General features: G+C 45.3%; 16 protein-coding genes across 45 annotated transcripts; 7 read left to right on the forward strand and 9 right to left on the reverse strand.

Moving 5' to 3' along the window:
- Positions 1-7,026: 7,026 nt before the first annotated feature.
- Positions 7,027-8,770, reverse strand: LOC118512279. Its single transcript, XM_036056491.1, has 2 exons — positions 8,620-8,770; positions 7,027-8,178 (listed from the first exon to the last, which is right to left on the reverse strand). The coding sequence occupies exons 1-2, from the start codon at positions 8,662-8,664 to the stop codon at positions 7,393-7,395; spliced, it is 831 nt and encodes a 276-aa protein (XP_035912384.1). The 5' UTR covers positions 8,665-8,770; the 3' UTR covers positions 7,027-7,392.
- A 476-nt stretch (positions 8,771-9,246) lies between these two features.
- On the reverse strand, positions 9,247-20,109 carry LOC118512262 (protein hu-li tai shao). 6 transcript variants are annotated; one of them, XM_036056433.1, is made up of 12 exons: positions 19,970-20,109; positions 17,984-18,564; positions 17,716-17,883; positions 17,093-17,406; positions 16,798-16,997; positions 16,580-16,703; positions 14,947-15,060; positions 14,591-14,876; positions 14,384-14,503; positions 14,227-14,298; positions 12,793-12,860; positions 9,247-12,703 (listed from the first exon to the last, which is right to left on the reverse strand). In XM_036056433.1, exons 2-12 carry the CDS (start codon positions 18,561-18,563, stop codon positions 12,590-12,592), a joined length of 2,160 nt encoding a protein of 719 aa, XP_035912326.1. In that variant the 5' UTR covers position 18,564; positions 19,970-20,109; the 3' UTR covers positions 9,247-12,589. The 6 variants fall into 6 exon arrangements, with proteins under 6 accessions (XP_035912326.1, XP_035912329.1, XP_035912331.1 ...); XM_036056436.1 differs by having other exon boundaries at positions 9,247-12,697; positions 19,970-20,088; XM_036056438.1 differs by having other exon boundaries at positions 9,247-12,697; positions 19,865-20,007.
- On the reverse strand, positions 12,867-14,153 carry LOC118512286. Its single transcript, XM_036056509.1, has 2 exons — positions 14,025-14,153; positions 12,867-13,562 (listed from the first exon to the last, which is right to left on the reverse strand). Exon 2 carries the CDS (start codon positions 13,453-13,455, stop codon positions 12,976-12,978), a length of 480 nt encoding a protein of 159 aa, XP_035912402.1. The 5' UTR covers positions 13,456-13,562; positions 14,025-14,153; the 3' UTR covers positions 12,867-12,975.
- A 270-nt stretch (positions 20,110-20,379) lies between the features above and the next one.
- Positions 20,380-23,616, reverse strand: LOC118512265 (ras-specific guanine nucleotide-releasing factor RalGPS1). Its single transcript, XM_036056445.1, has 7 exons — positions 23,081-23,616; positions 22,684-23,011; positions 22,386-22,611; positions 22,074-22,299; positions 21,731-21,997; positions 21,274-21,657; positions 20,380-21,200 (listed from the first exon to the last, which is right to left on the reverse strand). Exons 1-7 carry the CDS (start codon positions 23,443-23,445, stop codon positions 20,948-20,950), a joined length of 2,049 nt encoding a protein of 682 aa, XP_035912338.1. The 5' UTR covers positions 23,446-23,616; the 3' UTR covers positions 20,380-20,947.
- Positions 23,617-24,644: 1,028 nt separating this feature from the next.
- Positions 24,645-32,173, forward strand: LOC118512253 (lysine-specific demethylase lid). Its single transcript, XM_036056406.1, has 4 exons — positions 24,645-25,992; positions 26,350-28,167; positions 28,246-29,136; positions 29,245-32,173. The coding sequence occupies exons 1-4, from the start codon at positions 25,414-25,416 to the stop codon at positions 30,706-30,708; spliced, it is 4,752 nt and encodes a 1,583-aa protein (XP_035912299.1). The 5' UTR covers positions 24,645-25,413; the 3' UTR covers positions 30,709-32,173.
- A 2,958-nt stretch (positions 32,174-35,131) lies between these two features.
- LOC118512272 (serine protease easter-like) lies at positions 35,132-36,970 on the forward strand. The gene is made up of 4 exons (XM_036056461.1): positions 35,132-35,385; positions 35,548-36,079; positions 36,166-36,365; positions 36,447-36,970. The coding sequence occupies exons 1-4, from the start codon at positions 35,322-35,324 to the stop codon at positions 36,863-36,865; spliced, it is 1,215 nt and encodes a 404-aa protein (XP_035912354.1). The 5' UTR covers positions 35,132-35,321; the 3' UTR covers positions 36,866-36,970.
- A 1,480-nt stretch (positions 36,971-38,450) lies between these two features.
- Positions 38,451-40,357, forward strand: LOC118512275 (palmitoyltransferase ZDHHC16). Of its 2 annotated transcripts, XR_004906278.1 has the most exons (7): positions 38,451-38,629; positions 38,727-38,874; positions 38,954-39,145; positions 39,235-39,352; positions 39,436-39,644; positions 39,716-40,246; positions 40,318-40,357. XR_004906278.1 is itself a non-coding variant. In XM_036056464.1 (6 exons), the coding sequence occupies exons 1-6, from the start codon at positions 38,583-38,585 to the stop codon at positions 40,142-40,144; spliced, it is 1,143 nt and encodes a 380-aa protein (XP_035912357.1). In that variant the 5' UTR covers positions 38,451-38,582; the 3' UTR covers positions 40,145-40,287. The 2 variants fall into 2 exon arrangements, 1 of the variants encoding a protein (XP_035912357.1); XM_036056464.1 differs by lacking the exon at positions 40,318-40,357 and having other exon boundaries at positions 39,716-40,287.
- Positions 40,310-43,857, reverse strand: LOC118512256. 2 transcript variants are annotated; one of them, XM_036056421.1, is made up of 8 exons: positions 43,576-43,857; positions 43,310-43,514; positions 42,638-43,239; positions 42,168-42,570; positions 41,982-42,112; positions 41,807-41,922; positions 40,824-41,730; positions 40,310-40,759 (listed from the first exon to the last, which is right to left on the reverse strand). In XM_036056421.1, the coding sequence occupies exons 1-8, from the start codon at positions 43,715-43,717 to the stop codon at positions 40,446-40,448; spliced, it is 2,820 nt and encodes a 939-aa protein (XP_035912314.1). In that variant the 5' UTR covers positions 43,718-43,857; the 3' UTR covers positions 40,310-40,445. The 2 variants fall into 2 exon arrangements, with proteins under 2 accessions (XP_035912314.1, XP_035912313.1); XM_036056420.1 differs by having other exon boundaries at positions 40,821-41,730.
- A 563-nt stretch (positions 43,858-44,420) lies between these two features.
- On the reverse strand, positions 44,421-46,098 carry LOC118512280 (serine protease snake-like). Its single transcript, XM_036056492.1, has 4 exons — positions 45,903-46,098; positions 45,351-45,845; positions 45,088-45,268; positions 44,421-45,001 (listed from the first exon to the last, which is right to left on the reverse strand). Exons 1-4 carry the CDS (start codon positions 46,020-46,022, stop codon positions 44,982-44,984), a joined length of 816 nt encoding a protein of 271 aa, XP_035912385.1. The 5' UTR covers positions 46,023-46,098; the 3' UTR covers positions 44,421-44,981.
- A 3,906-nt stretch (positions 46,099-50,004) lies between these two features.
- LOC118512258 (aminopeptidase N-like) lies at positions 50,005-53,354 on the reverse strand. The gene is made up of 5 exons (XM_036056422.1): positions 52,711-53,354; positions 51,988-52,636; positions 51,659-51,897; positions 50,437-51,594; positions 50,005-50,359 (listed from the first exon to the last, which is right to left on the reverse strand). Exons 1-5 carry the CDS (start codon positions 53,217-53,219, stop codon positions 50,146-50,148), a joined length of 2,769 nt encoding a protein of 922 aa, XP_035912315.1. The 5' UTR covers positions 53,220-53,354; the 3' UTR covers positions 50,005-50,145.
- A 2,006-nt stretch (positions 53,355-55,360) lies between these two features.
- Positions 55,361-84,849, reverse strand: LOC118512281 (tetraspanin-9). Of its 8 annotated transcripts, none has more exons than XM_036056494.1 (7): positions 84,697-84,849; positions 83,666-83,816; positions 59,955-60,174; positions 59,765-59,860; positions 57,776-57,904; positions 56,316-56,678; positions 55,361-56,244 (listed from the first exon to the last, which is right to left on the reverse strand). In XM_036056494.1, the coding sequence occupies exons 3-7, from the start codon at positions 60,018-60,020 to the stop codon at positions 56,092-56,094; spliced, it is 807 nt and encodes a 268-aa protein (XP_035912387.1). In that variant the 5' UTR covers positions 60,021-60,174; positions 83,666-83,816; positions 84,697-84,849; the 3' UTR covers positions 55,361-56,091. The 8 variants fall into 8 exon arrangements, with proteins under 8 accessions (XP_035912387.1, XP_035912388.1, XP_035912394.1 ...); XM_036056495.1 differs by having other exon boundaries at positions 84,356-84,736; XM_036056501.1 differs by having other exon boundaries at positions 84,639-84,729.
- On the forward strand, positions 76,720-78,950 carry LOC118509117. The gene is made up of 2 exons (XM_036049288.1): positions 76,720-77,428; positions 78,895-78,950. The coding sequence occupies exons 1-2, from the start codon at positions 76,720-76,722 to the stop codon at positions 78,948-78,950; spliced, it is 765 nt and encodes a 254-aa protein (XP_035905181.1).
- A 1,380-nt stretch (positions 84,850-86,229) lies between the features above and the next one.
- LOC118509118 (otoferlin-like) lies at positions 86,230-88,252 on the forward strand. Its single transcript, XM_036049289.1, has 7 exons — positions 86,230-86,383; positions 86,450-86,597; positions 86,670-86,835; positions 86,900-87,029; positions 87,100-87,289; positions 87,354-88,012; positions 88,088-88,252. The coding sequence occupies exons 1-7, from the start codon at positions 86,312-86,314 to the stop codon at positions 88,250-88,252; spliced, it is 1,530 nt and encodes a 509-aa protein (XP_035905182.1). The 5' UTR covers positions 86,230-86,311.
- Positions 88,185-95,045, forward strand: LOC118509126 (myoferlin-like). The gene is made up of 12 exons (XM_036049320.1): positions 88,185-88,744; positions 88,816-88,962; positions 90,917-91,087; positions 91,160-91,432; positions 91,501-91,911; positions 91,976-92,160; positions 92,227-92,451; positions 92,512-93,120; positions 93,194-93,314; positions 93,489-93,830; positions 93,941-94,041; positions 94,688-95,045. The coding sequence occupies exons 1-12, from the start codon at positions 88,379-88,381 to the stop codon at positions 94,899-94,901; spliced, it is 3,165 nt and encodes a 1,054-aa protein (XP_035905213.1). The 5' UTR covers positions 88,185-88,378; the 3' UTR covers positions 94,902-95,045.
- A 4,193-nt stretch (positions 95,046-99,238) lies between these two features.
- LOC118512255 (transient receptor potential cation channel subfamily A member 1) lies at positions 99,239-116,124 on the forward strand. Of its 12 annotated transcripts, none has more exons than XM_036056408.1 (16): positions 99,250-99,844; positions 99,972-100,240; positions 100,310-100,474; positions 103,961-104,208; positions 106,269-106,464; positions 106,557-107,663; positions 108,555-108,869; positions 109,060-109,170; positions 109,638-109,745; positions 111,625-111,822; positions 111,894-112,328; positions 114,505-114,621; positions 114,697-114,859; positions 114,931-115,209; positions 115,311-115,441; positions 115,516-116,124. In XM_036056408.1, the coding sequence occupies exons 2-16, from the start codon at positions 100,115-100,117 to the stop codon at positions 115,684-115,686; spliced, it is 3,870 nt and encodes a 1,289-aa protein (XP_035912301.1). In that variant the 5' UTR covers positions 99,250-99,844; positions 99,972-100,114; the 3' UTR covers positions 115,687-116,124. The 12 variants fall into 12 exon arrangements, with proteins under 12 accessions (XP_035912307.1, XP_035912301.1, XP_035912305.1 ...); XM_036056411.1 differs by having other exon boundaries at positions 99,258-99,318; XM_036056410.1 differs by having other exon boundaries at positions 99,264-99,318; positions 99,921-100,240.
- A 2,782-nt stretch (positions 116,125-118,906) lies between these two features.
- Positions 118,907-129,362, reverse strand: LOC118512264 (zinc finger protein on ecdysone puffs-like). 5 transcript variants are annotated; one of them, XM_036056442.1, is made up of 7 exons: positions 129,041-129,361; positions 127,533-127,641; positions 127,098-127,464; positions 125,596-125,744; positions 123,323-123,882; positions 122,464-123,252; positions 118,907-121,630 (listed from the first exon to the last, which is right to left on the reverse strand). In XM_036056442.1, exons 3-7 carry the CDS (start codon positions 127,404-127,406, stop codon positions 121,356-121,358), a joined length of 2,082 nt encoding a protein of 693 aa, XP_035912335.1. In that variant the 5' UTR covers positions 127,407-127,464; positions 127,533-127,641; positions 129,041-129,361; the 3' UTR covers positions 118,907-121,355. The 5 variants fall into 5 exon arrangements, with proteins under 5 accessions (XP_035912335.1, XP_035912334.1, XP_035912336.1 ...); XM_036056441.1 differs by having other exon boundaries at positions 127,533-127,717; XM_036056443.1 differs by lacking the exon at positions 127,533-127,641 and having other exon boundaries at positions 128,491-129,362.
- Between the last annotated feature and the right edge of the window lie 2,485 nt (positions 129,363-131,847).

A 131,847-nucleotide genomic window follows, 5' to 3' on the forward strand; every position in this document is an offset into this window, starting at 1 on the left:
AAGGAAATCGATCAGCATGGTAGACGGCTTGTGAAGAAGGACAGATACATGAATATTGTACGTAAACCGCTGTATGATAGCCTTTTGGCGATCCTTTCCGGTGATTGCATAACGCTACATCCGTTAAAATGTAACAGAATACAACACACCCGGTTCCACTAGAGCGCAGTATTCAACCATAATACTGTATAGGAACGTACATCAGTCGCAATATAGTTTACACAACAACGAAGCAGAAATTATTCAATCACAAATGTGAATCCTGTGAAATAATTACCCAACTTTAAATATAAGTAAAACACTCAATAGCGTTATGCACCCATTAAGCCTAAGTCTAAGTACGATAAACGGTTTCGGAGGTCTCTCACTAAAAGATGTTTAAAACACGATCGCGTTAGGTGTACGATCACATCTTTTATTACTGATTAATCACACATAATTTATCACGGGATTTATAAACACATATTTTGTCTGCATGCAAGTGCACAATCATACAATGGTTTGATATGGTGCACATGCCGACAGCACAGTGATTCCTTTTACTAAAGAACAGGGGCTCTTCTCCGGTTTGGCCAAAGGTTAGAAACATCCAGGAGCTAACCTATTCTGTTCCATAATCCGACGACAAACATCCAACGGGATGCTGCTGCTTCCGGCGGTGGAAAGAATTCAGTTGCATGTTGTACCACCAGTACACCAGTTTGAAACGCGCAATGATAGATTTTCCGACTGTTAAGGCGCATCGTCATAGAAGCTAGCGCTGGTTACGGTGCGGCCACTGTTGCTATAAACAGCCACCTCTGCATCCTCCGGTAGCAAACATCCGACCGGGACTTGAACCGGTCCGCAGCAAAGCAGCAAAGTGTCTCTCTTCGATTGACATAAAACGGTAAAAAGGTAAAATAGAGTCCCAAACGAAGATTTGACAGTTCGAAAATGGTCAGGGCTATTGCACACGCGAATCGTATTTTGTCAATCGGAGGGGGGATGTTAGTTTACATTTTGCATTTGGATTGTTATTGTGCAGGGAAGTGATCGTTTATTTTCCTCGACCTTTTTTAAGATTTGTGACTAATTATGCGCCTTTATTGGTTGCTGTTTGGAATTATTTCAGTTATATTCTACGATACGTTAATGATACGTCGCATACATTTAGTGAAAACGTGTTTAGGCTGCGCGTGGACACTTTGCTGGTTTGCTGCGGGCCGGTTTAACTTCCGGTCGGATGTTTGTTACCGGAGGATACAGAGGTGGCTGTTTATAGCAACAGTGGCCGCACCGTAACCAGCGCTAGCTTCTATGACGATGCGCCTTAACAGCCGGCAATTCTATCAGCATGCGTTTCATACTGGTGTACTGGTGGTACAATGTGCAACCGAATTCTTTCCATCGCCGGAAGCAGCAGCATCCCGTTGGATGTTTGTCCCCGGATTATGGAGCAGTATAGGTTAGCTCCTAGATGTTTCTTACCTTTGGCTAAACCGAAGAGCCCCTGTTCTTTATTAAAAGGAATCGGTGTGCAGCCAGCATGTGCACCATATGACACCAATGTATGATTGTGCACTTGCATGCAGACAAAATATGTGTGTATAAAACCGGTGATAAATTATGTGTGATTAATCAGTAATAAAAGATGTGATCGTATCTTTTAATGTGAGACATCCGAAACCGTTTTGGTAATTAGACTCTAGTGGATCCGGGTGTGTTGTATTCTTTAACTTTTTAACGGATGTAACGTTATGCAATCACCGGAAATGATCGGCGGAAGGCTATCATACAGAAAATTACGTACGATATTCATATATCTGTCCTGCTTTACAAGCCGTCTACCATGCTGATCGATTTCCTTGCAAGCTGGGCAGGTCATTCTATTTTAACATTACAGGATCGCAGTCTAACACATGGCGGTAGGTACCGGCTGCGTTAAGGTAAAAGGTTCGTGCCCTCGTCTCTGATTCTACTGGAATTTCGAACCGTTTAGCAGTTCGTACGTTAATTAAACGGACCGGCTAGCTTACTGGCTCAACAACTGGCGCCTAACAGTGGACCTTGTGCTTGCTGATCATTATTTCAAAGTTGAATAAGACGGACAGCCTGTCTTTATTCAACAGACTCCTAATAATTTCTTTCCATCCATCCGAAGAAAAAGTAAAAATTTTATCAAAAATTGAATATACAAGTCGTTTCTGAATTCTGAAAAATATTTTTTTCATGCTCACCTTCCTTATCGAGTTACCAAATTCCGTACCTAGGCACCACCTCTTGGAATAAAGACAAACGATGCCACTTCATACATTTATCAGATTTTTTTCAATATCCACCAATGCAGTGTAGTCATGAAAACTGATGAGACTCTATAATGAAATGAAATGATAAAATAAGGTTTTATTCGAACACAAAAGTGTTACCAAACTGAAATGAAACTTTGGATTGGTCTATTGAATTGAACTTTGTTTTTTCTAGTTCTCGGATTAAATTGAAAGTATATCTATTTACCACGGTTTAATGTAATGGTTGCTTGTTTAAAAAAGAAGCAAACAATTGAACTTCAATTGAATGCAGACGTATAACATTAAATAGAAGCGCATAAATGATCCCTGCTGTATTTCTTTTATTTTTCGAACCTCACTAGCATTTATTCCCAATCTGCTCGTTAAAGGATCTTGCTACACGTGCCGGCTTCTATTAAATTCCGGCACTATGTTAAATCGTTCAATGCTTTTTTTTGGTTTATTGCACAAAAAACTACTCGAGTGCTCAATACATTAACATTATTCCAATGCGTTGATGATCTACATTCATATGCCAACTGTTGTTCATAGAGTCAAAAATATCACCCAGTATGTAAAATAAATTGTAAGATATTTAAGTAACAAAACTTGTTTTTATATTCATGTACAACGGCCCCGCCGTAATGCTACAAAACGATAATCTTATCTAGTAAAAATAAAATTAGCAATACTTCACTGGCAACTCATGGTTTCATAATATAGCAGAGGTTAATTATGTCAAACCCGATGTTGGTTTAATTTTCATTTTACAGATACAATTTCTTTATTACTTAATTAATCCTGATTTAGATACCGAATCACAATACAGGGCTCATGCTGTTCCTAAGTTACATCAACGCTCTCACCATCATCCCATCCCACCAATGGGATGTACAGCCGAAAGTGACGCCAGTTGTGTCCGACCAAATACCAAGTTATAAATTTTTATTAAAGCATGAAACATCGGCCTGAATAACTAAATCATTTACATTTTATGAAACATTACGTTTCATAAATGTTTAAAGCAAAAGAAAAACTATTCCAAGTAATTTTTGTTCCAATTTTTGTGAAACCAAATCAACACATATGTACGCTCCAAAAAGTGGAATGCGAATGGTCTGATGTTTCTAACATATGAAATGTCATGAAAGATTTTTATCCAAAGCCTTCTCAGTCGTGTTTATTCGTCGCGTATCATTCAGCCACGTGTTTACTGAGAATTTTCTGAAAGTATTTTCATACTAAATGTTAATGGCTAATCCAACCTTTTCTTCTTGCGGCAAAAGGCGCTTCCGGGTGATGTGAAAGATATTCATTAACAAATTCTACTTTTTCAAACATTTACTCTTAGTTGTGTTATTATAAATCCGACTCTATGGTTGGCTCCTATAGGTTGGTGGCATTTCGTGATGGGAATCGAGGTTGTTCATTAAAGACTATGTTTTCAGCAAGTATTAAGGAATTCAGTCAGTAATTTAAAATTTATACTGTCGAAGTGTCTATTTCAAAATTGCACGATAATAGTTCTACCGATTTTAATTTAATTTTTAGTACACCTATGGTAAGAATGAGAATAATGTTTGCTGTAGTTATTATGCCGCTAAATGTTCCATATGTTTGCTATGCTTCTCTATGTACCACGTTACCAGACGAGATACTGGGGAACTTTTTTTTGTATTCTATACATGATTCTCAGGGCAAGAACGAGTGTCCTGAATACAGCAGAAACATTGATATTCTTCCTGTCCATGTATTTGAGACTTTTCTGTATTGTCTCTTATTTTTTGAGAAATGCATTCAACCCTCTCCATTAGTATATACAAATGCTAGTTATAATTACTTGGACGCAGAAAGGCAATGGAGTGGTTAATACTACCATGCAAATACCAAAAACCCTCGAGTTCATTATTATTTCGGCATTCGGCCAGGTTGTAGTATCCATCTCTAAATATTTAAATATTATTTACATGAACTGGTAAGCGGTTGAATACATGGTTTCAACATTAAACATATGCCTTGAAAATGCAATATAACGTATATTTCGGAACAAAGAGTCACAGAAAGCCAGAAATGGCAGGCCGAGACCTCTCGAGGTTTTAGTGCCACAGAAGAAGAAGAAGAAGAAGAATGTTTCATAAAATGTAAATGATTTAGTTATTCAGGCCGATGTTTCATGCTTTAATAAAAATTTATAACTTGGTATTTGGTCGGACACAACTGGCGTCACTTTCGGCTGTACATCCCATTGGAGGGATGGGATGATGGTGAGAGCGTTGATGTAACTTAGGAACAGCATGAGCCCTGTATTGTGATTCGGTATCTAAATCAGGATTAATTAAGTAATAAAGAAATTGTATCTGTAAAATGAAAATTAAACCAACATCGGGTTTGACATAATTAACCTCTGCTATATTATGAAACCATGAGTTGCCAGTGAAGTATTGCTAATTTTATTTTTACTAGATAAGATTATCGTTTTGTAGCATTACGGCGGGGCCGTTGTACATGAATATAAAAACAAGTTTTGTTACTTAAATATCTTACAATTTATTTTACATACTGGGTGATATTTTTGACTCTATGAACAACAGTTGGCATATGAATGTAGATCATCAACGCATTGGAATAATGTTAATGTATTGAGCACTCGAGTAGTTTTTTGTGCAATAAACCAAAAAAAAGCATTGAACGATTTAACATAGTGCCGGAATTTAATAGAAGCCGGCACGTGTAGCAAGATCCTTTAACGAGCAGATTGGGAATAAATGCTAGTGAGGTTCGAAAAATAAAAGAAATACAGCAGGGATCATTTATGCGCTTCTATTTAATGTTATACGTCTGCATTCAATTAAAGTTCAATTGTTTGCTTCTTTTTTAAACAAGCAACCATTACATTAAACCGTGGTAAATAGATATACTTTCAATTTAATCCGAGAACTAGAAAAACCAAAGTTCAATCAAATAGACCAATCCAATGTTTCATTTCAGTTTGCTAACACTTATGTGTTCGAATAAAACCTTATTTTATCATTTCATTTCATTATAGTCTCATCAGTTTTCATGACTACACTGCATTGGTGGATATTGAAAAAAATCTGATAAATGTATGAAGTGGCATCGTTTGTCTTTATTTCAAGAGGTGGTGCCTAGGTATGGAATTTGGTTACACGATCAGGCAGGTGAGCATGAAAAAATATTTTTCAGAATTCAGAAACGACTTGTATATTCAATTTTTGATAAAAAAAATTCTTCGGATGGATGGAAAAAAATGATTAGGAGTCTGATGGATAAAGACAGGCTGTCCGTCTTATTCAACTATGAGCTACAAGCACAAGTTCAGCAAGCACAAGGTCCACTGTTAGGCGCTAGTTGTTGAGCCAGTAAGCTATCCAGTCCGTTTAATTAACGTACGAACTGCTCAACGGTTCGAAATTCCAGTAGAATCAGAGACGAAGGCGCGAACCTTTTACCTTAACGCAGGCGGTACCTACCGCCATGTGTTAGACTGCGATCCTGTAATGTTAAAATAGAATGACCTGCCCAGCTTGCAAGGAAATCGATCAGCATGGTAGACGGCTTGTAAAGCAGGACAGATATATGAATATCGTACGTAATTTTCTGTATGATAGCCTTCCGCCGATCCTTTCCGGTGATTGCATAACGTTACATCCGTTAAAAAGTTAAAGAATACAACACACCCGGATCCACTAGAGTCTAATTACCAAAACGGTTTCGGATGTCTCACATTAAAAGATACGATCACATCTTTTATTACTGATTAATCACACATAATTTATCACCGGTTTTATACACACATATTTTGTCTGCATGCAAAAGCACAATCATACAATGGTGCACATGCTGGCTGCACACCGATTCCTTTTAATAAAGAACAGGGGCTCTTCGGTTTAGCCAAAGGTAAGAAACATCCAGGAGCTAACCTATTCTGTTCCATAATCCGGCGACAAACATCCAACGGGATGCTGCTGCTTCCGGCGGTGGAAAGAATTCAGTTGCATGTTGTACCACCAGTACACCAGTTTGAAACGCGCAATGATAGATTTGCCGACTGTTATGGCGCATCGTCATAGAAGCTAGCGCTGGTTACGGTGCGGCCACTGTTGCTATAAACAGCCACCTCTGTATCCTCCGGTAACAAACATCCGACCGGGAGTTGAACCGGTCCGCAGCAAAGCAGCAAAGTGTCCACGCGCAGCCCAAACACGTTTTCACTAAATGTATGTGACGTATCATTAACGTATCGTAGAATAAACCTGAAACAATTTAAAACAGCAACCAATATAGGCGCATAATTAGTGACAAATCTTAAAAAAGGTCGAGGAAAATAAACGATCACTTCCCTGCACAATAACAATCCAAATGCAAAATGTAAACAAACATCCCCCCTCCGATTGACAAAACACGATTCGCGTGTGCAATAGACCTGACCATTTTCGAACTGTCAAATCTTTGTTTGGGACTCTATTTTACCTTTTTACCCATAAAACATCCCCCCTCCGATTGACATAACACGATTCGCGTGTGCAATAGACCTGACCATTTTCGAACTGTCAAATCTTTGTTTGGGACTCTATTTTACCGGAAAAACCTCAGTATCTGTCATTTTTGAATTCAAAAACTCGTTGCGTAGCGGTTGGTGTCACGCAATGCAATTTATGCAATTGGTTTATAAATTAGTTAAATGTAAAAGAGTTGAAAAAAGATAAAGGAAATTAGCTTGCTTTTGATTTTGTGATGAAATCTCGATCAACGAACTAAGAAATTGCTTTATTATGCTATGATTATTGTTGCGCTAAGTTCACTTGCTAATTTTGGATGTAAAGCTTCCATTACTTGACTTTAAAAATGCACATGAAGATGAATAGCAATTCAAAATAACGAAACTTATAAAAGCTGAAGAGAAATGTGTCGAAGGCACGGATTGAAAAGTTTTTTGAGAATACTGCACAACATTTTTAACTGTTCAGCGTCCTAATTTGTATGCTTCATTTTTTTCACTTTTCTTTCATGCTTAGTGCCTTTGTTTCTCAATTGCAAACGGTCTTTATTGCAGCACCATCAGCTACAGCACACTAAATGAGGGAAACCATTCCCACTTCCACTAGCAAGCGCCCAGCACGCAGGAGAACGTGTTGACATTGAAAAAGGTACCATCCGGGCACTGTAAATGCGTCGCAACCAGCTCCGCACTACAGCTGTAATAATAACGACAGTGTGCCGGATCGGGAAACAGTCCCGGCCTCTCACACTCGTACGGAACGATCGTACCGGGCGGCATATTGGCCCAGTCGCGCTGTACGCACTGCCCGTCCTGAAACATTTGGTTCGCCGGACAGCGGAACAACCGGGGGCGCAGAACTCGAATCTCGTTGACCATTTCCGCTGCGCAGATGTAGTAGATGTTGTTATTGCCCGGCCAAGCGCCCATTTGACCGACGACGGAGCAGTTAAACTGTGGCGACAGGCACACGGTATCATTCAGCTGGAGCGAACAATCTCCGGTCGCTGGCGAAAATGCTGCTCCTCCACAATCAATGCTCATGGCTACCTGGTTGTTGCCGTTCTGGATGCAAAAATGATACACCCGACAGTTGAACGGGTCCGGAAACAAGCCCGGCGTGTTACACTCAAAGTTGCCTCCTCCGCCCGGATTGCAGGATCCAACGCTGGTCGAGCAGCCCCCCTCGAACTCGTTACAGTACAGCCCTTCGGCTTTGTTGCACTCTTCGACCCATAACGTTTTCCAAACCGAATCGATCTTCACGCAGACGGCGACAGTGTTGCAATCGGAGCAAAAAATGCCGGGCGCCTGCCGATCCTCACAGTTCGAGGTTTGAAACTGTGTCACCGATATTACGTGGCTGCCAGAGGTCGCACTCACCAAACACTACAAAAATAAGTCGAACAGAGGATAGAAGTGGAAAAGTTGATTTAATGTTTGTTTTCTAGCAGCAGTTGTATACGATTTTTGAATAAATTCACTAATTCTAGCAATATAGCCAGGCCGTTCTTGATGAATAAAAAAAAAAAATCAAAAATTCTAGCTTGCTGCAAGACATTTATAATTTTAAGAAAGAAAGGTGCACATTTTTTTTGCTCCATTTCATTTTCCAACTCGTCTACTCCTTATTTCGCAATGAGTCATCTTTTACAAGCGGCCACTTTATCGGTCGATCGTCCAAAACGCTTTGATCTGGGCTGATAGTGTGGTTGTGGAACATGAGAGAGCACTTTAATTAGATGAAGCTACTGTAGAACTACTGCTGCAACATTCTACCATTTCAGACAAACCTTTTATTTAAATGTCTGTCCACATTAACATACGTACCACTAAAAATAGCACCACAAGAAGTTTTGACGAGGCTGCGAACATTTTCCCCCAACCGTTGCACTACTGTCGATGATCACACAGGAAACTCTGACGCTGACGGCAAACACGCGATCGTCGCCCAATGATTGAACGGCAAGTAAAGGATGACTGTGATATCGGCTTTCTTTTATAGTATGATGGGTCTTTCTGGTCTATCGATCTAACCAGGCTGATAAAACAGTACGATAAGTGGCACGTACCGGCATGCCTTCCTCGGGCGAAGGAAGTTCGTTCTTCAGTTATCATCACCCACGCTATCATGATCGTGCTGAGCATGAATGAACATGGTAAAGTATATCGGGGGAAATTTGATGGAAAGTCAGTTCTACTAGTTGCTTTCGGTTGGGTAAGCTAAAGACCTCCAAAGCTGTGTTTGGGGTAACCGCCCAACCGGGTCATGTTTCCGGGCTTCCCTGTTCAAAAGCTATGTTCCAAGCTTCAAAACGACATGCCAGACCCATTAAGACCGCTCGGCTAACAATGGTGTTATCTAGCGTTTGTGGTTGTACTTTCTTCGCCGATTACCCTGTCGCATTACTTACCGTGCTTTGTTGGTGAAAAATCCACACAAACACACGCGGTCTCTTAAAGGTAGGAATCGTTTTATTTATCCTTTGTTGTTTAGCATTTGTTGTTCATTTGCTTCACTAACGGCTAAATTTGTGCCACCAATAATAATGCGGTTACAAAGAGCGGAAAACCCTAAAAAACATCCTCGTCAGCATTAGTTGATCGTACTTTTTTTCAATAAAAATCCGCAACAAAACGAGTCAATTGATGGTAGCGAAATAAACACATGGTAGTGCGAAGTGAAAATGGGCGTGTGTGTGGTTTGTGGCGAGAGTTTTGTTTAAGCGCTGTGACAAAGTTGCAAAACAACATTGTTGAATTTTGATTTTCAATTGCCTCCTTCCATCCCTCCTCTTACCCTTATTTTATCACCTTTTCACGAAAAAAAATCACACTCACACACACACTCCCTTTTGTCAAGCTGCTTGTTTGCTGCCATATAACCCTCTAAGGACTAATAATAAATATTTATCGCACGCTGGTCGTTTTGTTTCTCCTTTGTGTTTTTTTTTTTGCAATATCGTTGCAGAATTCGTTTTTCCTCGATTCAATCCAGTTGTAAATAATATCCAAGCATCGAAATAGTTTTCTTTTTTTACGAACGTTCTTCTGTCTTCTGGCGTCTTCGGTGTTCCAAGTGGCAAGTCTAAATAGAAAAAAAAAAAGCCCAAGGAACTTGTACTACACACACAGAGGGGATGATGATGACGATATACACATGTATGCTCACTTGCAAAGAAAAAAAAAGCATTCGTCACTTTACGTTGGTTCCTCAACAATGCACACACACACACACACACGCTCCTTTCCTTTTGCAAAGCATTTGTTATCCTCGCGTCCCGCTCGCGATCCGATGGTGTGTCTTCATTGTAATCGTTCTATCGGAGGCACGCCGGAGGTCTTAATGATGCAAAGTGTAATAAACAACAGACACGTTTGATGAAATGCTTTCGTTTCCTGTTTTTTTTTTTTTTGTAAATATCCTATTTAATAATGAAAGTGTTGTTGTAATAATAGCACACAGCAAGGAAAGCGCGCGCGCACACAAACACACACACACACATATCTGCTTTCTCGTTGCATCCTGCAGGTTGTTCCCTTTTCAAGAAAACAGACACAACCCCTGTTGGTTTGCGTGTGTTTCTTGACCGCCAAAAGGGTTAGCGTGGTGTACAGTACAGTGTTTCACGCCATAGAGCACCTTCAAAACAGACAATCCAATCCGGGGGCTTGATGATCGGAGCGGGGTTAAATCCATCTCTTACGTCAAGCGGAAGTGAGAGAGGAAAGCATCATTTTAAATGTACAAGAAGCAGCAGCAGCAGTGTGGTGCCCACAAACCAACTTCAAACACATGCAAACAAAGCCAGGTGTGTCCGCCTGTATACGCCCCGCCAACTTAAGCCCATACAGGTGCCAGCGCCTTACTCGCGCGAACCTCAATCTATCACCCGATAATGTTGTAACGCCGTTAAGGATGTTACCATTGCACAAACATGCGTTTGTGGCTAACGCTTTAAAGCCTGAGGGAAATACAGCACGCAGTACACTAAGATACCTCTCACACACGCACACATTCGTTAACGGTACAGGAACAGCGAGCGGCAAAACAGACAAAAAAGACAGGTTCGGTTGTTGAGTCGGTAGTAAAAAGCTATTTATGCAATCATCGGTCATTCGTATCATGCAATGCAAATGCGCGAGCCACCCTCTTTCTCCCGCCTCTTGTAGTCGGCGGCGGACCGATCGGCTTAGCTATATAAAGTTTAACGTCTTGTTCTTTAGCTGATGTTCGCTTTTAATCGGCAAACGGAAAGAAGCTTTGAGTTTTGCGTTGAGTTGGGTACACATACAGAAACAAAAACCTCACTTTTTGTCGGCAGTTTTTTTCTTCTTCTCATCATGCTCTGTTCTAATCTGTTTCTCCTTCCTTTCGCCGGTCTGTTTTTAACACTATCTTGCATTTTCATCTGTTTCCTTTTTTGTTTTAATTGTCTGTTTATCTACGTTCGATTTGATCCGGGTGTGATAATTGTTTTATCGTTTCACTTACGGCGGCGGAAAAGCTGGCATGCTTTTCCGTTTTTTTTTTATCAGTTTCATTCATTCGTTCATTGTCCATTGACAGAGGAAGGAAGGGAGAAAATATCATTCCATTCCGTGTTGCAGCCTCGGAACAAGCTACGTCACGAACAAGACAAGAATGCCCCGCTACATGCGTCAATCGTTTTTCGTTTGTTTTTTCTTCTGATAGTTTATAATAATGTTGTAATTAAATAAAAATTGAAAAGAACAAAATAAACATTTCACATCCTTTTAGCGATTGCATATTCGCATTCATTACATCTACCGGGGCGCGCAGGCTGGGGGCGATGATAATAGATAAACAACAGTATATCGTCGTCGGGCAGCAGTAGCTAGTAGCAACGTCACCATACAAACGCACACACGCACACACTCAAATGCTAGTCCTTTTTGCGAGCGCGCGCTCTCTCTCTCTCTCTCTCTCTCCTGCACTCGTTTCGTTCCATCTAGTAGTCCAGTCGGTCGGTGGACAGTATTGCCATAGTACATCATCTTCCTTCTTGATTTACATTGCCCGCACATAAACATAAATAAAGTCATAAATTTCTTCAATCGTCGTGCCGATTCATAAATAGCATTCATTCATATTCTCTTAAACGCGTACTAACTCGAAATGTGTGTATATCTTTAACCACCGGCCCTTTGTCCATACCATGTTTGCAATCACTGCATTCGTTCTCTCTGTTTACTACGATCCTTTCCTTCACTTGGCGCCAACGGGCGTTTTCCTGTTTTCGTACATTCTAGCGACTTCATAAGGAGAACGGTTTACCTACACAACAAACAAAACGGAAGTATAAAATTGAAAAACAAGCAAAAACCGTACCGAAAAAGAAAACAAAGTACAACGCTTTTGTTCCCTGTCTCGCTCTCTCTCTCTCTCGCTAGGCAAAACTTACATAACTAAATACGGATATAATAAATGTGGGGCGTTTGTATCAAGCCGCGATCGAGGGACGTCGGCTCTCGTTCAGGAAATCGTGTGTTGTGATGGATTGCGGTCGCGCACAGCTTTCTTCCAGCTTCGGCGCAAGCCAGTATTAGTAGGTAGATGGGTTGGTTTGTCGTTGCTGCTATACTTCCATCGAATAGAAGACAAACCAAACAAACCAGAAACAAAACAAAACAAAACAAAAACACTAAAAAGGTGGCTCCTTCACCTTACGACAGAAAGAAAACGCTGCTGCTGCTGCTGCTGCTGGTGGTTGCGCCAAACAAAACACACTGTGTGATGCCTTGCGTTGTTGCGGATCGTAGTGGCGTGGCGTGTTGTTTAGGACTCGACGCGCTTCTTATCCTTTCGCTTTTTCAGGAACGACGGTGTCCTCAGGCCCTTCTTCTTCTTCTTGTCCTTCTTGGGGGATCCATCGGTCGAAATATCCTGCAACTCAGGAAGAAGGCACATTTTTAGAATATCGACCACCACAGGGTACAACAACCCGTTGTTCTCCTTGGCAGCTTACAACACTGGCTTACCTCTTTGCTGCTGTGCGAGAAGGTGCTCATGTGTGCATCGGATTGTTCGCCATTTTGTACTTGCTCGCCTGGGACGAAAATAGTGGTTTGAAGAAAGGTGTAATAATAATATGTTGAACAACTCTAGAAAGCGATAGAAACAGGACAGAACAACTACGCAAAGAAAAGCAAAACAATGGGGTACTAGTGTTGGATCGGCTCATCATCCGGCACGTTGCTGCCGATCGTTTGAGGCACACTCGTTGCGCCCACTGTGTCGACGATGTTGGTGAACGTGTAGCATAGCTCGTCCAGGCTTTGCTCCATGTTGGCAAACAAACTGCACATCGTTTGAATTAGCGATAAGCTGCTGTTGGCAAACGCAAGCGAGGTGCTCGCTGCCGGCGTTGTTCCAACACGATCGCTTGCCAAACTATTGCAATCCATCGGCCAACCATCAGCAGCAGCAGCAGCAGCCGCCATCATCAGCAGTGAGTTGTAGTTCAGTTCGCCGGCGTTGTTGTTACAGTCGGCCGCTGCTAGCACGTTCGGACGGATTGCTTCGCCGTACGACGATGTGCCTGCCAGCGTACAGGATCTGAACACGCTCCATTCGCGCTCGTACCGCACGTTTGGCAAACGCCAAATAGACACGGTAAGCGCATGGGAAAGCTTCGCAAGCATGTTGCGCTCATTGACACAATGGAAATGGTGCACGTTCGGCGCGTTCGTGGCCACGCGGAACCCATTGTAATTGCACGTCCTGAACGTTGGATATACCGCACCTAGATCTGCGTCGCGCGCGTTACAGCGCAAAATCGTCGTTCATTAGCGATTTAATCATATTTCGCACGAAAGAAAATTTGATAATCAGGGGGGTGAAAAAGAACAGAATGTTATTACGACCCGCAGGAAATGCTAGCTAAACACACACACACACACACACACATCGTACCATACGCGAAGTATAGTCACTGAGAAAAAGGTAAAACATGCACACATTGACGACAACCGGTGTCCGGACAATGGAAAATGGCGTGTTCACAACATGATCCTGCACCACCACCACCCGGGGGACGTCGCCGGGGTGAACATACTTTTGCGTGTGCCACTTAAGAAACCACCACCAGGAAAAAAAACAGCCCAACAAAAAGCACGTGGCAGACAGGCACGCAAGAGCAGTTCAAACTGGGTGGGTAGGGCCAGATCACTTAACATAGACAGATAGATACGGTGTGTCTTCCGGTACTCACTCACTACAACACCGGCCTGCCTCGAGGCCAGCAGTACGACAGACGACGATGCAGCATTCGCAAACCTGAAACTCGGCTATGCTATGGGGGAAGGAAGTTCTAAACTAAAACCCATTCCACACTCATCGGTGGAGCCAAAGCAAGTAGAAACACAACACATAGTTTAACTGGCGCCCTTTTTGTCCCGTGCGTGCGTACTTACCGTCGCTTAGTACCACCTCTGGCTGGCTTGGTTTGGGCGCTTGCTTAGTTTCTATTCTTAGGACGTGATGTTCTAAAAAACAAGCAAATCAAGTCAGTTCGCACGGTCACGTTTTGCGGCAGAAAAAAAAAACCCGTCTCGTTTATCTCGTACATACCTGCTGTTGTGTCTTCCTGTTCCGATTGGCTGGGCGGGCTGACGAGCGAAGCGCCCTTGGCGGGGCCACTGATCTGCAGCGAGCTAAGTGCTTCCGATTCGGAGAAATCTGTGTCTGTGCCTGCAGCAAAACGAGCATTTGCGGGTTAGAAATGCATAGACACTGTCACGCGTACAAGGTCATGGACGCGGGTTGCGCCCAACTTACCATCACCGTGCCGCTTCTTCTCGACCGTCTTTTTGTATTCGTTCAGCTCGTCGTCCGTTACCGAATCGAAAGGATTTTTCGCGTACGGTGCCTTGTACACGGTGGCGTTGTGCTGGTAGCCACGCTGAATAATACCCTTGGAAGCGGCACCCATCAGTACCACATGGTCACCGGCGGCCGACACGTTCGCATCCTTCATCCGGTTTGCCTCGTCCCACGAAACACCCTCCAGGATGTGGGACTGGGGTCCGGCCGATATTTTATCCGCACGGCGGTTATCTTTAATCTACGGGTTTTGGTTTTTGGGAAGAAGCAGTAGTGGGTGGTAGACGTTTTGCGAGCACATGCACACTTACCTGCTGCTGAATTCGTTTGAACTCCCTCGGATTGGTGTTGGTCGGCACGAACTGATGCGCATGCTCGATCTTGACCGGCGTCGACGAATGCGTTGGAGACGGTTCCGCGACCCACTAACGAACCGGAAAATGAGCAGAAGGTAAAGGAGAAGATGCAATTAGATTCGATTGATTGTCGGTAAAATGCAGCCAAATGCACCAAGGTTCTGCAATTCAAACAATGCACAATTTGCGCAACGTCCAACGTGGGCCGAAACTGAGTGTTGCTTTTGTGTTCAAACGTGACTTAACCAAGCGGGACAAAACCGAGAAGCGGCGGGACGTTTTCGAACAACAACAACAGTTTAAACACACAAAAAAACACCAACGTCAGTTTTTCGACAAAGCCCACCGGCATATGGAAGTACACTAGTGGCTAGTGGCTTTTTATTATTAATTGATTGGTTAAACACGCTTGCAGTTAAATTAACAAACGGTTGCGCCTGCTGTAGTGTAGTGCCACCGGGCCGCAGTATAACGCTTCCTTGACAAATTTACTACTGCTGAGTGCTGAGCTACCAACAACAAAGTACGGTGGTGTGGTGTGCTGCTGCTCTAATAGATAATACACTGGGGGCATTTCATTCGATACAGTTTGCGCGTTACTTGCTCAGATCCGAATTAAAGGGACAAAAAATAGCCATTAACAGCCAATCATACTTAAAAAGCTGCACAAAACTTTAGCACGAGCAGCGCGAATTACAATCGATCGTATGTGGAACGTTTTGTTCAGTAAATATGTTATCCTCTGGCTGGTGGTATCATGGAATGTTAGTTTGTTGCTATAACGTTTCCCTCTCTCTCTCTCTCTCTCTCTCTCTTTCCCCGTCTCTTTCTCTATCTGTGTATGCTGCCTCATTTAGCTCCCATTTTTTGATTAAATTTCATTAAGAAATGTTTCAAGCGTTTGCAATTGATATGAAGAATTTAGCTATAAATATTTAATTCAAACACAATAAAACAAATACAGGGAATCGTCTTTGGTATGGCTAGGCAAAAACTACACAAAGAAAGACAGAAATTCATCAAAACGAATTTGTACCAAAATCAGCTTCACTCTTCACTGGGTTAAAGATATATTAAAAAGCCTTTTGCTTAGTTGTTGCAAATGCAAAGCACCGCTACCGGTTAAAAACGGATGATTTACGGTTAGTTTGTGCACTAGAAAAACCAAGTAAAACCGCCCAAGCAAGCAAGAGCCGCCAGCCCTGTTTCCACTTTCACTTTCCGGTGTAGTGTAAATAGCGAATCTACTACTAATTAGAGGAGGAGAGTTTGGTTAGTAATATTTGGGTAAAATGTTTTTGCAAAGGGAATAGACTAAAGAAGGTAGACACGTGCGCGTCACAACAACAGAGGGGTACCCTAATGATGCCCAACCGACGCAATGCAAACGGTATCGAACAGATCTTCCGATCGCGCCTTCGTTTGGCGTTGCATTGAGAGCCCACGCGTGGGCACCGGAGGCGGATAATAGGCGAAGGCATTGGGTAAATAATTGATGAAGTACCGCGCTCATCGTTCATTGTGCAGTGATCATTTGCGATTGTTAGCGGCATTAGTTTAGATTCCCTTCAATTGTTACAATCTCTACCTTGGTAATCTTCTTCGGGTCGGGTGTACCGGTTTCTAGCACCTCCACCTTCTGGTACACGTTGGGCGAGTTCAGCCAGCGGGTACGGTCGCCAACCTTGCGCGGGTCTCCCTTGCGCCAGATGCTAAAATAGAGCGGTAAGAGTACGAAAATAGATTTTCCCCTGGTTGAGAATCGAATTCCCCCGCAGCGGCGCACCCCGGCAACAGCCAACGTACCCTTGCTTGAACAGCTCCTCCTCTTCGATTAGATAGCCTAATGATGATACTGCTGGTGGTACCTCGATGTCGTTGCGTGGCTTCGGAATATCGCCCTTGATCAGCGGATTGCGGAAGATGTACCCGGTACGGAAGCCGGCATTGTCGAGCATTCGCATCAGCGCCTCAAACTCGGATCCGCCGACACGCCACTTCGGGGTCTGTAGAAGCATAGAAAGGGTAGGAATGATTTTTTTGTTTTCGTCACTTCTTTAGGCTAAATTTCTTTAAATTTGCGTGTTAAAAAAACTCGTACTTTAGACAGCTGCCCTTCCTTATTATCCGTAGTTTGAGCTGCGGCGGCCTCGTGTCCCTCTGCCGGCGACGGTTTGCGTGCCGCATCGTAGATAGCTTTGCGGGTCTCTTCCGGGATGAGGATCAAGTTTTCCAACCCGACCGGCAACAGCTTGAGCTGAGCTTCGCACGCCTGGATCATGTGTGTGACATGATAGAACGCTTCCTCGATAGTTTCGCCGCAGCACAGTGCGCCATGGTTGGACAGCAGCAACACCTTTGAGACGGGTCCCAAGCTGCGCAGCAATTTATCCTTCTCTTCCGGTTCGTTTAGTGCTTTTGGTGGGAGCGAGGAAGGAAAAGAGACGAAATTTTAAAACAATCGAACATTTTTCGAAGACGCATGGCACACAACAGAACATGTAAGCTTTGAGCGGTTAGATTAGATAAGAGCATTGAACATTGGTTTAATCGGTTAGCACGCAGCCCTTCATAGAAAATGGTAATGTGAAGATTTGACCTTCTCTGAGCCAGTTCACCCTTTGTATAATTCCCTTAACAGGGCCACCGTCACTATACTTTTTTTTTAATTAAATAAAATCAGAATTGTTGAAACAAACAATACAATCACGCTCCCTTACTTACCTCCAGCGTACGTGTGGAAGGCGATTTCTCCCAGGAGGGCAGTGTGCTTCGTGATCGGCTGTAATCCTTGCTTCAACGCCGACACGGCTGTTACGGCACTGTACGCCACATATATTGCACAACGAATATCCGGTCTGGCAGCATGGATTACGGAGTGGAGGGTGAACTCTGCGCAACGAACGGTAAACAAGAAGTGGGAAGATAGAATTTGCAAATAGCACACAACAACAATCGATACACAACATGCGCGCCGATTCCCGCTACTTACGACTAGTGTTGATGCCAAAGTTGGTTGTGCCGTGCTCGACGATCTGGCCCTGCATGTTCACCTTGTTCAGCGAGGACGCGGTAATCTCATGGTACAGCATACCGTACGGGTTTACCAGGAACAGTTCCTGGTCGGCGTTCAGGCGGGCCGTAATCTGGCATGCGATACCGTGCGTCCAGCCAAACAGATCCATCAACCGGAAGGTGGCGGCCAGCTTGCAGCGCAGAATCTTTTCGCCCTTCTCGTAGCTCATCGACTCTACGCCGCGGATGTCGTTGATCGGCACCACACAGTTCGAGCTTTTGAAGACGCTGCCGATGCGGGCGGCCGGCATGCCCATAATGTCCGATAGCTGCTGCAGAATCGTCGATGATCCTTCGCGCATCTGCCCGTCCACGATTCGTTCCAGTTCCTCGCGGAACAGGCGCGAATTCATGATCGCTTCCACCCGCTTGCGGCGTTCCATTTCTCGCATGTCCGCCTCAATGTCGGCCGGGCGCGGTTTCGTGCCCTCCTCTTCGGACACCGTTTCCAGGCCACCATTTGTATGAATTGCTGCCGTCTCGGTTTCGGTTGCCATCCTGCAATGATTTGTGTGGCCCAATATCTATTAGCGATAACATAGCGATATCTTGCAACCAAACACACGCCCTCTCTCCTTCTCTCTCTCTCTCGTTCTTTTCAATCGCGCTTCTTCTTCATAATTGCCGTTGTACACGTTTGATTAAATATTGACATTTACGATCGCCTACTTGATTTCTGCACTTGATGAACGGTTACAACCAAGGTGTTGGCCTAAACCTTGCCCAGCCCAACTGATGACTCTTTCGGTCGTTTTTCGTGCTTTTTTTTTGGTTTACTCTGATTAGTTTCAACCCGAGATCAGTCCCGATTATCTAGCCGTTTAACGCAATCTGACACGAGTGCGAGAGTTCCGACGAGTCGAACACACAACAAGTGCAAACGGCTAACAAACACTAATGCTGCGCCGCGCATACAGACCGCACCATTGTACTGTAGGAACCGCTCTATACTTGGTAAATATATAGAAATGATGTCATCTCTATCAATCTATGAGCTCTTCGGGTCATTTATGCTCTCGCGTGACGCCCTCTTCTCCCCCCCCTCCCACCCTCCCACTCTCCCTCCTTCCTGTTTATTGCTGCATTTTTTATGTTCCATTCAATCTCGTCACTCTCGGGCCACCAATGAATTGCCCAGAAACACACACACATACAAACGAGTGCACGCTCGCTTCCTCTCAATCTTTATTTCGCTCCCATGCACACCCCGAAACATCCACCTCATGACCGCATTCGCCCTAAATGTATATGCTGCCACCATCGACTTTTCCTTATCGATGGGGACATGTATAGCATGTGACATATATATTGTGCATACATAAATCTATACGCCCGCATGCGTACGTATGGGTGCGCAATAGAGAGAAAATTTGGAATCCTTAAAACAACGCACACACAAGAGCGCACGCACGTCGCGTATACACACGGCGCGACGGCTGCGAGTTGCATAGAGCATCGCGTTTTCCCGCAGCCCATCCCATCGCGCCCTTCCCTCCAGGCCCCACACTTCTTGGCCCGTTGTGTGTGTGTGTGTGTGTATTTCTTTTTTTTACAGCTAGTCAGCCAGGAAAACTGTTACTTCCATCATAATCCCCATCATCATCATCTCATCTTCTTTTCGATTGACCGCAACGATTACACACGCACACACACACACACATGAGGAGATGCGGCTCACACACAAGCCGTTTCCAAATTCGAATGATATCGCACATACAGCGGCACGCCCATCCGCGAGAGCCCCTGTCAATTTCGATTCACTTTTTGACCCGTGCCCGCTTGTTCAGCCCTGGGCTACCTATTTTCCGCAAGTTTTCCACCTATTTCGCACTGCACTCGCTAACTGCTCTTCGTTTGCAACGCGCAATCGAGTCGTTGGTACGCTTTTCGAAATATTATTCACCTGTCTGCACTGTTTCCGTTCCCAAAATTTCGTTCAATTTCGCCTCGGCGTCTTCTTTCTCTGGGCACTTGAAAATTTTCTGCCGATGAAAGTGTGCGCACGGCCAGGCTGTCCCATTGTGTGGTTCGTTGACAGATGGTGGGTAGAAAAATGCTTCGACTGTTTGACAGCGAAGGCACATCCAACGCACGGTGTGAAGATGAGCGATGAGGTTTCTGTCTTGGATGATGCGCTAGATGGCGCTAGCGTGGGAAGGCACGTTGGTTATTGCTGAATTGTTAATTTTTATGTAAAATGATTTAAAATACACTTGATTTGCATATACATCAATGTTCTTTCAGCATTACAAATGGGATTGAACGTTTTCTAACCTCTCTAGCCCCAACTCGATGACAAACACTCACAGGAGATATTTTTAAACCATTTTTGAAAACACCTTTATTGGTACTTTTAAGCTTGATAATGTGTTACACCGACCATGCATACAGCGAAAACAATGTTCCTGGTGCTGGTGATTATCGTTTGTGGTTCAGCGCCCTACTCTGCTATTTGTAAAACGATTGAGAAAACGGTTTTCAAAATACCACAACAAAAAGAGATACCGGTCATAACACCTACCGACTACTGCTTGATTAACGCCACCGATTCACAAATATACCTAGGCACAAAGCATTAATTTCCGACCAGAGGCGCCGTGTCGTAGATCTTTACCCTTTTTACAACCGGCCTAACAAAACGAAAACACAAACTTGCAAAGGCGGAAAAGGAAAGCAATTGGTGTACGCCTCCTCCTTTCTTCTAATCTGAGCGCAATAATAATGCACGCAATGCATGATGAACCAGTCTTGCTAAATGTATCCGTAGCTCCCCGGTGTGGACACAGTCCTTTCCAGGGCATACGTATGCATAATATCAAAAGCAACCGTTTGCCAACAAAAAAGTCAATGCGGAGGAAAGAAGGGAGAGGTACAGCGCTCGCTATTCAAACGATATCAGATTCAAAGAGATAGATAGTGGTTCCGCCGGTTTCGGGGTGGTCACCTGCTTGAGTGCCGCCAGCCACCTGTTGGCGGACGCATTCGAGCCGGACTTGAAACGATACGCGTGGCCATGGTTGTAGTTTACCAGCTGGAAGAACTCGTCCTGCAGCGGAAGATCCGACTCTTCGGCCGTCCATCCTTCGAGGGGGAATATTTTGGATGGTTCTTTCTTAAAGTTGCTTCGTTCGTTGCTGGGGAAAAATGGAAAAGGCACATTATTGCTTACATTACCTTCGTAACGTCTTTCCCCAGTGCCTTACATACCCTTTAAACGTTTTGGGAGGAAAGTAGATCATCGTGTTGGACCATATCAGTACCCAGTATCGCTGCCAGGATGCTACGGTCGGTTTGCGACCATACTTCAGGACCGTTTTCCTCTTCAGGTAGCCTTCGACCAAATTGCCACTCGTTATCGGTTCCAGCTCGACCAACTGCAGAGCCGTGGCGTGGTCCGATTCATGATCGCTGCTGCACTGGCCGCCCCCAGTAGAACCGGTGACAGCGATGCTATTTGCGCGCCTAGCTTCCACATAGGAATCGTCGAGCAAATGGCGCATCTTGCTCAAACCGTCCGCTGCCCTAGACTGGCGGCTGCTCGATGCCGATGAGGAGGCGCTCGATTGTTCGGAAGATCTAGGATAAAAAATGCTACGGTAGAGGAGGAAAAAGCCTCGTTAGTAATCTGCCGGGTGTCAGAAATTCGATTGCCCATTTAGCTTACTTCGTCCCTAAGCTGTAACATTTCCTGTGGCCAGGCACAAACTGCCGCGCCGTTTGAATAGCGTTCTGGCTGCTTGTGTTTGGTGTGCATAGCGCATGTGCATCTGGAGAATCTTCGCTCTCGGGCAAGGCAAGAGAAGTTCTAGTTCTAGCACTGCGGCTACCAATATCACTCTGGTCCGTTTTTGGTTTTGTTAAACGCACAGTACCGACTGACGACGTCGTGGCTGAAGCGGTCGCCGGAGTGGGCTCCAGGTTGAGAGATTTCCTGTTGCCATAGAGAGAATTGAACGTTTCACACTCGCAAAAGTCTTCCTGCGGCTTATGTCATATAGAGGACTTACTTGTATTGATCCTCCTCGAATATGTTCTGAAGCTCGTCGATATACCGGCGCGACTGCAGGTAGCGAAGCGTCGGTGGTACTGGACTGATGAACGTGTAGTTCGAACTTTGGTAGCTAGACAACACCCGCAGCACGTTGTTCATTTTGGATTCACGTGCATAGCTCTCCTCTCCCGATTTGCTAGGATGCATTAGATCGATGTAGATAATATCCGTCAGAAATATCCCTAAAACGAGAACCCAAATCGTTCAACACTCAGTGCAAATGGACTACGCGTTTTCTCGCGTAACAGCTAGCGATCGGCACACTAACCCAGGTACGGTATGCCGGGAAGCTTGAACTGATTTAAACATTTTCGCAATGCCGCCCAATTATCACTCTCATCGAACAGCGCGCTTAAGCGGTCCAGCTGTTGCTGATCTTTGCGGGACACCAGCAGCCAGCTTTCCTTTAATCGATGCACGCTGGCACTTTTGAGCGCAGATATTACGGCAAACAGTGAGTGAAGGTTGTTGATGTCATGTAATTTTTTTGCCACCTAAAGGAAAGTGAAATGCAAAACGCTGTTAGTGTGCTTTCTGTGCCTTCGACAGCGGCTGATCAACCGTACCTTGATAAAATGACTGATGATTTCGGCACGATCCTTCGGACTGACGCCATTGAGTATTTCCTGTACGGTCCAAAATGTCGTATGGTTGAAGCGCTTGGTAAAGGCCACCACATTCGGCGCTAGCGTATGTTTGTTTTTCTTCGTCCAGCCGCACCCGGTCAGCTCCTCGGGTTGAATTGCGTTGAAGATGGGAAAATCCAGCAGCGTTATCTGGGCGGCCAGTTCGGCTGGCGATACCTGCTGGCAGCTGAATACGATCGAGCCCACGTCGCTAATCGTCGTGTTCGGCGGTAGGCTGTACGATTTTTTCGAATAGCTATGCCATGGCCTGTTTTGAGGCGAAATTGACAACACGTTAGCAGAGATTAGCAAAACTTAAGATTTGAGCGGGCGTTACCTAAATGACGACGTTGCCGTACACCCATCGTTGAGACTTTCGATCGAACCTCCAGTCGCTTTATGGCACAAGTGTTTATCGTCCAGCGGTGGCCGATCGCGTTGCCGTTCCGGTTTTCGCTTGCCGTCCTCGATTAATGGCGCATCGATGCTTCCGTCCAACGTTTTCTCCACATGCTGTTGCGAAACGTTCCCCGAGGAGGAGGAGGAGAATCGCTCGTATCCATCATCACCGTCGCCATCGTACGATTCGTTGTGGCCGCCTGTTGACGATAAGCTGCGGCCTGCTTTCGCCTCTCGACCGAGCTTGCTTTTGCACGTTTGTCTCTCGGCAAGGTCGCGCGGTATTTCCGAATAGCGCATCATTCGACAGCGAACACCTCCGGCACGCAGATTTGCATCGTATTTCGGTCGGATTATTGCGAGTTATGATTTTTCCGTGCTAGCCCTCCTAGCTTGGCGAACAATTAATGTGTTGTTGTTTTTCGATACTCGTACTGAACTGTCATTGCCGATGTCATATATTCATCTGCACTCGCTGTGGGAGGGTTTTGGTTCCGTCGTTGCCCGTATTGCATTGCTGGCGAAATTGCGAACAGCTAGACGTTCGAATGAATTAAATGTGATTTTTGTGAATTATGCATGCTAGAATACATTGCGGGAAGCTGATAACGTGCATAGAATTAAGATTATTAAATTTTACTTTTTCTCTTACCTGTTATACACCAATGCCGCTCGACCATAAATATGTATAAACCTTGGGCAGGTGTATCGAAATATTAAGCGGCCAGTACACGGAGGTAACCATATTCATGATTTGAGATGCTCGGACAATAAACAGAAGAGGAAAAATTTAGGGAAACACTTGCTTTTTACATTTCTTTTCCATAGCGACGGAATGAAATATTTTTCCGAATGATTACAACAAAAATTTTGGTCCAAAGCTGGTCTAAACAGTAAATGCGTCTTTAGTGTTTGAGGCACGCCAAGGTTTGTGCCTTTCCATCTGGCGAATTGGTAATTTCTTCTTTTGAGAAATGATACGGTACCGGAAGACGAAGACATTTCCTTCTCTGATTACTTCAACAACGAGGCAAACCGCAACTCGTAAACACTGGAACTTTTAAAGCCACACACTACTCTCAACAAAGGTAAAGCTCAAATTGCTGTGGTCATGGAATTATTCGATGGAGCACCTTCATTTGCATGCAAATCGTGAAATTCGCTTAAATTTCAGACAAAAATTACTGCGTACCTCGGGAACACACGGTACAATTTAGCGGAGAGATAATCCCCGATGTCAGTTTTCCTCCATTCAACATCTGCCTGTGTCGAGAAAAGTTTGTGGGATTTTCCTGACTGCTTTTGAGCTTCACACGTACGCTTGGCGACAATAAAAATCCACTTTTGTTTTCGGGGCATTTTTGTAACCAAGCTAAAGACATACCATTTCGTTGCGTACCGTACCTTCAACCAGACAGATGTAAACGTACCTGTCATACTGTCACCTGGACTGTGCTACACAGTTCATTCCGTGTCGACGAATGGACCTTTCGTCGAAAATGACCCCGATTTTCTTTCATCGAACTAAGCAGTGCGTTCTTCCTGACGAAACTTCTGGCCAGTGATTGCAGCGAAAAAGCCAACCTCCGAGCACGGCAATCGTCGAAGTAATAAGCGCACGTACGCCACATTACCGTCCAGAAGGCAAACGCAGGAAGTGGCGACCAGGCAGTCCTACTCGGGAAAATCGTTCATGCGAGTATTCGCTGCGTGCAGTGTGTTTTTCGACTGTTGGTTAGAGTTTCTGAGTGGTGGGTCATAATGATAAAAAAAACGATAAATCTCACGTTTGTGGTTCGATTCGTTCTGTGAAGTGAAAAAAATACTCGCACCATTATCGCATGTTACATTCGGCTTCGGTTGATATTGAATGCCAGTATCGGTCGGCTGGCTACCAACCAGTGTGAACTAGGAATTACGCCAAGTGCAAACAAAAGTGGACAAGCCGCCAGGCAGGCAGTAGCAGGCAGTAACAGCGGCCCTTTTTAATCTTTCACTTTTGTCTCGACAATTACCGAGGCGAATATGTTACTGCTGTGTAATGGTTCCCTGTGAGCTGGTTTTTTGCATGAACCGCTAAGGAAAACAAGTGCAACGGAAGGAAAAACGCAAGCCAGGCACGAAAAATATGTTCGTAGGGTGTCTGTGGATGGAGAAAAATCCACCCAGCAGTGCAGGCCAGCCCCGTGTGGAAGGAAACTAGCTCGATTACACCATATTTTCGCTTGATTGTTCTGCTGGCATCGTAAGCTATGGTAGCATCTGAGAACGATGAAAAATAAGTCTAAAAACTCTTTAACGAACGGAAGTGGCAGCAGCAGCGGCAGCAACAGTAGTGGCAGTGGAAGTGAAAATTACGCCAACGGCAGCACCTATGGGACCTCTGGGGCAACGACGATGACCGCCGGGACAGGGGTGGGGGCGGGCAGTGCCTCCGCTGGGACCATGAATGGAGGCGGCAGACATCTTCAATCCTCCGTTAGCGGGTTGATTGCTGGAAACACCGCAGGCGGATCTATTTCCACCGCCGACGTTGGTGCATCCGATCTGGGTGTCGAGTGTGCCGACGAGCAGCAACATCAGCAGCAACCGAGCAGCTATCACAACCACAATGCTCATCACAATAATCGCAACCATTTGTATCAGCAGCAAAAGCAGGGTGGTGGTGGTGGTGGCAACAATCGACCACATATATCGCTCGACAAGTGCGATGATTTTCAATTCAATGTTCCGCCGGAAGCTCCGGTGTTCGAGCCGTCGGAGGAAGACTTTAAAAATCCCCTTGTGTACATCAACAAGATACGTCCGACGGCGGAAAAGTATGGAATCTGCAAAATACGTCCGCCGAGTGTAAGTATGCACCAGTGTTGTAGGCGTGTGTGTTTTTTTTTTCTCATCGCTCTCGTTGTTGTGCATCCTTTATTTAATCTATAAAATGTCTGCCACGCAAACAAACTAATGTTTTACGTGTAGGAAAGGAAGTTTATGTACCTTCAGCTCACTAGTAGGCAGCGTGGTTGCTAGGAAACTGAGTGCAAAGACTATTATTGCAATAGTAAAACAAAAAATGGTGTGTGTGTGTATTATACATATTAACAACATTCTTTTCCTATCGATTTATCCCTTTCTCGGTGGATGACGACGCATCACACACACGCACGCACGCACGCACGGACGCACGGACGCATGTACACCACCCTCCTGCAGTCCTGGCAGCCTCCCTTCACCGTGGATGTAGAAAAGCTCACATTCACGCCGCGCATACAGCGCCTGAACGAGCTGGAAGCGGAAACGCGCATTAAGCTGAACTTTCTCGATCAAATTGCCAAATTTTGTGAACTGCAAGGAACGACCTTGAAGATACCGATGGTAGAGCGCAAACCGCTGGATCTGTACACCTTGCACAAGATCGTAAACCAGGAGGGTGGCTTAGAGGTAGTAACGAAGGAACGCAAATGGTCAAAGGTAGCGTGCCGCATGGGCTACCAGCAGGGCAAAAGTGTTGGGTCGAATCTACGGACTCACTATGACCGTTTGCTCTACCCGTTCGATGTGTATCGCTCGGGCAAGGTGGTGGATTTGGCAAACATCGATCCGGAGCCTTCGGAGGATTGCGAGTATGAGCCGCATTGCATCGAGTCCCGCCAACAGGTGCAGCCTCCCATGACGACCACAGCTCGTCGTTCGCAACGTTTTGCCCAGCAGCAGAGCAACAGCAAACCTACCTCCACTACCGGTAGCAGTGCTGGCGGCAGTGTTCGCGGCTCGTCGGATGAGATGTCTCCGGGCAAGAAGGAACTGCGGCACAGGAGCATGCTCGAGTTTGCGAGCAAGCTGGCGGCTGCGGCCCGCGAGCAGGCGGCCAGCAATGGCAGTGCGTGGAAGGAGGAGAAAAGTGCCGGTGGCGGTGGAGCGCATGGTTACGACCCGATGGCCAAGTACATTTGTCACATGTGTAACCGAGGTGACGTCGAGGAATCGATGCTGCTGTGCGACGGATGTGACGCTTCGTACCATACGTTCTGCCTAATGCCACCGTTGCAGGACATTCCGAAGGGCGACTGGAGATGCCCGAAGTGTATTGTGGAGGAAAACTCGAAGCCTGTGGAAGCGTTCGGCTTTGAGCAGGCACAACGCGAGTACACGCTGCAGCAGTTCGGCGAGATGGCCGATCAGTTCAAGTCGGACTATTTCAACATGCCGGTGCACCTTGTACCGACGGAGCTGGTGGAGAAGGAGTTTTGGCGCATCGTTTCATCGATCGACGAAGACGTAACCGTCGAGTATGGGGCCGACTTACACACGATGGATCACGGCAGTGGCTTTCCGACGAAAGCGTCGCCATATCTCACGTCAAGCGATCAGGAGTATGCCGAATCGAGCTGGAACCTTAACAACCTGCCCGTGCTGGACGAATCGATCCTGGGCCACATTAACGCAGATATCAGTGGCATGAAGGTGCCGTGGATGTACGTCGGCATGTGCTTTGCCACGTTCTGTTGGCACAACGAGGACCACTGGAGCTACTCGATCAACTATCTGCACTGGGGCGAACCGAAAACGTGGTACGGCGTGCCGGGCAGCCGGGCGGAAGAGTTCGAGCTGGCCATGAAATCGGCTGCCCCCGAGCTGTTCCACTCGCAGCCGGATTTGCTGCACCAGCTGGTGACGATTATGAATCCTAACATTCTGATGAACGCCAATGTTCCCGTGTACCGGACGGATCAGCACGCGGGCGAATTTGTCGTAACATTCCCGCGCGCGTATCACGCCGGCTTTAACCAGGGATACAACTTTGCCGAGGCTGTAAATTTTGCGCCCGCCGATTGGATGAAGATGGGCCGGGAGTGCGTGAACCATTACTCCAAGCTGCGGCGGTACTGTGTGTTTTCGCACGACGAGCTCGTGTGCAAGATGGCGCTCGAGCCGGACAGGCTGAATCTGGGAATTGCGACCGCGTGCTACATCGATATGGCGGAAATGGTGGATACCGAGAAGAAGCTGCGAAAGAATCTGTTGGAATGGGTAAGTTATGCCGCGGTATGACCGCCGCTGTACAGAGGATGTTAAAATGCGTATTTCGCTTGTTTTTCTCATCGGCAGGGAGTGTCCAATGCTGAACGGGAAGCGTTCGAACTGCTGACAGACGACGCTAGGCAGTGTGAAATCTGCAAAACGACCTGCTTCCTGTCGGCCGTCAACTGCAAATGCACCAAGAACCTGGCCTGCCTGCGCCATTTTGCCGAGCTGTGCGAATGTCCGCCGGAAAACCACACGCTCAAGTATCGCTACACGCTGGACGAATTACCGCTGATGGTGCAGAAGCTGAAGGTGAAGGCGGAATCGTTCGAGAAATGGTTGTTCCGTGTCCGGGACGTGCTCGATCCGTCGGTTGCGAGCAGCATCACGCTCGAGGAGCTGCAAAGCATTGCGCACGAGGCGGAAAGCCAAAAGTTTCCGAACAGTGTCATCTTGGAGCGCCTGAACCTGTCCATCCTGGAGGCCCAGAAGTGCATTACGGTCATCCAGCAGCTGGACATCAATAAAATACGCACGCGCACGCGCAACTCGCTCGAGTGCGCCAAGTACAAGCTGACGATGGACGAGCTGGAGCTGTTTATCAATGAAATCAACAACCTGCGCTGCGTCATTCGCGAAGGAGACAGCGTTCGCGAGCTGCAACGCATCGGGCAGGAATGGTTGCGCCAAGCAGATAAAGCGCTAAAGCTGCGCTTCAAGGACACGAACGTGCAGCAGCTCAATCAGCTGATCGAGGACGGAAATGGGCTGTGCATCGAGCTGCCCCAGATTACGGAGCTGAGGGACCGGTTGACGCAATACAAATGGTATCGGGAGGTGCGAACGTTACGCGAAAACACGGTCGATCGGCTCTCGCTGGAGGAAATCAAGAAGCTGATAAACGAAGGCATGCGCATTCTACCGCACACAGTATTAGAGAAAGAGCTGTCCCAGTTGCACGGCATTATGCTGCAGGTAAATGTGACAAAACAACGCCGTTCCTTAGTAAAACAATTCACGCTTATTTTTTTTTTCTTTTTCCCCTCCCTTTTCTCTCACAATCACCATTTATTACTTCGCCAGATTGTCGATTGGGAGCAGTCCGCTAATCAGTGCTTCAAAACGGAAACGCAACACAAGATCAGTGAGATTGACAGTCTGCTGGAGCGTGCGCAAAACATCGAGGCATTCTTGCCACTGGCCGGTCAGCTGAAGGATGTGCTGCATAAATCGAAGGAATGGTTGCACGCGATCGAAGCGCTAGAAAGCAGCAAAAACTACAACTTTTTCCACACACTCCAGAACTTGGCGAATCGGGCCAAGCTGCTGCCGGTGGAGATGGAAAGCAAGCTGCTGTGTGAAACCATCTTCGGCACAACGACAGCCGGTGGCGGTTGCTACAATCGAAACGGCGGTCAAATGTTGCTGTTCAACTCGAGAGGCTTCATCGGGGCTAGCGGTGAGGAATGGCGCGGCAGTAGATCGTCCTCATCGCCTTCCACCTCCTTGCTGAAGCGGAAGCGGAAGGGTTCAATCTCGAACCTGGATGATCCGATAATTCCAAGCGGCGGATTAGAAACAATTATGAAAAAGATCAAGGAGGACAGCGGCATTGGGGAGCAGGATAAGCGATTGTTGAGGGCAAAGCTGCTGCTGGACTGGAACGAGTCGGAAGGTGGATTAGCAAACAGTGGGGACAAGCACATGCTTGGAAGCTACGCGAGCGTGCAGAAGCAGCAACCGCAGCAGCAACATCGTCCGAATAGCGTTGGTTGCGATGTCGTTTATCATTGCGCCAAGTGCTACGAGATGGTGGCCAAAGCAAACGTGTTACGGAAGTATCGTCATAAGCAACATCATCATCATTGCCGGCACCACGAGCGGCATAGCAGGGCGATGGCCGTAAAGCAGGAGCAGAATCAACAACAGACCGCTAACGCCAGCAATATGTCGGCCATGGAACAGCTGTTGCAGATAAAGATACTAAGCGAGGATGATTTTGCTGTCGTAAAGGGAGCGACGACAACCGACGCGGCGGGAAGTAGTTTTGATGATTTTTCGTTCAAATTTGGTGGCGACCACTACGATGGCGAAGACGAGCCCGACGATGAGGAGGCAGCGGACGAGGTGAAAGCGGAGGACGAGGATGACGATGAGGAGGAGGCTGGCGACGGTGTCGGACAGCTCGGGAGGAATGGGTGCCATGGCTGTAAACCACCGGACGAGCATCGTGAACGAGAATCAGGCGTGCTCAAACCTTTGCTAGCGTGCACGGCCGGTGCCAGCAGGATAAAGGCGGAACCGCTCGACAATGCTGACAGCAGCACCGATGACAGGGAGAGGGAGGAAGCTCGAAAAGCGCGGTGTCTAGAGAGCACTAGTCAAGGATCGGAATCCCAGCCCACGGCAAACGGTGGGAACCGCAATTCCAGCGGAGCCAACGGCGTGAGCACCTCCACGAACGGCTCCCAACAGCAGCAACAGCGGCACGATGATCGTCAGCGACAAGAACAACAACACCAACAGACTAAGGTAGAACACTTATGATGAAGCAAACACCATCGGGGGGGCATCAACAACAGCGGTGATGCGTTCGGCCCATAAGTCAGACAGACGGCGGCGGTATGAGTTTTGTGGCTGACAGAACTGAATTTTAAAATATACTTGCTTCAGTATATTTCTGCGAGGGGCGAACGGTGTATAGACGGAAAGTAGCTAAAGGCCCACCTGCTGATTCTTATCATCCTTTACGATGATGGACGCACGAAGTAAATGAACAAACGCAAGAGCTGGACACGATTATATGCGGTTTGCGGGAGGAGTGTAGCTTCGGTTAAATTATTAGGCACTAGCTCGATTTTCATTTAAATGGATAAGTTTTGGAAGCAGAATTGGACGTTGAACGGAACGGAACGGAGAGAACCGTCGAGTGCTCGTGAGTGTTTTGGTTTGTTTGTACACTTCTGCTTGTATAGAGCCTTTCGCGCAGAAGATGTTAGTGGTAGGGTGCGCTAGATATGTGGTAGTAGTAGCAGCAAAAAGGTACCTAGAGTTTGGACATGTAGTCGTCGATTTGACACACATCCTAACGATCTTTTCAAACACGCAAACACACACACACACACACACAAACACATACGTCTATATACATTTGCTCTTGAGTTGTACTGAAAAGCATAAGCATTACAATAGCTGTGTTGCGAGTGGAATATAGCGATGGCTGTATTTAATCTTATGTGCGCATATTGAGACATCGGGGACAACTGCCAGCTTCAGATTCACTACCACCACAGATACAAAGGCACACAAATGAGTCCTTTCTCCTCCGTTGCGCTAGGAAGAAGTGTCGTATGTGATGAGGCGTGTTTCGAACTGGACACATTTTACAGCGCTAGTTTCGCTTTATTTTTTAATACTTTGTGCATTATTATATGACGACGCCTCTCCGCGTCACGGGCGGAGAGGGATAGTGTTGTAGTATGCTGAACATATTATGGTCGGGCATATTTTTAATAGTAAAAAACGAAGAAGAAAAAAAAAACACAACTCACATATGAAGATAGCTGTGCAGACGGCCATCACGTTCGTACAATTTTGGATCGAAATGGCATGGACGAGTTCAACAACGCTTTTTCGTTAACGATTGTGGTTTTTGCTCCGGTATGGATGGGGTACAAAAAGATATTGTTCCGGTATACAAAGGGTGGGGAAGATCTCTATCGTAAGGCTTCACACGGCTATCAGTCCCACATGAAACAGAAAAAAGTAAACTAAAACCGATGTAAACACACATCATCCTGCGCGCATTCAAAGAATAAAACAAAAACAAAAAAAAAACACATTCACGCACTACCACCACCACCACCCATACCACCTCTCTATGCACTTTTGGACCAGACCCCGCGAGGCGCGCGTTGCTGTGACAGTGTGGTAGCAGAATGAATTCCCCAACATTAAATTATGATGCAGCTATGTTTCGTTCTAGTAATAAAATTTAAAAAAATCAACCCTAGCTGTAACATGGCGCCGCGGTTGGGTTTTTTTGCGTGTTCTCTAAAATTATCACAAGGGTTTTTGTATGGTAAATTAATTGGCACTGCAAAGAAGTTTTGATTACAATTGTTTCATTTCAGATTTTGAGTCTCCACATGTTCACACATGTCTGCAAGATTTTCTCCATGCTGGTAGATCGGACCGTAGAACAGGTCGTTGGAAACTGTGACAATACGGCATCGGACCGTCATTATTAATAAATAATAATAGCTGGAAACTGTTTGGGTCGTGTGCGAGGCGTACACCCGACTAAAACGCGCGGCCGCCAGGATTGGATTGAGGATCAATGCGACGAAGACAAAGAACCTGGTTGCCTGTCGGAGGCTCTGACCGTGATAGCGCACGACTCGGAAGCAGAGTATTGGTTGACGGCGACGAGCTTGAGGAGGTGAAGGAGTTTTGTTACCTTGGCACGATCGTAACTTCGGACAACAACGTAAGCAGCGAAATCGGAATAAAATTTAGGGAATCGTGTCTACTACGAGTTCCATAGACTCCTGAGCTCCTGACGAAATCAACGCCATATATCGCACACTGATACAGCCGGTAGTCCTCTACTGGCACGAGTCCTTGACTATGCTGGCGCAGGACACCAATGCACTCGCCATCTTCGGGCGGCGGGTGCTGCGGACTGTCTTTGGCGGTATGTGCGAGCAGTACGTGCTGGAGAAGTAGAATGATCCACGAGCTAGCTGAGCTGTTTGACGATGCAGACATCCTGATGGTTGCCAAAGCCGGAAGTATACGCTGGTTAGGACACGTGATGGGGGACTCATGGTCTACATCTCTGAGCTGTCTCCTGTTTAAACCAGTGGCAGATCGACCTAGGAGTGAAAGGAGCGGCCGTTCGGGGCCTTGTCGGCGAGGGAAATCCTTTTTTGATTTTACTCACAAACGAGTCACAATTAGAGGGACCTCAGCTGCCATTCCGCTCGGGGCCTCCGGTCGCGCGGCGTGGGACCAGAATACCAGCTTGTGTTGGTCCAGAAATATAGAACACTTCTCCATTGGATTAGTAACTCCCCCATCGGTATAAAGCCCGAGCTACCGCTGATGGGACGGTCTGATTAAGCACCTGGATCTGGGTGTAATACGCATCTATCCTCTTTCGATTTGTATTCCTATTTGTTGCAGGCGGAACATGCATGATCGTATTTTCTCGGCAATACGACTCAATTTTTTCGTTGTGACGTTGAGAAATGAGAATGGTACCGGAAGGCGCGTGTTGGCGGACTCAACCTATGGGCGGTGATGGGCGGCCGCCACGAGCCTCGCCGGTGATGGGGGCCTCGGCGGTGGGGTCTCGAGCAATAGGCCTTGTGAAAAGTGACCCCCCTCAGCTTCCAATCCGGTCCTGTACCTTACATCCTGCAGATCCGCCACTGTATGTTGAACACGTGGACGGGCGCAAGATGTGCCCGTCAGAAAGGTCGAGGCTGTGCCCGCAGAGTTAAAACGCGTAGGGAATCGAGTACCCTCCATGCGAGTTGTAGTGCACGATAGGTAAATTAGTATCATTAACTGGATACGATACTTACGGTGGGATCACCCACCGAGTCATCACTATCAATAAGCGGTCATGCCTGAAGAATTCAAACGGACAGGGAAGTCACAAACGGATACAATCTTGCAGGTAGTCACTCAATGGTTGTTGAGCAAAGGCAGGAACGAAAAAGACTTCCAACACATGGGCAGCGGAATGTATCACTCACATGTTAATTGCCGATTAAAATTGGCACTCACGCCACACTTGTGCGCGTACTGCATTCGATAGCGACGGGTTTCCGCTGTACAGAACCGGTTCGAACTATTCTTAACTTTTCGACGCGAGGCGAACCATTCATACCGAGAAGCGTCAATCGATCGTCCCAAAGTGTCCTGTTTCCATATGTTTCTTTCGACTACTCCCAAAACACACGCAACGGGTGTGATAACAAACCGGAAAACATTTCACCGCAGCGAAGGCTTAGAGCGGGTTTGTTTGCTTTAGAATTTCCATTTCGATCATCACAAAGATTTCCCCAGGCCTTCTCGGGGTGACACAATGTGCGAATTAGAACAAAAGGAACGCCTGTTTCTAATCAACCACCTTGGAAATTCTTTCGGCATCAAATGTTAAGCACCGACCACAATATTTACATCTTCCTGGCGCATACCGATGAAGGTACCGCTTTAGATAACAGCGCGTCGAAAAGCTGACCGAAGGATCTGTCCACCAAAACCGAGTGAGGACGGGGAAGCGGCGTGCTATATTACACACGCGCAAAATATACCCACATTAACGAAAACCGGTCCTAGTGTGGCGTACGGTGCCCCGAATACGCGTTTACGGAAGGGCTGGCTGGGAATCCCCGCAAAGCAAGAAATCCCTGACTCTTGCAGTATAGGCACAAACGGACTCGTTGATGATCGTGCGGTAACGGCTGAACGCGATCGATCCCCAGCACACGGTACGGTGTGTTGCGGTCGACTATCCCCCGACGACGAATGTATGTGTGTATATATATGAGTGTGGCATTGAGGGACGACCCATGGAGCTGTGAGCGACGCTCTGACCGGATCACGACCGGATAGGGGTCATCTCATCTCTTGAAGCTCCTTGATAACCGACAGAAGCGATGGGGATGGGATGGTTCGGCCCGTTAATGCGTTGGTGTGTTGGTGCGTTCTGGACTGGATCTGGTTAGCCTCACTATGGTCTATGTTGCTGTAAATTCATGATGCTTCACATACTCCACTGCTGCACCATCTCCACCGGCTATCGACCAATCTCATCCAGCCATCGTGACAGTGTCATTAGCATACGGCAAGAAACGCACACAAAACATCACTAAAACAATGTGCTTGTCCATGCGTTGTTTTAACCTGCTGCCTTCGCTCACCGTGCACTGCGGCAGCACCGTACCGTGCCAGTGTGTGTGTGTCGGGCAATCGCCTCAGCTTCTCCCGCTCCTTAACGAAAGATGATCTTGAACGGGGATCTTAGCGATTGGAGCATCTACGATCTGATCAGTCATTGCGAGACCTCGGCCCATACAGGCCCGTACCTTTGAGGGTGAACACCAGTGTGGCGTAAGGAAGTGTGAACCGTTTTTTCGCCTCGTACAATGGTGCTGCAACGAGCTGTGGTCGTGTTCCTGTTGATTACAACCTCCTGCGGAGTGTTATCACGTGAGTTTTTTTTTTATATTTAATTACCGTTCAGCAAATGCTCGCAAGGCACGCTTGAGATGAGGGCAGCCAAACCAACCCGTCAGCATCACTGCGTTGGTGATCTTCTGCCTCTGTTTTCAAACGTTCCTCCCTGATGCCGTGTCGTCGTCTCGCTTACAGAAGAGGATCCCGAATGCAAAACACCGACCATGTCCGATGGGTTCTGCGTTTCCGTGGAGCGGTGCCGGAACATTTACTCCATCATTATCTCGCCAACGCCACCTTCGCGCGGCATACAGAACTACATCAACCGGGCGGCCTGTACGCTGCCGGGGGTGACACGCAGCGTATGTTGTCAACCGTTGGAGGTCGTACCAGTTCCCGTCACGACCACAACCACAACGTCGACCACCACCACTGCCGCACCGGTTACGACCAGGCCCGGCAGTGGACCGGTGATGCTTGTTGGCGCGGAGCCGGATTCTACGGCGGCACTTGACTGGAGCCTGCTGCCGACGAGAAACTGCGGCACCATCACGATCAACCGGATAGCGTACGGCAATGCGACGCGCGTGTTTGAGTTCCCGTGGATGGTGTTGCTGCGGTACGAGTCGAACGGTCAGCTGTCGGACCGGTGCGGCGGGTCGCTGATCAACAGCCGCTACGTGCTTACGGCGGCCCATTGCGTTAGGACGTCCAGCACAATACGGCTGTGAGTATTGGGCGTCGTAATTTTACCAAAACTATTGCACCACGCTCTAATGTGTGCTAAATACTATAACTGCCTCAATACAACAGGGTCAAGGTGCGTCTTGGTGAGCATGACAAACGGCAGGATGTGGATTGCCATGTGTTCAGTGACGGTGAGGAAGACTGTGCCGATCCCGCAATCGATGTCGATATCGAATCCATGACCGTCCATAAAGAGTACAATCGGCCCATCAAGTTTAGGCACGATATCGCTCTGCTCAGGATGGCGCGGGAAGTCGAGTTTAGCGGTAGGTAGCATCCCCGTTACGACCAGTCCGCGAAGGTGCAGGAAAACAGTGTTCTCATTTTACCTCCCAATGCCGCCACAGATTCCATCAAGCCCATTTGCTTGCCGGTCAATGAAGATGTGCGCCGTAAAGTGCTGCCCAAATACATCATCACCGGTTGGGGTACGACGGAGCAGCAATCGCTGTCGGACGTGTTGCTGCAAGCCATCGTGAACCACGTTACCGTGCCGGAGTGTCAGCGCAAGATGAACGAAAATTTCCTGTACGTCACGTTGGCTGACGAGTGGCAAATGTGTGCGGCCGGTGAAGGGCTGGTGGACTCATGCCAGGGTGATTCGGGCGGTCCGCTAGGCTTTAGCGTGGACATATCCGGGGCCAGGTTCGTGCAGTTCGGTATCGTGTCGGCCGGTGTGAAGTCCTGCGGCAAGGAGAGTGTGCCCGGCATTTACACGCGCGTCACAAGCTACATGAACTGGATAGTGGCTAACATGAAGCCGTAGGGGGCGATTTCTTGGTTTCGGTGGTTCGTTCAGCGTTCAAGCGGCTGATCATGTACTGACAAACTTGTAAAATAGCAATAAAGATACCATATTACAACATTGAAACTGTGTGTCCAGCGAAGAGGAGAAGGATTGCACAAACCACATGCGGCTTCAAGAGTTCTGGCTGATAATTACAACCGAGGTGTGAACGAAGAGATCATCTGCAAAGTGAAAGCACTGCGTGTTGTGGATGCAAGTAGACGCTAATTGTAAAGCACTTCAACTTGCGCCCCGTGCTCTTGTTCATCTCCGGTGTACTAATTGCTATGCTATGCCGTTATAAGTTATGCAAAGAATGTAGGCGAATGTGTGTTGTGCGAGGGTGCTATAGCGTGTACCATTCATCTGATTAGCAAATGATAATTGGCTGCGCATATACAAACAGAATAATCAGCAGCAATGCAGGTTTTACTTGACCGGGCTATGCAATGGTTGAAGATTAGCATACTTGGTTTTTTGACAATCCAACTATGTTTCTATCATTTCTGTATGTAATTCACCAATGTTCAGATTGGATACCGGTCCGTAACCGTTAATGCATGCACTACTCACTTGTGCTTCCTGGTCCTAGTTGCCGCTGAGGGACTCTAAAACAAGAAGTTGGCTATACAATCGGATGGTAAGAGTACCTTTAAGGGCACTTCAAGAGCTAAGATTTTGTGCTAAGACCGAACATAGGATGCCTTCCTTGTTGGACCCCATCGACGTTGTTGTGTAATAGTCCATTAGTAATACTAGTACAAAAATTTTGATCATAACCAGACTTTCGTCTTAAAATAGTATACTATACTGCGTTATATATATGAAGTTCCGAGTATTGGACTGCTGCAAAATACCTGGCGCACGGTCGAGCGCCATTGCATACCGATCGAATATTCCGGCATTTCTGGTGGATGCGTCAACCACATGGCTATGTCTAGAAAGAAAGAGCTCGGTCGTCCGGTGTCATTCTCCTGGTATAACCACACCGAAGCCTCACGCTCGTCATGGAATAGGTCTTGTATTGATTTTGGACTTACCCATTCACCTCGTTCAACCAGTATAAAGCAGACGATGTCTAGTAGGATGACTTAGTGAAGAAGAACATAAATTTAACAACTTTGTTGGAGGGCGGATCGGTACAGGTTTTATAGAACTTGACTCAATTTCCTCTTTGTTGAACGGAATATGTGTTTTCTTACCGTAGACACTCAAGGTGCTCTTGAAGCCGTTCTTGCGGTACTGTTCAAACACACATTCCCATCGTTAATCATGCTAGCATCTGCCAGAGGAGATCTCTTAAATGTGCAATCTTCTTATGCTACCCTTGCATTCAGAAGGAAATCTGAAATTGTACAGCACAATCTACTCATAAAATAAGAGTATCCGTTTGCACTAATACAAATTGGACACAAAACCGGTGTGATGAGATTCGCGTGTATAAACAAACTGTCATCAAGGCTGTCGAACCCACTGCAAGCAAGCGTCTCACCTTTGCTGTATGTACTTTTACCGGCATATGTATGAACCTTGGTCAACGCAAACAAACTCTGTGCGTCAAATGACTTTACTTTGCACTGGTCCAAAACATCAACAAAACTGATCCCATTTTTCACCACTGCCAGTGTACTTTTGGCTCGTGATATCCTTAAAGTGTAGTGCAATGATAACATTCCAGCGTTGAGTTGAGTGCACAATGAGTCGTATCCAGTGGCGTCTTCGTGAGCTTCCAAAGAATATAAGGTAAATGGAATGAAGCAAAGCCTTTTTTCGTCTTATCAGTGGTGGTGTGGGAATTGCTGAAGGATAATCCACTTGATGCACTTTTGTGTCCTTTTAGCCAAACAATTCGATTTCGCATTCAGTACGGCAAACAATGCATCCGCTCGCTCACTTACAATCATCACATGAACCAGTCGTATGCGTCCGATGTTTGCATGGAACCGATATTTTGGTTCGTGGACAACTTCACCCATCTGCTAGGACCGGTAAGGCGCGCTTAGCTCGGCAGCTGTGTAGTGTAATTGAAATGTACGTTCCCGGGTTTTCTTTTTGAATGCTCCACAGTTTTTTGTCTTTGCCGTCGTATGTTTAACCACTGCCGTCGTAACAATATGCTACTGGATCGGATTACCGTACTGGTGGAATAGAAACCGCTACATGACTGTGTTCCTAATGATAGTGGGCCATTGGTTGTTATTAAACGTAGTGTATAATTTCTATAAGGCTGCTTCCGTGTCACCGGGCTATCCGCCGGAGGTAAAGCATTTGAACAGGAAAATAGTTCCTCTTTTTGCGATTGCGCTAGTAATGGTATGTGTAATGTCCTTTTCTATAAAACCTTACAGAAGGAATTGATAGCTGAAGCGGTCAGCATATGCAAAAAGTGTATAGCACCAAAGCCTCCTCGAACACATCACTGCTCAGTATGTAATCGGTGTGTCCTACGAATGGACCACCACTGTCGTAAGTTTCGTTTCTATGGCCGCACGTCGTATGGCCCGTTGCGATGGTTGAATTATATTGATGGTGAACTTCGCTTGTTTCAGCATGGCTTAATAATTGTGTCGGCTATCACAATCATAGATATTTTTTCCTGTACATGCTGTACACGACGATCGGTACGCTTTTCATAATATCGTTCGGTTTGGAGCTGGGTTATGGCGTACTGTTTCTCGATGAAGGTGGCTGGAAGGAGATGGAACCATTGCAAGGACATCCAGTACGATTCAATCTTTCGGGACACATCATACCGGTGGTAAGTACCGAAACCGGGATCAACAGACACTGGAAACTGCCAGCGCTAACAGCTGCTTCCTTCTATTTTAGACCGAAATGAATGATTACGAGCATGACGGTATGGCTCCCGCGGAGCACGATCTACCCATACCGCACCCGACACATCGAACGGAAACGATTCATGGTGCGATACTGTTTATGGCACTTATCAATGTGGCCACACTGTTTGCCCTCGGTTCACTGACTGCCTGGCACAGCACGCTGATCACACGCGGTGAAACCAGCATCGAAGCGCACATCAACAAATCCGAAACAAAGCGGCTTGCCGCAATGAACAAGTCCTACAGAAATCCGTACGATTTCGGCCCAAGAAAGAACTGGAAACTGTTTCTGGGTATAACGCGCAAACGTACCTGGTGGCGACACGTGCTGTTGCCCTCGTCCCACAAACCGGAAGGCAATGGACTGACATGGTTAACGTACGAGCATGCGTTTGACACTGCTGACGAGTGGCCTTAGTTGGCAGCGTAGCAAAACAGGCCCGTGGCGGTGTTGAAAAAAAGAAATGGCGAAAAAAATGGCAGCAATTCTCAGTACATTAAGTTACCACAAACTCTTCAGGTAAATAAAATTTCATTTAAGCATTCCTACGACAACAGTAACTAAAAAGAGATAAAATATTCATTTCTCAGGCAACTTCTACAGGAAGAAGTAAACGGTACAATATTTAAATTTATTGTGTCGTAAGAGATATGCTAATTTAAAACATGCTTGTCCTCAATTTCTCCACATTCCTTGGTCACCGATGCGCGACTAAGCTTTATCGTTCAACGATCTGTTTGATCCAACTCGTGTGTGCTGCAATCCGCGACAAGATTGATATTGACTGGGCGTTTGGAGACATTAGGCAACCGAGGGTATGGGACGTCATTCCCACGACCAGTGGAATGCGTGTACCGTTGTATTCGACGATGCCTTCAACCGGATTGCCGGGCAAATCCGCACAGACAGTGTCAGTGTGATAGTAGTTTTCCACACATACATGCTCCGTGTCTAGAATCAAATTGCTTCCGCTGGGCAGCGATCGACAATCGGCATTGTACATGGCGCTTCTTGGATACACATGCATTTGGCCTGCAGAGCAAATAGACAATTTATTAGAGATTTGAAATTAATGTTCTATATTGCCACTTACCACCTGTGCCTCTTCCAATGGTGTACAGCTTCAACGGCACCATTTCGCTCTTGGTCCACAAACAGGCGGGCAGCATATTGGAGGAGAATGGCACGCGTCCCTTGACCCGCACCAACGCCAAGTTGCTCATGCCTTGCGCGTATGACGGGTGGTTGATGATCTCGTCTATTTCGAAGGTGGTAGAGCTTCGAGTTCCCATTCCGACCGATTTTAAACCACGACCCGATGCAAGACAGCTAGCCGCACTCAATACGTACAGATCACTCAGCAGTACACCCGTGCACGGCCAGGCCTTCCTTTGTGCATCGCCGATCGTAACAATGTGCGGATACTCTTCATCCGCAACCGGTCTACCCTCGGAAGGGATGTGCTCGAACTCCTCTGCTGGAGGACGCTTGTATTGCTTCCAGTAGGACACACAGCTGTTCAGCTTATAGCCGGACGCAGGATTCGTTTGCGGTGCCGTTCCAGTGACCGTTAAGCGTGTTGGTCGCGTTAGTGAGCTGGAGGGTGTCGTAGTGCTGGGGCAGCAAACGATCGGTGCAAATGCATGCTGACAGATGGAAATGATCGGTCCCATCAATTCCTTTGCACAGGACCCATACGGCACGCAAGATCCTCTTCGTCCGTCCGGAAGCTGACAGGATTGGGCCGTCGAATAGGTGGCAACATTTTCCCCCGAGTTCGGGAACAAAATTTGCCGTTTGGATCGGGTGGATCTGATCTGGCGTCGGTTGTTGCCGGTGCCAAGCACTGTCTGCTCTATCCACTTTATGTGGGAAGCAATTTTGACGTACATTGCTTCCGACCCAAAGCCACAATCGTCACCGGCCACGTTCAACCCAAACACGTACGTGTAGTATCGGTCATGATGCCAGATCTCTCTTTCCAATGGTCCGCCGTGTTCGATCTGGGTAAAAGTTTGGTGCCACACATTGCATTTAGCCGGGTTGTATTAATACTAACAAGCCACCCGGTATTCTTACCCGACAAGTTCCTGGTACTAGCGATTGGTTGTTTCTGGTACACATGACCTTATTGCTCGACTGCCAGCTGCACGAGCTACTGTCCGCTCGCATCCTTGTAAGTACAAGCGTATTGTCTGTGGAGAGATTTTAATTGCAATGCGTGGGCTCGGCATGGCCATGGCTAGATACGTACTGGTTGATAAAGGCTCATCATCCATTAGGAAGTTGTTCATGTTGTAAGGACCCAATCCAGCCATTTCGTAGAACGGAAGCGTAAGCGATTCTGTGTTCAGTATGCACGCCGGCACCACAGTCGGCTCAAATCTGTAGGGAACAGCATCGATGGTCAGGGAATCATTCACCATCCGATTGCACTTACCGTATGTTGCGCTGAAGTTTCACGAGCGCTATGTCATTATCGATCGATCCACCGGCACGATAGGCCGGATGTTTAATAAACTGGTCGATTGGAACGATTTGAGCCTGGGGATGATCCTTGAAAATGTCTAAATCGCCAGCCTTTACGTATTCGGGCGATTTGTTCAAGATGAAACGATCGCAGTGCGCCACCGTTAGTACATAGTTCTCGTTAATCAACACACCGCCACAGTTCCACTGTATCCGTCCGCTGGTCGCGGCGTATCCAAGATAGACCCGATGCTTCGCTACCGTTTCCAGATCCATGTAACTTCTCTCCGGTTCGACGAATACTTTATCCCCTATACGGTTCGCTATCATGGCTTCTTCGATTTCGCGGACATTGATGTGGCGTGCGGCACAGGCTGTGTAATGTGTGAAAACTCGGTGATAAAAAAAAACCTGGCATAAGGGACACACCTAGCACCTTACCTCTAGCATCGAACGATAGTCCCGTTTCCGTTTGTATCCAATCGACATACGAGGACACCCTGGTGTAAACGGCCGGTGTGGCTGTACCGCAAAACCGTCCAAACGAGGTAATGCCCACGATGAACGGTATGAGTCGATTGTTTGCCATCAGCTTCATCTGCAGCGGACCGCCCGAATCACCATGGCACGTGTCCATCCGTTCGTCGGACGCACAAAGCTGTTGATCGATCAAACCCTGCTGGCGCCGACGACCCGCAGGATAGAACCGACTGCACGCTGCATTAGTGACGGGAGAAAGCTGCACCTTCAGCAGAATCGGTGTACGTTCTCCACCGAAACTAGTTTGGCCGAAACCGGCCGCTTCCATGCGGCGGTCGGGCACTTGCGCACCGGTCCAGAGGCAAGCCGGAACTACCGCGCTGGTTAGGGTGACGGCACGGTCCAGCGTGATGAGTGCAATGTCGTGGTATTCGGTTCGAAATTCATGTTCCGGATGACGGGTGAAGCTCGCGATGCTATACTCCTGGGCAAACTGGTTTTGCGGATCGTACAGCCCGGCGGTGATGTCAATCACACCCAAACGTACCACTTGCGGGGCCATACTGTTCAAGGACGATCGGTATACTAGAGATGGGTACACAGGCGCACAATGGTGCTTTCCGATGATCTTACCCATCGTCGTTTAGCGCGCAGTGCGCTGCGGTCAGCACGTGGCGCGTCGTTACGAGCGATCCTCCGCAATCGAAGCTAAGGGAGCCGTTCGAACGCCGCCACCCGATTGCCGCCATATGCGAGAATTCTCCCTGCCTGGCCGGCACACCGTAGATGGGATACACCAGATAGTAGTCCCCGTACTTGTGATAGCGTAGATGACAATCTGTGCAGGTGAGGTTGGTGCGCATCAGCTTTAGATTTAATTGCGGACCAGATGTACCTACCGTTCAGCGTTTGGCGCACCGTCGGGATAAAAGCTTTGTTAATGTCGCTCGGAAAGACGCGTTCGGCCGGTTGAATCCGGCTCTGAACAGCACAGAGGCAGCTAAACGATAGCACAAGAAGGATTCCTTTAATTGAAGCCATGTTGTTTCTTCTTTTGTTTCTGTTCTTCTAGCCGGACTCTTTTAATGGACTTTGTGTCCGTACGCTTAGATGAAGCCGGTTTCTGCCCTCGCAGGGAGCACCCGCTCAACTTCGCAGCGCACGCGTTACTGGCTCGATCGAAAGCGTTCCGAACGGCCGAGGGCTCGTTTTATATCCGCTCGAGACGCACACTTAGAACCCGGACACGGTGCTGTTCATCTGTGGATGATGAACAGAGCAGCAGTCGTACGGACGAATATAATGCACTTCGTTGACCGCACCTTTGGGGAATTTTTGTTGTCGTTACTTAATGGAGTGTGTGCGTGTGTGATTTTTACGCGAAGATAGTGTTAGATTTTTTTTTGAATTATTTTAATACAACCTGAGATCATCTGGTGCTGGTTGATCTTGCAAGATCATGCTAATGGTGATAAATGTTTGGATGTAAACGAACACACACACACACACGCACAAAAATCCCATTCGATTCACCACTTTTCTTTGATCGTGTTGCTAATTGGTCGTAATTACTCGGTTAGAACAGGGGGATCTACTGTTAACTTTTATTCAATGTCCTGTAAACTACCCCCAACTGCTTTGCGCCATGCACACACATACGCACACGGGGTAAACGTTAGGAATTCAGCAATTTTTAACATTTATGTTGTTAAACTCGGCAGACGATATTTCTAAAAAGGAATGCGCAGTTACGAGGCACTGGATATCATATTTCAATATTATGCGTCACCGATCGACACATCGGATCGGATTAAGACTTATAATAGTATAATAGCGAATGGTGCTTCATTCTTGGTCGAACGACCTCTCTTAAGTCATGCCTACCATTTCTGGTTTAATAGACTAAATGATGCCGCATAGTTGGATAGATTGAGGTGAGATTTGAGATTTGGCCCGATAGCGTATGCTTGTAACCATTGAAAATGTATCTCAAAAAGATTTTATATTTTATGATAAATGGTCATTTATTTGATTATTTTTGTTGTTGCAACTGCAAGTTACACTAACACTCCTGTAGCGCAGTCTTGTTAAGTGTTATACGTTGGGTTTGTCCTACTTGGCGTGAGTCCTACAAACACGGGGCCGAACAAAAATAGAACCTAAACATACGGTGGGGTTTCCCTGCTTACTATTAATGAAATCCCCCAATTTGCTGAACAGGTTTTGTGTACGGTGTTAGGCGGCGTCTCGTGATCAGGTGCCACTTTTAAAAAGACAATCCAGTTTCCGCCATTTTTGCCCCCGATCAGTACCGACTAAAGCAATCTGTAAGTAGAAGAACACGTTTGGTTAGTAGTAAAATGACGACTTAATAATGGGAAGAGTTTCTTTTGTTGTTTTTTTTCTTTTACCGGTCGCTTCTAACGGTAAATTCGTGACCGTTTCGAGCCACTCGTAGTACGATCCGTAGCGTGTGAAAACGGCTGGACGCTTGACTCCGCAAGCTTTCCCGATCGATTTGTGGCCGATGAGAAAGGGGACACGTTTTCCATTGCGATCGATCACCAGCTGTAGCGGCGAGCTGTGCATATTCTGGAACGAGTAGAATGCGGAAGGATAAACATTTTCAGTTCACAATGCTTTGTGGTCACAGCGTAGTATTCACTTCACGTACAGAGCAGTCACTTGTGGCGGGGTTCATCGCACAGAAGCAGCAGAGCAGTACACCGAACCGTAGCTTCGGTATGGGATTGTAGTACTCGTGGCACTTCTCGGAGGCTACCACGTCCAGCGAGGTCGACTGGAGAGACAATCCGCGTCCATCCGACCCATCCCCAACCATCTGCACGGTGCCCTTCTTCATGTGTGGCTTTAGAATGCACGCCGGTTTGTAGCGCCCGGCAACGACGGCATCGGGTCTCCCGTCCAGATAGTAGATGGCCATGTTGTGATACTCGAACTGTGGCTTGTAGCGATAGTGCAGCGTCTGGTTGACGATTCGGAAGTGTGCAACATTGTCGGTGCCGCTGCCAAACCGTACCGTATCGAGGGCTGGTTGATTCTTGCCCGTGGCGCAGTGTGCGCCGGCCAGCACTACGTTCCTGCCCAGGTACGAACCACCGCAGCGGAAATCACGCGACCCATCGGGTTTCGTTGAACCGAGCAGTACCTGGGAACGGTACAAAACGGGTTTTTAAGAACATCGGTTACGGTTTGCTCCACTTACAATGTGTGACGTTTGTCCATTGTCCGGAAATTGTAGATTGTCTTGACCGAGGATTCCGCGTGCGTGTAAAGCGAAAAGCGCAAACGCGGTTAGAGCCAGCATCGCCGTCAGAGACTTCATCTTCGAAGCACAATCCACTACGAAATGTGCAGCGGATCGGAGAGGACCAAGCGTAGAACCCGTTTGGTCGTGTGTACGCGCACAAGTATTAGTGAAGCAGGGAGGGGGGGGGGGGGGGGGATGCGCAACGGCTCGTATTTAATTGTGGTGCCTCGTGCGTCGTGTCACACACGTTGTCGAAGTGTTAGAATTACGAAAAAAAGAAGAGAAACAAGTTCAAGTTATCTCGCTGAAGATAAATCTTACAGGGATTTTATGTCTCATTAAATAAAGAGTGTGTTAGAAATGTTTGAAATCCTATTATAATTTGTCGGAATTAAAAGTCAATGGACTTTTCAACAAACGACGCAAATGTATTTTGTATTTTGCGAATTAATAATAATTGTTTGCCATAAACGCTACCAAATTTACCGTACGACTAGAATTAAACCTTGACTTGAAATTAATTCAAGATGAGAAAGCACTTAAGAGAGTGAACAATTACTGACAAGGACAAGCTGCACTCGGGAAAGAGTTAGGCATTCAGAAGGTGAAGGAGGATACAAGATTTTTTTTTTGGACAAGGTAGGGCGAGAAGGTAGCAGAACATCGCTTGAACATTCTCTATGCTTTTTAAACTGCAACATGTTTTATCAATGTTTTATAAAATGTGTATTTTGTATTCTGTGTACTCACGTTCGATTCGCTAAAATAACAATTAGTTGACTTAAAATACAACAGATAAAATACAGTTAACGGATACGATACGTCCTTTTTGCCGGTCGAGGGAGAAATCTGACACTCATGGGCTACCTGGTGCTCACTTGTGAGTGGCACATAAAGCGCAGCATACACAGGCTCCCAACAGTGTATATAGTTAGAATAGTTTTATTATGACTTTTCGTAGTACCTAGAAGATTGACTATTCGAACCTTTTTTGGGCACCGTTAAGAGCGACTTAAAGCTTATTCTAAAGATGTTGCGCTTTAAGATAACTTTGCGGCTCATAAGATCATCTTTTCTGGTATGCAACAATATTAAGACTGTAGCCATAGCGCCAAGCACTCACACGCACTGCACTACATTAGTTTTACATGTCTTTAGCTGCAAGATGTGTTTTACCGTAAGAGCGATAATTTCGTAATCACTACCATTTTTCTACGTGTTTCTACGTGCAAGTCTACGTGTTTAGTGCGAACGTTTTGGTAATAAACCAACACAGGACCACTCATAACAGAGCAGAGCGACGGTTGATTGGATGGGCGGATAGCGGCGGGGTTTCCTGATTGTGCATCCCTCAATCGCTCATCACAGGCGACGCTTGAGGTGGTGAGTTCTCAAAAAAATCGGTTGTACCGAATCTAGAAGTTCAAGCGACTGCGATCGAGAATGTTGTGCAAACAAGTGGGAAGCTGTTCTTATTCTGACAGGATTCGATGTAACGGTGTCCATGGGTGGTGTAACGAACCCGTTGTCGCGAACGAGGCGAAGATAACTCGTCCGCAGTGCGTCGTCGTCTTATACGCGAGACTTTCCACCCTGAGAAGAAGCTCTTTTCGGAGGTTGTATAGTACTGGGAATATGACTTGAATTTTCCTGATCTTGTTCCGTGTGGACCGCGGAGGAGACGATCTTAGCAAATTCTAAGTCCAAAGGAAAGAAAGATTTGTGAAAGAGAGAGTTATGTTCCGTGCCGTGTCTTGCCAACAGCGGAGGAAACGCTCTTGAATTTCTAAATCCGGGAAGGGTTTTGAAGGATCCAAATGAAAGCCTTAATCATCAGGAGTTAGGATGACGAATGTCTGATTTATTCATTTTTTGATGTTTTTATATAGTAATTTCATTCCTATCTTTTTAGGAAGCATGAGCGAGACAGAAGGTCTCGTTCCAAATTGAGATGGTTGCATTCTTTCCTCTCCTGCCACGCGGTTTTAAACGCGTACATTCCTAGCGAGGGTTCTTTCGAGTAAACAATCGTCCTTTTTCAAACGGTCAGCAGTGTCCTCGGGGGAGCGTGCAAATGTTCTGCGTTTCGATAGTGGTTGTGATGTAGCGGCAGAGTTATGATCACCCATCAAAGTGCGACTCGATGTGCATGAGCTAGTGAATTGTGATTGTGACAGCGGAGCGTCAGTAGTGGTTGCAGCATCCGAAAATTCAACAGTTGATGTATTGGTAGCAGAAACAGTTCCTTGAGTACGTTGATCCTGCAGATGAGATGATACCGATGATGTTACTATCGCAGTGAGAGCAGCTATCTTCGACTAGATTTCTCTCATAAGGGACGATTTCAATGATGAGACTGATGATTCGACAGAAGTGAGAATCTCATCCCTCACCAACTCAAGGAGTGGAGCCATCGTTCAGGTGAGAAGCCATTAAGTGCCTTTGCGGAACATCCAAAAAACCTGTTGACTAAGGCTCAACTCCCTGGTGCAATCACGAGACAATCCGGTGCAGTGGGTATGATGAACAGAGCCACAAAATCCACTGCAGTGCACGATACATGAAGCACATAACATGATGATGATGATGATGATGATGATGGGCAGCAGAGCACAGCCAAAGAGCAATCACAGAAAGCACAGTGAATAGTGAAGAGGTACGCGGGCTATCCAACAATTTGGCTTGGCTTTTGCCAAATCGGAGCAACCAAACAAGCGTAAAGCACAGACAAACTCACTGACAACTTCAATTAGCGATCGACAATAGTACGCAAATCAGGAGCTCAAACAAAACACAACCGAACGAGCTGACAGTTGACAGTTGGCCGGGTTGATCGTGCAGATTGTTAAGCAAAGAAAAAGAGGAAGTATTGAAGGCAAGAAGAAAGCAGCGAGAAAAGGAGCATAGAAAGTATTGAGAAATCAAAACCGTTTAATGGGAACAACTCTGTTTATATTACTTAGTTACTTAAATCAATATCTCAGTAACTTTACGATCTAATATACCAACCATTCAGGGAGACCCATCAAAGCGATCACTCTATTTCCATCGGGTTCTACCTTTTCTCCCTGTTTCGGGATAAAATGAGGACGTCCTAAAAGGACTTTGTAGGGTTGAGTCGTCCGGTGCCATTTTCATCACATGACTACCCTACGTTGATATACACACACACAAGCGTACAGGGCCAGAAATCTTGCAGAGAATTTTTCCTCTCGAACAAGCGTCAGCATTAGATAGTGTCCATGTCGAGATTCATCCTTCACGACAGCTATTTTGTTTTATTTAATGGGTCATCAATGGCAGGCATGACCATGAGAGGTCTTTGGGTTAGGAACAAGAAGGAGAGGAAGATTTTCATTGTTCACATTGTTTTGAACATATGAGTGACAAGTGAGTTTAGCCAACAGTCCACCAACAACAAAAATAGACACAGGGCTCAACCCCGTCTACCTTCTAAGGACTCTTAACCAAGGTTCTGGCGTCAGACTTCGTAGGAAGGCAGCGGAGTGGGATTACGACCCAAGAACTGTAAGATTTACAGCTGTGCTTCTATTTGACTTCCATCTTGAAACCTGTTTGGAGAGACCATCGATAGGCCGATTTTATGGTGGGCCAAGTATGTGAGAGTCCTTTCCGTCGCCGTCAGCTAGGCGAGCACCAGTACCTCATTGATCAGGGCTCATCGGCTGAAGCAACAGTTGGACCCTTTACAAGCGACTCGTATACCATCGGCTCGTGCGTAGCAAGACTGATTGTGCCCAGCTCGATGTACAATCTGGTAAAAAAAGTCAGAAATCGGATGCCAAGACCTCTCGAGTGCGTGCTATCTCCTACTTTACAACGCATCATTGAAGGCATGGCAGATATGGTTAATCGATGAGCGAAATACTATACGTCATTTAAACAACCAGAGTGTATTCACCAGAGGATGAAATATTTCACTAAGGATAAGAATCGCCCGATAGGATTGTACCTCGACCGATCAGCTCCCCGATTTGATGAGATGTGTACTACAATGCCGTAAAGATAGCTCCAAACACACAAATCATGATGATAGTAGTGAATGTAGGTCCATTCGATTAGATAATTGATGGACAATAGAGTTATTCGTTTTTATTGGGCTAGGGCCGGTGGCAAATACAAACATTTTGCTTTATGTTTATTGGTTTATGTGCCGTACTATGGTGAGCTAGTCAGATCAAGCATTAAAATAGCGCGTTAGTGCATCCACCAGCGGTTCGGCATTCCGATCGAGCCATCTGCGGTTCGATTGAAGCTGCTGTTCAACTTCAGCAGCTATCGAGGGAGCGTGAGCAGTCGTCAAAGAGTTTAAGAGTTGCATGCCCGCCGGTTCCGTAACGTAGCGAGCAACCTCCAAGAGTACCTTGGGCACGGTGGCGTGGTAGATGGAGCTGGGAAATTAGAATGAATTACATTTAAATCGCAGTTTCTATCGATCAAGCGCGGGTAAACGGAACGGAGAAATTACCTGGAACGTTGCGAGAGTTCCGAATCCACCGATTGCAATACCTCTTCCAGTGGCACCTTCGACTTGACGAGCAACCGATGCAGCGCTTCGGAACGGTCAGCTTCGCTAAGGCCAAACAGATACTTGCCGTACGACTGTACCAGCGTCTTGTCCGTGCCGATACAACCAAGAGACTGTTCCAGGTACTGTTTGGCGAAAATATCGTTCTCATTCTTAGCAGCGAGCGCATGCGAAATCTCTTCGGCCATTGCCTTCCGTTGGCCCACGTTCACTTGCTGCAGACCCTGGCACAGGAGTGCACTGTCCACCGTGTTGTGGTAACGCTTTTCGCTGCGCGATAGAGCATCAACTGCCGATTGGGCATCCTTTTTGCACGATTCACTAGCGCTACAGGCCAGCTCGATGGCGATTGTTCGTAGCTCTTGGACGGTGGCCGACTCGCCCAATCCACTATCGGTGCCGAGTTTCTCCAGCAGCGGGCTGGCCATCTTTGCTACGAACGCTTGCAACAAGCGCGACGCCTCGTCGTTGGTTCGTAGCATGGTCTGCATGTGGCGCAGATTGTCACTGGCAACCATCCACGGTACGTATTCGGTTTCCTTTTGCAGGTAGCTCATCAGCTGCAGTACCGCATCGTAGTTGGTTCCACGGGCCAGCGCAATGCTGAGCGTGTCGTCGAGTAGACGGGCACGAGCCGGTGCTTGGAACGCGGTGTGATCTTTGTTCAGCTGCTGGACCATTTCTCGGAGCATGGGTTCTTCGTACTCGACCCGGTAGTATCCGGTGGAGCGCGGATTGAACGTAACCGTTTCGCCCTCGTCAGTCTCAATCGTGTACGCCACCTCGCTCACGTTCGGGGGCATCCAGAATGCTGGCAACGTTTCGTAGACGGTGTTGGACGGTGTCGAGAAGGAAATGGGAATCCACCAAGCGTTTGTGAACGGTTCTGCCGGGGGCTCATCACCAACGAAACGCTGCTGGGTGAACAGGAACTCATCGCCATCACGGCGGACCGTAACTACTGGGACACCCGGCTGGTTGGACCAGGAGCGGAAGATGTCGTGCATCGAAAGGGTGATGGGCAGGACCGCGTCTTCCTTGGCGGCCTGTTCGATGCTGTCGAAAAGGTTGGATTCCTCCACGACTCCCCGATCTTTGCTGTAAGTTGCACAAAAATAATACTTGTACTAGAATAACAGGAGAAGGTGAAACACAACCCTACTTTTGTTGCACATAGTAGCGCAGTCCCTTTTGGAAGGTTCGCTCGCCCAAAGCGTAGTTCATCATGCGCAGCACGCAGGCCGATTTGTCGTAGGCAATCGAATCGAACAGCCGGGAAATGCCCTGGCGTGTGTCGATGTAGTACGTCATGGGGCGCACGGTCAGCGAACTGTCCGCCCGTAGTGCAGTCTGCAGGGGACCGGAAATGAAGCGCTGGCGAAGATTCAGCTCTGGATGGCTCTGGGTGGTGGTAAAGCGAAGCAGACCATGCAATCAGTAATCCGGAAAGTGTTTCACTGTAAGTAAGCTAGCCTTGAAGGTGGTACGTACGATATCTCCCAGGTAGTACTGATACAGCCGCGCGAAACCTTCGTTCAGCCACAGGTAGCTCCACCACTTCGGTGCCAGCAGGTTACCGAAAAACTGGTGCGTGAATTCATGGCCAACGATCGTAACGACTCCCACCTGCCGCTGTTCACCTTGCTCCGGTTCGTAAAAGATAGCGGACTCCCGGTAGGTGACCAAGCCCCAGTTCTCCATCGCACCCGCACTGTAGTCCGAGTCCTTGATTGCCACATTGTCAATCTTGGACATGCTGTACTGCTGGCCAAAATATGCCTCCATAGCACGCATGAAGCGCGTGGAAGCATCGACCGAGTAGGAGAGTTGATGGGCCGACGAGGGTTTGGCCCACGATGCAACGGCTAGCTGCGGCTGGGTCAGCACCTCACGCTCGTACACAAAGTCGGACACCAGCCAGGCCACGAGATATGTTTGCATGCGTGGCGTTGTGGCAAAGGTGGACAGTTTCTTTCCCCCGCTCAGCAGCTGAATGCCACGAAGCGGCGCATTGGACCGCGCATGATACTCAATGCCGCACACGATGTAGATGTCGTACGTCGTCTTTATGCCCGGCTCGTCGTAGCACGGGAACGAGGTACGGGCATCGACCGACTCGAACTGCGTTAGTCCAAGGTATCTGTGGGGGAAGAAAAAAAGGAGGAACCGTTTGTCTTGCTTCCGTTCCTGCCGCAACTGACTCACACATCTCACCTAACGACACCCTGATCGTCCTCGTACGATGATCGGTAAAATCCTGCCTGATCGTTACGATCGATACTGTTGGTGAAGTCAATCTCGAGCGTGTAGGTACCACTGTTTGGCTGCAGCGTGGTACCTACGTTGACCACCAGGAATTCCTTCTCCACGTCGAATTCGTAATTCTTTACCGGAACATTCAGTCCGGCACTGTTCCGAAGCTGCAGATCCGTGATCACATTGCGCAAGCTGTGCAACACTATTTGATCGGTCGCTTCTACCACGTTGATCCTGATCTGAACATTTCCAGTGTACTCAAAGACACCGCGGTGCACATCCGTATCGAGACGCAGCGTATAGTGCGTTGGCACGGTGGTGTTCGGTAGTCGGAAGGAGTCGAACGCTCGCCCGGACACTACGCCACGCGCTTGAACGACTCCACCAGGAGCTGCGGCTAGGAGTGCCGATAGCAGCAGCAACACTCTGCAAGCAAGGCCACACAATTTCACCATCGCAACACACATGCACTGTACAACCGACCGATCGGTTCGAGTGCTGACGATGGTGTCCGCTATTTATAGGAAACGGCGCTTCATTTTATGACAAAAGAGCTGTCCGTATCGTATCACCCAACCACCACCAGATAAAGGTGTTAGTGGAGAATCCAATTTTGAGACGGTTCGCTATTTCTACAGATATTGGTTGACGTTTTGCCGTTAAGTTGTTAAGATAATGTATGGGGGCAACAGGTGAATGAGATACGTAAGATTAACTGATTACTTCACGTTTGAAATTTGTCAACAAATGTTGAAGATGAAGCCGTATTATCAGTGAAACTTGAACGATTGTTGTTTCACGAGTTAATGGCAGTGATATCCTCGTAGTACTACTACTCGTATTGATCTTTTGCTCGGCTTGTAATCTCTTGGATTGTGAACGTGTGCGGTGAAGCTTTGCTTGCTGCAACTACTGTTGGTAGAGTGATACTGTGTTGAGTGTTAATGTATGTGGTGTGTTTGGTTAATAATTGACTCTTGAGTGTTGTACTAGCATTGAGCCTTGATCGTCTTGAATGAATTTACGTTTTATACTAAGACGTTTTGTTGGTTTTCTTGAGTCATGTATCAGGGTTTAAACTTTCCGACAGACGCGGAACATTCAATGAGCACAACCATCCTAATCATGATAATTCGAACAACCAGTAAGAAGTGGATTTAAGTTCAGAATTTGGAATGTATTAACACAATAAACTTGTTTCCCACTTTTTATGTCTTGCCAACTATCGGTTGGCTTTATGAACAACTCGTTTTTCAGATTGATCCTTTGCATAATAGAATAGCAGTCGTTCGTATCGTGTGTGATTGTTGGATCGGTTTAGAGAAATTCTAACCCATCGAACGCACAAAAATGCTCTAAGAACATTTGGGAATGAGAAAATTAAAATGTTTCGTCCGCTTTGTAACACAAAAATAGGCTTTAACATTTATTTTCTAAAAAAAATATCTCCTACTCGTCGCTAGTACATTTCAGTGAGATAACTAGCTATGCGTAATAACCTTATTTCAGTTGCTCTTCGAAGAAAACGGTCCGGATGGGATAGCACACCAGATTTGCCGTGGGTAAAACTCGCGTTAGTCCAAAAGTTGCGCGATCGATAGGAGCTGATCACCGTTCAATCGTTAGCTGATCTATGAATTTTAGTACGGGATGAAGCTCCAATTCCACTTGGCCCACAATTTCTAGGCGCCTAGTCATTTCTTGTGAAAGTGCTCAAGTATGCTTAAGAGTGCTTTATTGACGTGTTGTTCGTGCCTTCAAATATGTAAGCATTGCTTAAAACTACCCACGTGCATGGTGAATGGGTTTCTTTATGGTCTTTGCAATGTATCTCATTCTAGATAACTGCTCAGCAACATCTATCCTACCAGTTGCCTATTTTACGAAACTTTAAGTACGCCTATCTCCCCTATCCAGTGCTAAACTATAATTTAAGACCAGTTTATGACATTCTTAATGTAATTATTAGGTGTATGATTTGGTGTGACACGGTCCGGTGGATACGACAAGACCGATTTACAATTTTTGTGTCCGATTCTAGCACCAAAAGAGGAGGAAAAATTATTAACATCGTGTGCATAAATGGCAATTGCACACCGGTATAACTGCAGGTTCTGCACTTGGATAGGGACTGATAGAAACAGACATTGTCATTCCAGACCTGGGCCCGAATTTTCCGAACCTACCTTCCCGAATCGATTTCGGAAAATTGGGAGCAGTTCGGAATCGATTCCCACCTAAATTTCTTATGAGCCAAAAAATGGTCCCTCTCGAATACACGAGTTTGACAACACTGGTTCATTCAATGTGGTTTGTGCGCAGGGTTGAATGACGGGGAGTTATTCGCAGCCAGGCTGGCGCTGGTGGGCTGCTCATATCTTGAGAATGCCAAGACCAGGAAGCGGTTCTTCCAGCAGGTCCATATGTTTGACCCCCATTCCCTATAATATGCCCCTATCGGAGACGAATACACGAAACACGAATAATGTAAATAAAAATAAAAAGACACACAGGTACCGGTGATTGCTCTTACAATATATCTTTATATTTTACTTTTCTTTACTTACAAAAACATGTAACTCAACAAAGAGGCAATAGAAAAAAAAAATTATTTCTCGGCGATCACTTTTAAATCGTTTATTTTACTTTTCTTTACTTAAAAACATGTAACTCATCAAAGAGGGTGTAGCGACCGTTGTAAGGCGTAAAACGATGCCCGATACCAGCGACCGCTGTGCCGAGCGCGCACAACCCTGGCATCTGCCAGACAGGGTTCCGGTAGCGCAAAAACAAAACTTGATCATTCTCTCTCGCGGCTTCATTCTGTTCAGTTCGGCCCAATAGACTTTGACGCAATCACAATCTTTAAAAAGTAGTACCTATTTGTTGGAAAGGGTGCTAAAATCGCCACCAGACGAGAAGGACAGTACAGACAGAAAAGAGTAAATATGATATTAATTCTAGCCCAAAGCGAAACACTCGCCAATTAATGTGAAAGGATTTCGCGTCGTACTGTATCATGGCGATGGCGATCACTTTTAAACGCAACGAACGCTTCTCAAATCACTGAAAACGCACATGAATGGGTGGGATCCAACTAAGCAATCTAACAATTCACGAGATTCCTGGTGGATTCCGGCAGGTTTGGCAGCGGTTCGGTCCAGTTGTATGTTAACGTTGCCGTCGGAAGTGCACATTAACCCCGTTCTATCGTACGAAAATGATTAGAACGACATGACCTCACACAATGAGTACTGGTCTGTGATGCAACGATGATGATAATGATGACGATGATGATGATGTGGTGCGACGTGCGCGCATCATGCTGCCGATGCTGCTCTACAATCGCATTCCTTCATATTTATCGATCGATTTGCATAGGTAGAATGCCAGGAACATGGCCACCAGTTGTGTTAAGCCGACCGCGATGGCAACGGTGATGAGCAGGTTGCGGTTGTACATGATCCAGTCGGTGAGCGCATCGTAGCATCCCTAAAAGGAGAGCGATAAAACCATAATGTAGCATCCAATTATTTGGACCTTCTTGAAGCGCTCGTTCGTACCTTCTTGAAGTAGCTGTTCGAATCCGTCGGGGCGAAGGGACAGTTTTTGTCCTGCGGCTGGAAAAGGGCCGTTTGCACACAGCAGGCCGCCGGTATAAGCTTATCCCCTTTGCTCTCATTCCACTTCTCGGACAGTGCAAAGTCCCGGTAATCGTCCACACCGCAGCAGTGCAGCTCGGACATCATGTAGTTCCACGTGAGCGTTACAGCGTCCGTTTGGTTGCTATCGTTGCTCGTGTAGTAGTTGGAGATCGTGGACTGGAGGTAGTTTTTGGTTGCCGTTCGCGGCCGATCCTTATACGCAACAGCTAGACCGAAGGCAATCATCTCTGCCATAAGGATTACGAACAGGAGTAGACCGTACTGCAAAGGGTGCACAAGAAAGATGGAATATCAGTAGCTTATACTTGTCGAATAATTTCTAATTAAATCTTGCATAAATTACTCGTTAAACGTTGCATAAAAAGGCAAAAATTGAAACCACTGAGCGATCCACCTGTTGTGCCCTGGTGCACATCTTGAGTTTCTAACGAGATTGCATAATTGCGATTATTACATGTGCCCAAGTTAACAAACATTCAGCCCAAAATTATTCATGCCGCACCGCACAGCAACGCTGGCAAGAGAGTCAGTAAGAAATTTAAACACGACCGATCATTAGCGGATGCTGCCATTTTCGATGCCGTATCTTCTATCTACCAGGGGCCATCATTTACACATGACGTAAAGTAACGTGCGCTCAGCGATGCATATAAAACAAAGCCCAACAATGATAGAGAGAGCGAGAGCGAGAAACAAGGAGAAAAAAAAACACTTTAACGAGCCAAAGTTAGTAGGTACAAGCCTCTTCTTCATAGCTTTCGTTTTCAACATTACAAAACCGTAACACATCAACATGGAACGTGCTACGCTGGACTGTGAAAGGAACGCAGGCAGGACAGGCAAGACTCCACTGTAAGAGAGCATTATTACCTAACATAAGTGGGTCGTGGAGTCCACACAAAAAAGCAAAGAAAAACGCTAAACGATCAGAGCAACTAACTGCTCAATAGTCAATATGTTAGAGTATGGTAAACGAAACCATTCATCAACGATCATGTGCGTCAACACGATGGACATCATGTTGTTTAGTGCAGTTTTTGTTCTGTATAAAATAGTAATTAATTTTCGTAAGTGTCTTTGGAGCTCTTTAGCTGACGAGTGTGCTATAGCTGATAGTCTATTCTACTTATCTATAGTTTGCAGGGTTTATTAGGTGTGTCAAAATCGTAGGATATTAAGTAGGTTGTATAATTTGAGCCCTGCTTTACTGTGACAAATCATTTCCTTGCTCAACAGCTGTGTAAATGAACAACAATCATTAAGCTCCAAACGCGTGACAACTTTTAAACGGTTGCCCTTTCGGGCGGTGGTAGACACACGTTGTTTCACTCGCCATTAAAACTGCTTCGCTGACCTACCGTTGTTAGAAGACACTGGCTTTCCCGTATCGCTCCACAGTAACCGAAGAAGGTGATGAAGAACACCACCAAACCGATTACAATCAGCAGATAAGCTAGCTGGTCTATCACTGCCGGTTGCGTGAAATGCTGTAAAAGAAAATGAAGAAAGTGACAAGATAAGTTGAAGCGGATGGTGAGCATGTGCCGTACATGCGGTTGTTGCTGAAACATTTTTCATCCCACACGTGCGTCTTGTAAAGCCGATCGTTAAGTTAAAGTAATCCTACCGCCCGTTTTTTTTGTCTGCACCTTCTACTACTACTATTAATGCTCAGAGCAGCATGCAGCATGAGAAGGCGTAGACGCGTTTATTTAATTAACAAACAAAGTGTCACTTAATCGTACGCTCTGTACCCCACCACGCGCTGGATGTACGTTGCAACATCCGCTGCAGCTGTTGTTTAAACAAATTGAACCCGCTGCAGAGCAGATGCTGCAGATGGTGTCGTCTGATGCGAACGATGGAATAACAATGGAATCAATCATGTGAGATGTGTTAACAACTTTTCTATATTCAACAGGGAATGTTTAAGAGTATTAATCAGAATTACATTTTTGTGTGAGGATTTAAAATGAAAGTAATGTTGCAGAACACGCCAAATCTCCATATCAAAAAGGTTATGCTGCGTGTTTGGTGGGACCCGTTCAGCATCTTGTACTATGAGCTGCTTCATTCGAAAGAAACGACTCGTATGTGTTAAACCAGACTTTTTCAGTTTTAAAAAGAAACATTTTTTTTTATGTTTAAAAAATATAGAATTATGTAAAATAATTTCAAAACAGACAATCTAAGCAGATACTTGGGGCACCCTTAGCTTTCAAATGGCTCCATTCATATCGCCTCAATCATTTAGAGGGGCCCGAACACCATAAGAGCCCAACTGCATGATGTCTCTGCTTGGCCTCTGATTCCGGTCTAATGCTGAATGCTGATTCGGTGTGTTAGGGACCTCTATCGAGCTTAATGCGCCACTGCTCAAAGGGATTAATAAATCATCCATTGCTGAACAGCTGGAATGGTCGTATACACGTATTCGTTCTGAGAATTTCTGCAACTAGCTGCTCAAGTAGCAGATGTATGAAGCTTAACTGTACGAGCTAAAATCCATCAAAAAACATTTTCTGAAACTTTCTTCTAGTAAACGTTTGGAGTGCTACGGTACATCACCAACCGGCTGTCATAAATCGACCAACGTCGAGGGGTGGTTGATGATACCGCCGAATAAAATATTCACCATGCAATTGTGTGACCCTATGTGTCTCGGTTGTTGGAAGGGTACTAAACCACCTGCAGTTGGAATTGCATGCCCTAGTGTCAATGACCTCGAGTAACATTCATACCGCAAATTTCCGATTTTTGTACTTGTGTTTGTAGCCATTCCCAATAGTTATTTCAATTGATATACTTTATATTTATTTGAGATCGCAATATACATCGGTGCTAATTGTGACGAAATGTATGCAAAACTCTGGGTAGAGTAGTTTACCCTCATCTGTGGTGGCTCGTTTTGCATTCGTCCCACGTTTGCTCGACGCTAAACACGCCAACACAGCCATACCACACCGGATGCAAATCCGATGCAACAAAAGCGCTGAAGGGTACTGTTGCATCTGCTATGCACCCATTCAATGTTGCAACGCGTTTTAGCACCGCACCACAATCAATCACTCAACGGGGTAAAGTATGGTAATCTTTGAAGTCATATATGGTACCCGCAAGGGCCACCACGGGCGTGTAATAGCCGAATACTCCCCCCCGTTGCGTTTCGAAACCCCGCGTTGGGTGCGTCCAGAGTGCAAATGATGCATTTAAATCGACGAATTATCACATCATCACGGTGACGCAGCGCCATAGAACGTCACTTGCTTTGGGTAGACAGATTGTGCATTCGGAACAGGGACCTGCAAAATTGTAATCGATCGTGAAAGGTGCTACGATTTACTCACCTCAAGATCTCTTTCGTTTATTCTCATTAACGCTATTAACGATGTCTTATCTATTGCCAGCCAAATTCCTACGACGAGCATGATCTTTCCTAGGAGCTAGAAGAGTAATGCACAAATGCGAATATGCGATCGTTGATTAGAGATTTTCCAAGCGCGTTTTTTGTACAATCGAGGTGTGTGCGTAACTTACATTTAACACAAAATTGAAGACGGTTAGCAGCGTTCTCGCTATGCATGATTCACATTCGCACCCCATGGTGAAAGAGATCGTCTGTTAGCGGAATGTTGATGATTGCCGGTCAAAGATCACGTTTTATGTGGATTGCAATGTGGTGCGGTGCTTAGTCGCTGCAGAGATGGCCGATACAGTCCCGATCGTCGGCGGCACTATCTCGACACCAGCAGATGACCTGGAATGAAGATGAAACGCAGAGGATCGATTAGAGCATAGCAGTCGTTGTACGCTTGCAGGAAACTAACTAATCGGGCAGACTTTTTTAACCTATTCCATGAATCAATTTCAACCCATGAAGCAAAACTCTTTTACGACATGCGAGCAAGATCGTATCTCAGTTGACAAGACACACACACACACCATTCAGTCCGAATTAGAATAGGTTACAGGTTAACTGAGAAACACAATTAACCCTCACTCCGTATATCTGGAGCTTAGATAGCTTCACGTTGGGGTTGTTTATTGATCCTCGATTCTCGAAGAGCGATGCTGTTACGCATGTGCGAGAGAGCTCACAGTCATATTAGCAGCGGATAACTTTTAAGCAAAACCACATCCATTCCCAGGGTTGGGTTGTGTTTCATCAAGCGGACAGCGGAATTGTCTGGCCGAGCGCGCTGGTACAAATCGCCACAATTTCGACCACGTTTGCTCGTTTGTTTAAGAATTTAATCAAATCAAGCGAAAGACCCGATTTGGCAGGTCAAAGTATGAGCGCGCAGAGAGCCATGCCATGTCGTCCGCACGTGAAGTGGGAAAAGGTTGGAAACGTTTGGAAGCAATTACTCCAAACCTAATTGGTTTAATTCTTCACAGAATCGCTGGCGGTGGTAATCTTTCTCCCGGGAGCGTTTGTTTTGCTTGGATGATGTTGGTCATGAATATTTGGGTTGAGATAGATGTCAGATATAAATAAGCAAATCTAAACATATGTAGAGTGGAAAGCGATGTGCACCGAAATCTTGCAGTAAAAAGTCTCTTGTAATAGTGAAAGCCGACATGCATTGAGTGCGGAATTCATTCGATGTATTTGTCAGATGGAACGTGTTGCCCGTGGATCCATATCTAGCTTAGTAAAATAATGTCCAGCTTAGTTGGTTACAGCTACAGCTTAGCTGGATCTTTGATCGGCTTAGCCGGTACTGCGACAACCATTCGACCGTACGCGCGCCGCTGTCGCTCGACGCTTTGGTCGATTTAAGTGGAAAAGTGGAATTGCTTAAACCATTACCATCTTTCAGCGGGTCACCACAGCCATCGGTGTTTTGCGTAATCATCACGAGTTATGCTTTTTTCTTTCAATGTGTGTTTTTGTTCCTTCACTCTTTCCCTCAGCCGATCATTGACACTTTATGCAGAAATAACGCCACACAAAGTATGAATCACTTGAGCCCAGGAAATAATATTTTAAACTAAAATATTCCTATATTATACTTTACGACGACAACTGAAATGGGATGAACAACACGAGCAGGAAAATGATTCTTTGCATCAAGTGTGACAATTTTGATCGCCACGTGCTTTGTTCGTCAGCGTAATTTTCTCATTAGCTTACGGTCTGACTTCCGACACATCGGTTTATCTGCTTCCGGGGGCACGCCGGTTTTAGCGGATGCAAAGTGCGGCGGCGTTTACCCCGTGGGCCGATCGATCATCCACTGATTAACCACACGTACACCCGTGACTGCGGTACGATCCGCAAACAGCCAATGTCAATGGAGCGGCTAGGCTGGTACTGGAAACGTGAACGGCCACTCTCCGAAGTAAGGCGGAGAAAGTTGCCTCATAGCGAAAGAAATGATGTAACAATGTTTAGCCTTTATACTAAAGGCAAAACCTACCGTTGGCAAATATAATGGGGAAGTTTAATTTTGTAATTTACATCGGTTAATACCGTCGAGTGAGAGATTTCCGATTCCCGGGTGAATACTTGTTTTGCTTTTAATGATTTTATCGAGCAATTTGTAAGTAGTGCAGGTTTTTTTTCCATTAACGATGATATAAATACCTGCGTGTTCGATCCATGTAATGGAGGGTTTGAATCATTTGGGGAAATGCTAGTGAAAATCAATTGTGGATTATTTCAAGTCCGCTGTGGATCTTTGCAAGCATATAATGGAATAATGCGACCAGTTAAGAAACATTTGCAGTACGGCAGTGGAATTTTGTAATTAGATATACATTAAGAAATCGGTGATTTAAACAACATTTCCAACTAGCATTCGCATTAAACACATCCAAAAGTGACTGATAGGGCGTGATCATGTAAACAAACGATCCAATGATAGGTATGCAATTTTTCGCTTTAATAGGGTTGGACCAAACAATCACCAGAAAATCCACAGTTCATTACAAAAGTTTCATAGCCGCGTTGAAGATCTCCCCTCACTGTATGAAATATTCCATTATATCATTGCAATGCTCCACAATAGACTTGTAATAATCATTCATTCAGTCATGTGAATGATCATGTATTTATATGAACATTTCCCTGGTTGATTAAAAAAGTTCTATTACATTGTTTTACTATGTAATTAAAGAAAATCACAACCTTCTTCTTCTTTTTTCTTGGCCAAACGAACTCTTAGGTCATGCCTGCCATTTCTGGTTTACTAGACTTATTGATATCGCGTATTTGGGGCGGCCCGATGGTAGCAGCGACAACGGCACCGGGCTTCACATGGCAGGACCGGGGTCCAAATCCCATCGAGGCCGTTACCCTGTAGTGTGAGAACTGATCCAGAGTGCGCTTGATCGTTAGCAAAGATGTGTTGCAGCGGTTAACTAATGCAACGTAGAGTGAATGGAATAACACTGGCTGTCTCGTCGTAACCCATGAAAGAACTCCAGAAGAACACGCTTCTACTCATACTACAGACTACAGACCCTCCCAAACAACAAGACTTCAAATTTAAATGACGGAATGAAAATCAACGACTCGTCCGAGCTAATCCTGGATGCAGTGCCATTTCACAGTTTGGAAAAAGAAATGGCTCCAAACTGATGTGTGAGTTGTGTGTCCTACCGAAAAAGAATAATTGAAAAATATCGACATTCAAATGTGAATAATAGATACAGTTTCACTTTCCCAGACAATGACCCAATTGGCGGGTGTGTAAAGTTCATCCTTTCGCTCAGCAACAGCAGCTGTAAACTGGGACAGCAGCAATAGGGGCAGCCCACTGTTCTGAGTGCAAGAGCTGCAGTGTGATCCGCGCGTCCGTTCTGGGTCGTAATAAAAGATTAACTCCACAGTGTATAGTACCGCCGCTTGTGCATGTTTTGTGTCTAAACCGGGCATGGTGTGACATAGTTTTAATTTCTCTACCGCTCAAACACTGCAGGGCATCCGGGAATGATGGTGCACATGCGAGACCCGACACTTCCCGGTTGACCCGGTGTAGTAATGAAATCGACAGTTTTCCAGCGGAGTGATGATACCATCGCATTGCAAGCCGTGACACAATATGCGAGCGTGGGCGCACAGGATTTCTCGATGACCCGATGCATTTGCGTGTTGAGCCGTATGATGATGATTGGCTAGTGTGTAATGTACTATTATGGCTGCATGAGTCGAGGAGTACGGTTGTCTGGACTGACTTCGACCAATGAGTTGAATCATACCCGGTTACATTCCGGCGCCATCGATTTCAGTGCGCGACACCACCTGTGTGTGTGTACTGAAGTGACCTAAATATCGGCCACTTCAATCAGGTCGTAACGCAATGTTTGATGCTTTAGTTAATTTGTGAAAATTGTTTCGAAATATCTTGCTGGTTGAGATAAAATTGTGTATTCAATTGAAGAGTGGAAACAGAATAATTAATAACATTCACCAGAGCCAGGACTGCGTGAGGCTTTGACTGGTATTGAGGTAATTTTATCGAAAAGAGAAAGATTGTTTGGATAAACAATAATCAGCAACATTAGTAGCCGATAGAAAACGACTTAAGGCGATAGGCGATCCCTTCACTGCGCTTTCTTCTTCTTTGATACTCCCAAACACTCGATCGTCATAAATTGATCCCCCGAGAGATTGATCACCTATCCAAAAGGCTTCCTCAGCCAATGCGATCTTCCTCGTTTGGTCCATTCATCCATCGGGTGAACCCTCTAGCTGTCGATGATGCTGGGGCTGGAGGGCCATTTTCTCGGTACCCTGATAAGCTCACTTAGCCGCCGATGGGGTACCAGGCATCGGCTTCCAAGCAGGAAATTCGAGCGACAAGTGAGCAAATGCATTATACCGGCCGGCCCACATGCAGGGCTGACGGGCGGGTGGCCGGGTGTTATAGGCTATCGAGAGTTTTGCACATTTTTAGAAAGTGTGCTGGACATAACAAAAGGAGACCGACAATGGTAACGTGAACCGTAATTTAAGACCTTTAAGCGATTCCATGTACAGGCGGCGCAGTGGGTGCGCATGTGGAGCCATCTTCAAAATGTGCTGCAATTGGGTGTTGCAGTACAGGATCTCTCCATTGTAGGCTGGCGCTGCTGGTGGACACTTGCCTGGCGGCGGTGGTGAAGTGATCTTTTTTTCCACACTTCTCGGGGTGAAATGTGAAAGTTGCGAGCGTTGAAGGGTACAAGCGTACGGCGGTACGCAGTGCAGTTGGTGGTATGCTAATTGTTTAAATCAATACCTTCGTACGCGCTGAAACTTGGAAAACGGAAAATGAATGGGTCTATGTTAAGGCCAGGAGGAAATCAAAGCGAGTGAGAGCTTTCCATACTGTCGCCAATGGACTGCAAATCCATGGAGGGCGTCTAGCCGGGTGGCGGGGTGGAAGAAAGTTGAACCCTAGATTTAATGCTCAAAGTTTAAGTTTCCAAATTCCTGGCTGTAATCACGTGCAGGCAGGCATACACGTTGACGCATTCCAACATAGCGCGATGAGTTGTGTGTAGCATACGGGGGGATCGAACTAAGGATTGTTACATAGGTTTGACTACCGGGAAAAGCAAAAACTCGCTTAATCATGCCAGACATTGATGAAATATCGTTGATCAACATCCCTGGGATCCGTTGAGCGTCGGTAGGCCATTTAATTGACAAACCGTAATAAATATGCATGAAGGCGTTACGAATGATCCTTTGGGGCAACTGATACGGGCTGATACATTACTATTCCGTGAGCATTGCCAGCCAGGAATGATGGGCAAGTTAAATTGTTACTTTCTACGATGAACCTATGCATCCTTCATTCTGGGCGAGAAGGAACACACACATTGAACAGCACATTGTTTTCGAACACTGGAAGGAGAGGAAAGGAAATGGCCAAACTCCGTTATTGTGTCAGTTAGCGTTACAAACATTGGCTTAGTTACCGGACCAAAAGGGAGGTTTATATGGAATTAGGTAGGTACAAGAACATTTCCCTGCTAGGGCCGGATTTTACAACTATCCAGTAACATTGTCGAAAATCTTCAAACAGAGTTAACTGTTTTCATCCAGCGTCAACGGGACTGCCAGCACGAAACAAGTCAATGAATGGGCATTCCGGAACGTCACAGTCGATGAGCGAAACGGTGGCGGCGGCGTCAAGTTGGGATCGATTGTTGTCGATACACTCCACTTGCCAGCCAACTCCATAATAATACGGTCAGCGTAGTGGACATAAAAAAATAACACAGGGCGACGAAACAACATCCCGTCAAAATCGGACTTGGGCGCGATCACGATATTCAGCGCTCTAACCCTGAACACGATCACGAACGCGCACCGCGTAAGGTGTGCCACGATTGAGCGTTTTGCTGCTACTACTACTACGCGTGACCACGTACCCGCTACAGATCATACGTCAGCGTGGTTTGGACAGTTACTCCATTGCAGAATCTACCCGCGGTGTGCGTCCAGTCGTGAGACATGAACTTGAACTAACGCCGTAACACTGGAGTTTGTAGGTCCGCGATCTTCACGCACAACTAATCTGATACTGTTGTTGCTTTGTTCGGTTGATGAGAAATTCACACAGTCACATAGACAAAACTGTCCCCAACATTGTAACGCAATTTTCATTTTGCGTGCTTATCGCTCTGGATGGATCAGAATTTCTCCGATAGCAAATGATCGAACGGCAAGAAGCAGGGCAACACCATTGTGGAAGTACCCGATGGACTGATAGACGAGCCTCAAAGCTGTAAATTTTAAATAATTTTCTAATTGCGCGTGTAATTTCCACCTTCCTTCAGGGCAAAGACATTTTGGGTTTTTGTTTGCCCTCTGGGGCATCCCCGAGTGAATGGAGTAATCTTCGCAGAAAAAAAAGATCGTTTTCCCTTCCTTTTATTGCCAAACCATAATGAGCGAACGATTCAGGTTGTGAGATTACTTTTACCACCCCTAACACCAGCTGGCAGCTCCGGTGGTAAAGGAAAGTGAGTAAACTTTTCATAAAAGCAATTTATTTACATTCAACCTTTTGACCGGCCGGGAGTCATTTCATGCCTTTGCCAGGCCGGTTCGCGGGTTTTTATGATCTGCAGCGGTGATTTCGGCTGTATGTATGCAATGAATCTTTTGTCAACATTACGCAAAAAACGGGGAAAATTTTGGAGAGTTGTTAAACAATTTGCTTACTACGGCATATCATCGTTTATTGCAGTAACAGTTAATGGAATATGCGAGGCAAATAGCTCGTGGAATCTTTGTTTTGTACAAACCAGCTAATGAAAGCACAATCTTTACTGCTAGCCTTGAATATGTTTATGAACTACGCATTGACCGAATCGGCCGATCGGGGAACGGAAAGAGCTCACCAATTGTGCGACCACACGAACAACACACGTCGGCGTTCTTTCTTCATATAAAGTTTTCCCTTTCTACGGCGGTTCGAGCAGCTAACGAAATTTACAAACAAACGCGAGCAACATTCTCTCATGCGTGAAGGATAGGTCACCACTCTACGGTTGGCGTCCCTGGGCTGCTGGCAAACACAACACACAACCCTCACACACGGGCCCAACACCCAGGTGAGAAGCAACTTGGGCGCTGCGATAGGCGCGAAAACTTCAGGCCAAGAAACAATAGCATCTTAATTGCACATCCACTTCCACATCCCACCCACATTGCATCTGGGAGGCCCCCTGTGACCTGGGTAGAATGGAAATATTAACCAATCTGCATGCATTATTGCATGCGCGTTCTTGAAACTATCCCATTCGATACAATGTGAAAGGGGTGTGTTGTCTGTCGAATTGCCGACCGTCAAAGTTGTGCAAATGATCGCACCACCGTTGGGAAATGCATTCAGCAGCGAGCTTAGTGGAAAGAACGTTTGTTTAGCTTGTGCATGTGCACAAGGTGGTAGAATAAGATGGTGTTGCACAACAGGATTTTTAAAGAAACCTTTACGAGTGTCGGGTGTCGAGATGCACTTAAGAATATCTATAAAATTGAGCTGTTTATTCTAATTTTTATTTTGATTTTACACCCATGAAAGGTTAAAGGCATTCCTTAACTAGACATACCAATAGCTGGCTATTTGACCAGCTATGTATGGGTATCTCAAGTAAAAAATTTAGGTATTAAGGGTATTTTTAAGGAAAAAATTAAGGTCCACAGATCTAATGATATGGACTCTTATGATGCTGAGGGTGCTTTAGCCAAATTTTGATTTGATTATACCTAGTAGAGGTGTTTCGAATATTTGATATCGGATCTGGTCTGACTGCTATTGTCCGTCACTGTATCTCCAAATATGGTGCGTCTGATATTGAAGTATGTTATAATTGCTAGCTGTTTAACCTTGAACATTTATTATTAACGTGTCGACCGAGCTCACCCGGGATAAGGTGCCTTTTCACGGTTTGGAGAAGGAAATGTCTCCAAACCATCGAGGCTACCTTTAGCTAGCTTACCTAAAGCAGAAAAGTGAGTTCTACGAGATCCGAAGATCCGGAAAGGATTCGAAACTCTGTTCTGTCATGTGAAAACAGGCCCCACACTATCACCTCGACCGCCGGACGAAATACTTATGCGCAATATTCTTCCTTGGCACTGCAACCTCTAAAGCTCTCCGCCTGCCATTTCTGATACGCCACCACAATTCATGAGACATACCAAATTCATACAGAAAACCACAGAGTATTAGAAGCAGCAAGATACAATTTAAAATTAATACTAATGCTGATGGTTTGGGTATTAAGTTTAAGCAAGTTTACAGGTAGGAACTGAATATGAAATTGAGTGTTGAGAGCTAAAATAATGTGGAAATTTAGCATTAATCACATATACTCCAAATTCTAAACATTATACATTAAGACCGGAAATGAAGAATATCTGCGCATTTAAATTTAACAACTAACAAAGCGGAATAACTCCTCCTTGTGGTGGGTTTTTTGGTTCGTGTTCCACCAAGCATGAACACGAAATTCTTCCGCCTCCGAAGCTTATAAATCACATGGAGGATGCCGTGCCGTCACGGCTACTGATGAATGGTGGCAGAATCAAAACCACCACAGCTCAGTGTTTGTGTCTCCAATAGCCAGCTTTTCTCAGTCTTCCTAGATAAGTAGTTCGATAAAAACAGGAAACGTTCCGTGTGACAGGCATGGGACCACGGCTGCGTCAATGTTGCCTTTCCTGCCTGGTACGAAAGTGCACTACACTCTCCAGGGTTTTACTTTCTCTTTTATGTTTCGCTAGACTTGCAGTTCCCGTGGCCCACCAAGCTCAAGGTGTTAGATGAAAGCAAAACGCAACGGCTGGTGGCACCGAAGCGAGTGCCACCGAATGGAAAGGGAACCTAAACCTGCTACGTAGTACGCAGGTCGCCAACGAACGCCTCGACCAACGGCGGAACACACTTCGAATATGTTCCCAGCCGTAAGCCCCCGATTGCATTGCTGGTGAACGTTAGGGCCCGGGATTTGCTAAGCAGTGCGCATTCATCGGCTTCCGTCAATCCATCTTTGTCGGGCAATAATATCTAAACAGCATCCTGTTGCGCATTTGAATAACAGAAATGAAAGTGTAAGCGAATAGCACACAAACAAAAGGTGGTATCGTTTTTTGAATGTTTTGCGGTGATAACAATGAATGAAGGAAAAGAAAAACGGTCCGAATCTTGCTTTCCCATTGCCTTTCCTTGGCGCGCAATTGAAACAAACATTGCCCACCGCTGGCCGCTAATAATGTTACGGTCTTTAAAAGCGAATTATTAGCAGTGTGTACACACTGCTTTTGCCAGTGCACAATGTCAACGTATGGTAATGAAGTCTCCCGGTTGGATGGACATTAATAGACCCCGGGGTACGGTGGGTACCCGTGGGACCTCGTCCGACCGTCAATCAAGGACAGCAAGACAGGCCACATAAACGAAAGTTCGACCAGCTCGTCGCTGGATGGAGGAACCTGGAACCTAATACGAAATGCCCTTTAGCAATGAAACGACCAGCCTGCGATGACTGCAAACACCCATAACGGCCGCGCGTTTGCACGGTGAAAGTGGTCGGAATTCGACTTGGATGGAGTTGGTGGCGTCCTCCATTGCAGTGGCGGCAAGACGCTGCACAATGCGCCCATCTAACATGCGGCATATCGTCAAGGGTTGCGGCTGTCTGTGCGTTATCTTATTTGAATAAGCAACCACATTTTATCGATGCAATCGCCGATCGTTCGGTATTGATCTTTGTTGATTGCTGTCAGCGTTGCATTCTCGAGTTGATCGGTGGTTTTAAAGGATTGATTGAGAGAAGACGATACTATCTTGGCTGAGTTTCGAAGAGCTTCGGAGTAAGAGTGATCGATCGTTAATTTGCAAGCATACAATCATGAACTACACAAGCATGGTTTAATTCTTTCTCTAAGAATAACGGCAACTACACCCTCGATTGAAACGTTTATGAATCAAAAGAATAGCCAGTTCTACACCAACAAAGCTACTTCGCTCGAGACCTCTATGCGTCGTCTAGCATGTATGGCACCGTAACGGTGCCAAGCCTAAAACATAAATTGTCCGCCAAGGTCGATCGAAATGTCACTTCACTCCGGCACTTCATTGGAAACTCTACCGGCAAGCTATCCGAACGGTCGAACGGCGTTTGGAGACCTGTTCTCTGTCGTATTGATGCTTTTTGTGGACCTGTGGCAAACAAAACCGGACCACCGAAAACCGTCGCTCTCCGCCAACAGGTCCGCGGTGAGTCTACCACCTGTAAGATTCTCTTCCCTTCACTGTTAATGTGCGATCCCATGTGTGAAATGTGCGAGGCACAAAATGGCGCTGGCTGGTGCTGGGGATTGTCCAGACGATTTCCCACAACTGTGCACGCATCCAGCACGCGCGTATGCATCATAATGCGTTGCGATTCTTATCACCAGCTAACCGAGAAGTATGTGAGGCGGAATAGCGAAGCGCGTCAAGGTTGGCCAGCTTCTGCATGCGTTACGCAACACGAGACAATCGCCCATCCCCCCCCACCTACAGCGTACCTCAAACTATTGTGCGTAACTACTAACCTCATCACAATTCTGCAGCGATTTGGCAAAGTACCGAACCGGGCGGCGGCGGCGGCGGCGGGTGGGTCCAAACGGTGCGCGACTTGTTTGTCGATGCACCAGCCACATTCCAACGCCCCAAAATTGTTTGGCTTATGTAACGGTGGCGTGTGTAAAGGTTAACGCCACAGGGGCCACGAGCGTATGGCCATCCTAACTAAACCAATGGATCGACGACATCGGTTGACACCGTAACGTTCCGTCCCGAGAAGACAGATCAAAATGGAAGCATTATGGAACGTGCTTCTAATACGGCCGGAAAGTTGACCTGTCACTTGTCTAATAGCGAACGGGGCAGGAAATCTGTGTCATGAGATCGTAAACCCGACCACCCGATGACATTGAGCGATCGTACCACCGAGCTGCCCAAAAAAGGTTCTCATCCACAAATGGATACTGGTGTTTGGAACACACGATTCTTGCCATAATTGAAGGGAACATTTAATTTCTACAAAAACTCACAAAAACAGATATTCTTCAACAACAAAGTCAAGCGAAAATTGATTACAAATAGCAGCATATTACCAAAATGCAACACAAATTTGTGTCGAAGTTATAATTATAGCTTCGAACAACAATAGAAAAGCGACAACATCAATATACAGCCGGACAGCGCCACGTGTGTACGGTTGCAGGATGGATTACTTAGCAAGATAAATAGCAGGAAGTTGCTATCACCGAAAGGATGCTCAACACCGGAAGCATAGCTTCCGCTGAGCGGATAAGAGGTGAGCTGAGGCAAGCGCTCACCGTCAAACGTAGGCCGGCCGCCTTCACAGCCACCTTTCTTTTCGCACTACGACCTTGTGCTTTGTTTTTGCAACTCCTTTCTATTCTTTCCATTTCAGTGTTTGGATAACTTTAAACGGCGTATAACGTTTAACTAAAGCAATACTCTTGGCAGCAATCGATTGGCGGGAAAAAAAAACCACGGGACCACAGAATTTCGGACGTTGAAATCTTTTGTTGATGTGTGCCTGTTGGGTTTCTAGGGGAGGATTGAAGGGTCGTTCTATCTGGCTGCTTAGGGTGACTCAACCGCAACGCCTTTTTACCTCCGGATATGACGACGACGACGAGGTCTAAAACGTAGGCAAAGGCTGACAGGGCGAGAAGTGTGACGAGCGTTTCCATTTTCTTTTGATACCGCTGCTTTTCACCCTATGCCTGTGTCGTCTGAGTGCAAGCCGGATTGCGTGCTATTTTTAGTGCTCATGTTACTCGCCTGCGCTCGCTTCCCGCAAGCAGATCAGTCGGTCAGGGAAATTGCTTCCAAGAAAAAATCGTATAAGATGAAAATATGGAAGAGAAAAGCAAAAACCACCCCGTCGATTCTTACGACGATGATCGGGCGGGCAGTGAGCCAGAGTGTGATCCGTTTGAATGCCAACATCGCAAGGGTTAGCTGCTTTCTTTCGATTGCAGAGCAAAAACAACATCAATTAGTCTTAGAAAAACATAACAAATATGTGAAGAAAAACGCAGAACGAAAAATGTAACGATCTGCCATATCGGCCCGCCGTACCATGATGAATATTCATCGACAGAATCATCAATGAGCACAGAAAGAGCCGAAGTTTGCGTTACGAAATGTCCAGAAAATTATTCCAGCTAATCAAGATAGAAGCAAATGCTACCAACATCAAAAAACGACAGTAGTGCAGCACATTATTCCGGCCAGGCACAACATTTAGTAATGATCCGTACGTTATATTTTCCACACATTATGCAAATGCATTTACCCTCGGTGCTTTCGTCTCGGAGCCACATGGGTATGTGAGTGCCGCCTGATGAACTGATTTCCGCACCCTAGCACTGGAAGGGACACCAGCAAGGGTAGAGTGTGAGGTTCTGCCGAATCATAAGCGAGCAACCAGGCTTTTTTTTCCCTTTGACCAAGCATGCACGTCTCTGTGTGTCTTAATTCGTATTCGTTCCACCAACTACTACCACGATGGCCGTAGTCACAGGCCTCACTTCCTGCCCATGATCCAACTCCGACACACTTGATCCTCTGTATCAAGCTCATCTTGGTTGTCAGCGAAGCAGAAAATGCTATAAATTCGCTGGCCAGCTTTGCTATTCGATCCGCGTTGTCGTTGGCCATTGTTGTTGTCGCTGTTCGGTCCGAGCTCCGAGATCGATTGTGAAGAAGCGATGAGAAACCGACACGGGCGTAGGGTGTTTGATGAGGGGGACTCCTCATCTTGGCTCCGATTTTGTATTTTGTAAAAATAGGACCGACCGAGTCCCACAGACATGGGGAGTTTGGTGCGTACTCACTTACGGTGCTCACTCACTTGCGCCTGAGAATTACCTAAATCCTAGGGTCATCCGTGGTCTGGCGCAAGGGCCCAAGTTGTTTCTCATTGTGTGTGTGTGTGTTTGATTTGTATGTGCGTCAGGGGTTGATTGTCTTTGACGAGGGAAAAACACTCAAATCTTCACACAAACAATGCCACACATATGTGTTGTTTTGTTCCCTATCTTCTTGAGATACACCAACAAGCTTTCATTCCTTTCACTCGCGACCGCTCGCTGCACGCATACGAACGACCGTATTTTGGGTGCCCTCCAATGCTTTTGTTGCCCACTCTTCCAACCAAGCACGCGGTCGCAGCGCTTCGTCAAGCAAACTTCTTCCTCTATAGTTTCCTTCCTCCGGCGTCGCCCGTGGATGCGGTCAGCATAATTATGCTCCCCACGGGGGTAGAGCAACCAAACCAAACTCCACGCGGACAGCGCAGCCGGTTGCATTTAATTTTTTGTTTTTCTTTGCTTCCCTCTCTTTCGCTCTCCCTCTCTACTACATTCTACGCAGAGTAATAGTGATGGTGACGGCGGTCGGTTTTCTTACCAAGCCTCTCTTACCTTGGTGGCGTTCGCTGGGAAGCATGCATTACATGTCGGCTTCAAATCGCCCAAGTCACACATACGTTGTGCCGCTCTGTCTTCGGCAATCTTCGGAACAAGGTTCCACCGTGCGCCATGGTGTGGGGCAAAATAAACACTCTCGACGGAAAAGGGAGAACCACCAACTGGCACCGGACAGGAAACGTTTATAGCGTAAGGTCAAGCGAGAAAACTCAAGAATGGTCATACTGCGGCGACCGACGGAGGTAATGGAAAATTGAGGAAATCATTCATTGTTCCAGGGGGGGGGGGGGGGGGGGGGCCCCCAAGCAGAGTTGGAAACATCTTTCCCCTTCTAACACTTCGGAAGACACCCATCAAGAACTGATCGTGATCTTACCCCAACCTGTTTCTCGCTTAAGTGTTACAATAGTTAGCTCCTTTCTTTCTGAAGACGCATATCAACCTAAGATTTCATTTACAGAACATTATAGAGTGCCAAGAAAATTCTTACAAGCGGACATGCTTCATATTCACTCGTGTTCAAGGTTTTTGTACAAAGTGCTATCACATTTTCACGGCTTTCCAGCTCGTTCTCGTATGATAATTTGCTCTGTTGATCATAAACGCACTCGTACCTCGCTTAGTCATTTTTCTATTGATTTACAGAGAAAATGGTGTAATCAACGCAGCATCATTAAACACGTGGCGTTAATCATCACCAACGGAGGGAGCGTCATTTCCCACTGACTGTAGTAGAGGAAAGAACTTCTCCCCCTATTTCCCAGAAAAGGCTTCAATTCCACCACAGTCAGGGAAATTCGAAATATTGATTGAAAGATTTCTTTAAGTGTTCTTAAGTAACGTTATCGTCAGCTACACATTTGAACTCTGCCTTGTGATGCATTTACACATGTTTTCTGTTGCGATACAGTTTCCAACATGATTGGGCTGGAAAAGCAAAACAACCGATCATTGCGCCGAACCCATTCCGAACGATCGGGTTAGTGTGTCTGGTGTACAACGTGACAACACTGTGCACTTTGGCCGGTATTTGCTTCGGTTTAAGTCTACTGTTAGTTTGGGCTAATGTTTCGAAGTCGCTGCCGTTCAAAACGTTTGTAATGACCGTACGGCTAAGGATTGGGCAAGGGCTGTGCTCTCACGGCTTGCTTGCAAGCCCAAAGGCTAAATGGGGGAAAAATCGTAATAAGTGTCGTAGCCGGAACCCGGAGGCTTTAGGACAACCGTTTCAAATTACGCCATTGTTATTGGGGACTTTCTTAGGACACACGAAGTACACATATTGTGCTTTTAAAATTAGCAAACAACAGTGCAACTAAGACTTGCTTTCAAGACATGGCAGAAAACAAAAAGGGAGCATAGAAAAAATGTGCCTCCTACTTAAGATCCAAGGTTCTTTGACTATAAGGCTCAAGAGAAATTCAGGTTAAAGTATCAACAGCACGATGAACGAACATTAGAATCATTGTAAGTCTTCTCCCTCGCTCTCTCGGTTTGGTGGTTGGAGCTGTATCATATTTCACCGTACGGTTAGCAAATTGACACCGTTGTGAACGGTTTACACGCCAAACACGGATCTGTTGTTGCGGGAGTACGGATAATTCAACTAGAAGAACTCGTGCAAAAACCGTAAACGAGTGCAATGGGCCACTCTAGCTGCTGCTTGTAAGCCCCATTCTGTTAGTTCACAATGTCAACTAGTGATGGGAAAAGAACCCAAAAATAAGTAACGGACCGGTACCTGGTTTGCAAGAAAAAGTACGCGTAACGAAAACCTGGTTACTTTGGTCCAGTATGTTGAATAAGATGATATGCATTTTAGCAGGATTTTTGTGCAATTTTAAAAGGTGAATGCGAAAAATCCGCAAGGTTTTTACACTCAGGAACGAAAACCAATTCATTTTTTTTACTTTTTTTTACTTTTTTTATCATTTGGTCAAGAAATATCATTGAAGTTTATTATTACCAAGGATTGATTATGGCAAAAGATGAATAAGTAAGAGGGAAAGGGAAATTATTGTCCTTGGCTGGGGCTTATGAGGGTACGGTGGGGCGCGCAGAAATGTTTGACACAAAAGACAACATTTAATTACACCTCTTCTCCGCTCGCCATATCACTTCGAATAAAAGGTTCATTACTCTTTCTGCATGTTGCTCGTTTTAAGACCTGATCAATGAAGTGATTGTTTAGTTGTTGTTAAATCATTGAAATATCCTGCCAAAAATTTCCCTGGTACAAGTAGTGTACTTTACAAGCACACCTCTACCACCATCGTATCAACAGACAGCAATAGACACGTACCAAAACATCGAACATCCTCCAATAGTACATCAATAGAGCTACCGCAATGGACCTGGACAACCACACCGCAATCATCCACAGCCGAGTATGCCCGGGATAAGACAAAAAACAGGGAGGAAATGCCTTGTTAATTGTTTTTTTTTTGTCATTTTCATTGTGAATATGTAATTTTTGAACACTTGCGGGGTTGATAATACAGTGCAAGTCCGTCATACTTAAATTGTAAATAAGTAAATAAAAAAAAAAAGTAATTTACTTCTTTGTTGCATGCATTTTGCCAGGAACAAGTAATGATCCACGTTTCGTTACCGGAACATGTATTCGTTGCTCTCTCTGTTACTCGTGTGCGAGCCATATGTGTGTAATATGACTTCTCTGTTGCTCTCACGCGTTTTGCCAGGTAACAAGTAACGATCCACGTTTTCGTTACCGGGACAAGTAACTGGTCGTCGCCAGTGAAATTTTGTTTTCAAAACATCAAGTTGATTTTATTAAAAGTAAAAAATAAAATGTAAAAACAATAAGATTTGTCTAAAAATTCTAACAAATTTTCAAACTCTTTCCAGGAATAGGGATAAATTTGTGTATCCAGGTATTTTTCATTTTTGGACCGGGTCAGGTGCGTTACATTATTGCATTTGTTCCGAACCACCAGGTCCAACGGTACTTTCCCTTCACTAATGTCAACCATTTGTGGTGGCAGGAACAAACACAAAAAAGCAACATACTCCGAGATCAATTGTTGATGCCATAAAGGCGTCTTTGAAGTACTGAATCACAATATTATAAACAGCTTGCTAAAGAAAGTTTTCACTTGACATTTATATTCAAGCAAATCACGAACTCCAATAAAAAGAGGAAGAATTGTGACAACTACGAAGGTCGAGTCTCGTGTTTTTATAACCGGAGAAGAAAAACCGCAGATTTTAACCATTTTTGCCTGTTATTATCATTTTATGGTCCTTCGAACCGGATCTGCGGACGAATCCATCGATCATTGACGCAAAGAACAACACGGCGATATTGCATCAACAAGAATGACGCCGAAGAAAGCCACGCCGAACCAAGTGAAGATGATGCGCGTCACCTCACAATTCCATAACCTAGAAAACTACATGAACTCGTACACCGCTGAGCAAGCGTCTCAATGCGATGTCAGATTGCAAACGTTGGAAAATTGTTGGAAGACTTATGATAAGATTCAAACAGCCCTCGAAGATTCGGAAGAAGCGGAAGAGGAACTGACACGCTTGCTCAAGGAAAGGAATGATATGTACGATCGATACTGTCTCATCAAGGGTTTTCTTACATCCAACGTTCAAGACATGAACAGCACAGTGATTGAAACTAAGCCAAATACGACCATCCCTGTCGCTGCTTCACCGCATGTACGTCTACCTAAGATAAATCTGCCCACATTTGATGGAAAGATCACGGAATGGCTCAGCTTTAAGGATCGGTTCACCGCTATGATTGCATCATCTACTGAGATTCCTGATGTTATGAAGTTAGAGTATCTTCTAGCATCGCTAAAGGGTGAAGTTGCCAAGCGCTTTGAGTATGTAAGCATTGCTGCCGAAAACTATCACACCACCTGGAAGGAGCTATTAGATAGATATGATAATGTCCGAGCCCTCAAGCGTGAGTATTTTAAAGCAATTTTTTCGGTAGCACCTATGAAGGACGATTCCATAGAAGAGTTACGTCGCGTAACTGATGAGTTCACACGTCTCACCCAAGGAGCAAGTAAATTAAATGAACCTATCGATCACTGGGATACACCCCTTGCAAATTTGCTGCTCTATAAGTTGGATCGTGACACCGTTTTGGAATGGGAAAAATTTTCAGCTAGTGATGATGCCGATAAATTTCCCAAATTGGTTGAGTTCCTGCAAACTAGAATCAAAATTCTAGCAGCACCAGCCCAAGTTTCGTTGATCACTCCCAAACCAAGTACATCGAAGGTGGCCGGCAACAAGCAAACAAGGAGCTTGGCGAATGCCAGCGTAGCTTCTACATCCAATCGCTGCCACGCTTGTGATCAATCACACCTACTCTACCAATGTGAAGTTTTTAAAGCAATGAACGTTTGTGATCGACGAAAGCTGGTTAGCTCCAATAACCTTTGTTTCAACTGCTTCAGGAATGGTCATGCTGCAAAGAGCTGTAGATCTCAATACAAGTGTTATAAATGCAAACGCAATCACCATACATTGCTGCACCTAGAAGAACCTGCAATGAATAACGAGGGACGACCCATGATTCAACAAGTCGATTCGATATCTCATATTTGCACCAACGACTTTACCGTACTTTTACAGACTGCAATTGTTCAAGTGATCGATGATGATGGAAAATCTCATCAAGCAAGAGCGTTACTCGACTCTGGTTCAATGTCGAATTTCATGTCGACCGCATTGGCCAAGCGACTATCCAACAAAATGACAGACGCAAACATATGTATCGCAGGAATCGGTCAACGGGAAAGTAATATTAACCGCTCTGTCGAAGCAATCGTATCATCCAGTGTTCAACAATTTAGTATGAAGTTGCATTTCTTAGTCATCGATTCTCCAACAGCTGAGTTACCAACAGTTAAGGTTGATACCAAGAAGTGGAATATCAACAACATTGTACTAGCGGATCCATCATTCCATACACCTGGTCCTATCGACATTTTACTTGGTTGTGAAGCATACTGGTTGGTACATTGTCCAGAAAGGCTTTCTATTGCGCCAAATCATCCATCACTGATTAACACCAAATTCGGTTGGACAATAGCTGGCGCGGTTCCTATAAAACCTGTTGACAATCGACAATCATCAAATGTGGCAACGCATCCAAACACGTTAGAAGCAAGCGTTCAACGATTTTGGGAACTGGATACGGTTCCTACCTCAAGTGTGCATCCCGAAGATCATGATCCGTGCGAGCAGTTATTTAAGACAACAACAGTTCGTAATGAACAGGGCAGATTCATCGTGAAGCTACCTAAATCGTCAGATCCTGCTGAAACTCTCGGTGAGTCTAGAAAAATAACTGAGCGCAGATTCTACAATACAGAACGACGTCTGCAACGTAACCCCGTAATATATGAGCAGTACCGTCAATTCATGAAATCGTACGAGACATTGGGACACATGGCATTGGTACCAGAACCAGTAAATGACGCGATCGCTCATTGTTATCTGCCCCATCACCCAATTTTGAAGGATTCAAGTACTACAACGAAACTTCGAGTGGTCTTCGACGCGTCATGTCTTACTGAATCGGGTTATTCTCTCAACAACATCTTAAGGGTAGGTCCTACTGTACAACCAGACCTATTTTCTATCATCCTTCGGTTTAGAAGCTATGCAGTCGCCCTATCAGCAGACATAGAAAAAATGTACCGCCAGGTGTTGATTGACTCCGAAGACCAACCGCTTCAACGGATCCTATGGCGACCAAATGCAAATCAACCATTACGTTGTTACGAGCTAAAAACAGTTACATATGGGACTGCTTCGGCACCGTTTTTAGCTACACGTGCACTAAAACAAATCGCTCTTGACTTATCATCGTCGCAACCTACCATCTCCGATGTTATTCAAAACAATTTTTATGTGGATGATTTTATGGCCGGTGCTCAAAATGAACAATCTGCTAGTACACTACAACAGACAATAACGTCAGTATTGAAAGAATACGGATTCATCTTGAGAAAATGGGCATCTAATTCGAACAACGTTCTAAACAACATAGCTGACGAAGATTTAGCCATACGAGAAAGTCATGACCTACTAGCAGAGGCCACTGTGACTACGCTAGGTGTTACATGGTATCCTCGAGAAGATGTCTTCAGCTACAAAAGTTTAAACCCACTGCCACCACCTGTTATGAACCGACGAAAGCTTCTCTCTTGTGTTGCTCAAATTTTCGATCCGTTGGGCCTGGTAGGTCCTGTGGTGTGTAAGGCGAAACTTATGATGCAACAAGCATGGTCTATTACGGATGAAAACGGGAAGCAGTACGAATGGGACAAACCATTACCATTGAAGCTACAGAACGCGTGGAAACAATTTCATCAAAACATCCATTTATTGAAAGAGCTGAAAATCCCACGTTACATCTTTGGAACGAATGTTGAGGAATATGAGCTGCATTTTTTCGGTGACGCATCGGAGAGGGCATATGGAGCGTGTTGTTATGTAAGAGTCGTAGCCAACAACATCATTCGTTCCAACTTATTGGTATCCAAGTCTAAAGTGTCTCCAATATCCACTCATCACACTATAGCCCGATTAGAACTATGTGCTGCTCTTCTATGTGTCCGACTTCTACCAAAGGTTCTAACAGCAGTAAAGGGTAATCCAACAAGAGTAATGTTCTGGACAGATTCAACAACAGTTCTTCAGTGGCTTCAAGCAACACCTTCAAGATGGAAAACGTTTGTTGCAAACAGAACATCACAGATTTTGGAAGCATCTGATGTTAGTCAGTGGCATCACGTTCCTGGGACGGACAATCCAGCTGACGAGCTGTCGAGAGGTTTGGATCCGACCGAACTCTCACACTCTTCCCGTTGGTGGTTTGGGCCATCTTGGCTGTCAGATACAAGCGACAAATGGCCTAGTACTTGTATTCCTAACACTGACATGTCTGTGGTCAATGAAGAATGTCGAAACTCAACAATTGTTGCCATGACCGCAGTTGCTAGTTCGTTTTATGAGAAGCTCTTCAACAGATATTCGAAGTTTTCGAAACTTGTTCGTGCTGTAGCCTATTATCGACGCTTCATTATCTACTTGCAACATCACCAATACAATAAGAAGACAGGTTCTCACCAGAAGCAAGTATTTTCGACATGGCTGACTACAGAGGAGCTTAAGACTGCAGAGAAATGCCTATGTTTGCTCCACCAGCAACAGATGTATCCTGAGGAACTACATGCCCTAAAGTCCAACCGGTCTTTACCTCGTTCCTCACCATTGAGATGGGTCAACCCGATACTGCAAGATGATGGGCTCATCCATGTTGGTGGACGATTGCGAAACGCCAATGTTCCTGCTGAAACGAAACATCCGATCATACTAGCGTCGAAACACCCACTTACATTGTTGTTGGTCAGAGATTGTCATGCCAAACTCCTACATGCGGGACCGCAACTTATGTTAGCTACACTACGACAAAGGTATTGGATACTCGGGGCAAGAAATCTCATCCGAAATACGTACCACCGATGCATCACGTGTTTTAAGAAGAGACCACCGTTTATCACTCAGCCAATTGCAGACCTACCATCAAGCCGTGTACAGCCAACAAGACCATTTGCAGCTTCACGTGTTGATTACTGTGGGCCGTTCTTCGTAAGGTTTAACACCAGGCGCTCAGTTCCACGCAAAGTGTACATAGCCATTTTTGTATGCTTCTCTACCCGTGCTGTACACATCGAAGTTGTTAGTGATTTATCCACAGCAGCTTTCATCGCGGCTTTGCAGAGATTTATCTCACGACGAGGGAAGGTGGATCAACTCCATTCTGACAACGGCACAGCCTTTAAAGGTGCTTCACATCAGCTACATGAGCTTTATACCATGCTCAAGGCGAATCCGAAGGCGAGAGAGAGCATCTTCAGCTGGTGTGCGGTAAATGAAATCACCTGGAAGTTTATTCCACCAAGAGCACCACATTTTGGAGGACTGTGGGAGGCTGCGGTCAAATCAGCAAAGACACACTTGTTAAAGGAACTTGGGACAACGCCTATCATCTACGAGGATTTTGTGACCTTATGTACACAAATAGAAATGTGTCTCAACTCGCGTCCTTTGACACCAATTCCAACGGATACAGAAGACATCGAGGTGTTGACGCCTGGACATTTTTTGGTTGGTTCAAACTTCCAAATGGTTCCCGAAGCTGATTTGACCAAGATTCCTGACAACCGCTTAACTCATTGGAAACACACTCAAAAGATGTTGCAGTCGATCTGGTCACGGTGGTACCCTGAGTATCTTCAGCAATTGCAAGGACGAACAATCAACAAGCGCCATCCTATCGTCAACATAGAAGTAGGAAGAGTTGTTGTCTTGAAAGAAGACAACATTCCTCCAGCCCAATGGCCACTTGGTGTCATTACAACTCTACATCCTGGCAAGGACAATGTTGTTCGTGTGGTTTCTCTACGAACACCTCGAGGAAGGATCATTACAAGGCCAGTCACTCGGATTGCCTTACTACCCATCAATGATGAGTTGAAATAAGTACCTTATTTCAAGGTGGCCGGAATGTTGATGCCATAAAGGCGTCTTTGAAGTACTGAATCACAATATTATAAACAGCTTGCTAAAGAAAGTTTTCACTTGACATTTATATTCAAGCAAATCACGAACTCCAATAAAAAGAAGAAGAATTGTGACAACTACGAAGGTCGAGTCTCGTGTTTTTATAACCGGAGAAGAAAAACCGCAGATTTTAACCATTTTTGCCTGTTATTATCATCAATCAAGCACGTGATCCAGAAATGCACGTTTCAACACACACGATAATGAGGCGGCCGATCGTATCCTCGCGTTGCATAACGTGCGTGCAAAAATTTAGTTCAGACCACCTGCATTTTAATGCAACCGGTTGTCTCCTTTGTGCAGCGGTGGGGTTGTTGCAACTCAGCATGTGGGGCTTGCGATCGAAACCGGCTCGCAATTTTCGGTACGAAGCCCATGTACTGCCCAATAAAACAGGACTGCCGACACAGGGACTGGTGGCCCAGCAGCATGTTGTTGGGCAAATGAAGTAACAAATTGTTACCTAAGTGCACTTCAGCTGGGATGAAAGTGCACCAAAAATCTGGTTAAGTTACTGTTCTCCAAAAATTAATCTCCATTCGCCACCAGCATCTTTCATCAGCCCACGTTTTCTCGGAGGGCGACCTATATCGAAGCGCCTTAAAACGTAACGCCGCCATAGTGCACTGCCGACAGGTTCCGTGCAGCAGCAGGTACGCTGACAGAAAGCTGTATCCGTGGACCTTTTGGTGTGTTGCGATCCTTAAACTGGAACGAAATTCGAGTTTCGTTTTACCTCGACACACAACAAAACAAAACCAGAATCCAGCTTATTTGCGCGACAACACCACCAGACGGGTTGCCATCGGAGACTGGGGCGGCGGCGTTGTCTCACGTTTCTTTTTGGGGTACATTTTCAACCTTTCTCTAGTGCCTGTGGATCAACAGGAACGGGGCAAAGTGGGCTCTTGTTCCACAGAGCTTCCTTACAGCTTTTCGCTGTATGTCTCATCGCTGGTTGTATTCGTAAACTTCAAGAAGTATTGGAACTGGTAGAGATCATATGTCTCGGTTCGAAGAAGTCATTGATCGATACCGGAAGTATGGCTGATTAGATCGTTTCCTCAGATCGTTATTTTCCCCCCTGTTATTTGACTTATCCCGGGCATGCTCGGTTAAATTTACTACTAGCTATTGGTGATAAAAACAGTCGTTTAGCGCTCGAGACACCGCCTGTGTTCAAACGAATGATATCGGACAAACTCAGAAGCACGTTGTCGCACGAGCCTATTGCTCATGCTATTTGATCAGTTGCTACAGCATTTGACGAGCGAATCTCAACGAACCAAAGCATCTATTCATAATAGAAAAAATTTGACGCGCGAATCGGTTCGCTCACACCCTTGATGAGCTATAGAGTTAAAGTTTAGGTTAAATCTCCAAAAAAAAGGTTTAAATTTAGAATTGAAACAAAAATCTCTCCACTTGACGGGATTGTTTTGCCGGGAATTAAAAAACATGATTGGGGGATGATTGCTTTAGAGCATAACAAATAAGAAAAGTAGAAAACATCATGATGTCATCGTCATCGTCAGCGCTGATATTCTGCTTCGAGCCGTTTGAAGATCAGAACCGCTATCGCCACGACCATGGATAGATTTGTAACGCTTAACATCTTAGCTTATTTTTATTGTTTCTAGCACTACTATGGGCAACATACCTTGTGAAGCTGGTGTCTAAACTACGACACCGATGCTTAGAGTGTCGTACACTAAGAACGATAGCTTATCTGGCGAAGCTAAGATTCCTTACAGCAGCAGTTGTTTAACTCGTTGCTTTCTCTACATTCCACGCCTGTGTATGAACGGAAACTGTGAACGACAAACACGTTAAGCAAGAAGAAGACACTCGGTCACACTCGGAACATCAACAACACATCTGTATCACTGGAGCACATTGGTGGCCGGCCAGTGCACACATTTGACCTTTTTTACGCTGGTCCCTTTTTTGCTTCCTCCAAAGAGCGGCGTTCAACGTACGTACGAAACCAAATGGATGGTTATCATTGAAATTGATGATAGTTTTGTTTTCATTACTGAAGACATCTAGGCTCAGTAGGATAGGAAAGGTCATCAGTGTTGTTTGGGGGTCCAATCGGGTCACTCGGGGATGGGAAAAGCTTTAAAATATTACGCAAAAAATGTTTTAACACGATCGTGAGTTTGAACATTGGTACGATCGCTTAATTATTTTTGTTGGCGTATTTTCTTTGAACAGGCGGATCAGCTGTTTGTTGCGCTTTCTCGATTTGTTAATCACAGGTATTGGAACGACAATTTGGTAATAATTAATTACATAAATCTTCGAAGATCACACATACACACACACCATGTACACTCACACAACGTACGTTTTCGAGGACCTGGAACTATCGCATTTTGCTTGAAAATAATACTCTAGGGCGATCAACCGTGCACCAAGCTGCAGAGGACGCGTTCTTTCTACACTGTGTCTAACCGCAGGTTCCGCAGACCCAAATCTTTTTGCTTGGCACACTCTCTGTGGTCAGATCACACAGGGAAGGGAACGATCAATTCTGAACACGTTTCACGAGCAGCACATCCGACGGATAGGTTTCGAACGGAAAACAGGTTTTTTGCAATGGTATAAACAACAACAACAAAAAAACATACGCACACAACAGCCGTTCAGACGCTTACAGAGATGCACCCAACAAAACGCATACGCTACCTTCACGACCGCGCTTCTCAAGGGCTGAGCGTAGACTTGCGGAGTTGAGTTGCCGACGCGCCAAGCAACCGCTGCAACAGCCAATGACAAGCTGAGCAGCTGACAATAATCCCTAGAGGCATGGTGGGATGGTTGATTTTCATAGAGATTTAGCTTTTAATTTTATTTTATGCGAGAAAATATGATAATTTTGATGTATATTTCATGCAGATAAGACTGTTGCATAAAAATTAATAAAAGACAACTTGGAATTCAACACTAGTAGCAAAATTGATAGATTTCGACTTAACTCACTATGACAACATCCCTCCCCTATCTAATTACTTTCCGTTTCATACGCTTCGCTCACACCACCTATTTCTGCCAAACGTTACTCTCGTCAGCTGTCTTCTTTTCTATCTTAAGGAGGCTGTTCTTTTCTTGATTTTATTCAAGGTGTATGTATTTAGAACAAGGTATATGGATGTAGGAGGTAGAGTTGGTTACGGCAAATTGACATTTCTCAACTTGACGTAACAGTTCTTTTGTCATCTTGGGGAAGGGTATTGAGAAGAGTGATGGAGACGCCGGTGGTGGTATTGCTAGCGATTTTTCGACGAAAAATGCAACCAAACATCTTCAATCCTCTGTGGGACAACATTGGTTATGCGAAAATGACCCGTTAACTAGCGAAATTGCTCAAGGGACTGAGAAACGAGACTGTTTATTCATGTTTGTAGTCCTATACCATATGTTTTTGTAAACAAACTCTGACATATCTCGACTAAAATGTCGCCCTGTCAAATCGATAAAAATCCACCTTCTTAATACATACACCTTGGATTTGAGTCGAAATTTTGACATTTCGTGTTTTTGTGCTACTGGTGGTAAATCTGTAAACAGAAGTTAGGTCCGGTTGTCGTGTAAACGCTGCTTATTATTTCTAAAGCCATAGCCATATGTCGTGAATCGCTTGAGTTCAAACCAAAAACGCTAATTTTAAAATTTTAGCATTATTTGTGCTCTTCTCATTCTCTTCTACATTTTCGTCGTTTTGTAGTGTTCTTTTTTGTCTTATTTGCATGCTCTGCCTATCGGTAATCAGTTTTTATGCTTCTTGCTTTTATCTAGCAAGGTTCACCACCATGAAGAAACGCACCACCTTTGGTGAATTTATGATACAGGTAGCTCTCATGTTGCGCGATTAATGCGTTTGGAGATTTCAAATCCTCATGCGTGCGCTTCAAAGGACAGTCTAGAAACAACATCCAAATACCAAAATATATTTGTTTAAACGGTAAAATTTGTAGTAAAATAGTAAGTAGGGCAAAATGTGTCGAGTTGCTGAACCTGGGAAGGTGCTAGCGCATATTTGAATTGCTTGTAGCAGAACACGTGCACATACTAAATTACAATAAATTGATGTCGCCCATCACAGGAGCCAGTGAAGTTGTGAGTCAGTTTGTTGAAAATCAGTTCTGTGGAATCAATCATTAATTTGGTGGATTTTTTTTAAATGGAGAATGTACTTGAAGAAAACGCGCTCTGTATGCAAAACAACGAGCAAGATTTTCTTGTATCGGCTACAGTTTACAAAGCACGCCACCTGCAACACTTGAACTGCGACACTTTCGTAATGGTATCCTGCAATGGCAAACACAAACGCACAAGGATTGCCTATCGAACCGACAATCCCTACTTCAATGAGGTAAAGCCGTTCGATTTGTGTGCATTTTGTGATACACATTAGCACAATGGTTTATTGGCTCGATAGTATTTTAGCTTTTCGTTGTACTGTTCTGAGCGAAAACTTCGAAGGAAGGGCATTAAGTTCTCTTTATATCGACCCTCCGTTTGCACTACAATGCATTCATGTATTGGCGAATTTCATGTCGATCTGAACACAGTTTGGGAGCAGAAAAGTAAGTTGGATAGCTTTGACGGGAAAGAAATAAAATTTAATTAAAATCTTTAAATGTTGATGGTTATTTCAGATCATGGGTTTTCCAAAAAATGGGCTTCGTTTGAACCCATCGGAAGGGCACCATCGATCAAGCTGCACTGTGGATATCTCTTGATCGATGTATCGATTTCATGCGCTATGGAAGTTCCATCACCTATAAAGCTATACGATGAGGAGGCCTACGAAGTAATTGAAAGGTTAGATGCAAAGGTTCAAACACAGCATTTGAGTGCATACTTCTAACTTCATATTCTGATGCAGCAATCGGCTTCTTCCCATTCCTGATGCAAATGAAGAGCTGCAAAGAGTACGATATTGTTGCAACATTTATCGAGGAGAGTTTGTTGCTAGCGCTGAGTATGCCGTTCGTGTTTCATACGGAGGTTTAAAGGTAAGACCAAAGCAAACAACATGGTAACGTCCAACAACTCGGCCCAAGTGTCCCGTCTTTACCTACGTAGGTACGCACAAAACCCAGCACATTTGGTAGAAGCTTTCGTTGGAACGAAAAATTGTGCTTTGTTGGAACGAATCCCTCGCCGAATCAAATCATCGGCATAGACCTACTGACGACGAATTGCTGCTACAGCAATGTAAAAGCTGCAAAAGATATCCATTTCTCGTCCTTAGCTATGCGAACAGATGATGTGTGTAAGTAAGGATGCTATTCGTTTAGCTAAACAGATATTGAAGCGTCAGGGTACTTTCGATTCAGATAATTTGCCAACCTACGGGCCAGCATGGTTACCGCTTTACGGTGGAACCCAAGACTCGCAGTACGTCGGTAGACTGTTGATTTCAATCAGCACCGAAATATTATCCATTCAATCGGTTCCTGCGCACAAAACTCAAGCCATTCGATTGTACGAACCGCTGGTGGAATCCAACTACTGGGAAGAGCAGGTGTTCGTTATTAGATTCCGAATCATAGCACTGCAGCTATTCAGTCATCTGCAACCTTTGCATCGAATGTTGGTTTATCTTAGCTGTGCAGACATCCATTCCAAAGTCAACACTTTGCCAATAGAGAAACTAACATTATCGCGAAGGTCACAGGCTGTCCGATGTGTGGACGGCGCGGAGACGATTTTCACGATTAAGGTGCAGCTACCAGACTATAGGCATAAATACTTTATACAAGCAGCTCTTGGCAAGTTGTGCGAAGGAGCTGAACAGTTGCAAGACTTGTTAAGAGGTGCTATGCTGTGTTTTGATGGGAAAAATGGTATTCTTAGCAAACGAGAGCATTTTATTCGTTTGCTCGTACAACTAGACTCAGAATGTATGAGAGCTCACGAGCAAATCGCAGAATCGACGTACAAACAGCATACAAAATTGGATCAAGTGCGAAAAAGTCACATCTTACAACAATTGGTGAGTATGGCTAGAAGCATCCCGTACATTATTAAGCAATCCTGAACAATAATATTGCTTTGTCTATTATTCCAGTTATCCGTGAAATCTGAGCTGGTTGCTTTAAAGACAAGTTTGGCTGTTGCCACCAACTTTGAGGAAGCGTCCCATGTCATGCTAGAGTTTGAAAATATGTTAAACAATTTATCGAAGCTTGACCATGACGTAAGACTTCTAATGAAAACTGTATCATCCAATTAATCTAAAAGTAATAAATTTTTGACTCCTCTCGTCTACTTCAAACAGGAACAAAATCAACATCCAGCCATACTGCTACATCTATCCCGCCCCGGCCATTCGTCGGTAGATGCAATCGCACGATTCAACATGCACCATTACCTGCACCAGGCAAGCCCTTCAGGCCCAGCTGGTTTGCGGTGCGGTAAACGATGTACAATCCTCCCGAGATCAATCCAATGCAATCACTCGTGTCCGGATCGGTGCGGCTGCATTTATGCCAAGCTGGACTACGAGTTGCAAATAGGAACGGACCGGCAGGAACGGATGACACAGGAAGATCCCTCAAGGAAATGCGCTGATGTGCGGCTGCCGATTGACAATCACCTGACAACGAAGCATGTGCACTGTAAGGTGCACGTGTACCAGGGGCGGATTTTTGCTGGCTTTCTTGATACCGAGCAGTTTAAGGCAAAATTGACGGTTCTGTTTGAAAACTGCGAACAGACACTATCGGTAATGTAATTTTAGTCTATTAGGGGTAGCATTTTTCGCTTATTAAATCTGTTTTTTTTTTCATCCGACAGACTATTCCCAGCACATTGTCTCCGTGCTGGAATGAAAGTGTGGAGCTTTTGAATGTACCGTTCACCATGTCTACCATGTCACCAAACAACGAGTTAGGCCAGAAATGTACCATCATGTTCGTGTTGCAGTGCAAGGGAAAGCAATCGGTAAGAATGTTTACTTAAAATTTGTCGAAAAGGCCTAAGACGACGTTCATCTTAGCATAACAGAACAACTGGGACAGCTTCATTATCATTGGTTATCTCTAAAGATTGCTTTAGATCCTTGCTGGTCACTTTTAGTTCAGAAAACCATTTTAATGAAGACGTGCTTCTAGGAATTTAGAAATCTCCTTCACTCAACTAACTGCCCTTTAATGATGGTGTGCTTCTACGAATTAGGAAAGCTCTTGGTTTTTGAAGGTAGTTGAAAACATTGATTTAAAATAGTTGAACTTGCAATGCCGGAGGTTTATATGAAACTGTTGATCCCTATCTAGTTCGTGAAAGATTTGTATTCATGCATGCTTGTGTTGATTTAAAGACACCTTATATATTTATTATTCATTTAGAAAAGACCTCTTAATTGTGAAAAATTTGCAAAACTGAGATTATAATACCAGTTTCAAAAACAACCTTAGTTTTTTTTTGGTAAAATACAGCTGTAGATTCTAGGAAAACCTTAAATTGATTGATTGTAGATCAAACTGGATGAAACTGGATAAACAATACCAAATCTTAAATTTATTTTAAAAAAATGGTTTTGGATATTTGTTCTATAAAATTAAAATTTGTTTTAGACTTTATGAATGTTTTTTAATCCTTGCGCAATGGTTTTTCAATTGAAAAAAAATTATTTAACTTGGTTATGATACTTCTTCTAAATTTTAGTATGGTTACATCTGGTAAAAGTAAAGAAAATAGTTTGAAAATTGATTTAATACAAAATTGGTCTTATTTTATTTTCCGTAACTCTACACTTCTTTTACTTTTCTTCTTCTGTTTGCCTTGACGATCTGATACGTCATGCAGGTCATCTAATGGCTCACTTCTTGGCTTAACTTGAGTCTAAGCCTGGAACCTTGAGCCAAACTTGTAATCTTGTCTTCTTCTTTTTGCTTGGCACTACAACTTCAAGGTGTCTCGGCCTGCCATTTCTGGCTTGAAGACCGGCCGCGCTATCGCTTCCGTCACAGAACCACTAAATTCTGTTGTTTCGTAGTTCAAACAATTTCGGATCGCTCTTCACAATGTTGACTGCTCAGGTGGGGTTTCACTTTAAGACTAATTACAATATGTTTAGGTACTTCGTACATTTATTGTTTACCAATACTAATACGCCCCAACTAATATAAAATATTTCTGTTTCTAATTCATGGCAATACATGCCTCCTCATAGGCGCATTCCCAAACATCTGTCTTAACGGCCTTTTTTCGATGATGCACGCTATTTCTATATCACTTGGTTGTTGGAAAGTCCGGTCAGGATAGTCGGTCCTGCCGTGTGAAAGTCGACGCCGCTGTTGCTTCCACCACCGAGCCACCCTTCACTCTTTTTGTAACGTAAATTGCACAAGCGAAGGCTCTCTTTAAATGCAAAAGTAAATATACAAAAATTCACAATGATCGAGAGAAACGTGTAATTCACTCCACACAAATTGCAGAGGCGCAGTAAACTGTTTTTAAGCACATTTGATCCTCAAACTCTTTATTTACTCTCATTACAATCCCCAATACTTGGAACGCCTTTGAATTGCTTGTGAAACCCAAGTTTATTGTCTAGGAATATCTCTAGATCGCGAACACAGCATATGTCTTCGATGACGTAGTTATTCAGGACAGAATGTGCGTGTTTTAATGAAAGTTAAAGCTTGGAGTTTGTCAGAACACAACTTAGGCAACATCAGTAGTCAAGTAAGATGATGACATTTTACAGTCTCTGAAAGTCGCGTCTAATGAGTGTAGTGAAGAAATGGTACTTATCAATGTATTTATTATCGATTAAGCTGACGATGCAATAATCTTAGCTAATTTTGAAGTTGCCCTTTCTTTGGCATGCTTAGTTATTACACTTTAATAATCGCAAATAATTAAAACGCATTATTATCTGTTTGGTTCACAGGAATGGAATGCAATCGGTTGGTTGGAAACATCTATGCAATTATTGGAAACGGAGCAGCGAGTTGCAGACGAAGCATATCCACCAACGATTCCTTCATTTTTACAATGGATTCCACTCTATCTGAAGGGAATAAAGATGGCAGAAATTTTAGTTGCTTGCAATATATTTGAGGTACGTTTTTTTCCCGGAATGCTTATAATACTGTTTGTATTGCTGTCACCTCAAACACATTTTACCTTGTAGGGTAAAACTTCTTTAGAAGAGCGTGACGAAAGAAACGAAACGGAACGATTGCTTGTACACGGACTACCGCCTGAAATTGCTCCAGCTTTGAGGACATACAGAATACGGGTACTGTTTGTTGGTTTACGGCAAATGCATGTACCTCGCTGCAGAACCACGAAGAAATCACGAGTTTTGATAACATTGGGCGATGCAAGCATTATGAGTGGACTTTCAGGAACTGCGTACGGAAGTAGTGCCAACTTTCCGGAAGGTTACGAAAATTGCTCAGTGGTAGGTGGGCAGATGTGCAAGAGTAAAAGAAACAAAATCCAGCAATTATTATTGCTTGCCTTCCACAGCGCCTTCCAGTAAACCCTAACTACTGGCCCTGGATGATTCTCAAGCACATCGATTGCACGGATGAAAAGCGTGTCAAAACCATAGGAAATGCAATTGTAAATGCATCGGAGCTGCTAGTCGATAGTACAGATTCATCAAAATCTGCCACAGGAGACTCAACAATTATTGAGATTACGCAGGAAGATGCAGATGGGACACAATTGCCCTTGAATGTCGCGAATCAGCATCCATTGAATATTGCCTACCATTGGACGAATGCTCGCGATATGATCAAGAAACAGGTTGAAATCTTGAATGCCACCGCCAGAAAATCCTCAAATAGTGTTGAAACCGAAAATTTGGAGCTTACATGGTGGACAAAGTTCTACAACAGTCAACAGTTGCGGAACTCCCAAAAACATTCTCTGGAGGTAAGCATGCACTTAATGCATTTGATAAAATTCTGTTCTATGAATTTTTTTTAATGGCTTGTAGATTTATGACAAAGAATTAGAGAATGTACCAGAGTTTAGCGGGTTCAAAGATTGGAGTGGAAACTACCCTCTTCAGAAGGTGAAACGTCGCAAGAAAACGGCGTTTGTGAAGCAAGTGTACGGTGCTGTGAAGTGCCAAATCCAGATCTCTTCCCTGGCGAAAACACCAAACCAGACGGCTATACCGTAACATCCTTTTAGTCAAATCCTTCACCACAAGTCATTTTAAATGTTTTCTTTTTACAATTTTAGGTTGGAAAGGCAATTATCTCCTATTTCAAATCTCTTGGAGATTGTAGTTACCGTTTATGTCGTACAGGCTTTGAATCTTACGTCCCGTGACATCATGTCAGAATCGGATGCGTACATCGTCCTGTCCTACGGCAACCAGCGTGTTCGCGATCGTGCCTTTTACATTCCCAATCAAGCTTCGCCGGTGTTTGGCAGACGGTTCGAACTGCGGGGAATGCTGCCGAGGTAAGCTAAATTTCGTTGTGAAAAACATTGCTGAAACACGTCTTTTGCTTCTTCTGACAGAGATCAAATTCTGCATCTGTCGGTGTACGATCGAGACTTTGCCTCCTCGGACGATCTCATAGGAAACACCACCATCGACATTGAGGATCGTTTTCGGAGCAAACACTTGCCATCGTTTGGACTGCCCAGGCACTACAGTTCGAGAGGCTGCAACAAATGGCGTCACCAGCTGAAACCATCGGAAATGTTGCTGAAGATATGCGAACAGCACGGGGTCGAGAAGCCACGCATCAAGGGTGGCAAGATCACGGTTGGAGGGCAAGAATTCGAGGCCGATGTTTCGCTGGACGGAAATGAGTGTCAAACGGAACAGCTGTGTCTGCTGGCGTTGAACAATCTCAAGCACGTTGCCAACGGGTTTCCTTTGACGCCAGAACACGTGGAAACGCGGTCATTGTACCATCCCCTTCGAAGTGGCATTGAGCAAGGTAAAGTTCAGCTGTGGATCGAGCTGTACCGTCCGGACGAGCCCCATCCGCTACCGTTGGACATAACGCCCCAGCCCCCGAAACCTTACGAGCTGCGGCTGATCGTTTGGAATACGGCCGACGTGATGCTAAACGAGCGCAACATTTTCGGCACAGAGATGAGTGACATCTACGTCAAGTGGTAAGCGTGCCCCAAGGTTATGTCCGCCAGGGAACGGGGTTGATGACATCTCTCGTGTCTCGTGTCGTTGCAGCTGGCTGCAGGAGTTCACGGAAGCTCAGTATACGGACGTTCATTACCGGTCGCTAACCGGCGAAGGAAACTTTAACTGGCGCATGGTATTTCCGTTCCGCTACTCACCCGCCGACGGCATGGTAAGTTACGATTTCAGGACGATCGATTCCAGGACTCCGACCGTTGACCTCTTCCGGTCTTTTAACTTCGGAGATACACAAAGAGAGAGAGAGAGGAAGAGAGCAGACGCTACCCTTGGCAACAGTGGAAATTTTTCGGGAACTTTGATAATTAAGATTTTATTACACTTCTAGCTGGTGATCCGTCGCAGAAAGGCTTTCTACGAGCAATACGATACCGAGCTCAAGTATCCACCGGTACTGACCGTGCAGATTTGGGATAATGATGCGTTTTCGGCCGATGATTTTCTCGGCACGATGGAGCTAGATCTCACTCGTCTGCCCGTCCCAGCCAGCTCGCCCGATGCGTGCAAACAACTTCCGCAAAGCCTATCATTAACAGGATCCGGAAGCGGTACGGGGAGCCTTTTGAACTTGTTTGTGCGGCGTCGTGTTAGGGGCTGGTTCCCAGTACATGGCAGTAGCAACGCGTCAGGCAGTGATGCCACTGATCAACACGGTGGCGTATCGTTGACGGTAAATATCGCATCATCAATCGCACGGGAGCTATGAACTTTTTTAATTAAATTAACCTTCATTCTTCCATTTTTTTTTGCTCGCTACTCTATGGCTTATGACGAAAACAGGGTAAAATCGAACTGGAGCTGGAAATCCTCAGCCACGAAGATGCTACCCAGAATCCGGTCGGAGTGGGTCGCAAGCCTCCGCAACATCTTCCCGAGCCCCTGTAAGTATGCTTCACGAAAAACGGAAGCAACCGGCAGGAGAGAAGTAGACAGCAAATGGGGGAAAAAGAATTAAATTCCTTTCTGCAGCAAGCTTCGCTGGTTCGGTCGCTCCTAGCGTGAATCCGTACAACACAAAATATCCACTCCAAATACACGCGCGGCCGATGTGTTGCTAGGTTGTGAAAATGTGACGTGGCTCATGGACGGTAGATTTCTATGGATTCGACGTGATTCCATTTGTCTCAATTAATGGTAAATGTTGCTGACCACACAGTGCTTGTTTATTGGTCCTAGCAGCATAATTGCTCCTACACAGTGTAGTAAACAATATTGTTGTGCACCGAACAGATTTTTGCGCTGGACAATCATTTCGAAATCACACTGTTGGGGAACAATCTGTACACAGGAGTGTTGTAAAAATATTCAAACGCGCCTAGATGCGCCTAGACCCAACCGTACGCCAAGTGTCTGCATATCACTAATTGGTCGATTAATGCGATTATTCGGTTCGGTAAACAACATTTTTCGATGAGGCCAATATCTGACGCCGGGACTGGTCGGCGTGCTAAATCTTGCTATCGCTTCTCGGAGTTCGAGGAATGATCATTGGTTTGGTTTTTTTTTCTTTTTCGTTCCATTCCATAGGCGGCCGGAAGTGTCTTTCAACTGGTTACGGCAGCCGGCAAAAACGTTCAACAAGCTGCTGTGGCCCCGTGTGAGAAAATCATTCATCTGGATTGGCATGGTGGTGTTGCTGTGTTTGCTCATTTACGGGTTGGTGGTAAATGTGCCAACGGTGTTTATGGTACGTTCGCTGGAACAGCGACGGTCATTCGAAAGCGTGTCTTCTGAAGGATAGTCGTCCGAAGTTGCTTAAGTTATGTTTTCCTTTTCCTTATCAAATACTTCTTAATCGTAATTGTAGGTCGTTTAATAATATAAAACCATGAAAAATAATGCATTAGCAAATTTGATTACATCCCGGACAGTGGACAATGGACACATTAGCTTATGTGAAATTTCTCAGGTCATAAAAAAAGTTGTTTAAAACACTTGCATTACTTATATTGTGTGCTATTACCAAATCGTTTATTTTTTCAAACCTATGGACACTTATTGCATTGACTAAGAAGTACTGTAACTTGGTGGAGGCGCCCAGTACTTTACGCCACTAGGCAATATTAAGGGGTTTTCTATTGATAGCGCAAAGGCATCGATACTTTTTGTAATATTTTTACATTGAATAGTAAACAAAGCTAGATGAGCTAGAGGCAACTGACTCTTATGCCATCTGGAACCCTTCCAATGCCATTATGAACAGAAAAACCCTCTATTTCAATGAAATGCTTCAAATTTGGGTGATAAACATACTACAAATCACTGTAGAACAAGGAATATCACGTGCTTTAAATTGTGATTGTTGTATGAAGTAGAGATTTTCACGATGCAGCAAATCTTGTAGAAGATGGCGGAGCAGCAGCTCCACTCCTACCATCTCTTCATTGATTTCAAAGCCGCCTATGACAGCATAGCCAGGGTAAAACTGTACGACGCAATGAGCTCTTTTGGAATCCCGGCCAAGCTTACCAGGCTTGTACGAATGACAATGGCCAACATCACATGCCAGGTGAAGGTGGATGGAAAACTCTCAGGGCCCTTTGCTACCACCAAGGGCCTGCGCCAGGTAGATGGGCTCGCCTGTCTCCTCTTCAATCTGGCGCTAGAGAGAGCCATCCGTGACTCAGAGGTGGAAACTTCGGGGACCATCTTCTAAAAGTCAATCCAGATCCTGGCATATGCTGATGACAAAGACATCATTGGTTTGAGGCTCTCCTATGTAGCAGAAGCTTATCAAAGGATCGAGCGTGCGGCACAGAACCTCGGGTTGGAGATTAACGAGGCGAAATCCACAATGATGGTGGCACCACCAGCGGCCCTGCTAACAAACACTGATTTACGCAGGGGTGATGTACAGAAAGGTGACCGCACCTTCGAAGTCGTCCAAAACTTCACCTATCTGGGGTCAAAAGTCAGCACCGACAACAACATTGATGTTGAGTTACGCGCAAGGCTGCTGGCTGCCAACCGGTCATACTACAGCCTGAAGAAACTTCTCCCCTACACTTGTCCACCTGTCGCTACGGACGAAGCTGGGACTGTACAGAACATTTATAGTCCCAGTACTCACATACGCTTCTGAGACATAGACTCTGTCCAAAACTGACGAAGCCCTCTTAGCCGCGTTCGAAAGGAAGATGCTCAGAAGGATTTATGGCCCCGTATGTGTGGAAGGACAATGGAGGAGCCGCTACAATGACGAGCTCTACGAGCTGTACGATGATCTTACCTTCCTAAGGTAAAATCCTTTTAGGCCGTCCACACGGACAGAGGAGGCGTGGTAGGCCCAAATTGAGATGGAGTGATGGCGTTGATGCGTCCGCCAGAACGGCCGGGATAACGGATTGGCAGACGACGGCGCTAAACCGTGAGCGGTATCAAGGATTGTTGCAGCAGGCCAAGACCGCAAAGCGGTTGTAGCGGATGATAAGTAAGTTAGTAAGAGACCTTTACAATAGTTACACAGAAATCCACGAAACAATCGCGATGTCTCCTAATTTCTTACTTTCAACTTAAAGTTTCTTCTTCTTTTTCTTTGGCACTACAACCTCGAAAGGTCTTGGCCTGCCACCATTTCTGGCTTTCTGTGAATTAATTTAACCCGTAGTAAAGTAGTCAGCCCTGCGTACGGGGAGGCGGTCTGGATGGGATTTGAACCCCGGCCCTGCCGTGTGAAGACCAGCGCCGCTGTCGCCTCGGCCACCGGACCGCCCCTAAAGCTACGGTTGCAATAAAGTCAAGGAATCATGCTATCAGGTTGTAGAGCCATAAATAAAAATGCAATTTTACATATTTTACAATAAATGGTTCGTGAATTATATGGAGCCCTCCAACCTCCAAATATCTCGATCAACAGTTTTTGGCTTTCTGTGATTTGATTTTTCCCGCAGCTAAATAGTCTGTCCTGCGTACGGTGAGGCGGTTTGGATGGGAATTGAACCCCGGTGCTGCCGTGTAAAAACCGGCGCTGTTCTTACAATAGACAATAGGCTCAGGGAATAAAAATTGTGATAGATGGATAGGTAATAAGTTTGGTCGTCTTATTTCTAGAATTCTTTCCATTGCTTATACAAGTTACAACAGTGCATCACATTGAGCTTGCTACCTTTGCTTCCGTCACCTACATGGAAGCGAGATAAATCATTATTATACCGGACGAATTGCTACACCATGAATGTTCTTAAGCAACAGGAAAGTCTTCTATGATACATCCAGATTGACTTTGAAACATTTAAAATCGAACCATGGTAGTACAAAAATATTTTCGTTTCCGCTTTAAAAGAATGGACATATTACAGCACATTCTCGCACACCAATAGGATGCCACTGAAAAGAAGCATTAGCGGAACGTCGTACGTATTACAGCAACTGACCATGCACAGGAACATTTTTCGCTGGTTTTGCCAATTTTAGCTTGGCATTCACCGTCGTTTGCTTCGCATTCATAGCGATTCTAGGAATCGACGAAACAAAAAGCAAAGCAAAATACTTATTTCCAAGAAAATCGTTCCAAAGTGTTTAATGAAAAATTGCTAAAGTGATAGCGTTTAACGATGATAAATCTAACACTGGCTGTATGTAATGTAATAGTCTCAATATCCAAAATGACTCGTTCGCCCATAGTTCATTGTACGCCTCCACGCGCAGTGCAGTGTTATTTACCAAACTAGCAAATAATTGATTTTACACGCGACGAATAGATGTCACAGCCCATCTTTTCTACACACCCAAAAGTGTCAGGTTACCGCGCAAAAATAGCCTAGCAGTACTTTTCACATCGGTTCGCTGTTTTAAGGGAATCGATTCATTTTTGTTTTTCTGACTGGAAAATCTGGAATGGCGTACCTGTCTCATGTAAAAATTTTGTACATGCATTATCCCCGTCTGCCGCGAACTGAATGTGAACTCGTTGACCGATTGCGCTGGTTGTAATATGGGCGAAGCCACAACATGCAACAAGTTAGACATGGCCCTAGCACGAGGCCGAAACCGAAAAACCCAACAATGGCCGAAGAGCACAAGCTGTCCCGGCTGACCCATTAAAATAATGACCGATAACATCAGCGGACAACACAACGAACGGTGCTGCGAAGTGAGCTCTGGTCAGGGAATAAGACGCATGAAATGTTACTTTGATAAATGGACTGAATTGGCGCGAAAGTTGTCCCCGAGGGTTGGGAATCGGTGCACGCGCTTTTGTCCCCGGTGGTAGGTAAATCAAGTTTGTCTGCTGGAGCAAACTGGGCTGGCTGGGATAGTTGTGTAGCAGTTAAGGTATAAAAAAACCCTGTGCTGTAAATGTTCCGCTCGCCATCTTCAGCATGTTTATTGCATGTTATAAATATGTGTTTTTTCTAGCCGGCCTACACACTTCAGCTGCCCGGAAGACACCGTACCGTACCGCTGTCTTGGGGTTAGTTCTGCGACCGAATGACAACGTCAATAACAGCGCCAGCAGTGCCAACATCGCCCAAGGAGGAAACCTTATTTCATCAAAAGCACTAATCATGATGGTTTCGTCCGGCCGATACAAGGCACTCGTTTGGATTCCGATGATCGCTCTCTTATCGTAATCATTAATCTATGCGCTGCTTCGTACAGGCTGACACCGGCTCCGTTACGGGTTGGCTGACAGACAGTGAAACGATTCCTGCCAGCAGGCGCTAAACGATGTTTTCCCTGCGACGCGTATGGTTTATCTTGCCCGTATATTCTTCTTCCACGTGACTCGCCCCATGCATTTGAGGCAGCGAACTGAAAAGTGTCTGGGCTGAGCGGTGTAAAGCGAAATATCCGCCACGGCTGACGGTTTCGTTGCCGTATGTTTGTTTTGCCCTCAGCAGGGGGAAACCATTCGATCCACCCTCGGTGGGAGGGTGATTGGGGGGAAGGTTTTCCACCAGCTTTTTTTTCCACCGCCCGCCGGTATATTGCTACGCACACATCAATCCCCTACCGTTGCCTTCCTTCCGGTTCGGTCACCCCTCTGCGTGTGGCATATTGCAGGGGACGGGCCTTTTTCTCGCCTCGCTCTAATCATTTGCTTAATTTAACTCGTTCCGGTGCTATTGCAGCAGTGTTCCGTCAGCCGCCGGACATGCCGAACGTACAGGGCTGACGCGCAAAATAGTGTGGCAACAAGTTGTGATGCACAGAGAGTTTGTATGCCAAAAATAAGTGCTCAGTGCTTGTGATTCTGCTAGCAAAACAGTTTTGTGAAGTTCCTGAGCGAGCTTTTAAAACAAGCTCGTTATTAAAGCATTTAAGAGCTTGTTTAATAGTGACACCAAAAAAACACAATTTTAAGTGTTTAAGAAACATGTGCGAAAGTTGGTGTGAAATGGTTTGAAAGGCGAAGGGGCAACGCCGCTCGTTTAAAGCAAAAGCCTCACCGCAGTAAATGAGTTGTTGCAGTGCTGTTTAAAAAATTATATGCCGTGCTTTAACTGCGTTAAAAAGAAATTAGCAAGCAGGGAGCAAAGGTTGTCCAAGTGCAATCTTTTTTGAAGCGTTCCTAGTGCACAATAAGTTGCGTGACCCGTGTCGTGTGCGTCAACTGCCTGTTGCAAACGAGCGTTTTATGGCGTACAAGCAATTTTAAATGTTGTGCAAATGATGCCGTGTAATGAGATGGTGAACGGCACAGAGCTTTGGAAGATCCTTGATGTGGAATAGCGTGCGAAGGTGACTGTATGGCACTCCTCAAACATTTTGGAAATTAGTTAAAAAAATTAATTTATTTCCATATTGTGTCAAGCAGTTTTCTCAGCAGATGTGTTAGTGATTTTTTCTATTAACAATCTCTTTTTAGTGTGAATAATAAGTTACAAAGCATAGAACATTTTAACTCCTACAAGCAGCAACCGAACCCGAAATCTGCTCAGTCGTTCATCAACAGCATCTAAAGCTTTTGTCCTCTGAACGATGCTAAAACAGCATCAAAGTGCGCCGTAAATGATGCCTACGCCACTGTACTTGATACACAGCCCGCGATCGGTGCGATCGGACACGGAACAGAATCTGCCCACCTGCGACGCGAACCAGGAGGAGGACGAACTTCAGCAAACCCAAGCCTTCAAGGTGAGGAGAGGCTGTGGAGTCCAGTGTGGAACCCAATTTTCAATCTAACCCGAACGCGACATCTTACAGAATTGGCTCCTGTCGCGGTTGAAGCTTCCCACCGGCCACGGCCTTCAGGGTACGAAGGTGAACCAAATCAACGCACACGACACGAACGAGCTGCAGGCCATTCTAACGCAACCGGCCGAAGCGGAAGTATGTCTGCTGAGCGATAGTCCCTACCGCATACTGAGGGTGAGTAGAAGAAACAAAAAACCTGGAACACGCAGATATTTGATCCGTGAGTGGTCGGGTAACCTCATCCGCAATTAATTATCAGCGCTAAATGTGAGTCATCAGTGGCATGAAAAATGGATGGAAACCCTTTTTCGATATCTTACCATTTTAATAGGGTCCAATGAGTCACATTAGTCCACCGTTATGATTGCATTCTGTCGTCGTCCAACGCGAGCTCGTCTTTGATCCTCCTCGCTGCTTATATCGGGATGGGTTATGGGGAAACTTTCACATTCAATCACGATGCCACCGTGCGGATGTACTTAGCTCAAGTTCAAACTTCCCGGCCCGATCGCGTGGAGCTAATGGATCGGCGCGGGTTGAAATGATTACTGAAAAATGCTTTACATAAGGGTCCTTTACCGCTCTCGGTCAGCGTATTCCCGGCGGAAGGTTTAAAAAATGTATCAAGCGTGCTAGAACCTAAAAGCTAGCTTTGGGAATATTCGGTATGGTTTGTTGTGTTGTGCCCGTTCGTTTTCCTTTTCGTTGTGCTTCGTGGAAAATTTAATTTTATACCATACCTGCTCTGATGGCCGGTTGCGAACCATTTCAATGCCAAACCAATGTTTCCGAATGGTTGACTTCGGCAAAGCGTAATTTCTGTATGATCCACCGCGGTAGACGGCACGAACGGCGCCCAGGTGCATCAGGACACCTGGTGCGACACAAAGCTCTCTGATTTTAACCGCAACCACCGCCAAGAGGATGCTCTTTGATTGATGGTGGAGAGTATCGCGCCTCTCCGGCTTGGACTCATGGTTGGTTTCTCGTACAGTCTATTGCAAGGACTTGCTTCATCTTCCTTCTCGCTTCTCTCGGTTGACTCGGGTGATTCTCTCAGCATCCTTGTGCGGCATCAGAAGACCGACAGACGGACGCTCGGGCGTCGGGCACTATAAAACACCTATCGCTAGGTAGTTGGCCCTCAGTCCTGGTGTGGTTCGCGATCGTTTCCGATGTGTTTGATAAGGACGTGTGAAACTTAACCACTCCCCGGTGGTAACGGTTCATTACATTCAACGGCACCCGTCGCTTTCATCGAACTGGGAAACATCGAACCATTGCGAATGGAAGTGTTACCTAAGTGGCGCATGTAGTTTTCGGAAAAGTTTGTGTGCTTGTGATTTGTGTGTGACAAAAGAAAGGAATCCTAAACGCTGTTGTCGGTTGGGGAGGACCTTGACGAGAAGACTTTATGACAGTGGCAGTGAAGGATTACCTCTGTAGTTGAACGAACGTGTGTGTTTGGGTTTACCTTCAGTCTGGCGACCTATAATCCCTCCAGTAGGATTATATGCGGTGAAACGTACAAAATTAGATTCGCTCGGTGTGCAAGAATCTTGACCCACGGTTCTATCAAATGCTGGGCACAAACATTTGCTTCCCGAAAGGGCGTGTGTGGTTTTATTTTTAAAATAAATTCAATTACATCTCAATTTTCTTAGTATCTAATGACTAAGAAGAGCTTTATCTTGGACTAAGTTAAGTTGAGACTTATGCTGACGAGACAAATGTATTTTTTTTACAAAAAATGTGTGAAATTTGTGAAAGTGCAATAATTAAGTAAAAAACACAATAAAAAATGTTTTGTGTGAACTTGAAGTAAACTTTTTAAACTTCTGTGTGAGAGTGCATAGAATTTTAATGTATTTATTTATTATTACGGTTGAACGAGTTTTCTTGCCTAAAATAAGAAGAAATTTAAGAATATCGATAGGAAAAGTGCTCCTTTGCTTGTTGCCAACTGCTTGGCCGAATGAAGACAAATGATCGATGACTCAGAACGAGTCGTATTGGTCGGTTGCGTCCGCTAATTAATCAAACCCAGCTATCTTCTGATTGAGTGTAATTAATATAATAGTACAAGAGTTAACTTCCACAATGGTATGATGGTATCATTGTGTGCGGGTATGTGACCCAAACGTTCAGTGATTCTTTGTTTCACTTCAAGTACATGCTTTCCTTTGCTTTGTCCTCAATAAATGTCCAAGATTACAGCACTTAACGGTTTAACGACGTTCGAACCCTTCTACGTTGACTCAATGTCCTTAAAATACTTTCACCGATCAACAAAACATTCCAACGCGTTCTAGTGCTTCGGTGCGTGCCCGGTGGGTGTGTGTGTGAGTGTCCCCTTGTTAAAGTGCGCATCGAAGGTACAGCAGTAGCAGATTTCCGAACGAGCAATTGAGCCCAATCACAATACCCAAACCCATCAAGTGCACCCAATCCCATGTTATCCGTTGCTATGTATACACGAAAATCCCTTCGACACATGTGGCGCAACTGTTCGCAACGAAGCGGATTCACGATCGCAACACCGTTAAAGATCCCCGTCAACTGGAGCCGGGTGCTGCGCCTTCAAGGATCGGCACGCATTAATACGGAGGAAGTACTGCAGGTCATTATCGGGCGGGAAGCAAAGAAACGTAACTTAAGCACTGGATGGTTTGTACGTGATTACAGCGAGTGTCAGTTCATGAAAGTTCGCCCCAGCATTCGTGATGGAGACGCCTGGTACTTTGTAAATTACACGTGTTCATGGAAATAATCATTTCCCGTTTCAAATGTATGTACTCTGTGAAGGTCTGGGGAAGCTTCCCCAAGGTAATGCACGCTGACAAATCGATGGCCCTTTCTCTAGTGGTTGTCACTTATCACTCAATATAGTTCAATTATCAGACAATCGACACGAGACCCATTTGACCATCTGACTGTCATATTTGCACTGGCGATGGGAGCGATAAGCGTGCCGATCACTTGAACATTTCATCAGCCATATCACACGATTTCGATTTGCTTAATGTTTTCGGTATGAAGGATACGGTCATTTTTTGCCGTCAATATGGACTACGGCGCTAGTTGGTGAGCATTGGCCAGTGTCCTCGGTAGGGCAAATGTCTGATAAACGATACGCTCGAAAGGGTTACATGTTCCTCTCGGGCGGAAAGCGGAATAGCTGGTACTTTATCAAATACCTCATAAAAATGACACTGTGACATCTATTTTTATCATTGCCCAAGAATGGGAGATGTCGCTTCGTTTCGTTAATCGAAATACGTCGAAGCTATCCGTAGAGGGGAGACTGCTTTGGTGCCATCAGTTGGAAGGCAGCTATCGAACGGGTTCGTTGTTTTGGCCGCCCCGTTCCAGCGATGAGTGAAACGGCAGCAAAGAAAGTAAAAATATTACCTTACACCGAAACTCCGAGAGTGCGGTTGTGTTGGATTGATATGATGAAGAAAAGCGGTCGCGTGTCGTATGCCGTCTTACGGGTCAGTGGCTTAACATGATAAGACTTGTGTACGTTGTACGTGGCTGCAGAGCGAAGATGAAAATTGTGATAGAAAGACATTGGTCGAAGCGTAGTCTAAAGTTTGCTAAAAGCTCATATTACCACTGTTTGTACTCGATAATAACACCGCTCACAAATCGTTGCAGGCAGCAGAAGCCGGTAATCTCGAGGAATTTATACGGCTCTATGAAGGAGACAATAATCGGCTGTCGGTGAAGGATAGCAAGGGCCGGACGGCTGCCCACCAAGCGGCGGCACGGAACCGTGTGAACATTCTTACCTTCATTCACGGCCAGGGAGGCAACTTGAATGCACAGGACATGGTAGGCAACACACCACTCCATACGGCGGTCGAGAATGATTCGCTCGATGCGTTGGAATTCCTGCTGAAAATGTAAGTATCTAGCAAAAGCCATCCCTAATCTCGAGTGTTTCACAATGTTTGGGCGTGATAAGAGCGTAACTGGCTGCAAAATGAGCTTGAGCAGCTGTTGGTTTGGGGTTAGTTGTGAAAAGTTTTTTTTTGTGGAGCAAAGTTGTACGTTTCGCAAGCGCTGTACGTGCCGCGCCGGCACTGGTTCAATGCAATGTGAAAGTTTGGCTAAAGGTAGCAGCTCAATCGTACATAATTTTGAACGAAATCAACGAAATTGTTGGGAGCATAGTTTTGTTGCCCACAGCTTAACGTGGTTAGGTGCGATTTATCGTACTCGACTCTAGTGATTCTCAGTTCCAGGAAGGCTGTTACAACAATTACCGATCTTCTAGCAGAGTAATTGACATTTATTAATCCACTTACTTGTGCTCCATACAACGCCACTTATCTAATTTGTAATTTTTGGAGTAAAACTTATTCAGCTTTTGATGGTTTTGATGGATTTCAGAGCCACACGTCTACTCGAACATAGAGAACGTTTTTCTGTGGCATCTACCTTTGCCCTTGGCTATACTAGCTGTCCAAACTATCCTAAATTATCCTAAACCTAAACGGAACGTAGAACAAAAGAAAGACGCAGAAAAGAAAAATTAAATCGGAAAGAAGGAAATTCGCATAAAAATCATATCAAACATGATGTGACGAGGTATTGAACGTTTTGATGGCAATAAGAAAAGGATCTTTACGGCCCACTGCAGTGCGACGTATAGCAATATAAATCGGGCGACGGTTAGGAAGGGCGCGAGAGGGAAGTGCGAGAGCAAAGTTGCAATTCATGCAATATTATAGAAAAATTAAAAATATACATTCCTCGCCTCCTGTAAATATTGCATATAATAGCCGTTAAATAGTAGCAGCAAGCGGAATTGGATTTTAAAATGCCATGTTGTTTATCGGGCCTGGATCTATTTTTGTAGCATGTTTTAGTGCCATAAAAAGGAAATAAATGAATTGCCCTAATGTAAAACATATAACCTTGCACAATAATAATTGTTTCAGTAATTGAACCTTAAATTTATTTCACGAGATTTAGGTTAAAATAATTGAGAGGAGGTAGGTTATAGGCTGTACAAGTCGTTTTAAATGCGTACAGTACCTTACTTTACAGTATCGTTTGAGGAAAATAATTGGCAAACGCAGTAATAAAACCTTTTGAATGTTCTGAAAAGGGTCCGTATGTTCCCGCTCAAACAGTTGTTAGCAGAGAGGTTAAACCTCGCCATGAAAACTGCTTGTAGAACCTCTCTGAGGCAGTTCCATGTTCCATCGTAAGGTTCTGATTTCTAAATCTAAGCATCAGTTACTTCTATGAGGATCATATTCCAACATCAAAATTCTATGAACTATGGCGAGGATGAATTTCAACAAACACATAGGGTCATTAAAATCTGAAGTCAGCCTATAAACATGGCAGGAAGGCATAGGACTCAAGAACAGTGCCTAGATCGCTAATTACAAATTAATTAACTAGGCAGGACTGACTATCGTGCTCTGGATCACAGAAAAATCAAGTCACAGAATGCCAGACATGGGAGGCCCGATAGCTTTGCACGTTGTAGTGCTAAAGAGAAGAATATTTTCAAGGTGATATCTTAATCGAACATTTCCTTAGCGCACCTCTTCAAGTTTTCTATTTAACTTCAAAAATCCGTGACTAATTAATTATTTCAAGATTGACAGTCGTTTTCCAGAGTATTTAAGATTTTAAAGTATTTTTTATTATTCATGAGGAACGGCCTGGCCTCATTGCTAAGAGTTTTAAATTACAGGCGGAGGAAATTAGGCAATAAGGCCAGACAGTCGTTCATGAATAAAGAAAAAAGAGTGGGGAATTTTTTTATAATAAGTTTAAAGAAGTTAGATGTAATTTGTGTGAGGAATATTTCAAGAAAATATCCCCAGTTTGGCGACAGATCTAATAATCCCATGTAAAGCCATGTAGACTCAAGCTTTTGGGTGTAAACATGTAAATCCTTTTTGCTCGATTCATGCTGACTCTCTTCCAACTTGGTCCGCAGTCCAGTGGCAACGAACATTCTCAATGAGAAGAAACTGGCTCCAGTGCATTTGGCAACGGAACAGAACAAAGTAAATGCTCTGCAGGTTATGGGCAAGTACCGTGAAGTGATTGACATACAGCAGGGTGGAGAACATGGCCGGACAGCCCTCCACTTGGCTGCCATCTACGACAACGAAGAGTGTGCCAGAATATTGGTAAGCGTAAGCGGGCGTTTCGGTCAAGTTCGGCCAGGGTGCCTTTAACGAATCGACCGTTTTTTCTTTGATCGGTGCAAACTGTGGTACAGATTTCGGATTTTGGAGCCTGTCCAAGGAAACCCTGCAACAACGGTTACTACCCAATACACGAGGCGGCCAAAAACGCCAGCTCCAAAACGATGGAAGTCTTCTTCCAGTGGGGCGAATCGAAGGGATGCACGCGGGAGGAGATGATTTCCTTCTACGACTCGGAGGGCAACGTGCCACTGCACTCGGCCGTACACGGTGGTGACATCAAGGCGGTGGAGCTGTGCCTTAAATCTGGGGCAAAGATATCCACCCAGCAGCATGACCTCTCGACGCCGGTCCATCTGGCGGCCGCACAGGGGGCGATCGAGATAGTGAAGCTCATGTTTCGCATGCAGCCGCTCGAGAAGCGCATCAGCCTGAACTGCACCGACATCCAGAAAATGACACCGCTACACTGTGCCGCCATGTTTGACCATCCGGAGATTGTCGAGTACCTGGTGAAGGAGGGCGCCGACATTAATGCGATGGACAAGGAAAAGCGGTCGCCACTGTTGCTGTCCTCGTCGCGCGGTGGCTGGCGCACGGTAATGACCTTGATCAGGCTCGGCGCCAACATTAGCCTGAAGGACGCCAATTCGCGTAACGTGCTGCACCTGGTCATCATGAACGGCGGGTGTTTGGACGAGTTCGCGAAGGAGGTGTGCCACACGCAGTCCGAGATCTACCTGTTGCAGCTGCTGAACGAGAAGGACGACGCCGGTTGCTCGCCACTGCACTACGCCAGCCGGGAAGGTCACATACGCTCGCTCGAGAACCTGATCCGGCTTGGGGCGTGCATTAATCTCAAGAATAATAATAACGAAAGCCCGCTGCACTTTGCGGCACGATACGGACGGTACAACACCGTCCGCCAGCTGCTCGACTCCGAGAAGGGCACGTTCATCATCAACGAGAGCGATGGCGAAGGGCTCACTCCGCTGCACATTGCCTCGCAGCAGGGACATACGCGCGTGGTGCAAATGCTGCTGAACCGGGGTGCGTTACTGCACCGCGATCACAACGGACGCAATCCGCTGCATCTGGCCGCGATGTCCGGGTACACGCAAACGATCGAGCTGCTCCATTCCGTTCACTCGCATCTGCTGGACCAGGTCGACAAAGATGGGGTAAGTGTGGATTTGAGTAGGGTTGAATAAGAATTTATACAAATGATGGCAAGTCTTTCGGTCTCATAAATTAAAACTAGTTTCTTTCACGGTTGGTATGTTTTATCACTTGCCGCTTTTGTGGCGTATTCGATTATCAAATACAGCGTTAACCCTAAAAAAAGACAAAGTTACGCGATTTTTCGTTCCATGTGCCGGTGTCGATGTAGCAATATACCAATCGTCTTTGAAGTCTCATCGTTCGTGTACGGATACAAGATTACAATATTATCAATTGATTTGCAGCAGCATCGTTCGTCACTGTCGAATCAGTTGAAGTTGAAGATTTGATGGCTGACTATAACTGCTTCGAGCCTTACAACAACTTCTCAGAAAGAACAGAAAGACGAAAATGTCCAAACATATTATGCATACCGAACAGTACTTTGGGATAAAGTGCGGCATAGAACGAGGAAACCCAGGCTTTAAGGTGGTTTCGTTTCCTTGACCATTGGTCCACGGGCCCATGAGTGAATGTCGTCCTTGTCAATCCATGGGTCCAAAGAATCAGTATAAACGGTGAACAATATCCTGAACAAGATGTCTAACGCAAATCTAAAAGGTACCTGATTGACCTCCTAGAAGACCGTAACGATTCAATCTCGACGAACTAAGCCCCTTCTGGGAGGGGTTCATGAGGCTCCAAAGATCGATTATAGTTCCTTAGAGTTCCTTATTTTGCTAAGCTATAAATTATTTTAAATAAAAGCTTCAATGTGATACTTAGAATCAAACGACCCACTTACACAACAACCTTTGAGGGCTATTGGTGAAGTTTTTGCCAATTACCGAACTAGATGAAGAGTGTTGCTTTTTTTGTTTTGTCCTATCGATATCGACCCAATCACACAGAACACAGCGCTCCATTTGGCGACGATGGAGAATAAGCCCAATGCGGTGGTGCTGCTGCTCAGCCTCGGCTGTAAGCTGCTGCACAACTACATGGACATGAGCGCCATCGACTACGCGATCTACTACAAGTATCCCGAGGCGGCGCTGGCCATGGCAACGCACGAGGAGCGTTCCGGCGAGGTGATGGCACTGAAATCGGACAAACATCCGTGCGTAACGCTGGCCCTGATCGCCTCGATGCCGCGTGTCTTCGAAGCCGTACAGGACAATTGCATCACCAAGGCTAACTGCAAGAAGGACTCGAAAAGCTTCTACGTAAGTACGCTGTCCGGGGACTGCGGTGCTCGATTAATTAGTTTCGTTTCAGCTAGCAAACTGTCGCGAACCACTGTCGCGGACGGTCGCACGTGGCCTAAACACGGGCAATCTAGCTGTGCTAATATAGTAATGATGAAACTGTTCCAATAATATTCCCCCCCTCCGCTAACACAACACAACCAACCAGATTCGGTACTCGTTTAGCTGTCTGCAGTGTCCGGCACTGTACGCGCAGATGGATGCACGAACCGGAGAAGCGGTCCAGATATCGAAACCGATACCGCTTCCGGCACTGAACGTAAGCGGCTACCCTTAAAATCCTGGAGCGCTTCTGCATGGTTTTTGCTGCTGGTCAGCGTCGGAATTTGCATGCCGTTTTGCAAAGTTTTACCCACCATCCCACCCATCATGTAGCTTGAACCCGTCTGCCCGCTTGCATGAGCTTCGAGCCGCATGCCTTCAGTGCAGCGAAGGTAGCAATTTCCCCTCATTTGTCAACCGGTCACTCTTAATCATGCCGCGATGGTTCATGGCGTACCTTTCCGCGCTGTTCGTGACCTCGAGAAGCTCTAGATTGTATCCTTTGTGACAAGGTTGGCATGACACAAAAGCTCCCCACTCACCTCCCGACCATCTCATACCGTTCAGTAGCACACGTCCTCCTACCTAATTAATGCATTGATTGGCTAACGCTCCACACAAAACTGTCCCAATAGCCAGTCGGAGTGAATTGATCCGCTTACGATACTCCTTCGCTCGCTTCAGATAAAGTATTCATTTAACGCGTACCAAAAGTCGCAAGAGGCGATTGCAGAAATCCGGAAAACTTTGAACGATCCCAAATGGCGTCCACCACCGTTGCATGTCGTGAATGTGAGTTTCAGTTTCCGTTTTCCTTTGTTATGGTTCGTAGCGTTGATCAGTGTTGTAGCTCGGTGTACTGGGAAAGGTATCCATTGGCATGCGGCATGAGTGCTTCTTGATAGTTAAACCTTTGCTTGATCGTACGGTGCTTCCTGTGCTAGAGAGTGTGTTGTTAAAAAAGGGTCGTCCGAAGCAGCATGGCAAGTTTGAAACCATTTCTGAATTACGTTCATCACTCTCTTTGCCGAAGCACTAGTATTTTGCTATGTACAGAAGTTTATGAACGGAGTGTGCTTCAACCTGAAAAGAGTCGAGAAAGTGTAACTGATTACAGTTCTATTTGCAAACTTTCTTCTACATTAGTTTATTAATGATAATTTCTGTGTACATACTTTTCTTACTTACTCATACACAAATGGAACAGAATTTTCAATACCTCTACTTGGTACAACCATACCAAATCATTAGATAAAAAATTCTAAATCTCTATAAAACTAGCCCACTAACCTACCAAGCGTTGATTAATAATTATACATTCTTTTTCCGTAGCACTACAGCCTTGTAAAGTCTCGGCCTACCATTTTTATTGCCGATTGATTGAATTTTTTCTTGATTCTAACGGAGAATCAGCATCAGCAGGGTCTGTATAGCCTCGAAACAAGCCTCAAACATTGGTCGTAGTTGGTTTTAAAGCTTTTAAGAATAGTGATTGCAAACAAATATCTCTTGCTGATTTTGGACATCTCGAACCTATGCCGGCATTTGGGTGGGATCATCATGATGCATTCTAAAGAGAGTCCAAAATTGGTTCGCATGCTGCTAGCTTATCCTGAAACGGCGTTAACTGTTTCATATGATTTATAGAGTAGCCGTTCCAAAAAGGATTCTTTTTTAATCGCGTTTTCATATATTTTTGCTTTCATTTCTTCTTCCGTGGCACTACAAGCTTGACAGGTTTCGGCCTGCCATTTCTGGCTTTCTGTGACTTGATGTTACCCGTAGCTGGATAGTTAGCCCTGCGTACGAGGAGGCGGTCTTGAAATGGGTTTTGCACCCCGGCCCTGTCCTGTCTTGTGAAGACCGGCGCCCTTCTGTTTTCATTTACTTATGTTTTATTTAATTTTGGTGCACTTCAACTTGAAGTCAATTTTAAGGACTTTAAACAAAATTATTAGAGGAAGGACTCTGTGCAGCTGGAAGAATAGGAATTTTCCACGGAATTGCCACAGAAAATAGTATAAAGAAAAATTACTAAATTGAACTAGCAATTATGCGATACAAGTAATTGACTTTGACGTAATTGGTTTTGATCGTACGCGCCTAAAATCCCACTAGCAAGCGTCCATGTCATTGTTCAATTTTTAAATTCAATTGCTATACGCATGCCTTCAACGTTGTTTTCAGCTCAATGACTGTTCCATACCCAACCGTACGTATCTTTAAGCTTGGCTGTTGAAACCCGATATGAAAAATGAAGAACCATCTCTTGGAAAAGCTCCAGTGCAGGACTTTGTAAGACGGGAGCGGAAAGACAAAACGCTTTAATCTACACCAAAAGTCTGGATAATGCATCCATCTGACCCGTTTTTGGAGCACGCAGCAAAGTTGCTCTACAGCGTATCAAACTTTTGCACTCGCACCGATACTCACCACGCCATCTGCATGAACCTTTGCCGAGCCGAAATCGGGGAGAGCAACATCCTTTTGCGCTTCCAGACTCACTGCCTTGTTTGTTGTTTCTCGTTGTTTGCACAGTCGTGTCGTGGTCGGTAATATTGGTGGCTTTCAAACCTCATTAGTTCGTTCGCAAAAGTAATGCAATTAATCTTTTCTTCACGCCTTCGCGCTTCCCGTTGACTTGGCCGTGTCCGTTCACCGTGGATTGTAGGCCATGGTGGCGCACGGGCGGGTGGAGCTGCTGGCACATCCACTCAGCCAGAAGTACTTGCAAATGAAGTGGAACTCGTACGGCAAATACTTCCACCTGGCCAACCTGCTGTTTTACAGCGTGTTTCTGTTCTTCGTGACACTCTTCACGTCCCAGCTGATGCGCAATGCGACCCCCGTCGGACATCCGGCAGGAAATGTAAGCACGGCACGAGGGGGAAGGATGATTTGTACAAGACTTATTAAAAATTCGACTCACACGCTTCACAGCACACACAGGACGGTGGAACGCCGGACGGTGGTGGATCCTACGGTGGACAGCACATACTGGCCCTGCGTTCCACGTTGGCCCGGGCCAAGGGATACAGCTATGGGACGGTGGCGAACGTGACTACCTCCGTTGCTCCACCACCGATCGAGGAGCAGATGGAAGTCAGCACCACGACGCTAGTGTCCGGCATCGGCATCATCATCTACATAGTGGTGAATGCTTTGCGCGAGCTGCTACAGGTGTATCAGCAAAAGTGGCATTATCTGCTCGAGCCGAACAACTTCATCTCGTGGATACTCTACACGTCTGCGCTCATCATGATCTGGCCCATGTTTTCCAGCGGCATGTGCTTCAGCATCAACTATTCGGCGGCTTCGATAACCGTGTTTCTGTCGTGGTTCAATCTGCTGCTGTTCCTGCAACGGTTCGATCAGGTAAGCCGAAGCTCCAAGTCGCTACTGTCTCGCTTTGTACTTCTTCTTCTTCTTCGTATGAAGCGGTGCTATGCTTTAAGAAAACAACTTTGTTTATGGTTTGCCCGTTTCTACATCCCATCGATATTGGCTCGAGAATTGATTCAAATGGGAGCAAGAAGAATGCTTCATCATATCAGTCCATGAATGGTTATTGCTGAACCATAGCCAAACTATGTGCCGTCGGTTGGTGAAGAGCAAGAAAAGGAATTCAATTTAAGCGATCCGTTGTAATAAAGCGAAAAGAAAAAACGATGAAGGCGTAGGCCAACACATCACGATGGAATGCTTGTACCGATTTGGCAACATGACGTCAAACATTGTAGTGAAGGGCAAAACAATAAGCTTCCATTGTTAAATCTACCGTTTTCGATACTATTCGATGGAGCATTTCCATTCCGAACTGTGTGAAAGGAATCAGGAATTTCTTCCAACCTTTCAACACAATGTTTCTATCACACTAAAAGCATCCCATAGAATAACTGTGCTAGTGCTAATAATGGATTTTTTGAATCACTTACGCAGTAGTTTTAAGTGCAAATCCGCTGTGGAACTTTGCAATCATATAGTCCGGATTCTTGCAGCTCTGCGGAGTAATCAACCCGTGCAGAGCTCTTGAACCGGAACAGAACCCTCCGACCGAGGGCGAGAGTCAACTACAGTACACTTGTTCTACGAGCAGAACGGAACGTTCAAAACCCATCCCGAGCGTTCCCCCGGAGCGAGGATTGAGATAGAGCAGGCATGACCTCGCCACCTTACTTTTACACTTTTTATAATATAGCATGGCCTTACTGTTTTGTCCATCACTGTGTTTTCATTGTTTTCCCCCGCTTTGTATCATCGAACCCGAATCGTACCCTGTATTCGTCATCAGTAACGAGCTGATACAGTGCAATAATCCATCGGTGACATCAGTTCAGCAGTTTTTCTCATGTGCCAAGCTGTTTTTTTTTTCTTCTGTTTGCCTTTTTTGCAAGCCACTCGAATGCATGCAAAGCCACTCGAATTTAAGTTCCAGTATTGGGAAAACGCTATGACATTAAAGGGATTTTCAGACATGATTTGAGGGATTGCTTTAATACAGCAGGCACGATTTTACTCATTAGTAGAGATTGTTCTAAGTGTATTTATGCCTGCAGAAGTACAAGCCCTTTCGGGCATTTTCATCGGCCATTCTATATAATGCCACTTGTAATGCAAAAGCCTAGATAATGATTTCTTGTTACATGCTTGCAATACGTTCCTGCGGATTTTATGCCTTCCCCAGAAAGAGTTATTCCGATCGATCCGATAGATTTAATGCTGATCTGGATTCCTCGTTTTTCTTCGTTTTCGGCAACACATTGTTAAAGGTATACGATTAAGTTCTGCGCCTTCAGTTGTCTAACAGTTGTTTATGTGTTGTGGGATTGTTGGCCGATTCGGGGAGGACGATTTTTGCAAAATATTATCAAATTTAAAGGGTTGGAAGCTTAATGCCACTTGTCATCCGAACGATGTAGAGTAGAGTATCGGAGGCCAAGGTTCTGACTAATGGGCTCTTCATCCATTTGGTACAAATAAGTTTTTTAGGTGAAGGTCACCAGATCACCGAGAAGCATTTCAATCAGCAAAATAACTTTCATCAATGTGATGGACCTAGACTTAGCCCTAACGAGGAGGAAGTCCATGGTATTCTAGACATTTTGTCCATCAGCAGTGGACTATGTCCAGGTCTTTAGATTTAGAACTTAGATTAAACTCCATGTTGCGATAGGGAGACGTCTTGACGATCGACTAAAAACGTCCTGGCACTCATTTCCAATGTCATACGCATACGTAGGCTTGAGGAGGTTTTAACCTGTAAGAATCGGTCAGTACTCAATGGCTGGAGATCCCATGTGTCTCTATGAAGATCTCCTTCACAGACAGAAACGTACAGAGCCCGAACTTTAATACTAACCAACATACAATGTGAGGCAAATGTGCTCTCAAATTCCCACAGCGTCTTTGCAATAAACAAATCAAAATCAAGGATGCTAAAAATCGATAGATCTCGCTCTCGAAGAAGTCATTGCCCGAAAGCTACAGCTCGCCAAAATTTTAATTTCGTCTAACAGTATTCTATTTTTTTTTTCATTCTAATCATTTCCAGATTGGTATATACGTGGTCATGTTCTTGGAAATCTTGCAAACCCTCATTAAGGTGTTGATCGTATTTAGCATTCTGATAATTGCATTCGGACTAGCCTTCTACATTCTGCTCTCAAAGGTAATTAAAGGTCATTAGAAACCCTTTGTTGCATAGTTTGCCAAACCAAATGCACATTCTCTGCCTTCCGGTTAGGTCTCCGAGCCGCAGGTAAACCATTTGTCATTCTCGTCGATCCCCATGTCGCTGCTGCGCACCTTCTCGATGATGCTGGGAGAGATGGATTTCGTCGGCACCTACGTCCAACCGTACCACGTGGGAGACCTTCCATTTCCGTTCCCTTCGTTCGTCATACTTTGTAAGCCTCTGCCCGCCCCACTTGACCCGCCGGCATCACTAGTTAGATCTTTGGTGTGTTCCCGTCCGCAGGTCTGTTCATGATCCTCATGCCCATTCTGCTGATGAATCTGCTGATCGGTTTGGCCGTCGGTGACATCGAATCCGTGCGCCGAAACGCGCAGCTCAAGCGACTGGCCATGCAGGTGGTGCTGCACACGGAGCTGGAGCGCAAGCTGCCCCAGATGTGGCTCGAGATGGTGGACAAAATGGAGCTGATCGAGTATCCGAACGAAAAGAAGTGCAAGCTCGGCTTCCTCGACTCCGTCCTGCGTAAGTGGTTCTGCAATCCTTTTACCGATGATTACAAAGGTAACGTATTCGCTTGGCCGCTAAGCGAACTGCTAGTCCGTGCTTAACCCACTTTTACCCTCCTCCCACAACAACGACAACAACAATGACAACCACACCAGGCGGTATTGACTACGTGCTGGAAAACACGGAAGACTACGTGGCGGTCGAGTTGGAAAAACAGAAGCGAAAGCTGCGGGACATTGGAACGGCACTGGACACCCAGCACCAACTGCTTCGACTGATCGTGCAGGTACGTGCGGTGGGCGTGTGAGAGTGCATCACGCAACGCTTCACTAACTTGAACCGGTTTCATGTGCTCCCCAGAAAATGGAAATCAAAACAGAGGCGGACGATGTGGACGAAGGCGTCCCCACGAGTGATCTCAAAGCTTCGAGCGGGATGTTGGCAGGCAACCGATCGTCGCGCTGGTCGTCCCCGCGGATACGCAAGAAGCTCGGTGCCACCCTAAGCTTCAACAAGTCTATCGGAAAATGAATGGCACTGTAGCGGAGCCACTTCCCGGGCTTGATGGACGGTTTCAATAATTATGCTCTATGAAACTTATAGCAAACAGAGCTTGTACGTGTACGTGTATGTCTGTGTGTGTCTGTTTGTGTGTATGTTTTTTGCGTGTGTGTGTGTGTGTGTGTGTGTCTGTGCGTTTGTAAGTTAGTGCGTTTAGCTGTTCAGCATTGCTACCCAACCACATTTGGCATGCTTAAGAATACTTGAAAAGGAACAGAGTATATTTGATACATTGGTGCAGCAGGTCAGAGCGCGCTGTCCTTTTGCATACGATCAATGGACAGGAACCATTTGTAACTTTTTACTACGGAACGTTTGCACGCGGCACCTTGATGTTGTCTCTCTAGCCGATACGATAAATGTGATCAAGTTTAATAAAAAGCATCACTATGGTGCGACACACACCCATTTCGTTTGTCCATTACCTTACTGCAGTGTATGATCATGTTAGGCACCTCTGTTTAGTTAGATAAATTGAAAGCGTCCAATGTGCGTCCGAAATGTGACATAAAACTACTGCTACGAAAAGGGAGAACAACGCCAGCTGCGTTCCACCTATCATTCAACATGTCAAACATCACGTCCCGCTCGGAACGACTGACTGATGGCCCAACAGCGCTCGTATCTAAACAATTGCAAATGCTGCGTGACACTGGTTATCCACTCTTCGCGCAGCATCAATGCAACTTCACGAGTGGCAGTAGGGAGTACCCTTGGTTCACTACTCTTCGGGATCTACTTAAACGACCTCTACGCGTGTGTTCCTTACCGGTTGTCACCTCTATATAGCTTAATCTGCCACTGGCCAATGACGCGAAAATTTCAATGCTTCATGGTCTTGGCCTGCTGAAACAATCCACGATACCCCGCTCACGGTCCAGCGCCTTCGTCACTCCATCTCTCCATCTCATTTTGGGCCTACCACACCTCCTCTGTCGCCTAAAAGGACTTGACGGGCTGGGTCGTCCGGTATCATTCTCATGACATGACCAGCCCGCCCATCCGGAGCCTAGCTCCACCATTCTCCTTCCACACATTCGGTGCCAAAAATCCTACTAAGCATCTTCCTCTTGAACACACCTAAGAAGGCTTTTTGGTCAGTTTTGCACAGATTCCATGGCTCAGAGGCGTATGTAAGTACTGGGATCATAAAAGGGTCTGTACAGTCCCAGCTTCGTCCGTCGCGACAGGTATTTTGAGTGGAGAAGTTTTCTCAGACTGTAGTACGACCGGTTGGCAGCCTGCATCCTTGACCTTAACTCAACATTGATGCAGTTGTCGTTGCTGCCCTTTGACACCAGATAGGTGAAGTTTTGGACGAGTTGAAAATTGCGGTTGCTTATCTTAACATCACCCCTGCGTAAATCAGTGTTTGCTGGCAGGGCTGCTGTTGGTACCACCATCATTGTAGATTTCGCCTCGTTAATCTCCAACCCGAGCTTTTATGCCGCTCGCTCGATCTTTTGGTAAGCTTCTGCTACATAGGAGAGCCTCAAACCAACGATGTTTATATCATCAGCGTTTTCCAGGATCTGGATTGGCTTATAGAAGATGGTCCCGGGAGTTTCCACCTCCGAGTCATCGTTGTCTTTAGCGCCAGATTGAACAGGAGACCGACAAGCCCTTGGTGGTAGCAAAGGGCCCTGATAGCTCAAACTAAATGATACTGTCATCGAACGCAAACTCTCTGCATCTGGAACTTTGGAGTACTCATTCACGGTACGTTGAGCTTCCACGACCAACTGGAGCACATCCTTACCAGGGGTAACAAGCTGCTGAAGCGTCTGGCGCGGGATCAGTGAGATGCGACATAGGCAAAAATACTCTACTGCTCGCTTGATCGATCAATCAGTAGTTGAGTACGGATCGGCTGTTTGATCTTTGGTGTACCTGGGGTCCTGGATGGTTGTCCCGTCCTCCGATACTACTAGGAGGTTACTCAACGTAGAGGACCTGGTTCTCGAGCGAGTTTGTAGTTCAACAAGTTGGTGCACTGCCTTTAAAAATATGTGTTGTCTCTTTCGAGTGTCTTCGTCCACCAATCCGAAATACGCTTTGCCTAAAGGGGCTAAGTTGGGTTCGCTCCATTATTCGCTTATGCAAGGACTAGGGAGGGCTCACAATCTTATTCCACCATTTGTATTTCTTGTGTACTGTTTTTACTTGCCATGTATCAGAGATAATTAGAGCTGGAGCTGATATAAAGCAAAGGAATTGTACCTCCTTAAAGCTGTAATAGTTTAGGAACAGTCAAAGATCTAGCATGTTTTTCCTGTCGGTTTGAGGAATCGTAAGGGAAAGGGCATGACTTTAAAAAAAAAGATGAATTGTAAAAATATGTATGCTTTGAAGCCAAAAGCTTAAAAAAGGTAAATTTTTCCCCTTTTAGAAAAAAGCGAGAACAGCAAATGGGGGCCAAATTCCCATTTTAACATGCTAACAACGTGAGATTGGAGGCTTTATTATTCAACGCCTTGCGTTCAAGGGTTCCAGAGTATCAATCCACACAGCGAAGAAGATCCAAAACAAGATCTGTTCTGTAAGGAAAAATCACCAATCGAAGCCGTCCATCTCTTAGCAGTAAACTGCAGATCTTGAGCAGACCCCATATTGAAGATTTTCGTAGCCGAGACGAAGAAACGGCTGATCAACTAGGCCGTGAAAGAGCTGTGTGTACAAGTTTTAGGATTTTAGCAACCACGCAATGGGTATTTTTTGACCTTATTATTCGCCATCCAAAGTATTTTCTGAACTTTTGATATTATGCTCTTCAGAACCAAAAGTTCCTTGATCCTAAATTTAAATTGATAGAACAGGATCGACAGAAATCTCTCGCTTCACTTAACGCGCTTCAACATTGCAGGGTTTTTCAGTGGATACTGTAGAAGCATCCATTCCTTTTGTAGGCTCCCTAGATGAAATGGGAAGGAACACCAGCGGTAGCTAGTTGACATGGGAACGGTTTTTTAGATGATAGGCGAATCAATTACCTTTTATTGTGAAGATTCACCAGATGATGTTGCAATCGAAGCCGATGTTATTTCACACGTCCTGTCAGTGCTCGGTTAAGTGCTCGTGTTCAATACCGGAGCTGCTAGCGCTCACACTGCGCTATCCATGTTCTTATGTTTTAAATACACTCCAATGAGCTAATCCCCTGCTTTCACTGAACAATAAACAATCACCCACCTTTTCCGTGCACTCCTCCCCACAATGGCTTTCATTTATTATTCGCATAATAAATCGCTTATCTTCGCTGGGCAACAAGGGTTTTGACAGGGTTCTTCGCTTCTTTCGCCTGCCTCTTCTTTGCTTCCCGCTTTCCTTCTCGCATTCCCATACGTTCTTGCATAAAAGCTTCTGAGCCGCTAGCCTTCAACATATGCTTTTCCTCTTGCCTTTTTTTTCTCTGCTGGGCTCCGTACGGCCGATACGGATGTTCTGGTTTGCTGCACTCGTCGAACCCTCTAGCCGTACGTGCGCCGTGCAAACGATGGACTCTGCTGCTAAAAGTAGTATGTGTTTACGATTGTATCTGTTATTACATAAATTTGCCTCAAATCTCACTCTTCTTGATTTTCCGACTACACCAGCCCACCACCAGCTCCGATTTGCTGTAGTTCTGAATTTCAGAATAATTCTAATCACCTTCCCACCCGAAACGTCTTCTTCGTCGTTTGTGGCAGCACCCAGCAAACGTTTTCGCGATCATGCTAACGCTACCAGAGAGCAAACCGAGTCCTTTTTCGGTGTCATTCGTAACACCGTAATCGATTTCATTAAATGCCAATTAATAGCCCCGTTCCGGGGTGGAAACACCCACCGAAAAAGGCCACATACAGTACTCGTGGGTACAGTTACAGTGTGTGAGTAGGTGCGGTGATGGTGCGCATATGCGGGTGTGCGGGTTTAATCATTTTCACTCTTCCACCATCTTCATTCCGTTGCCTGTTTTGTTTTCCCCTTATTCTGACCGATTACATTTTGCTATCAAAACAATCACTACACAACGGGGCCGGAACCGCTACCGGTCGGAACCACAGTCCGAGATGATGCGAGTCCGAGACTGGCCTACTGATGCAATTGCTTGTGGTTGTGGCCTTTGGGCGGCTCTCACTTTGTTTGTATGTTCATGTGCTTTGTGCTTTTTACTTTGCGTTGGTGTATGAGTAATTTGCTTTGCTTGCGGAGACACACTTTCCTCACTTATCGACTGAGTTTGTACCGGTTCGGTGCATTACAGTGAGAAAGAAAACTTAGGGCGACGTTTTGCATACAAGGCTTAAACGCAGTCGGGGTAAGTGTTGTGTCGGGATAAAATTCTTGCTGCGGAGGATTAATGAGATCAATTTTTTTTTTGTTGAGGTTTTTCTTTAAAGTTGGGCAACCCGTTTGCTACTCGACGCGCCCTGTGCGCTGCGGCAGCGCGTCTGCAGTACTACACACAATTAGAAGCGATTGGCGGTTTGCGTTTCATTGTGAGCCGAAATGTCCTCCGTCCTCCATCCTCTGCGATGCACAATATTTGGTTAAATATGTAGAAAAAGTGTTTGATTTGATTTGCGGACTTTAATCCTCGATCGCAAAACGCAAATGCCTTGTAACAAGCAAGGTTCTGTTTGTCTGAGTGTTTGTGTGTGTTATATTTGTTGCTTTAGCATTATGGCGCATAGAGTTGGCGCGGATAGGAGGATCAGGTGGCACGCATACATATCGATACATTTGGTTATGAACAGCTGCTGGCTGCTGGTGCCTAGAGTAGAGCGAGAGCGAGTATGAAGAGAAAACAATTACAATTACACGCTAGAGTTGCGCTACGACTGCAAATTCGATTCACCGAAGGGGAGTTTGTGTGTGTGTGTTTCACTGTACTTGCAGTATAAATCTTTGCTACTAGTTTAAACAAGCGATTGCCCGTCCGTGTTTGACGAGCCGAATTTTCACTACGCTGTAATTGCCCTTCGATCACACGATCGGAGATCCTCACCGGGGTTAAATCACACACACAGAACTATGCTAGGCAAACGGCTAATGAACAAACAAAGCACCATCTGCGTACGAATCGAGCGTTGCCGAGTAGAGTAAACGGCTTCGAATGGCCAGCAGAAGATCGCTCCCCAGCGAGCAGCCTCCTCGGTACGAATGAACATTGATCGTTGGCCTTTTTTCACTACACAATCACACACTTACACACGCACACGTACACCTACACCTGTGGCTTGTTGCCGGCGCTCATCGGCGCTCGAAATACGCGTGCCTATCGGTGTGCACTCGAATGTAGCATCAAGAGCAGGAGTTATCCTCGCGTGAGTAAGTTAATAATGCTACCACACACTGTAGCAGCTGCTAGTAGAGTGTATGTGTGACGGAAAAACGCGCTAGTACACAAACAACGTGATACGATTATCCTTTGCACCGGGAGAGGGGGAGGGGGGGGGGGGTGAGTAAGAATTGTCCATTCCTTTTTCATAGTGTGTGTGCTTGTGTGTAAGTGTTGGCTGTTGCATAAATGGTTCGCGGGTTTGGTAACCGGTGCGGAAAGTGCGGACAAATGTACGCCAGCCCAGCCAGTTTCTTTGGTAAGAAGTATTTGTTTCTAGTGCTGCACTACCATTCCGCTGTGCTACATGATCGCAAGCCTAGTAGCGTCCAGCAAATCGTCCCGATCGTGCATTCCTTCCACGGCGATTGCCACCCTTCGGGTTGGGTTTATCTTCCTTCGAATCTTTACTTTCATCCTCCTTGCTGGAGTCCGGTTCCTGCGCCTGTGCGCCCGACTCGTCATCATCCGTCCCTGCCGAGGCTACCTTACCAGCTGCCACGTCCGTTTCCATCGGTTCCTCCTGTTGCTGGTCCGAACCGTTCTGGCCATCATCACTTTTCCCGTCTTCGGCCATGCTGGCGTCACCCGATTCTTCACCCGAGCATGAAAGTAAAACGAACGAAGTTTTTTAATTGGCAAATTGAACGCCAGTATACGGGGCTCAGCCAATCGGTCACCATAAAGTGTCTGAATGTGTTCACGACCGGTCCTTTGCCATCCGAAACCCGCAATTCAGCATTGAGAATCCCCAAAACCGAGCCTAATTATATATGAGCTCAACGTTCAATAGGCCATTCCATGATTCACGAAGCCGAATTGTGGGTTTACAAAGGCAAAACAACAGGTCGTTAAAACATTCAGGCGCTTCACGATGACCGATTGGCTGTGTCAACGCTGTAAATGAAAAATAAAACTCACACACCGAACAACAGCGTACGACAAAACGTGATATATCATGCTGTTTGCAATTAATAGCAACTTAAAGGGGATTGAAAATAACACAAAACAAACCGAAGAACAACTACAACAAAAACCCGAAACTTATAAATAGTCAAATTATATCACGTGCACCATGTGCGTATATTCACGATACAAACGTTTCAGTAACGCATACATTCATACGTGGATTAGTAAGTAGATTATGGTGATGTGCATAACGGAAAACTATAACCCACGGAGCGCGCGCGTGTAGCAACGGAACCAAACGATACGAAACTATGTTGTATAGGGGTGAGTAAAATGAACGTAACCGTACCGTACGGTTTCGTGCTAGTGTGCAACATGTTGGCGCATTCAATCACACTGGTCTGCCTTCACTACCGAAGGCGGCATATCACTATGGTTTAGATTGCAACGGGCGGGACACGCGCTACTAGTAGAGGGAGTAGTAGAAGTAGTAGTAGTAGTATCATCATAATTATCACCTGTGGCCTCCGATGGATCGTACAGCTCCGAATCCTTCTTCTCGGCCTGTTCACCATTGTTCGCCCGATCGCCATTAGCGTCCGCCTCCACGTGCTTCTTTTCGTCGGCCAGCTTTTGCTTCTTCTTCGCCGCTTCGGCCACCTCAAGCGCCACCGCGGCACGCTTCTGCGCGATACGCACCTCCATTGCCTTCTCGTTCAGAAAGCGGATAAATGCGCGATAGTGCGAATGGGTGCGGGCGTGCACCTCGCCGGTCGCTTCACTGTCAAAGTACTTGTGGCAGATGCGACACTCGACGCACTCCAGCTTCCCGATCAGGCTCAGCCCGAGCGCACGGTTCTTTCTGTACCGGGGCAGCTTGGTGTCGATTTCCGGCGCAATCTCGTCGCCCGGCTTGTAGTCCAGTATGCAGTCTTCGCTTTCTTCCTCCTTTACCATCTCGTCCTCGGGACACTCGTCGTCCAGCTTCGGATCGTCGAGCGTGGCGCCCACACCGTCCTCCAACGCCGGCTTACCACACTCGCTGCCGGCACCATCCTCCACCGTCGAGTCCACCATAGCAGCCGTCTCGTCGTCCGCCTTGCTTGGTTCACCGTTTTCTCCCGAGCCCGATGCCGATCCCGGCTGTTCGGTCGATGCTTGCTGTTGCTTGCTGGTCGTCGATTTGCCTTCCGCCTCGGACCGCTTTGCGCCCGATCCGGATGAACCATCCGCTTCCTTTCGCTTTTTGGGCGATATCTCTTCGCGAATGTCTAGCAGCTCGTCGTTCATGGTAGAAATGGTCAGTTCTGGAACGAAAACGCAGAAAACATTAGCACACACCCCACCGATCCAATAGTGGCGACTCGAGCAGCTTACGTTTAGCCTTCCGTTCGATCTCGAGCCTGCTCGGTTTGGCTTTACAGTTCTTCATATGCACCACCGAGAGCAGATGGTCATCGTACTCGGTGCGATTGTGAAACTCGAGCTCGCAGTCATCGCACTTGGGGTGCAGAAACTTTTTCAAATCCAGATGCTTCTCCGAACGCCGGTGGGCTATGATGTGCCCGTAGAAAAACAGCTCACACATGGGGCAGTACTCGCGCACCTTGTAGTAATTTTTCGCCTTCCCCATACGCTTCAAACGATCAATCTCGATCGTTTTCAGCTGCTCGGCGATGCGAGCTTCCTGCCGCAGCAGCGTCGCTCGCATCCGATAGCTTTCCTCGATGCTTTCCTTCATGACGCGGTGCGTTCGGCCCGTGATGTGGTTCTCGAACGACGTGGCATCGTACATGTGCTTGTCGCACATGTGACAGTAGAGAAAATCGTTCGACACGTCCAAGTACGGCGACGCCTTCGACGAGGAAGGTTTTTCCTTGTGCGGGCCACCGGTAGGCCCACCCGATAGGTTCCCTTTCTTTGCTCCCTTATTGCCACTGTGTTGCGAGGTGCGAAAGAAAGGAAGGAAGAAGATGTTAATTTCGGGTGCAAATTTCCGTCTTTGGAGGATATGTAACGTAAAACACACGCGCACACTCAACCGTCTAAAAGTCTAATTTAAGCTAATCCTTCACATCGTACGCCTTGGCACATATAATACAGTTATTTTAGCAATAGATTGATACCATCTTCTTAAACGTTTTGCAGATGGTTGGTGCTTCATGGCATTATTCACTCTGTTTAAATAATCTATTGACGCAGTGCAAAACAGGCATGTTTAGAGCAAATGAAGACAAACAATAGGAAGTGAATTGAAAGCATGCATTACTAAAAACAATTCAATACTTTAATATTACTGTTGAGAAAGAGCAAAAACACGAACAAAGCATGACATTTAACTAAATACATGGTAATTTAGCTACTTTCCCAATCACGAAACAATTACATGCAAATGTTCTTATAACATGCTTTAGCTTTTTTGTGTTTGAATACAACTAACAGCTGCAAACATGGTGCGAAACAGTGCGAAAGTCAGTGTTGTGCAGGATTGGTTTGTTTAGTTTTGTTTTGTTTTTTTTTAATATGCATTACCTGTTCTTATTTTTACTATTATTACTAGACTGAATTGGATTTCGTCTTTGATACCCAAGATTTAACCGCGAAATATAGTCGTTCTGAAAGAAGGGATAAACCGGTCAGATAAACACAGAGTCATCAATCAATGGGAAGGAAATTTCACACAGAATCGCAACCGCAATCATAATGCTAACAGGCGAAAAGGGCCGGCCCAATAGCTATTCGTTTGGCTAAGGTAAACTTAAGGGTATAATATGGTAAAAACATATAAGATTCCAAGAACATCAGGAAGGAGAGATTTATGTTGAAGCAAGGATATAAATTTTAAATACCGAACTAGTTGGGAGGAAAAACAATCGAAACAGCAAAACAGCTTTTCCTTTACTCAACCACAGGAAAAAAAAGGGGGAAAACAGACTGTTTATCTGATGATAGCAATCCAATTACAGGTCTAGCAGTGAAGCGTTCGAGTCGGCTACTTTAGGCTCAATTTCCATACGTGCGTTAATAGTATAAGAACGGTAAGAAACAGTTTTCCGTAAGGGCATATCGTTTTGGCACATTGCACCGAGTAAAAGGGAAAGAGTGAGAGCGACAAAAAAAGAAAACGACATTCCAACATTACGCACCAGAACGCAACGGAGCGATGAAAACGATCAATTAACAATACGCAAAGATGTACAGAGCGACCATTCAACCGTACGTGTGGTAACTCTAACCGAACCGTGCAAGAAAGAAAAACAAAATATATGCATATAAAACTAACTTAGATAACGTGAGAAGAAGAGCAAGAGTTGTCAGTTAGAGACACCCTATCGGTTGGCAGCATTCGTATCGAGACGTGATAAACTGCAATCGAAGAGTCGTACCAGAAGCACCACCAACATACATTGCATCGTTTTGTTCCAAAGACGAGCGGGAAACAAATGAAAAAGCTCCAGAAACTTGTAGCGGTTGTCCGCTGTTGCCTAAAACTTTCTCATCCATTTGCATTGCCAACAGCTGACCGATGCTAAATATTTGAATCATACTTTAAACGGTGATGTGCTAGGTCCATCTCATACGCTGGCTGTGTGTAGCCAGTAGGAGTAACAACAGCACTCCCCCAAGTGCTCTCGCTGTCCATTTCTTACCTAGTTCGGCTGCTTGTACTAGCATTGCCGAGTGCATCTTTACTGAACGGTTTGGTATAATTTTTCGCCAGCACGTGCTTGGACCGGGCAGCAGCATCCGGTTTGCGAATACCGCGACCATTTACGTTACGATTTTTGCCATATCGACTCTGAGGATTAGTATCAAAATACAAAACGGAGAGAGTAGGAGATCGAGAGAGAGAGAGAGAGAGAGAGAGAGAGAGAAAGAGAAAGAAATTGGGGGAAAATAAGGAAATTGTCTGTGACTTGCGTTTGTTTCGATTTTGTATGGTTTAAAACAAATGGACTGATAGTGCCAAACCTATTTGGTGGCATAATGGGGATGTTTTTTTTTGGTTGTTAAGCTCTTCTGATGTTCAAGGAATTTTATGGATTGGGTAACAACAAAATCAGTTTAAAATTGGGTAACAGAGTTTACTGTAACCCTGATTATTTTTTTAATTTATGATTTCCTACTGTCAAATACAGGGTTTCGAATGCATTGAAAAATGTTGAATCACTTGGTGGAATGTTTCCACTCGATAGAGGAGCACTGCAATTCCGTTGTGGAAAGTTGCATTCGGCTAGGTGAAATTTGCAACGAGACTGTGGAGTTTTGCAATTAGCTGGATTTTTGAGGCACAAGAAATATGTTTCGTACACAAGCTACTTAAATAAATAAAACCATAAATAAATGTATAAATCTCTGTATCTTTTTACTAAAACAAACAAACAAAAAAGCCTGCTAAACTTCTTGTAGAAATTTATTTTTGATGGTAAATTTTAAACTATAACAAGGCAAACGATTGCATTTTAAAACGATAGACTAATTTTGAACAATGAATGAACCTATAGCAGGAAGCTCAAGGGACTCTTTTGGACGGAGGACGATAGATGCTCCGATAGAAGTTTATCCGAAAAAAAAATCTATTGGTCTCGACTTAGGTTAGATAATAGCTGGAAGCCTCTTTGATCAGCGACGCGTCTGTCAGCCATTTATTACACGTGCGTATTTACACAAAGATACACACTTTGGTCCAAAACATGGACAGCGAGTATTGTGTAAAAAGTTTCATGTTGAGATATGTTTTAAACCTCGAAGCACTTAATCGGTCACGCTACTTGCAGTTCATCAACGTTTTAAGGCCAACGCTGATTCCAATCGAATGTTAAAGCTACAATAAGTAGGCTGTCCATTGAAGACATGATACAAAATAGAGCAGATGGTTGGAACCATCGCTAGGACACTGAGCCATCGCATCGCAAACATTTTCCACCTTGGTGTAAGGATTTACCAACAACTTTTTTTTTAAATTCGAAAAAAATAAGCATAAGAAAAACACCACACTGATATTGATGAAGAACGATTCAACCGTTTGTAAATTAAACCCCGTGTTTCAATTCCTAATAGGCTTATGATCGTAAACGAACAGAATGTAGCAGAAGAAAACTCCCGTTAATAAGCCAGAAGACTTGGAAGCCAAAACCGAAACGAAACTTACCCTAATGAAGTTGTATCCGTTCATGTCGTCAAATCGCGAAGATTGAACACCGTCCAGCAGGGACGGCACCTGGTTCGCGTTTTGATTGCCGAGCAGGTTATTAATTAAGCTGTTGGCAAACGAGAGCGCATCATTGTTCACGCGGACACCGCCTACACCCGCATCCCAAGGATTGATGCGGTTGCCATAGTTGTTGTTGCCGAAGTTGCCACCTCCACCTCCACCACCACCGCCGCTTCCACTACCGCCACCGCCACCACCTCCACCACCACCACCTCCACCACGACGGTTGTTGTTGCGATAAGCCATGGTACTGGTACTAGTCACAGCAGTACGCTAGTTGTTCACTGTTTCACTTAAGGAATATCTGCAATGGAAAAACGGGGGAGAAAACATGACACCATCAGCGAAACATTCTGCGGACACAGTTCTTACGCAAACAGCGGCCATCAATCGGATCGGAGGGACGTATATTGATGTAACGCGTTCGGCGGCGTACGATGCTGAAAGATGATTTAGTAGAACCGCGACCGGCGTGAGAGTTCTGGAGAACGGCCGGCAGTAGGACATGCGCAGAGCAGCGCCGATATTAGTTTCAATTTCAGCAACACAACGTACGCCTTTGAGTAACATTTTATAATTATGCAGTAAAATATTTTTTTGCGATTGTTTTTACATTTTTAATGCATAAACAAAATTAGTTTAGAAGTTAAAAAAATAATACGTAGTTTTAACAAACTATCTACAAAAACAAAGCAAAGATGGAAAGTGAAGCAGAGAACATAATGTCATGTAATCCTCAATGCATGTAATGCATTTACAGCAGTCAGATTGCGTTGTAATAAGTTGAATGCTTATGCTAATTATTCTCTTTAATATTACTTTTACGTGGAGGAACCATTTTCGCTGTTTATTAGCTGATAAGTTACCACAAAAAGTTTTAACACGTTCTTATTTATTTTTACATAAATCGGGACATTAAATAAAAGCTTTGACCCTGTGTCCCTTTTTATTGGTAAAAGTGTTTCAAATTTTGTTTTCCAAATTGTTTTAATAAAAATGTTATCCGTCGGTTCTGGTGGTTGCGAGCACAACGGATAATTATGCTGCTGTCAAAAACGGTCCAATCTTCCAGCTTGTCAAAAATCGATTGAAACAGCTGTTCGAGGCAGCATAAAAACCAACCCCTATTTTTTACGGGTGGATTTTTGTCACTTTTTGCAAAGTGGTGCGAATTTTCGTACAATTGAAACACAACGCTTATAGCAGTGTACGATGATCGCGAGAGCTTCGTATTTAATAGCCGGATTAATAGTTCTATCTGGAATCAAGCACAAACACACGCGTTTCACGCGCACACACATTTTAAACCACAGCCGGATCAACAGCATACCATTTTTCTCCAATAATTATGTTACAATCACGTCTCGGACGAATGACACTCGTTTTTAAACCGATCACAAGAATGGACCGGAGAAGGCCCCATGCGGATAGGCTGGAAATTAAAACCCTGTTTCGTTCGCATTATGTTCCACCGCACGGGGAGGAACCGCGAGAGTGGCCGTAGGTGTGAGGAGACAGCAGACACTGTGAAAAATCGATAATTTTCCACCGCTTAACATCATCCCTGCATTACACGCCATTGGCCACACGATCGAACCATTGCTGCTCAATTTCGATTGCATCGTGCCGTGCGGACCGAATGCGTCTCACATTAATGCAACATAAATGCCGGCAATCACTGCTACAACCACACACCGGGGTCTGATAATGTACGTGTAATTTTTTTCTTTTCTAAATAACCTACGCACGACGGGACAGGCGGCACCAACCAGATTCGAACACAAAAATCGTCCCGTAAACGTCTGTGTTACGTTGCGATTCGTACTCGATAGCTGACCTGTGATAGCGCCGACTTGCATGGATTTTCCCATATTACTTACATGATATATAGAAGAAAAATTCGCACACTTTGAGAAACAGCTTTGAAATTTTCTGAAAGCGAAGAAAAAGTTTGACAGGCAGGGTTTTTTTTTATTTTCCTCAAACGTTTCGTAAAACGTTTGCCCGGTGCGTGACACCGTTCGTCTCTTTCTGGGTGAGGGTCGCTCTCTTTCACTCGATGCGTCTTACGTCTGAATTTACATTTGTTTGCACGTTGCGGAGGTTTTTAAAAGTTCGGTTGCACTGTGTGAAATGCTGGTTACATGCAGCTGGCTTTACAAGACACGTGTTTATTGTATTTTTGTTTAAGCGAAACAAACGCTAATAGAAAGCGCAGCAGTGAAAATAAAAAAAACAATCGAATCCATCTTCATTCAATTGAAATTGCGCCTGTTAATGGAAACACACAAGCTATCATATAATAATCTTTTAGTGAGCTATGGGACTGCACTTGCAAACGGCTAAAAATACATATTTTATATGCTTATGCATATTTTAACTTGAATTTGCATAAGAAAATGAGACAAGCTACTGAAAATCGTCTACAATACTGTTCAAACAGCTGTACAATCCTTAACATAACTAGAAGAGTTAGCTACACCTGATGTTCTAGCAAATTTTAGAAAATAAAAAATACACATTTTGAAGAAGAAAAACACAACTTACAAACACTCTTAAAATTTTTACGTATTTAAAGTATACGAACATACAGCGAACATACAAAATACAAACAGCTGAAAACATCCTTTGTTAACGTAAACATATTTGTGAAGTCATTAAGTAATTTTGAATTCCAGCCGACCCGTTTTCAAGGGAAAGACACGATTATTTCATATTTTGATGTCTAGTATTTTTTATAAATAAAATTATTCAAAAGTGTATTGCTCGTATAGTTGTGTTAAGCATTGTATAAAAAAAGCTTCCCAACGGGATCATCTTGTGCTTGATACACAATCTTTTAATTTAATTTAACGCATCAAAAATAACACAGATATAGATCGATTAGATAGAATCCTCACGAGTTCCAATCAAAAGGAATAAACATAAACATAAACCAACTTAACGTAGCGATAGGAGCTTGATGATTTAAAGTAGAATGTGGCTATTTTCTGACTACTAGTTGATGGACGAGGCGATAACGGCGCCGGTATTCTCAATGCAGGACCGGGGTTCCATCCAGACCGCCTCCCCGCACGCAGGGCTGACTACTTTACTACGGGTAAAATTAATTCACAGAAAGCCAGAAATGGCAGCCCAAGACCTCTCGAGAGGTTGTAGTGCAAAGGGAGAAGAAGAAGCGATCGGGGTTCGACAATCACTAGTATAGCAATAGTAAGTACCATGCTAAATACGATAATGGCCCCACACGGTAACACCGAGGCGAGGATCCGATCTCACCCAAGATCTTCGATTCGCACGCATGACTTGACAATACTGCCAAAAGAACCCACACATAGCAACGTCTTTTGAGGTTATAGAGCCAAAGTAGAAGTAAAAGAAGAATATTTGTACCCGTATTTCGGACATTCCCCATATACGATTCTGGTGGTCAATAAATTAATCACAATTCCTTAAACAGCTAGAATTTTGCTATCTGTATGTGGTGTAGGGGCTGGTAGTAGTTGCAACAGCGGCGCCGGTCTTCACACGACAGGACCGGGGTTTAAGTCTCATGTGGGCCGTTCCCCCATAGTGAGGACTGACTATCCAAAACGTGGTATCAAAAAGTCTAGTGAGCCACAAATGGCAGGCATGACCTAAAGAGGTCGTTAGGCCAAGAAAGAAGAAGAAGATGTTGCATGAAGCAACGGAAAGAGAGGGCTTAAGTTGTTAAGACATACAGTTTTTTTTAAATATATAGAGTACCATTAAAAGAACGCCCCTCTCTATCTTCTTTGTCTACTCACAGGAAAGTTCGTATCATGTGCAAATAACTGAAGCTTCATTTGCTCGTGCCATTCCCGGCAACTTCCAACATTAATATAGAAACCCACAAACCTATCTGTATCTGTTTCAGTAGTTTAAAATACTTGAGACCCCTACCATCTGGCAATTAAATCATCTAACAACTGTAACGCAGAAAAACTTTCAACTGCAAGCGTTCAGCGCTGTCGTCTGCTAATCTCTTATCACGGACATTCAGATGGGCGCATCAACGCCTTTACCCCATCTCCATTTAAGCATACAACGCCTCATCTGTTCATGTAGACGACTTCAAAGGACTTTACGAGCTTGTTTGTCCGGTGTCACTCTCATGAAATGACCAACCAACTGGAGCCTGGCGAATTTCATTTGCTGCACGATGATGAGTTCACTGTACAGCCTGATTAGCTCGTCATTGTATCGGTTCCTTCATTGTCCTTCCGTACATACGGTATTAAAAATCCTTCTGAGCATCTTTCTCTCAAAAGAGGGTTTCGTCAGTTTTGGACAGATAGATCTGAGGCTTATGTAAGTACATAACATCATAATGGACGTTTAGTAAAACGTAACTGATTTTTTCAATATTTTGGCTTGGATTCGTCCATAGCCATTTGCTTGAAGAGTGAAAATGCATCAAGACAGCTATGTCCTGTTTGACGAAGCTTGTCGGACGCACGTCAGAAAGGTGCCCGTCAGCGACACACAACACATCACAGAAACCAAGTCACACAAAGCCAGAAATGGCAGACCGAGACCTCTCGAGGTTGTATTGCCAAGGAAGAAGAAGAAGAAGAAGAGAGAAATGAAGTCAAATGACTCTGCTTCATGTTCTGTTCGCGCTAAGCTTCGAATGGAACTTCTAATAGTTTTTTGTCGGATGCGA

This window comes from Anopheles stephensi, chromosome 3 (assembly GCF_013141755.1).
Source record: "Anopheles stephensi strain Indian chromosome 3, UCI_ANSTEP_V1.0, whole genome shotgun sequence".
Classification (NCBI taxonomy): Eukaryota; Metazoa; Arthropoda; class Insecta; order Diptera; family Culicidae; genus Anopheles; species Anopheles stephensi.

What these genes read in the sequence shown, in the direction of transcription:
- LOC118512279 (XM_036056491.1), bottom strand. Translation starts at nt 8,664, where the DNA reads ATGTTCGCAGCCTCGTCAAAACTTCTTGTGGTGCTATTTTTAGTG. An exon ending in TTGTGGTGCTATTTTTAGTG is followed by an intron (nt 8,179 to 8,619) that starts GTACGTATGTTA and finishes TTATTTTTGTAG; the next exon opens with TGTTTGGTGAGTGCGACCTC.
- LOC118512286 (XM_036056509.1), bottom strand. Translation starts at nt 13,455, where the DNA reads ATGCTTGCGAAGCTTTCCCATGCGCTTACCGTGTCTATTTGGCGTTTG.
- LOC118512262 (XM_036056433.1), bottom strand. Translation starts at nt 18,563, where the DNA reads ATGGCAACCGAAACCGAGACGGCAGCAATTCATACAAATGGTGGCCTG. An exon ending in CTTCCACACGTACGCTGGAG is followed by an intron (nt 17,407 to 17,715) that starts GTAAGTAAGGGA and finishes TCCCACCAAAAG; the next exon opens with CACTAAACGAACCGGAAGAG. An exon ending in AGAGGTGGTACTAAGCGACG is followed by an intron (nt 12,861 to 14,226) that starts GTAAGTACGCAC and finishes TTTTCGTCCCAG; the next exon opens with GCGAGCAAGTACAAAATGGC.
- LOC118512265 (XM_036056445.1), bottom strand. Translation starts at nt 23,445, where the DNA reads ATGATGCGCTATTCGGAAATACCGCGCGACCTTGCCGAGAGACAAACG. An exon ending in ACGGCAACGTCGTCATTTAG is followed by an intron (nt 23,012 to 23,080) that starts GTAACGCCCGCT and finishes GCCTCAAAACAG; the next exon opens with GCCATGGCATAGCTATTCGA. An exon ending in TTCGAGGAGGATCAATACAA is followed by an intron (nt 21,998 to 22,073) that starts GTAAGTCCTCTA and finishes CTATGGCAACAG; the next exon opens with GAAATCTCTCAACCTGGAGC.
- LOC118512253 (XM_036056406.1), top strand. Translation starts at nt 25,414, where the DNA reads ATGAAAAATAAGTCTAAAAACTCTTTAACGAACGGAAGTGGCAGCAGC. An exon ending in GAAAGAATCTGTTGGAATGG is followed by an intron (nt 28,168 to 28,245) that starts GTAAGTTATGCC and finishes TCTCATCGGCAG; the next exon opens with GGAGTGTCCAATGCTGAACG. An exon ending in TGCACGGCATTATGCTGCAG is followed by an intron (nt 29,137 to 29,244) that starts GTAAATGTGACA and finishes TTACTTCGCCAG; the next exon opens with ATTGTCGATTGGGAGCAGTC.
- LOC118512272 (XM_036056461.1), top strand. Translation starts at nt 35,322, where the DNA reads ATGGTGCTGCAACGAGCTGTGGTCGTGTTCCTGTTGATTACAACCTCC. An exon ending in CTCCTGCGGAGTGTTATCAC is followed by an intron (nt 35,386 to 35,547) that starts GTGAGTTTTTTT and finishes TCTCGCTTACAG; the next exon opens with AAGAGGATCCCGAATGCAAA. An exon ending in ACGTCCAGCACAATACGGCT is followed by an intron (nt 36,080 to 36,165) that starts GTGAGTATTGGG and finishes TCAATACAACAG; the next exon opens with GGTCAAGGTGCGTCTTGGTG.
- LOC118512275 (XM_036056464.1), top strand. Translation starts at nt 38,583, where the DNA reads ATGAGTCGTATCCAGTGGCGTCTTCGTGAGCTTCCAAAGAATATAAG. An exon ending in ACGAATGGACCACCACTGTC is followed by an intron (nt 39,353 to 39,435) that starts GTAAGTTTCGTT and finishes CGCTTGTTTCAG; the next exon opens with CATGGCTTAATAATTGTGTC. An exon ending in CGGGACACATCATACCGGTG is followed by an intron (nt 39,645 to 39,715) that starts GTAAGTACCGAA and finishes CTTCTATTTTAG; the next exon opens with ACCGAAATGAATGATTACGA.
- LOC118512256 (XM_036056420.1), bottom strand. Translation starts at nt 43,717, where the DNA reads ATGGCTTCAATTAAAGGAATCCTTCTTGTGCTATCGTTTAGCTGCCTC. An exon ending in GGTGCGCCAAACGCTGAACG is followed by an intron (nt 43,515 to 43,575) that starts GTAGGTACATCT and finishes TCACCTGCACAG; the next exon opens with ATTGTCATCTACGCTATCAC. An exon ending in CATTGGAAGAGGCACAGGTG is followed by an intron (nt 40,760 to 40,820) that starts GTAAGTGGCAAT and finishes TTTGCTCTGCAG; the next exon opens with GCCAAATGCATGTGTATCCA.
- LOC118512280 (XM_036056492.1), bottom strand. Translation starts at nt 46,022, where the DNA reads ATGAAGTCTCTGACGGCGATGCTGGCTCTAACCGCGTTTGCGCTTTTC. An exon ending in CCGCCACAAGTGACTGCTCT is followed by an intron (nt 45,269 to 45,350) that starts GTACGTGAAGTG and finishes TACTCGTTCCAG; the next exon opens with AATATGCACAGCTCGCCGCT. An exon ending in TTTACCGTTAGAAGCGACCG is followed by an intron (nt 45,002 to 45,087) that starts GTAAAAGAAAAA and finishes TTCTACTTACAG; the next exon opens with ATTGCTTTAGTCGGTACTGA.
- LOC118512258 (XM_036056422.1), bottom strand. Translation starts at nt 53,219, where the DNA reads ATGTGTGTTGCGATGGTGAAATTGTGTGGCCTTGCTTGCAGAGTGTTG. An exon ending in GACGATCAGGGTGTCGTTAG is followed by an intron (nt 52,637 to 52,710) that starts GTGAGATGTGTG and finishes CTTCCCCCACAG; the next exon opens with ATACCTTGGACTAACGCAGT. An exon ending in AGTACTACCTGGGAGATATC is followed by an intron (nt 51,898 to 51,987) that starts GTACGTACCACC and finishes ACCACCACCCAG; the next exon opens with AGCCATCCAGAGCTGAATCT.
- LOC118512281 (XM_036056494.1), bottom strand. Translation starts at nt 60,020, where the DNA reads ATGGGGTGCGAATGTGAATCATGCATAGCGAGAACGCTGCTAACCGTC. An exon ending in TCTTCAATTTTGTGTTAAAT is followed by an intron (nt 59,861 to 59,954) that starts GTAAGTTACGCA and finishes TTACTCTTCTAG; the next exon opens with CTCCTAGGAAAGATCATGCT. An exon ending in CGAACAGCTACTTCAAGAAG is followed by an intron (nt 56,245 to 56,315) that starts GTACGAACGAGC and finishes CTCTCCTTTTAG; the next exon opens with GGATGCTACGATGCGCTCAC.
- LOC118509117 (XM_036049288.1), top strand. Translation starts at nt 76,720, where the DNA reads ATGACGCCGAAGAAAGCCACGCCGAACCAAGTGAAGATGATGCGCGTC. An exon ending in ACGTCTCACCCAAGGAGCAA is followed by an intron (nt 77,429 to 78,894) that starts GTAAATTAAATG and finishes CCAATTTTGAAG; the next exon opens with GATTCAAGTACTACAACGAA.
- LOC118509118 (XM_036049289.1), top strand. Translation starts at nt 86,312, where the DNA reads ATGGTATCCTGCAATGGCAAACACAAACGCACAAGGATTGCCTATCGA. An exon ending in ACAATCCCTACTTCAATGAG is followed by an intron (nt 86,384 to 86,449) that starts GTAAAGCCGTTC and finishes TTGGCTCGATAG; the next exon opens with TATTTTAGCTTTTCGTTGTA. An exon ending in GCCTACGAAGTAATTGAAAG is followed by an intron (nt 86,836 to 86,899) that starts GTTAGATGCAAA and finishes ATTCTGATGCAG; the next exon opens with CAATCGGCTTCTTCCCATTC.
- LOC118509126 (XM_036049320.1), top strand. Translation starts at nt 88,379, where the DNA reads ATGCACCATTACCTGCACCAGGCAAGCCCTTCAGGCCCAGCTGGTTTG. An exon ending in AGTGCAAGGGAAAGCAATCG is followed by an intron (nt 88,963 to 90,916) that starts GTAAGAATGTTT and finishes TTTGGTTCACAG; the next exon opens with GAATGGAATGCAATCGGTTG. An exon ending in CTGCGGGGAATGCTGCCGAG is followed by an intron (nt 92,452 to 92,511) that starts GTAAGCTAAATT and finishes TTCTTCTGACAG; the next exon opens with AGATCAAATTCTGCATCTGT.
- LOC118512255 (XM_036056408.1), top strand. Translation starts at nt 100,115, where the DNA reads ATGATGCCTACGCCACTGTACTTGATACACAGCCCGCGATCGGTGCGA. An exon ending in AAGAGTGTGCCAGAATATTG is followed by an intron (nt 106,465 to 106,556) that starts GTAAGCGTAAGC and finishes ACTGTGGTACAG; the next exon opens with ATTTCGGATTTTGGAGCCTG. An exon ending in CCCTTCGTTCGTCATACTTT is followed by an intron (nt 114,860 to 114,930) that starts GTAAGCCTCTGC and finishes TCCCGTCCGCAG; the next exon opens with GTCTGTTCATGATCCTCATG.
- LOC118512264 (XM_036056443.1), bottom strand. Translation starts at nt 127,406, where the DNA reads ATGGCTTATCGCAACAACAACCGTCGTGGTGGAGGTGGTGGTGGTGGA. An exon ending in AGTACAAGCAGCCGAACTAG is followed by an intron (nt 123,883 to 125,595) that starts GTAAGAAATGGA and finishes CTCGCAACACAG; the next exon opens with TGGCAATAAGGGAGCAAAGA. An exon ending in CGATCCATCGGAGGCCACAG is followed by an intron (nt 121,631 to 122,463) that starts GTGATAATTATG and finishes GCTCGGGTGAAG; the next exon opens with AATCGGGTGACGCCAGCATG.